General features: G+C 40.9%; 1 protein-coding gene across 1 annotated transcript; it reads right to left on the reverse strand.

Moving 5' to 3' along the window:
* Nucleotides 1-12,550: 12,550 nt before the first annotated feature.
* On the reverse strand, nt 12,551-114,997 carry LOC136862050 (homeobox protein MOX-2). The gene is made up of 3 exons (XM_067138860.2): nt 114,059-114,997; nt 16,889-17,079; nt 12,551-13,032 (listed from the first exon to the last, which is right to left on the reverse strand). The coding sequence occupies exons 1-3, from the start codon at nt 114,849-114,851 to the stop codon at nt 12,832-12,834; spliced, it is 1,185 nt and encodes a 394-aa protein (XP_066994961.2). The 5' UTR covers nt 114,852-114,997; the 3' UTR covers nt 12,551-12,831.
* Between the last annotated feature and the right edge of the window lie 29,182 nt (nt 114,998-144,179).

A 144,179-nucleotide genomic window follows, 5' to 3' on the forward strand; every position in this document is an offset into this window, starting at 1 on the left:
TTTATATTTAACATACCCTCTTTCCGATTCTTCACTCTTCTTTAACTCTCTCTTCTTATCCTCCCTACCATCCTTTTATCAACACCCGCACTGGAAAGTGATGTGGTTCAACCCAGTCTCCTACCTCCATCCTTAGGATTTCCTTTAACGTATCTTCTGAGGTTATTACTATGTCAGTCACGCTTTCTCCCTGTTCTGTAACATAAGTAAGCTTCCTATTCCTGTCACCCTCTTTCCAACCATTCAGAATATATACATTTCCCGCTGCACACATTTCTAAAAGTTTATCTCAATAACTGTTTATGACTGTGTCTTCACTTCTTCTACTTTTCCTCATTACCCTCCCGTCTTCTTTACTGTACACTGGGATCTGCTCCCCTATTCTCGCATTTCAATTCCCAAATAGCAACATACCATCTCCTTCTTCAAACATCCCACTTATCATACTAATTTCCAGCAATAACTCTTCAAAAAATATTATTTGTGTATAACGAACTCCTGGGGTGGCAATATGCAAATGCTAAACTTACCTTCTTAACCCTCCCTTCTTCCCTCCCCATATTAAACCTAATTTAGATCACTTCATTCATCTCTCTTTAGACATACTCTACTAGTTCACTAATCTAAACCTTTATTAGAATACTATTCCTTCCGGGGTTCTCCACGTATTGCGCTCCTTTCTTTTGGATTTATACTTAACCACATACACTTCCCATGTTATCTCCTTCCCTATTTCAAACCATGTCTCCAAGAGTGCCACAATATCGGAACCTTCCACTACTTCAACTTTTTATTACCTTATTTGCCTAACAGCCCCTCAGTATTAACAAACCCAATTTTCTCATTTTGTTTTAACTTACCCTCCCCCTTCCACATTTTCTCCCCTATTCTTGCTTCTTGTAACCATAACCATCTCACTTTCTGTCTCCATTTCTCCCTTTCCTAACATATCTTTTGTTCTCTTTCCTCTTTTTCCTCCAAACCTTTATAACTTTTACCCCAGATGTCTTTTAGACTCATACTTCTTCCTTTACCCATAGCCCCTCTTCCTTTCTGTTCGTCACGCACATCACCACCTTTATTGTTCACTTGTCCAGTGCACTCTGGATTTAAAGATTCTTGAGACTCTCCCTCGCTCACTACTTCCCGGCTCCCCTTTTCCACTTTCGCACTGCACTGCCCACTTCTACCTGGGTTGCTCTCCCCACTTACCTCCACTCGTTCCATAACTCGCTCTGCGTCCTTCCTTCCATCTTGCCTTGCCATAACTTCCTCCTACATTTTGGCGTATTCGTCCATCGCTTTTAGTTTTGACACCGGTCACTCTCGAACCCATCTTCCAGTTGACACCACTAGCCGTTGCCACCTTATGTAGGCCTTCAGCCCTTGGTGTCTCGCCCTCCCTAGATGCCGCTTCGAAGTTTCCTGATTTTCACTTCCTTCTCTGCCCATCATCTCTCTTTAACCAGATTCTGTGTCCTTGTAAATATCTAGCGTTCTTTAACACTATTTCTACCTTTAAAGAAGATGGTAACTTTACTCTAATTGGTCTGCGACCTCAATCAATCAATCAATCAATCAATCAATCAATCAATCAATCAATCAATCAATCAATCAATCAATCAATCAATCAATCAATCAATCAATCAATCAATCAATCAATCAATCAATCAATCAATCAATCAATCAATCAATCCATCCATCCATCCATCCATCCATCCATCCATCCATCCATCCATCCATCCATCCATCCATCCATCCATCCATCCATCCATCCATCCATCCATCCATCCATCCATCCATCCATCCATCCATCCATCCATCCATCCATCCATCAATCAATCAATCAATCAATCAATCAATCAATCAATCAATCAATCAATCAATCAATCAATCAATCAATCAATCAATCAATCAATCAATCAATCAATCAATCAATCAATCAAATTTCCACTGATCTGTATTTAGGGCATCGCCTAGAAGACATATTACCTATATGTTATTCGCCTGGTCATGTCTTAAATAATTGAAAGAACTTGGAGATTTATTGAAAATCTTCCTTGGTAAATTATTTCAGTCCACAACTCCTCTTCCTATAAACGAATATTTGCCCCAGTTTGTCCTCTTGAATTCTAACTTTAAAAGTTTAAAACTTTAAAAATGGGAAAGACCCACTCTTTCTACATCGTCTATATCCACTTCACTGAAATTTATTTTCATCTTGTTCTGGATGACCTCAACCACCTTGCAAATTACGTCCACTTTACCTTCTTTCTCATCTTTCTGAACACCATATAGACTACAAATAAGGATTTCTTCACCCTCACATGGTTGCATACTTCTGCTTCTTTCTTCAACTTCAGCACCTCCTCTTCCAGATTTTTTACTTTCCCTCTTAACAGCTCTACTTATTTCTAGTTGCTACACGTTTAGTTCATCGTTTCTTCCGCCTTTTCTTGCAGCCATTGCTTCATATTCCCTATCTACTTTAATTGCTCTTTCATCAATTCCTTCATCTGGTCCCATGGCCAGGTTTCTTGTATCACTTCCTTCACTATCTCCTTAATTGCTGCCAAGTCTTTCCAGCTGAAATTTCCGCTGGTATTCGGCCGGAGTTTATTTCCGCCCTTCCCCCACAATGGCCAGAAGCACAGCTATCACTGCTGTCACCAGTACCGCCGCATCTATATTTCCCAGCTCTCCTTTTTTCTCCAAACCATTCTTTGAATTCTTCCCCCGCTTCCACTGCCACCTCCCAATCGCGGCCCGGCACTGTTCAACTCCCACCATACTTCACGGCATGCACTACGCAGTACGTCCTCTCTCGTCGCTTGCTCAGGCTAGACTGTGCAAACGTTAGTATGACTCCGGAAATCAGTGTATGTAAATGAGTCGCTTTTGGACATTTCGTTTTTCATAGGAAGCGAAACCATGACGTCCAGGGTGTAGACAAGTGCTCTCCGGAATGCTTTTAAGTTATTGCATCACACTTTTGTTTGGTCAATGAGAATACTCTTAATTTATTAATTTAATGTACCTTGAACGTGTCAGAAATTGATTCTTCGTATAACATTTGGTTAATGTGTGTAGTATTTAAGTAGCCTACATTCCTACTGTATTTGTATACATCAATAATGTGTTTATTATTACTTCATGTAAATTAACAAATTACGGTGCCTTATTAATAATAATGGTGAAGGAAAGCTGTCATTTAGAGGTAGCGCACTTGTTCGCAATGAAGGAAGGAATACCGTGCACCCCTAACGCATCTCCTTCGAATTTCTCCGCTCGTTTCTGCGTGTGCCAGCCGAGACCGCACGGGAGTAAAGACACCCTGCACGCAGGTCGGCTGGCGTGCGATTAACCTTGACATGCCTGGTGTAGAGTGTACTCTGTTTCCGAGTTTAGGCTAGATCAACTTTGTCACTTTTATTTATCTGTCTCAGTCTCATCCTTGGCTTTAACAATATGAACGTTACTGAGGTAAATGTAAGTACTATTAGAAAAACACTCCTTATGCAGCCAGTCCCTACGGAAAACGGTGTGAAAGGGTTGCTCAGAGGGTATCAGTAGGCTTAGCAGACTGATATGTAACAGCACCCTCTGGTTCGGTAAGGAAAGCAACGGGAAACTCAGTCCTCATTTCCCTTGTGCACCTCTTCATTGATGCATAGGCTACGTATGAAAGCTGATGGTAGATCTGTTGAATCTCCAACCAACCTTCGGGCCGAGAACTCAAAAACAGGCGAAAAAACATATATTTATTAGACTAGGATTTGGAAGAAAGTCTGTGCTTAATAAAAGTACCACTGGGCGAGTTGGCCGTGTGGTTAGGAGCGCGCAGCTATGAGCTCACATCCGGGAGATAGTGGGTTCGAACCCCACTGTCGGCAGCCCTGAAGATGGTTTTCTATGGTTTCCCATTTTCACACCGGGCAAATGCTGGGGCTGTACTTTAATTAAGGTCACGGCCACTTCCCTCCCATTCCTAGGCCTTTCCTGTCCCATCGGCGCCATAAGACCTATCTATGTCGGTGCGACGTAAAACAAATCGCAAAAAAGATGTACCCAGCCCATAAATTGCGTAGATTTGATAAAATAATAATTCAGAAGGAAATTTAAGGGTTACTCCTTCAATCACTACTGACTAAGGTATTCGAACCTATCTTCTGAGTCTATATCTATCCACAAATATGGCTTGCCTCCGGGCAGTAGCGTAGCCAGGATTGGCCGATGGGCGGTTACAAAGAGATGAAATAAAATGAAATGGCGTGTGGCTTTTAGTGCCGGGAGATCCCAGGATGGGTTCGGCTCGCCAGGTGCTGGTCCTTTGATTTGACGACCGTAGGCGACCTGCGCGTCGTGATGAGGATGAAATGATGATGAAGACAACACATACACCCAGCCCCCGTGCCAGGGAAATTAACCAATGTTGGTTAAAATTCCCCACCCTGCCGGGAATCGAACCCGGGACCCCTCTGACCAAAGGCCAGCACGCTAACCATTTGGCCATGGAGCCGGACTTACAAAGTGATGATAAAACACAATGAAGTTGCTTGTGCGTGAGTGGTGCGCGCATGCAAGACTTGTCATTACAAGGCCACTGATACAAGTGTTGATATGTAGATTGCACTAGACTACAAAACCTTACATCAAAATACAGAACAAGAACAATACGATCAAGGTCAGCAGTTTTATCGCAAATGGTGTGTTCAGTTTACAATCTAACATCCAATTTTCAAGGATTCTTACAAAATAGATTCACAATTCTGCCTCTGTATGTTTATTTAGCTTACCAGGCGAGTTGGCCATGCAGTTAGGGGCGCACAGCTGTGAGCTTGCATCCGGCAGATAGTGGGTTCGAACCCCACTGTCGGCAGCCCTGAAGATGGCTTTCCGTGGTTTTCCATTTTCACACCAGGCAAATAGTGGGGCTGTACCTTAATTAAGGCCACGGCCGCCCATTCCTAGGCCTTTCCTATCCCATCGTCTCCATAAGACCTATATCTGTCGGTGCGACGTAAAACAAATAGCAAATGTTTATTTAGTTTACTGTTTATTGTCAGTTTTAGTTTATTTTCTTTTTGTAAAATTCCCATGGGGTGGTGGTTCTAACTCCCCGGTACACCCCTGGCTCTGGGTCATCATGTTTTTTCTTCGATTACTAATCCAAATCTCGGACCAGCTTGATACAATCGTATAATCTCTACGCTTCATTATTTCCTCTTTAAGTATTAATCAGGCATGGCTCCGTCACCTACGAACATAAGTCAATATACTGCATAGTCCAAGACAGGATAACTCCAAACTTTTGATTTCTTTTTTCAGATTATGAAAATAAACTATTTCTGCATTAAGTGATGGTAATATCTCATATACCGGGTAATCCACCAGCCCCTTGCGATTGTGTATCCCGCCACTTTTATTACAATTCCACATCGTCTCTCATCCTAAAACGGAGTAATATAATCAGAAGTGCGGTTACGGGCTAGAAGACAGCAGCAATCGCGTCGCCGAAAACCTTCGATGTAGTAGTGCAACGTTAAACTACTATTAAAGAACAAAACAAGAACACTATTCTATTAAGGAAGAACACAGAATTGAACACACATTTTAATATGATTTCTAAGACAAATGTGATGTCAGAAGGGAGGAAACCTAGGAGGCCTCAACGTCTTTTTTCTGTGCAGTTGTCAGAGCCAGGCCCCTGTCTGTTGCAACTTGAGGAATGTAGTAGAACCTAAAGTTGCTATACAGTACAAAGCAGGTAATGGTTTATTTAGGTCACCAGAATTACTTTTCTTATTCCCCCTTGACGTCCCTTTCCGCAGTACCAGAATGAAGACTCTCTTCCATATTCCATACTCACGGTTTTTTTCTTACTCAAAAGTCCATCTCTGTACGTATTCCAGCCATGCTTAATACCGTATCTATCAACAGGAATTGTATCTTCATATCGTATCCTCCCCGTATAACTTCATTTTCTTTCTGATTTTTCCTATTTCTTCTCTTGTATTTAAGTTAACTTTCCTTTGTTTATGCCGTTATTTATGTAAATATGTAAAATAAAGGATTGTGCAGTTTATACGGTGTATATTTGTACCCTTTGTAAATTGTGTATATTTTTAATTTTAGATTAATAGCTAGGTATTGTACATATTACGGATCTTTGAATTCGGTGTTATGCCGTTGCTGATCTTAAATAAATAAATAAATAAATAAATAAATAAATAAATAAATAAATAAATAAATAAATAAATAAATAAATAAATAAATAAATAAATAAATGCCAGGTAGGAAATATGAAACTACAATAAGTAGATAATTTCTAGTATTTAGGATGTGTGTTCTCCCAGAATAATAGTAAACTAAGTGAAACTGATCCGAGGTGTAGCAAAGCTAATGCAGTGAACTCGGAGTTGCGATAATTGGTATTTTGTAAATAAAAAAAGTCAACTCTCAGACGAAACTATGTTTACATCAGTCAGTTTCCTTTTCCTAACTAGGATGGTGTTTACACACAGTCAAGTCAGTAGTGGCTGGTAATTCTAAATTATCTCGCTAACGGCTCGTTTGCGGGCCCATGTTTACTAAGACATTTTTGCTTCTAGTATCCTGTACTTACAGCTGTTTGAATTTGCGCTGTTAATAATGATACACCCTGTGCATATACATACAATGTATGTTGCATGTTCGTTCAAGTACGACAAGAGAATACCCGTTCTGATCAGTCAAATTTGGATTTTTTTTTCTATTTGCTATTTGCTTTACGTCGCACCGACACAGGTAGGTCTTATGGCGACGATGGGATAGGAAAGGCCTAGGAATTGGAAGGAAGCGGCCGTGGCCTTAATTAAGGTACAGCCCCGGCATTTGCCTGGTGTGAAAATGGGAAACCACAGAAAACCATCTTCAGGGCTGCCGACAGTGGGGCTCGAACCCACTATCTCCCGATTTCTGGATACTGGCCGCACTTAAGCGACTGCAGCTATCGAGCTCGGTGTATTTGGAATTTTAACTCCTGGTTAAGGTATATTATCTTACCGTGGTTTCCACTTTCACAACAGGCAAATGCTGGGTCTGTACCTTAGTGAAAGCCACGCCCGCTTCCTTTCCACTCCTATCCCTTTCCTATACCATCGTCGCCATAAGACCTATCTCTGCCGGTGCGACGTAAAGCAAATTGTGGGTATTATTTTACATTTAGCTTACTTAGAGAAGAAGGAAAGGAAGAAGAAGAACGTAATTTTGTTATTGACCTGCATATTTAATATTAGTTCACCCTGCGATTGTGGTATAGACGTTTCAATATGATTGACGACATTTTTGCATTTTCTATGCACTGCAATTCACTAGAAATCTGAAAGTTGAGGAGGAGGAGAAGAAAAGGAAGAATATCTAAATCTCCAGAAAAGAGTGGAATTATAAGAAAAGGGCAATGATTTTGACATTTGTATTTTATTTTGTCTTTATTTTTATAAACAGTTGGTAAATATCTGGTCACATGCATCCACAATAATGTAATACAAGGTGATCAATAACAAAGTACATTCCGCTAGAGTCAATATTTATACATAGAGTACTTTACAAATTTTACTCAGCAAGGTATTCGAAAACTTGCCAAAATATATTTGAATCTCGGTATGTAATTTGTACACACGTTAACTAGAGAGTGATATCTACATTTTTGACTGGTTTAATGAAGAAAAGAAACGTGATATCATACTTCCTCTCCTGACTGTATTCCATAAGCAGGAGTGAAAAGCCTACGTCACAGCAACCTGTATACATTGTAGTCCTCTGTTGCCTGCCGCCTTACAACCACTGACGTCATCCTCCCATTCAGATTTGTTAACATGTTTGTTTCTGCTCTCTTTATTCTGCGCCTTTTGTGATGCCGACCTGACGTCACTGGACATGAAAACTGATACCGGGTGATTGTGGAAAGTTCTGCTCTTCTTATCTTTTCCTTGACACCTAACAGTTGTTTGCCAAGTTCTGTCATTACACACGGACATAATATTATTATTCTGCGGGGAGAATATGAAGACTACATTTTGATTTCTTTGATAATTGGATTACTATAGATTTTATGAACTGATAATATAAAATCAGATTCTCCTCATTTTTATACATATTATTTTTCAGAATTTTGTAATGAAGAAAGAGTTTTCGTATATTACGTGACTTTTAATCTTTAATTACTTCATTAGCAATTTTCGTATGTAAGAAACTTCATAATCAACCCGCAATGACACTATATTCAGGGGAATAGGAGAGGAAGTATTAACTTTCAATACAAAATTAAGTGGAATTGCTAAAAATTAAAAGGTTGACTTGTCGTGATCTGCTTATATCTAGTATTTTAAAGTGTTTTTTAAATGTAGTTTTTCTTCAAGGTTTTAATGTGTTGTGTATTTTTTAGTAACTTGCCTATTTTAAATTTTATGGCTGAGGATGACCGCAAGAGAGGGTCGAAACTAGTTCCGGAAATGTGAAATGATGTAATTTTTAGTAATTTCATTTAGTTTTGTATTGAAAGGTGGATGATTCATCTCCTATTCGCCTATTTTAAATTGAAATGAACAAAACTAAACTGTTTCATGAATTAACTGAATTATTCAAACTATTAGGTCATACGAACTTGGACCATAAGAGCTGGTGATCAAAAGTAGGAATTTCCACTTTACTGGATGAGTTTCTATTGGAATAATTTCGACACATGTTAGGGAGATATACATTTCAAGGCAAATTATGTTGATACCTGAAGTGGTCGTTGCATATTTTAAAATTATATAATAATGTGTAGTTTTCACAGAAACGTCTTACTTCTATTATTACTATAGCGTAGTGTTCCATGTCTATATAGTATTTTGGACCTTTATTTGAGGTCATGTCTGATATATCTATTGGTAGGCATTGTATTTCACTTGATAATGTGTGTCGGAATAAGTGCAGTTGCATACATCTCACAGTGTTTTTTTTAAATTCCTGTCTTCAACAATAGAGTGAACTTGACACTCTACTGAATTTTGTTTTGGCTATATACATCTCATTATTAGTATAGGTGCAGGTTTTGGTGGGGAGGTGCGGGGAGGGGGGAGTGTAGCCTACTTGAAAATCCTTCCGGTCTTCATAACGAGAATTTAACTAAAAGAAAAAATAATTAAAAATCAAACCCACACCTGTCGATATTTTTGAACAAATATTGCACTTTTGAATTTTACTTTGTTTTGGAAACTAAACATCAACTTTTGAAAAATAAAATCGTTATTAAATTCATGATGAGTATTTCCCGAATGGGGGATCACGTTTTTACTTTAGCGTCATCGTTACTGTAAACCTAAGTTTTAAAAAGTTGCATTATGTCAGTATCTTGGATGAAGGATTCTATCTAATGGGTTTTTGAATTAACCCAAATATTCACAGTGTAGCAAATTGTCGGTCATGCAAACTGTATTAACAAAAAATATTTCATTAATTGGAATATGTGTAAAATAAGGTACTTTACATGAAAGTACTATATTGGTATCAACCTTCCTCAGATAAAGGTGGAGAGTGAGTTTTACAACTAATTCCCACCTAAAAAAACCAAACCAAACCCCATGGCACTACAGCCCTTGAAGGGCCTTGGCCTACTAAGCGACCGCTGCTCAGCCCGAAGGCCTGCAGATTACGAGGTGTCGTGTGGTAAACACGACTAATCCTCCCGGCCGTTACTCTTGGCTTTCTAGACCGGAATTCCCACCTACTCTATGCTATATGGATTTGATTCCCGTTGAGAAATCGCTCCTAGAAACACGACCACCACTTGATAGAAATGAGTTCCATTTTGATCCTGAGGGCAAATACATTCGGTTATACAGATAATAATTTCCTTATATTCACTGCTAAGTTTATACATATACAGAGGTATCTTTCCTATGGACCTCCTTAGCCTACAAAAAATGGTTTAAATTTGCTCTTTATTTTTCTTTTGTCCTGATGAATTATAGATTATACGTTCGAGAAACCATCTTCAGATGCACATGACGAGGTTAATACAGATGTTCGCTGGAGAACATAGCAAGATATCATCATGTGGAGTTGACGTTCATGTTATAAAACAGAAAGACCAAACACAAGTAGCTCTCTGAAGTACTACAAAAAAACCCACAGCCACTAAATGTGGGTGGCCGTACAGTAGAAAGATTGATTCCTGCACTTCATATATTTAACTTGTGATCTAAATTTTGTCCTTGATTCTCATAACAACAGTCCCCGAAATAAGATATCGCATAAAATAATAATAATAATAATAATAATAATAATAATAATAATAATAATAATAATAATAATAATAATAACTCATCTACTGTGTGAAGGCATTTTATTTGACGCCATATAAGGTCGCCTGAGTGTCAATTTCGACTTTCCATTTCACTCTACCAAATGGCATATTAAATCGAATCTCTCTAGGGTGAACTATGGCTGAGATTTAATTTTGTCGGGTAAGTGTGTCATCAGGGATTTTTTAACAAACCCGCATTACAGGACATGGAGTGTGAAATGGACTTCTTTCCGCCCTTCAAAAAATCCAACTACCTCTGCCGGGTTTGAATCCATGGCCTTGGGATTCGGAGGCTGACATTACCATTGATTCTCTGCGAAAGCAATAATAATAATAATAATAATAATAATAATAATAATAATAATAATAATAATAATAATAATAATAATAATAATAATTTGGGTCCATGGCATTTGAGAATGGTTGAATACAATATATCCCTTCTGTCACCTTCCGGCACGTTATAATCTCCTACGGGATGTAATAATAATAATAATAATAATAATAATAATAATAATAATAATAATAATAATAATAATATTATATGCCTTTGCTGGCAGGACTTAGTGTTTACAGTGCACTGTGTCTTCTGGTATGGACTAGAGCAATTTTGTTACTTTCATCGATCTGTCTCTGTCTTACCCTTGGCTTTGACAATACGAAAGTGACTGAAGTATAAGGGATGCTAGTATTGCCATTCCGTGTGCAGCCAGTTCCTGCTACGAATGGTGTTAAAACGTTGCTCATAGGGTTGGTTGGTGCATGCATTTCAGTGGACTTGGCAGACTGATATGTAATAGCAACTTCTGGCTCGGCGAGGAAAGCAACGGGAAACTACCTCACTCCTCATTTCCCTTGTACGCCTCTTCCGTGATGCCTAGGCCATCTATGACAGCTGATGGCAGAGCTGTTGAGGATACAACCAGCCTTAGGGCTGAAGACTGAATATATACATACATACATACATACATACATACATACATACATACATACATACATACATACATACATACATACATACATACATACATACATACATACTACAATAATAATAATAATAATAATAATAATAATAATACCGAGCTCGATAGCTGCAATGAATTAAGGGCGGACAGTATTCAGTATTCGGGAGATAGTCGGTTCGATCTCCACTGTCGGCAGCTCTGAAGATTGTCTTTCGTGGTTTCCCATTTTCACACCAGGCAAATGCAGGGGCTGTACCTTTAATAAGGCCACGGCCGCTTCCTTCCCACTTCCAGCCCTTTTCCGTTCCATCGTCGCCATAAGACCTATCCGTGTCGCTGCGACGTAAAGTAACTTGATAATAATAATAATAATAATAATAATAATAATAATAATAATAATAATAATAATAATATCAATGTTATTCATTTAAAGACCATTCATTCAGTTGGACTAGATTTCTAAAGAGATGCAGAGGTGTCAGAATTTTGTCGCACGGGAGTTCTTTAACGTGCCGGAAGCCAACGACACGGAGCTGTCACATATAAACACCCTAAAATGCCATCGACCTCAGCGGAGATCAACTTATTATCTTGGGGACAGAAGGACAACATCTAACCGACTGCGCAACTGAGGTCGGCTTTTTCTTGTTTTGATGTGTGTTATTGGTTTGTGACAGGTTCTTCTTAGTTACAAACGGCAGGAGCGAAGTGACAAGCGCTGTCACCATGTCGTCCATGTGCCTTTATATTTAATGTTTACCAATGATTTACTTCAGTAATACAATAGCGGAGTCCCCAGACGATCGTATAAAAATAACGTGCCAATAAAAATTACCCAAACATTATTCGTGTGCTAACACAATAGAGTTTTAATTAGAGTTTTCAGGCTTCTCTACAAAGGAAAACACTTAGTATTGTTATGAAGTAGTGAAAACCACTTTATTCTTTAAATTATCATCTCGAAGGGTAAGAAATATATGCAACAATTAATCTTCCTCCGATACTCAGTGTCAAGCGAAATATACTGACAGTGAAAACAATCAGCGGGTAATGAGAGGAATATGTTAAGAATATCAACCTCAGAATGATTAATTTCTTATTAGTAATAATTTGGAAATTATTTTCTTATTGTTATGCTTTCTTTTCTACTGCATATTTCATACAGAGTCACTGTGGATTGTGACCATATAAACCAACCTGACATGAAGAGTCTGGAAAAAGTTGGACCTTTCAAAAAAATAGTTGTATTCGCAAAGAAAAGGTATCTTTTATTCCCATTATTTTTGGTATAGTCAGGAAACCTGAATCGACTTTACAAACTTTACAAAGTATACTGCTTGCTTAGCAAGGCACCCACAAATTCTGTCTATTGTCACATAGACACTGCTGACTGTGAATGGCGTAAAGAAGGTAGAATTCCCGAATTCTCGTCATGAGCGAGTCATGAGGTCTGAACTTCTCACCGGTAGGTGGAGCTATGATCAGTGTGAGGTCACCAAGAGAGCTTCCGTCTGGTCTGGCCGAGTACTACTGCAGTCAGCAAACACCGTCCACACTGTTGCTGTTCTGGTCCCAGTCGAGGGTGTCGCTGGCTGTTGTGGTTTCATTAGACCACTCAATGGTCGGCGTATTCACTGCCTCCTCAGCCTGCGCCGTAGCTTTCTGGCGGCGCTCTCTGTCCGCGCCACCCTTGGTACGCTTCCACTTCATACGGCGGTTTTGGAACCATACTTTCACCTGAAATGAGAAGAACATGTTGCAAATTATTTGAAATTCAAGACGATTTTTCTGAGAATTACTACAGGGTCTGTCTTATAAATCCAGACGGAACGCACAGTATTTGTACTCTGGGCTACGGCAGCTGCAGTATGGGAGGCGCAAGCATAGTTCTTGACCATGCAAGCATCCTGCGCGTGTTCGACCTGGCAAGCATGAGTCGCCAGTCTGAATTCTCAGCTGTTAACAAGGTGAGACAGTTATCATTGCAACACCGTATTTTCGTATGTAAAAGTTCTGGTTTCATCTTAATGGCCGTGTGAACAATCATAACTCTTGCTACTGGTGTGGAGAAAATTCTAGCGGTGTTTATGAAGTCCCTCATGATAGGAAGATTGGTGCTTGGTGTGCTGTTAGTGGAAAACGAATAATTGGGCTTATTTTTTTCGAGACGACAGTAAATGCAAACAGGTACCAAGATGACATGTTGACGCCATTCTTCCAACAGCTAACGGAAGAAGGAAAATCGCGTGGGTTGTTTCAGTAAGATTCAACCCTTGCTCATACAGCAAGATTCCTTTCTTACAATATCGGAAGTGTTTACAGACAGAGTGATCAGTACTGGTCTATTCCCCCCTCGTTCTCCAGATTTAACAGTGTGTGATGTTTACTTGTGGGGTAAACTGAAAGAAAAAGTGTACCGAGCAAATCCTCACACACATACCGAGCTCGATAGCTGCAGTCGCTTAAGTGCGGCCAGTATCCAGTAATCGGGAGATAGTGGGTTCGAACCCCACTCTCGGCAGCGCTGAAGATGGTTTTCCGTGGTTTCCCATTTTCACACCAGGCAAATGCTGGGGATGTACCATAATTAAGGCCACGGCCGCTTTCTTCCCATTCCTAGGCCTTTCCCATCCCATCGTCGCCATAAGACATATCTGTGTCGGTGCGACGTAAAGCAAATAGCAAAAAGAAATTCCTCACACATTGGGGGAACTGAAAGAAAACATTACGAATGAAATCAGAAACATTAGAGTGGCAGAATTCATTCGCGTCAGCAAGAATGTGGTTACTAGATACAGTGACGACACTTCCAGCATCTTTTATAAGGTAAGTTTCATATAAGATTGTATATACGCTCAAAGTAGGGCGGCCGCGCGCGACGTAAGACCGTGCGTTCGGTCTGAGCTTGTAAGAGAGACCCTGTATTTTCCACCTGTACCTGAGGTATCAATTATCGGAGAAGTACCACATTAGCTGCGCGTATTGAGTTACTCAATCTCGAGCAGTGTATACTGATATCAGGGCGTAGTCCAGCGGGTGGGGTGGAGGGGTGGGGTGGGTTGCTGGGGGAGGGGGGGTTAGAATCCCCAAACGGAATTTTTGCAAAAACAAAATAAACAGGTCCGTCTGTGTGGTGTAGTGGTTAGTGTGATTAGCTGCCACCCACGGAGACCTGGGTTCGATTCCCGGCTCTGCCACGGAATTTGAAAAGTGGTACGAGGGCTGGAACGGGGTTCACCCAGCCTCGGGAGGTCAACTGAGTAGAGGTGGGTTCGATTCCCACCTCGGCCATCCTGGAAGTGGTTTTCCGTAGTTTCCCACTTCTCCAGGCAAATGCCGCGATGGTCCCTAACTTAAAGCCACGGCCGCTTCCTTCCCTCTTCCTTGTCTATCTCTTCCGATCTTCCCATCCCCTCGCAAGGCTCTCCTGGGCGAGTTACTGATCATCCTCCCCAGTTGTATCCTCCGACCCAGAGTCTGAAGCTCCAGGACACTGCCCTTGAGGCGGTAGAGGTGGGAGGGTAAACAGATTAAGAAGAAGAATAAAATAAACAGAAACTGACAATAAACTAAATAAACATTCAGAGAGACATAATTGTAAAATCAACAGATCTGTTGAATCTATTTTCTAAGAAGCCTCGAAAGTTGGATTTTAGATTGTAAACTGAATATACCATTCGCTGTAAAACTGGTGACCCTGAACATATTGTTCTAGTTCTGTATTTCACTGTAAGATTGTCCTGTACTGTAATCTGAATATCAACATAATCGACTTGTATCAGTGTCTTCATAATGACAGTCACGCATGCGCGCACCAAACATGCACAAGCACCTTCATTATGTTCTATCATAATTTTGTAACTACACAAGAACCTCGTTTATCCGGATTATGTGGGACCGGACCTGATCCGGATTATCGAAAATCCGGAAAAACTAAAAAAATACAGTACATGTTGTATTATTTATTAACATAAGTTGTACAGTAATACCTTTTTCCAATTGTACAAAAAATATAAAAAGACACTTTTCTACATTTCCGACTGTTTTATGAACTACAATAATGTGTAAGTTTTTTTCTGTTTTACATTTGTATAGCGTTTGCGCGCAGCACGATCAAGAAGGTTTTTTACTAACAACAGTTCTGTCGGTGTGGTTTCAGTCTAGAATTCTAAATAGGCCATCAGTTTGTCCAGCTGCACTGTTGCTTCTCCATGACTCATTTATTCTTCTGATAGAACGCCGGTTTCATTTTCGAATTCACTATCAGCGAATTAGTAGTGTGTTGCATTCAGAAGGTCGTGGATTCGAATCCCACCTCGGCCGTCCTGTGAATGGTTTTCCACGGTTTCCCATTCTCAATTCCAGATGAATGCCGGGACGGTACCTTTGATAAACTGTGGCCGAATTACTTCCAATTCCTGTCCGTAACTATCCTTGGCGGAAAAGACATTCAAGAAGAGTCGATCCCGTAAAAGAAATATTATACAAGTAAAAATGAATTTTTATTATTTCTGTTCCGGATAAACTGGAGATCCGAATTAATTAGGGCCGGATAAACGAGGTTCTTGTGTATAACCCTTCCCTCCCCCCACTAACTGACCAGTACCCCCGTACTCTACTCATTCAAGTCTTCCGCGCGAAAACAAACTAATTCACTGCTGCCAACCCTCACAAAACGCGGGATGCAAGCAAGCCAGAGGCCCAGTTTGAATCAAAATTACTGGTCTCAAATGTTACATATCAATATAATTATTTACCATTTTTCTTCTTAAATTATACATAATAGGACAAACAAGGTCATAAATTATTATCTAATTTTATTGCATGCGACCATGGAGATTTGGCTGGCGCATGCTCGTACAGGGATTTGTGAGAACATCTTTACTGCTGCACTGCTACGGACTCTGCTCAAGTGAAAGCCTCTAACCGCACCCTTCCACCCCCCGAAACTGTCCATCAACACGTTTTCCCCTTACATCTCGACCCCCTCGCCATCACTACATGCTGGGACGGAATCTCGAGAGTTCGTGCCTTATCTTCAACCTGAAAATATTTACCAGCGAAATGCGCGCTGAAAGTCACCTAAGTTTGATATTGCCTAACAGTCTTGCTTATTGATGGAATTTACAGTACTTCAAATGTCGAGAGAAAATAAAGCGATCTTTTAGTTCTCTAGGGAGAACACCGCCCGGGAGTCCTTTTTTTTGTTTTCTTTTTGCTAGGGGCTTTACGTCGCACCGACACAGATAGGTCTTATGGCGGCGATGGGATAGGAAAGGCCTAGGAGTTGGAAGGGAGCGGCCGTGGCCTTAATTAAGGTACAGCCCCAGCATTTGCCTAGTGTGAAAATGGGAAACCACGGAAAACCATCTTCAGGGCTGCCGATAGTGGGATTCGAACCTACTATCTCCCGGATGCAAGCTCACAGCCGCGCGCCTCTACGCGCACGGCCAACTCGCCCGGTCCGGGAGTCGTTAAGAGCCAGCCGCTATTTATGTGGGCTTAATGAATGTTATGTCTGCCTGGTAACGTGTGCAGCTGTGGTGTCTGCTGTTAATTTTTGATAGAGTGTAATTCTGAAGGCGGTTTTTACCTGTCGCTCGGAGAGGTCCAGCGCTACGGCGATCTCGTAACGACGCAGACGCGTTAAGTAGTTCGAATGCTTGAACTCCTCCTCTAGCGATCGGATTTGGAGCTTGGTGAAGGCTGTTCGTTCCTTGCGCATCTTGCCGGTGCCATTGGTCGTGCCTGTAGACAGAGTCTCCGTGGCTGTGCAACTTGAGTCTGTAACAATAATATTCAGACACGATAACACACTTTACATTCTGTGATTTAATAAATGACTTTTTAACAGTAAATTGCGTCGAGAAATTGCTGATTGCATGGCAGATTTTTACATTTAATGTCAAGGAAATGGAATGTATAGTGATATTTCTGAATGTCTCTGCACTGTTATTTTTAATCAGCATGAAACCCTTAAAGCCGTAAGGACGGGGATGAAGGTACAGTTTTGAAAAGGTGAGCTCATATATTTAAAAAGTCCACAGTTCTAGCCCTTTAGGCAAGCAACTCAATGTTGAAAACATCCTCGGGATATGAGCTACGAATTGTAGGTAAATAAAATAATAATAATAATAATAATAATAATAATAATAATAATAATAATAATAATAGATTCGGATTTGGAGCTTGGTGAAGGCTGTTCAACTTGAGTCTGTAACAATAATATTCAGACACTAATAATTTATTATTATTATTATTATTATTATTATTATTATTATTATTATTATTATTATTATTATTATTATTATTATTATTGTACCGGGAGGTACACCTCAACGCCGCACATTCAAAATAAGCGCCTTAATAAACTTGGATCTTTAATCAGAAGATGTCACTACAGAAATATTAAGTAATTGTGTTATTGTGAAGTTTCCTAAACTGATTGAATTTCTCCTTGTTTTGTTTCGCTATACAGCAAGAAGTTTGGGCATTTTTCCAGAGATTCACTACCAAAAAACTATGGTCACTCACTCTGGTGCCAGAAACAACAATTTGTTATTGAAAGAAATTTTGTGTTTATAGGTTTTCTCAACTTTCATTTGTACTTCTAGGTTTGTAACACTTCCTTCTTATTCCGCCAGTTTTGAATCTGGCCAATGAAAAATTTCTATAATTAATTTTCAGCCTATCACAGGCTTCTTGTTCGATTTTGAGTGTAACTCTTGGGTTCAACCAATAAAATTGAGAGGCTGTCTACGGATTAGCCCAGAATCCTCTCGAACCTTCCCTGAGGGTATATATGTTGCGGCTTTTCAAGTATCCTTGGCAATTGATCGTCGTCTTTCTAAGTATGTGTGTTAAGGCAGGAGGCCTCTTTCTTCGGCCGGCAGAACATCTACAAGGTAATGGCCACATAAATTTAATCTTTCTTACTGTTTCCACATACTTATCCGAGGGGAAAGTCCAAATCTTTAACTATGTAACAAACTTTTCTAAAATGTAAATCTTCTTTCAGCTAATGTAAAATTTCGTAAAGTTTTAAACTGTAAATCGGGGATAGAGAGTGAGTTACCCTCTCGAGCTCCCCTTCATCTTGGTTTGAGGTGACTACGATTTAGTAACTGTTTCTTGTAATGTATTAAAGTAATTTCTATGCGAGCCACCTCAGTAGTTTGGGACTAGCCCCAGTTTCATCGACCGAGAGCCCTGTAAGTTTTAATTTTTCATCATCTGAGAGAGCAGTGTACGCCTCCATTCAGTTTGTGTTCGGGCCGTTTATTTAACCTGTTCTTTTTTCGCAAAGGCCCAGTAGGTTGGGTACTATATACCCCTGTGTAAAACTATTTCAATTTGTAAATAGTGCCTTTAGAGGCCAGTGAGTATAAGATTTTGATGTAAGGCTGCCTTGAGTGGGATGTAAGAAATCAAGAGCGGGCAATCTCTTGTCTATGTTTGGTAATAGTGAGGGTGCCTTTGGGAAGGCGAAATATTGTAACTTCTGGAGCAAGTGCTCTTAAATCTGGATATGTCCGTCCGTGTTTAAACTTTGTGAGTTATCAAGTTTTGTAAACTGGATCCGGTATCTCTGAAGTTGTAAACTAAGGGCTTGAAGCCCCAGAGCTGTAAACTTTATTAATCTTCTTTTTTCCACGTCTGAGTTATAGACTGGCATTGTACCTGACTTTTCATTTTTATTCCACCTAGTGGAAATTTGTTATTTTTTTTAATATTGAAAGAAATATAACTTTGTTAGAAATCTAATTCAGTTCTTGATATTGTAGTTAGACCCATCCAGGCCCGCACCTTCTTTCACCTTTCTGCGTTCCACTAAAACACGGTAATAATAATAATAATAATAATAATAATAATAATAATAATAATAATAATAATAATAATAATAATAATAATAATAATAATAATAATAATAATAATACATTCTTCATTTATTCCTAAAAATTACAACCGTTTTCTTAATCATCGTTATCCAGTCGATTGCAGGGAGAGGAATTAGGGACTGGAATAATTTACAAGGGAACACGTTCGATAAATGTCCAACTTTTTTGAAATTATTTTAAAAAGCTGATAGGGAATCTGCTACCTTGGTGACAGCCCTAAATACAAATCAACGGTCGTTGAGGATAAGCATGGCCGATATACATTCTTTTGGGCTTATAAATGAGCTTCAGAATTCTTGCTACAGTATATAAATATTCGTGTGCCCTGTCATCACGCACTTACTTCTGATTAAATAGGATCTCCATCTAGTCAGAACTTTCGAACGAAAGATCCTGAGAAGAACATCTGCCCGAGTAAGTAATGATGGTAACAGGGGTATAAAGCATAACATGGAATTATCCGAGCTGTTTATCTTTACAGAAATTACAATTGGACATCTTCTGTGGTTGCGTCACCTATTATATATATCTTGCCAGATGAAACTGCCATGAAGACGCTCACATCATGAAACTTATCGGCATCAGAAAGAGAACGCATCTATTAAAATGCCTTGATTGTGTTGGTGAAGATTTGAGGAGCATAAACATTAAGATTTGGAAGAAAGGAAGAATGTGTATTATCAGACTTGTCAATTTCGGACAATGCTTTCGATATTCAAAGAATAATAAAACTAAGCATTTAACATTGATTGTTATATTTGTATTCACTGCTGACAATTGCTGTGTGAATTAATGAAGTTTTGTGATAATTTATACATTGCATTACCAAGTTATTTGAATGCCCGGCTCCTAGGCTGAATGATTAGCGTACTAGCCTTTGGTTCAGAGGGTCCCGGGTACGATTCCCTGCCAGGCTGAGGATTGGTTAATTCCTGCAGCTCGGGGACTGGATGTTTGTGTTCGTATTAATACACATCTTCACATACATACAATACACCACACTACTGAACACCACAGAAACATGCACTAGTGAGTACATCCCTCCACATGGAGTTGAAGTCAGGAAGGGCATACGGTCATAAAACTGAGCCTAACCATTATGAAGTGAAGGCCAGGTAGCAGAAGAGATTTCCAAGTATTTAAAGGTGCGAGAAATAAAGAAAGGTCAGCGAATGAAAATATTACTGCGTTCTTAAAGACGGTACGGGCTAAGCTACAATTGTATACGGTATTATGTTGGTGGTGCAATTGAATAGCTGTATATTCAAGTGTTCCTCATGATTGTTTACAGCAAGGTCTCACGTACATTCTGTGATAGTTAGGGTGTATGTTCTACTCCGATTCACATGATAAGATAAAATACGGAATATACACATTTCAAGGCTGGAGCGTAGGGGAAGGAAGTAAAATTTGTAAAATATCTTGCATTCTGTGAGAGGTGACAGGTCTGATTTATACAAAACTGTTGAGTGAAACCAAACTATTCTGGCCTGAAGTTCGCTTAATTATTTAAATTTATTTCTGCCACTGCAGATTGCCATAGGGCAAAGAATACTATTTAAAATTATAATGTATTCTAAACGGTCTGATAAATTAAAATGTTTCTACATCCACTCCTAGTTATTAATCATTAGCAATATAATTGACTCCACAGAATTTGTACCGAACTTTCCAGTGGGAGAACGGCCAATATATGAACGGTTGTGTTCATTTTGTGCTAATGTATCATCTAATTCGAATAGAAGCGAAGAATTTCGCTATTAATTATCTTCAGCAATTACTTTATTGTGGTACTGTATGTTAAAGTAAACTAACACCTATCCCAAGTCTGAGTTCCCTGGGCCTTCATACAGATACACTACCTCTACAACACGGGACCGGCAGCATTGAATACCCTGGCCATCATATCGAAAACATCGCAACCACTTGACCTTAAACAATGACAATATCTCATAGATAACGTCTAGCTTCTGTTATCTGTTATTATTTCCGCTCTTTAGAAACATATTCTGCACAAAATATACCTTACCCATCATACCTGTTACAATATAGACGCTGTATACCTTATACCAGAACGATAGTCTTTTAATAAAATTTCTTGGGTATATTTGCACAGTATATATTCATCCTTGTGTCACACACTGATATATCAGTTCTTTTACACCCCACTGGAAGAAAAATACCCAACGAATTTTAGATGATGGCGACAAAATGATTAAGAAAGCTCTCAAGAAGATTCTATACCTTCTAGCCGACACACCGAATGCAATGATCTGTTCTAAAGGTCTGGATATTTTTCGCGCAAGATGGGAAGCAGCTCTACAACAGATCAATAGCTGTAACATCCCCCGCAAAGCTGGCAATAAGAACATTGCAGCAACGAGAAACTTCGAAGCCGAAACTACACATTGAGCGTCCATGCTCAACGTTGGATGTCTCACCGAAACTGCTGCTAAATTTCAGACACGAGATTGCCTGTTGGCCACCATGAACACCAGAAGACCACTTAGAGACCAGGAATATAAAAATGGTACCTATTAAGTCAAGAGTTCCCTCCAGCAAACCAGTGGATAAGAAAACACAACGTCCGAGCGAGTTGGCCGTGCGGTTAGGGTTGCATAACTGTGAGCTTGCATTCGGGAGATAGTGTGTTCGGACCAATTGTTGGCAGTCCTAAAGATAGTTTCCCGTGGTTTCCTATTTTCACACCAGGCAAATGCTGGGGATATACCTTAATTAAGGCCATGGGCGCTTCCTTCCCATTCCTAGGCCTTTCCTATCCCATCGTCGCCATAAAGACCTATCTGTGTCGGTGCGACGTAAAACAAATAGAAAAAAATTAAAGCAGAACTCCAGCGTTTTTGACCAACGGAACTTGAACCAGCTAACCACGATGTCAGACCATATAGTCTTCACGCCTTAACGATCGCGGCCACCAGGCGGGCTACTGAATTCACAATATGTAAACATATTTTATACAACCAATAAATATTTCATTGCTTGGGAAACGCGGGCGGTAGATGAGCAATAATTTCAGTGTCGTTTATTTTGCCGCATATCCAGTGACGATCTAATGTTCTTATTCTCAACCACTTATATAATATTATGCATAATATTCATACAAAATGAACACGTCTACTTAAGAAAGTGTGTTTAAGGTCAAATGTGGTCCCCGCACTTGACATTTCCTTTACATTTAACATTTGAATCTCCAAGCGTCCTCCACGCTCTACTTGCGTTCTGGCCTTGATGACTTGGAGCATCCTTTCATACATCAAGCCATCGAAATAAATCAATGAAGATTAAAATCCCCGACCCGGGCGGGATTCAAACCCAGGACACCTTGGACCAAAGGCCAACATTTAGACAAGCAGCCGGACTCGGTATTTATATTCAGGGTAGCCGGAGTGTGCACTAGGCTACATATTATTTAATTAGTATCCTCTAGGTTGCGGGTCCGGGGATTTGTGCTCGTCTTTATACCATCTACACAAAACACGTTACACTAGAAATAATTGCAGAAACACGTAATAGTGAATACATCCCTCCACATAGGGTTGACATAAGGAAAGGCATCCGACTGTAATACAGACACAGTGCCGACCCCAAGTAACTGGGAAAGAGCCAAGCAGGAGAATTAGTGGAATATAATACTGCATATATTGAAAAAAATGTTACTACTCTTCAATAAATACTAGTGATTTTTCCAGTAAATTAAAGAAAGAGAAGAAGAAACGAAGAAGTAAAAAAAAAAAAGAAACAAAGTATGTAAATGAGGGACAAAATGTCATTGGACCCGAGATGTCCGTGTGGAAGTCAGGAACGCCGATCACTTGACCAGCGTGCTAGATATATTATTATTATTTTTATTATTATTATTATTATTATTATTATTATTATTGCCATTAGGACAGTGGTTGAACTTGAATGTTACATGATTATTAAAATTCGTCTTTTTTTTTTTTCTTTTCTCTTCCCAAAACCTCTTCATTCTTTGACTGTGTTCTTGTTTCCTTTGTTCAGTCCATACTTTCCCTGTTTTTTTACTCTATTTTACTTCAAATTCCGCATTCATAATTTTATTTCTGAATGCGTTTCTTTCATTTATCATTGCTTTGTCTATACCTGCTTGTTGTAGATCCTTTTCTATTTCTTTCAGCCAATTGTTTTTCTTTATTGAGCTATTAGTTACTGTACATCAAAAGTCCTCTTTGTGAGTCTGCTGCTGTCCATTCTATGTAGGTGCCCATAGAACATTAGTCGGCATTTTCTGATCATGTTTGTGAGTCTGTCTGTGTATTCGTATAGTTTTTTAGTTGGTCGCTTCATCCGTATACCATCTCTGTTTATTGCTCCAAAAATCTTTCTGAGGATTTTACGTTCTATTTTTTCTGTCTCTATGATACCTGATTTTCCACTTGTGGTTGTTTCTGAAGCTTAAAGGGCTTCTGGTAGTGCAACTGTATTGTAGTGCCTCAGTTTGGACTGTCTTGATATGTTTATTTTATTATAATGTGTCCATGCGAGTTTGTATACTTTCTGCAGTTTGTCTGTTCTGTCCGTGTTGGATGCTTTATTTGATCCTCCTATATGTATATATTCCCCTAGATACTTGAATCTTTCTACTCTTGTGATCTTTCCATATTTTGTGTGCATGGCTTGTGTATTGTTGTACTTTCTTTCCATATACTGTGTTTTCTCATATGATGTCTGTAGAGCTGTTTTGATAGAAATTTGATGTAAGTTTTCTAGTGCTTCTTGTGATTCATGTCTATTGTTACTAAGTACTGCCAGGTAATCTGCAAATGCCAGTCGTTTTATTATTGTTCTGTTTGCATACGTTCTTCCTAACTGAATTCCTTTTACTTTTTTCTTCCCATTGTTTGATAACTTTGTCCAAGATCAAGATAAATAAAAGCGGTGAGAGCCCATCTCCTTGTCTGACCCTTGTACGTATCTCGACTGATTCTGAGATATATATTATATATTATTATTATTATTAATTAATTAATTAATTAATTAATCAGTTTACCTTCCAGGATTGGCTTTTCCCTCCGACTCAGCAGCGACTACCTCAAAGGCAGTATCCTGGAGCGTGAGACATTTGGTCTGGGATACAACTGGGGAGGAGGACGAGTACCTCTCGTCCAGACGGCCTCACCTGCTAAGCTGAACAGGGGCTTTGTGGGGGATAGGAATATTGGAAGAGATAGGCATGGAAGAGGAAAGTAAGCGGCCATGGTTTTTAAGTTAGGTACCATCCCGGCATTTGCCTTTAGAAGAAGTGGGAAACCACGGAGAATATAATCCCTCCTCTACTCAGTTGACCTCCCGAGGCTGAGTGTACCCCAACCCCGTTCCTGTTCTCGTATCACTTTTCAAATTTAGTGGCAGAGCTGAGAATCGAACCTGGGCTTCCGGGAGCGGCAGCTAATCACAATAACCACTACACCACAGAGGCGTACCTGAAGGTATTTGTATTCAAAAACTGATATAGACTTGTTGATGAATTACATTAAAAATTAATTATATTCTATCGGCTCCACCTTTTCAATACAAAATGTTCTGTAATGCGAGTTTGTATTGAATAGATGGAACCGATAGAATATAATAAATTTTTAATGTAATCTCACTTCAGTACGGACCAATCAATATGAAATTTATATCCCATAATTGTTGATGAAGTGTAAATAAGATTTATAATTTTGAATCTGACAAATTTGATGAATTGAAACTTTTGGAATTGTCACAGAAATGGGTGAGAATTTTCAGTTTCCTGAACTGCTGTCATGTTGATACCAATCACGTCAAAACTTTGTAATGCATACTGTGTTTGCCTGGAACAGCAGCGTGTATAGAAAGAGTCTTTTCACCGATGAAGAACCTCTGGAAAATATCACGGAAAGTGTGAAATCTTTAAAACTTAACTGTGACTACATTTGAAATGCATTTTATGAATAGCAGGAGATGAAGATAGTTATACAAGACACTGCATCATCGGAAAATATACAAGGTACATGAAGGAGCTCATTGCTGGACCATATTCATCTACCGCCTAGGCCCAGGTGTTTTAGTAAAATGACAAATTTGACCTCGTTTTCTTTTTGAGAAATATAGTGGCCCAAAAATTGATGATGTGATCATAGTCACGGGACCTCCTGTTTTGCGAGGAATACGAGCTACATTCCTTGATTTTTAATTTCAAGAATGCTCGGCTCCATGGTTAACGTGTTGGCGTTTGGTCCAGATGGTCCTGGGTTCGTTTCCTGGTTGGGTCAGAGATTTTAACGTTCATTGGTTAATTTCAATGGCTCGTCGGCTGGGTGAGTGTGCTATATTCAGCATTAGGATTAATCATAGGGGAGGTCCTATCCTCACAGACGCGCCGGTAGCTTATACGGCGTCAGCTCGGAAGACCTGCACCAGGCCTCTTCGGAGGCCACACGCCATAAATAAACATTTCAAGAATTCCAATATATTGGCCGAGATTCGAACCACAACAGCCTTGATGAGAAGTCAGTGACTACTGTATGTCACTCGGCTATCACGCCCCTCTAAAATGAGCACCTGCTCATAATTTGATATTCAGTCTTAGAGTCCTTTTTGTGGCTGATAAGTTTCTTAAGGTCAATATGTACGAAGGATCAACTTGACCTTTACTCTTGCGTAGGTCTCAGGAGGGGGGTGTCCTTAGGCGGTTTCCCTTTATCGCCAAATGAGACAAGAGAGACAAGAGATTTTATCAATCAACCTTGAAGATTAATTCAACGATAATAGAATTATATCGTCCATTTCGAGAGACACGTGTTACTACAGGCGGATTTATTTTTGCACACAGATCAAGACATACAGATTGCCAAGCAAATAATAGGAACACTCACCTCTGTGGATAGATTTGTCTGTACTTATATCTCACAAAAGGTAGACCATGATCCTCAGGTTCACTGAGTCTACCCTAAAAAGGAGTACTACGTTAATTCCTGGTGGCAAAGATGACGCGGCGTAGGGTTTACCACTCTATCCCAACAAGTGGCGAGGTTACGAATAGTGGAAACCCCTCGTAGGACCTTCATGGCCTGTACAGAGATAACTTTGAATTTTTTAATATTTCACAGAAATAAACTATCACTCATGTCTTTGTCTCTTCACACATCGACGACACGAGGGAACGTTATACTGTATAATTTATTCTTTCTACATCCGTTTACCATCCAGGGTTGGTTTCTCCCTCGGACTCAGCAAAGGATCACACTTCTACCGATTCAAGGGCGGTGTCCTGGAGCATGAGACTTTGGGTCAGGGGATACAACTGAGGAGGATCAGTACCTCGCCCAGGTGGCCTCACCTGCCATTCTGAACACGGGTCTTGTGGGGGAATGGGGAGATAGGAAGGGATAGACAAGGAAGAGGGAAGGAAGCGGCCGTGGCCTTAAGTTAGGTACCATCCCGGCATTTGCCTGGAGGAGAAGTGGGAAACCATGGAAAACCACCTCGAGGATGGCTCAGGTGGGAATTGAACTCCCTCTACTCACTTGACCTTCCGAGGCTGAGTGGAACCCCTTCCAGCCATCGCACCAATTTTGAAATTTCATGGCAGAGCCGAGAATCGAATCTGGGCCTCTTGGAGTGGCAGCTAATCACTACATCACAGAGGCGGACATTATTTATTTATTTATTTATTTATTTATTTATTTATTTATTTATTTATTTATTTATTACATGTCTTATTTTATCTGGCGGGCTCAGGCTAGGAAGTCTGCTGTTCTGTCTGACCATGCATTCACCTGAATTTGAAATATTAAATTTATTTTACTTACAATTAAACTTACAATAAGGTTCTTTTATCTACAGTGATGTTATAACTAATTTATTTTTATTTAGCATGTAAGGTAGGTTTAAATAAATATTTATTCTCCTACAGTACTCGGGAGATAGTGGGTTCGAACCCCACTGTCGTCAGCCCTGGAGATAGTTTTTTCCGTGGTTTCCCATTTTCACACCAGGCAAATGCTGAGGCTGTACTTTAATTAAGCCATGGCTGCTTCCTTCCCACTCCTAGCCCCTCCCTGCCCCATCGTCGCCATGAGACCTATCTGTGTCGGTGCGACGTAAAGCTACTTGTAAAAAGAGATTCTACTACAGTAAAAAAGTTCGTGGACACTCGCCTACAGTGTAGGCAATACGGCGTACACTCATATATTACAGTCGATAACTTCTTGCTATTTGCTTTACGTCGCACCGACACAGATAGGTCTTATGGCGACGATGGGATGGGAAATGCCTAGGAAGTGGAAGGATGCGGCCGTGGCCTTAATTAAGGTACAGCCCCGGCATTTGCCTGGTGTGAAAATGGGAAACCACGGAAAACCATCTTCAGGGCTGCCGACAGTGGGGCTCGAACCCACGATCTCCCGATTACTGGATACTGGCCGCACTTAAGCGACTGCAGCTATCGAGCTCGGTAGATAACTTCTAGGAGAGCCTCCGTGGCTCAGACGGCAGCGCGTCGGCCTCTCACCGCTGGAAACCGTGGTTCAAATTCCGGTCACTCCATGTGAGATTTGTGCTGGACAAAGCGGAGGCGGGACAGGTATTTCTCCGGGTACTCCGGTTTTCCCTGTCATCTTTCATTCCAGCAACACTCTCCATTCTCATTTCATAGCATCCATCATTCATTAATATATCACTTTGGGAGTGGCGACCCCATCGTACTAATAGCCTATATCTGCTTCATTCATCACATCCCTGACCCGGTCAATGACTGGAAAACAGGTTGTAGGTTTTCATTTTCATTTTCAACTTCTAGGACTGGCGCTAACAGTTCAAGGATCACATAGTCTTTTTGACTTGCCTTTTCGCGTCTTTTTTCCGACATGGTGATCCGGGCGGTTTCGACTTGATCATCAAACGTTACGCTAGCGGATTTGCCTAATTTTTGCCAGGACGTGAAATTTTCCCCTTGCTCAATCTACGACATTCTCAAATTCCGTCGCTGATATTCAATTATCCTTCACAACAGAGACCGTAATTCTGCTTATAGGCCCTACTGTATGTACGCAACTGCCTCTTGCTGGTACTAGCGAAGAACAACAACATCCTGTGGTCCAAATTTTCCTCTTTAGTGCACGATAGCGACACTAGACGGCCAGTCCACCAACTTAATGGATCTACTACGTATTAATTTATGTGTATATTGTATGTTGGGTATTCAGCCCGAAGACTGGTTTGATCCTCTGCAGCTCCGCCAACAGCTGTCATAAATAGCCTAGGCTTCACTGAAGAGGCGTACTAGGGAAATGAGGAGTGAGGTAGTTTCCCGTTGCTTTCCTCACCGACCCAGCCGTTGCTATTACATATCAGTCTGCCAAGCCCACTGAAATGCATGCACCAACCGACCCTATGAGCGATATTTTCACACCATTCATAACAGGGACTGGCTGCATAAGCAATGGTATTACTAGCATCACTCATACCTCAGTCACTTTCGTATTGTCAAAGCCAAGGATGAGACTGAGACAGGTCAATGAAAGTAACAAATTTGATATGGCCCATACCAGAAAACATAATGCACTATAAACACTACATCTCGTCAGCAAATGCATTAATATATGTATATATCTATTCCAGTGCAAGTTTTGTACGTTTGTACATCCATTTACGGCATTGCTTCTTAAGGTGCAATTAGATATGCTCCTAATTTCAGCTGATAGGTAATACCAGATGTGACTTAACGCAGACAACGAATGGCTTACTATAGCCAGCTGTTCGGCGAATGGGTATACTTAGCACATAGCCAGATTAGGATCTTGTCGGTAGATGCAGAGTGAGACTCGGCCAACAAGCGGCCACGGTTGGTTCGTGGTCCAACAGCTCTGCACTCTAACCGGCCAACCGTGCAGAGCAGGGGTTTGCACGGCTCTATGCCTCTGCATTTGGGAGAGGGGACAGAGCTGGACCTCACGCCTGGCGCAAACCGTCGGCTGTCCTGAGAATGGTTTTGCGTGGTTTTCCATTCTCCTGCACTCAGGCGACTGCCGCGACACTTCCTAGTATAGGTCATGGCCACCAACCTCCTCACTTTCTCCGAACATCTCCTTCACCGTAACAAATCTTCCGGTCTGAGAGACGGCGTCACCGTCTAAGAAGCCCGCCTCCCCCTTCAGGGGAGGAATGAAAACGTTTTAGTAGTAGTAGTAGTAATATTTCGTTTGTGGGGTTGTACAAGCAGATAGATAGTGAAACTGAGAAGCAAGGTATACTGGGGTGTTTAGGGTCAGTATGTGATATACCGAGCGAGTTGGCCGCGTGTTTGGGGTCGTGCAGCTGTGAGGTTGCACTCGGGAGATAGTGGGTTCGAACCCCACTGTCTGCAACCCTGAAGATGGTTTTTGTGGTTTCCCATTTTCACACCAGGCAATTTCACGGCCACTTCATTCCCACTCCTAGCTCTTTCGTATGCCATCATCGCCGAAAGACCTATCTGTGTTGGTGCGACGTAAATCCAATTGTAACAAAATGAAAGTATGTCATGTAAGGCGATGAGACAGAGTGAAGATTTCACCTCTTTTTCAAACGTAACCATTCGAGGTTGTAGTACGGTTTTCGGTGCCACTATTTTGTCCCGCAGGATTTGTTTTTTACATGCCGATAAATCTACCGACAAGTGGCTGGTGTACTTGAGCCCTTCAACAATGGAATTAGGATTTACTGGATCATCAATTTTATATTATTATTATTATTATTATTATTATTATTATTATTATTATTATTATTATTATTATTATTATTATTATTATTATTATTATTATTGTTATTATTATTACTTGTATTGCTGAACATTAGGAAATATGATAGAAGGCATCACCTTTCTCTCCTTACCCGGGACCCAAGAAGATGTTGATTCGGCCCTGAGTGTGTGAGTTACAGGGATGTTAGGGGAAGCAGAAATATTCAGTCCCTGAGAAAAGAGAATTAATAATTCATGATTTAATCAAAAGATTATATAGTTAAATTTTAACATGTATAAGTATTTTCTGTTTATGAAGAAATACAGTTTAAACAGAACTAAGCTGAAAATGATGGGCATATCTTGGGAGTTAACTCAGGACTGTCGGAGTCTAGATACGTGCGTAAACAACCACAACATACAAATTACGTTTCAGAATCCTTGTTGTATAGTTACGACCCAGATCACAAGGCGATTTTAATAAACTTTCCTTTCTTCAGGATGGATGGTCTTAGACTGCATCCATCATTTCCAAGGAACTACTGCAGTTCCTGCTGACATTTGCTACGTCTCGTGGAGTGACTCATGGAGAGGACACGTGGCTTTGCTAGAGACAGCAACAGACACTGTGCAAAAACGTCGAGCAATTAAAAATGTTAAAGATCTAATTTAGAGATTTTTTCACTTTATTATGACGCAGTTGTGTCATTTGAGTACTCTTATATATTACATTACGGAGTGATAAGTGTCAACGCTCCATGTGTTGTGCTGGAGAGAAAAACAAGACCAAAACTCACCAGGAACCAGATATTCTCGGCGCCGTCCTATTCATATATTATCGCTCGAGTTCAAAACCTACAGATCGGCTTACACAATTCACAGCAAAGCACGCTAATAATTCTGTGATCATTAGGCATGGAAATTTACATGCGGCATGTTTGGAAGAGAGGGATGAAATGAAGTAAATATATTCTAATCTTAAATATGGCTTCAGATTATGAAAATCGACCTGGAGAATTTGGGAGAATAATTAAAAGTGTATCGAGATTATTGCTCGTGTGGCTTACAGATATACTCCAAAGGAAAGGTAGTCAAAAATAAATATACTTGGGAACTCAGCTTTGCTTTTCAAAGAACTGCGCCCTAGAGCTCCATCAAAATACTGAGATATTTCAAATAATTGAGAATTTTACAACTATAATATGCAGATATGATATATTATTTTCTTAAGTAGGATTTCGCAATGATAATTTGTTGGTCAGTTAACCTGCCTGCTGTGATGAGGGAAATCAATCTTTCCAATTAATAAATATTATTACCGACATCATAGATATGAAATACACGTTGTTTGTGTCTATTGCTGTTTTAGCTCAATAACGCTGATTCTTAATGCACTTAGCCTGGACAAGCACGGTATCGTACGGTGAGTTGCTGAGTATCCTGTTCACTTTTAGTATAATTTAGTTACATAAATACTTTACATGGTAGTTTAATACCAGATTTGGGAAGTAATTGAGTAATAGTAATCGAATTACTTGTAACTATTACACTCTTAATGATTTTTACTTATAATCGTTACTTTCTACAAAATGTAATTTTTACCTGAAATTTACTTCTTGAAATAACATTGTGATAGTTATATTCTAGTAATCGTTAGTCTATAAGTGTCCGACTCGTTGGCTGAATGGTCAGCGTACTGGCCTTCGGTTCAGATGGTCCCGGGTTCGATTCCCGGCCGGGTCGGGGATTTTAATCGCTCCTGATTAATTCTTCTGGCTCGGGGACTGGGTGTATATGTCCGTCCCAACACTCTCCTCATCATATTCAGACAACACACTACACTACCAACCACCACAGAAACACGCAATAGTGCTTACATCCCTCCGTAGAGGGTTGGCGTCAGGAAGGGCATCCGGCCGTAAAACAGGGCCAAATCCAGATGTGCGACGCAGTTCGCACCCGCGACCCCACAGGTGTGCGAAAAGCGGCAGGAAAAGAAGAAGAAGAAGTTAGAGTCTATAAGTCATTCCATGTTAAGAAAACAGTATTTCTCTTATGACAACAAGGTTGCCATATCGAACGGCTCTGCTCAACGGTATCACAGGAAATCCGTGGCATATGTATTGGTGAAACTAAGGAAGGAAGGAAGGAAGGAAGGAAGGAAGGAAGGAAGGAAGGAATTGTGTGTCTATGAAGGGGCGTGTTCACTCCTTGCAGATTCATAAGAGCAACTACTGTTTTCTTAACATGGAATGAGCTATAGTAAGAAGAAGAAAAGTAAGCTGCAAATATATATTTTTTGAAATCTAGGGTACAAGGTTTGTAGGGAGGGGAGAGGGCTTATTTCGGTTTTTACAGCGGCATGGATAAACTACTGCATATACAAATCCTCAGTAGTGAAGTTCAAGACAAACTGGGAGAAAATAAACAACAGATTATTTTTTATAGGCTCGGGGTGGGAGATGCAGTTAATTGCATTTAATAAATTTGCCCAGGCAATTCCAGGTACTACTATGCCGTCATATCGCCCCACAAAAAGATTGGTAACAATTAAACGCGCTTGCAAAAAAGTGGTAAAAATGTGACACAAAGAAAATGCGCTTAAGAAACAAAAGCTAAGTAACAACACCAAGCACAAATAAAGACCATAGTGAATTTCTGTATCAGTACAAGTCATGCCGTGATCTATCGCTGCACACCACAGCATCGCAATCTTCAGTAACAACTGCTGCACAGTACACGAATATTAGAACACACACATCAACAAATATACGACTTCTCTTCTACACTGTTAAGCTGCCGGCGGTTCACAGCGTAACATGTACCGCAGCAGAGCAACTCAGAACGAAAATAAAGGAAGGCAACAAAGCGATAGCTGTTCCCGCCATTGTGCTTACTTCCTGCGAAAGTATTTATTAAATAGAGAGTAATTATTTTAATAACTCACGGGCAAAACCATGCCTCATCCATTTTCTTTCCTTCATAATACAATAAAAAGTACATTATGATATTCCTTAATCACAAGGAATTGTGTGTCTATGAAGGGGGTGTGTTCACTCCTTGTAGCTTCATAAGAGCAATATTGTTTTCGTAACATGTAATACGCCATCGTAATTGATACACATTGCACTGAAGCGGAAATATGAAAAAGTGAAATGAAATGTCGTATGGCTTTTAGTGCCGGGATACCCCAGGACGGGTTCGGCTCGCCAGGTGCAGGTCTTTCTATTTGACTCCCGTAGGCGACCTGCGCGTCATGATGAGGATGAAGAAGATGATGAATACAACACATACACCCAGCCCCCGTGCAGTAGGAATCAACCAATTAAGGTTAAAATCCCCCACCCGGCCGGGAATCGAACCCGGGACCCTCTGAACTGAAGGCCAGTACGCTGACCGTTCAGCCAACGAGTCGGACTAAATTATGATGAAGATAGTTTTTTCAGTTCTACTACAGAAAAACCAATAGTTTCACCAGTTCTGGATGAGGTACTTTCTTATCTCAGTAAATGTAAAGGTGCAAGTAAACCCTACTTCAGACATTGAGGGTTAGTGATGAGAATTTTAAGAACCAAATAATGTACAGTCGATATCTCGAACCTCCATTACTCGAATTTTCAATATCTCGAAGTAACTTAAATTTCCCGGCCGTTTGTCCTATTCTTCACGTGAATTTATTTATCTATTACTCGAAATTCGGTTACACGAATTTCTCGATTTCTCGAAGCAAACACTTCTTCCCTGTACTCTGTTACTCGAATTTTGTGCAACATCGCTGTGCAATAGCGCATTTGTCGTACTACTACTACTAAACGTTTTCGTTCCTCCCCTGAAGGGGGAGGCGGGCCTCTTAGACGGTGATGCCGTCTCCCAGGCCGGGAGAGTTGTTACGGTGACGGAGATGTGCGGAGAAGGTGAGGGGGTGGGCGGCCGTGGCGTATACTACGAACTGTCCCGGCATTCGCCTTAGTGCAGGAGAATGGAAAACCACGGTAAACCATTCTCAGGACAGCCGACTGGTGGGACCAGGCGTGAAGTCCGGCACTGTGCCCCAGGTCCGTCTCCCGAATGCAGAGGCGTAGAGCCGCGGTAGAGCCGTGGCCAACTTTCCTCTGCTCGGTTGGCCGGTCAGAGTACAGAGCTGTTGGACCATGGGCAAGCCGTGGCCTCTAAAGGGACGAAACCCAAGGGCCGAAACCCACTCTGCATCCACCGACCAATTTATCGTTTGTGAGGAGCAGTTAACAAGTAAAGAAAGGTTTACAGTGATGATGGGAGCTAATATGACGGGAACCGAAAAACTATAACTTCTAATGATCGGAAAAATCGGCGAAGCCTCGCTGTTTCTCGGGTGTGAATTAATTACCTGTCATGTACGAAAGCAAACCCCTGAAGTCGCGGACGACAAGCTCCATTTACGAATTTTGGCTGCGTGGTATTGACAAGAAGTTTCAGCGTGAAGGGGGAAAAAGGTTAACAGTAACAAACAGAAGAGACTAACGAATTTTTTTCCTAAGGTTTTAACAGAGGTGTGTTTCGTGTTTCACTACTGTATATATTATCGGCACACTTTATCTTGGTGCATTTACACCCTAGTGCTGAATCGGTAGACCTCGGCGATCTTCGAGATTCGTACTGGCAACCTTTGAAACACAAACTATGAATCGCTTAAGCATCCTTGTGCGACATCTGGCGTACACTTTACGTACTAGTACTGCTGTTGTTTACATAACAAAGCCAAAGTATAGAATTCATGCTAGGAACAAGATTCGCATTGAGAAATGTTTTATAATGTTATATAATGTGTATGTGACATAGTTGTTGGCTTAAGATGATAACGGTTTAGAAATTTCATATCGATCGATCATATTCTCGATTCAATTCAAATTTCATTTTCATTCAGTTGGCAGCACCAGGCAGCACTATCGATACTCCTTACCCCCGTACACAAATGCACCAAGATAAAGTGTGCCGATAATACTGTATCCTGTCTTCTAAAATGTTACCATAATAAGGGTTTAAATAAAGTGATGCCGTAAAATAGAGTTTGTATATTTTTAAATACTGTTAAAAATAATGTACGGTATTCAGTATAATCCCGTAGATACATATGATTCAATTATGTGCTATACATGCTCAAAAACGGTATAATCGATATCTCGAAATTTCGATAACTCGAAATAGCTCCCGAGGTGATTCGAGATATCGAGCTTCCACTGTATTTGTAAAGTAAGTGGCAAATCGCTCGTCTGAGTATGTCGGACGGTAGAGCGCTGGCCTTCAGTGCCCAGCTTGGCAGGTTCGATCCTGGCTCAGTCCGGTGGTATTTGAAGTTGCTCAAATACGTCAGACCGGGCGAGTTGGCCGTGCGGTTAGGGGCTCGTGACTGTGAGCTCGCATCCGGGAGATAGTGGGTTCGAATCCCACCGTCGGCAGCCCTGAAGATGGTTTTCCGTGGTTTCCCATTTTCACACCAGGCAAATGCTGTACCTTAATTAAGGCCACGGTCGCTTCCTTCCAGCTCCTAGGCCTTTCTTATCCCATCGTCGCTATAAGACCTATCGGTGTCGGTGCGACGTAAAGCCAGTAGCAAAAAGCAAATACGTGTGGGACAAAAAACCAGCACATCGGTGTCTACTAAAATCGTAAAAGTAGTCAGTGAGACGCAAAATCAATAGCATTATTAAATTGAAAATAATTTCAAACAGTAGAAGTCATTAAGTAAGAAAAATAATGGGGAAAGAAAATTTCGAAAATTCCAAAGTATCATGCTTAGTCCCACCTAGTAATTCCTCTCTGATAGAACATCACACAAAATGAAGTAATATATCCCTTTCCCTTGCGAAATATTGTATTATTCCTGCCCCAAGCGAAAAAGAAATCAGTGACTCCTTAAGACTAACATTCTGTAAAGTAATTGTAATTTTGCTGATTTAAAAAAGTAATTTGTAATCGTAATTTGGTAAAATATTTCTCAACTACTGTAATCGAGTCCAACTACTTTTCTCTTGTACTCTTTCCATCACTGTTTAATACACAGGGAAGGCATCTCTGTACAGCCATACAAGTGTGAGGAGGAGGAGTCTAGACTTACATTCTTATACTGTTTCTTTTCCACGTCTCTTCTTCGAATTCCTGATGGAATGCATCTCACGCCTCAGCTTGGCAACTTCCCGTCCTGAGCTATATAAATCGACCTTAAACGTTCTAATGCAGACTAGTTACTAGTTGCTAGGAAGTCCAGGAGGTACCTTTACCACTCGAAAGAAAATTACGAATTAGGTTACTTCAAATGTTTGACTGTCGTAACCAGGTACAGACCTGTCAAGGGTCACTATGGTGAAGACTGATATTCAGGGAAAATGACTGAAACAATACTTTTCGAATACATAGTATATTCATTTATATCTCATGTACTCATTAACGCAGCACACTTTTTAGGGTAAGTTCTGATTTGATTATAAAGTTAGCAACGGAATTCAAAATAATTGCAACACTGTAAGTTGATTGTAAATGTTGCACTTTTTCTCGATTCGCCCGGAAGGACGTGGGTTCGAATCCCCGTCAGGAAGTCGTAAAATTTAAGAAACGAGATTTCCACTTCCGGAGGTGCATATGGCCCTGAGGTTCACTCAGCCCACATAAAATATGAGTACCTGGTTAATTCATGGGGGCAAAGGCGACCGGGCTTAGAGCTAACCACTCTACCCCATCATGTTCCGAGGTTAGCAATGGTGGAAGCCTTTACCTTCCACTACTCCAAGGGCCTTCATGGCCTGTACGAAGGTGACTTTGCTTAGCTTTGCACTTTCTCTGTTAACAACCTCAACTTCATGATTACAAAACTTAATCTTTATTGCTGTATCTTTTGTTGTAATTATAATGTTCCTTTTGGCGTTGGTTACGACTTCTTTTAGTGGTTCGAATGTGTAGCATGTTTATGGAATGCCCATTTTCATAGTCAAGATAGATGATAATATACGATCCCCCTTCAGGGGAGGAATGAAAACACTTTTAGTAGTAGTAGTAGTTGATGATTTTCGTCTCTGACAGAAATGGCCAAATTACCTCCATTCAGTAATACAGTCTTCCACTCCTACGCAGTTTTAATTCCGTCTCTGAAGGTGAGGCTGTTGGTCGTCGTGACCTATACTAGGAACTATCCTGGCTTTCGCCTTAGTGCAGGAGAATGGAAAAAGCACGGAAAACCATTCTCAGGACAGCCAACGGTGGGGATCAGCCCCTCTCTGTCTCCCGAATGCAGAGCTGTAGAGCCACCGGTACGGCCAAGCCGACTCTGTATCCGCCGACAGACTAACTTGCTCCTTGTCTTCATTTTTCGAGTGAACTAGCAGAAGCAGAAAGGCAGATGTGCTCGTCATCCGTTGGTCACTGTTTGAAAGGCCCATGGCAGATGGTGACAACGAAATCCGACGGAGAAATAAACCAAGAATCAAAGTACAAACTTATAATCCTCAACGGGCAAAATACATGACATTTCAGCTTTAGAGCGTCAGAGTGTGAGATTTCTAGAATGAGTGAGTCTCGCGCTCGAGGCGTGAGAAATGGCAGGTCTGCGCTTAGCAATGATTCTCGGGGGGGTTGTGGATACTTCGTAACATCGCTACGGTACATATATCAACACAATATGGCCAACGCCCGGTGAATATTATTATTATTATTATTATTATTATTATTATTATTATTATTATTATTATTATTATTATTATTATTATTATTATTATTATTATTATTTGGTCGGTGGATGCAGAGTGGGCTTCGGCCTAGGTGGCTCGTCCGTGGTTCGACAGCTCTCAGTCCAACCGACCAACCCAGCAGAAGAAGGGTGGCCGCGGCTCTACCGTGGCTCTACGGCTCTGTGTTTGGCAGACGGATAGGGCTGGTCCCCGCCGTCGGCTGTCCTGAGAATGGTTTTCCATTCTCCTGCACCAAGGCGAATGCCGGGACAGTTCCTAACATAGGCCACGGCCGCCAACACTCTCACCTTCTCCGAGCAGCATCTCCTTGGCCTGAGAGACAGCGTTACCGTCTAGGAGGCCTGCCGCCCCCTTCAAGGACGGAATGAAACGTTTTAGTAGTAGTGAATATTAAATAGGTACATCATTTATATGAAACGCTGGAGCATTGGTTGCAATTAAAACCACCTCAAAGTACTATTAGTCCTAAAAAATTGAACATTCCTAAATTTTACTATCCGATGGTCTAAACTCGCATACATTGCCATTGTCACCTGTTACACTGAGCATCAGTGAGCAGCGTGAGTAAGCGTGTGACTGACGTCTTGAGGCTAAGGCTCGATTCATCTGAATTGGGCTGACGATAAACGGGATAAAGTTAGAACTTGTCGATGCACATATAACCATAAACATTACACCTACGATCCTTTGCTCGCGTTCTAAAAACACATAGCTTAATATAACGAAAGAAACCATCGTTGCATCTCTGCGATTCGGATACAACATAAAACTAGAGATTCTGCGATTATTATCATGATTTCAACAGTCATAGTAAAACTACAGGCTTGTTTGTTTTGCTAGTTTGATGCTCCCCTCCAAGATAACATTTTTTTTTTCAAGTCATTAAACACACACTGCATATGAACACTGATTGGTGAAAACAATGATGAGGGTCGATGACCACGATTTTGGCCCCTTAGAACAATAATAATAATAATAATAATAATAAAGAAAAGAAGATTTCAAATGTTCATACATTTTCCATGCGTCTTAAAGAATGCGGTCTGTCTTAGATAGATTGGTGGTGGTGGTGGTGGTGGTGGTGGTGGTGGTGGTGGTGGTGGTGGTGGTGGTGGTGGTGGTGATTATTGTTTTAAGAGGAAGTACAACTGGGCAAACATTCTCTATTAACAATAAGCAGAGTGAAATATTGTAGGGGTCCGACACTTCGAAAAATGAAGATATCGGCAAAGAAAGACAAGGGCCACGAAGGGCGTGAAAATGAAAGACTGCCTAGGCCTCGGAACCTTAATGCCATCGGGATCGGAAAAGAACAAGAGTTGACCAAGGGAGGTCTGATAGAACAGATGAAAGTTAGGAGCCTGGTAAAAGTAAGTGGAAGCAATACCAGGAATCAGTTAATGACCCCGTGATCGTCAAACCACGCTCCCAAGTTTGGAGCCCCGGGAGCCCCTTTTAGTCGCCTATTACGACAGTCGAGAAATACCGTGGATGTTATTCTTCTGCCCCCCTCCCACCATGGCGGGATTCAAAGTTAGACCCCTTAAAATAACGATTGTATCCGTATTAGTATATCGTATGAATTATGATGGTTAGAAATTTAGGAATTTTTGTTGTTTTAATTTCACTATCCGGATGGCCTTCAGATTTCTTTGAAATGAACCTGAGGTTGACAGAACTAAAAGGTGTCCATCAGCTGTGTTTCATGATACGTAAGTTTAGTTGAAAGTATAGGTGTTCGAATACCTTTAGGATACAACATGGTGGGGTTATAGGGGAAGGAAAATGCTGAAATTCCTTTGGCATCACTTGCATAATAACTGTAAAATGCACGTAAATCGTTTTGCAGTTCTACAAAATGCGGTATTACTTAATTAAATCAGCTTTTTAAGCATTGGCCGGCCTCGTGGTTTAGGGGTAGCGTGCCTGCCTCTTATCCGGAGGCCCCGTGTTCGATTTCCGGCCAGGTCAGGAACTTTTACCTGGATCTCAGGGTTGGTTCGAGGCCCACTCAGCCTACGTGATTAAAATCGAGGAGCCATCTGACGGTGAGATGGCGGTCCCAGTTTAGAAAGCTAAGAATAACGGCCGTGAGGATCCGTCGTGCTGACCACACGACGCCTCGTAATCTGCAGGCTTTCGGACTGCGTAGCGGTCGCCTGTTAGGCCATGGCCCTTCGGGGCTGTAGTGCCATGGGGTTTGGTTTGGCATTGCTCAAATGAACGAAATTCTGTTCAAGGACAGAGCGTTGGTTTCTCAGTTTTCTCAGCGTTTCAGTGAACAAACTATCCTTCAGTCTGTCACTTCCTTGTTGGTCTAGTTTGTTCCCCTCTACAATGTCTATTCTGTGCAGGGATTAGGGAATTGTTGTCTGGGAGGATTAACCTTTTTTTTTAAATGTAGCAATCATTAACCCTTTTCCTAAATGTAACAATCATTTTACAGTTGGTTGTAGGATGTTGTCCCACTGGTTCTAGGATATTTCGTACTATGGACATTTCGTACGACTTGACCGGCTGATTACCTGCGAAGTGGCAGTTAAATACTGTATTTAGAAGAGGACATTCCGTACCATTTGGAAGAGAAGGGAAGTATTGCGATGTTAAAACGATTTCCTAATGAATGTACTGTATTCATTTGTATAAACAGTGTCCACTAGTGGCGCAGAAGCCTCCGCACGGTGTGACCGCTGCTGAAGTCGGACGAAACTGACCTGATTGGTGCACGTGTTAATTTTTATCTCGTATTCGCCATTCGTGGGGAGCTAGCTACTTCCACCTTTCGGTAGTTTACTGTTTCCGCGTGACCTTCAAGCCCATATCGGCCAGTTCATCAGAATCTTTTATTTTACTTACTTGATAATGAAATAATGCAGTAGTTTATAAATAATCACAATAATAGTAATATTATCCGACTTCGTGCTCGTCAGGCACATTGCGCCGGAACATAATGTTTGTTTCTATTGCACTGTTTAGTTTCAGGCTTTATGAAAACCTAAACCTGTTTTCCAGTCATTGACCGGGTCAGGGATGTAATGAATGAATTATATACAGGCTATTTTTACGATGAGGTCGCCACTCCCAAAGTGATGTATATTAATGACTGATAAATGCTACGAAATGAGAATGGAGAGATTTGCTGGAATGAAAGATGACAGGGAAAACCGGAGTACCCGGAGAAAAACCTGTCCCGCCTCCGCTTTGTCCAGCACAAATCTCACATGGAACGACAGGGATTCGGGCTTTATATTTAAAAAAAATCGACGTTCTTATGATATCTACGTAAACATAAACAAACAGAAGTAAACATAAGTTTAAACATAAGTAAACATAAGTTATAGTTTAAAGGGAAGTTGTTAAAATAATATAATTCTCTTCAGCAAAAGTTGTAAATTATTTTTGTTTCTGATTTCTAAAGTGTGCCTGTCAGGCTCAATGCGCCCGCTGGCGTGGAAATGGAATTCCAATTTGACATCAAGTGGTACGGTTTGTCCTGGCGTAAATATTTGGGGATTACGAGAAAACCGTTCGCAGGTAGATAACGAGCTAGATGGTACGAAATGTCCTCAAAAATCAAGTAGTACGGAATGTCCGTGGTACGAAATGTCCGGACACTGTCCCACTACCGTGGGAGGGGGGAAGAGTTGAGGTTGGACCAAGAGAGGAGCACAGCATATCCAGATCCTCTCCAAACACTTTGCTGACGACTTTCAGGAATAAAGTGTACAGGACATTTTTCAGCAAACAGTGTCTTCCACAAATACTGAACTGTCCTTCTGCCCTTCCAAAACATGCCTCATGATGAGGAGGTAGAAGTGTAAGAGCAGGGCGTCGCTATGTTCGCAGGGCACCATTGAGCCGACACATGACTACATGTGGCCGCTAAGAAACCACTCTTCGGCTGGTAGTAGCAGTCTCGGGGGTTCCTCTGCATCCAAAGTGGTCATCACCTGCAGTTATAGTCCGTGGATAACTCATGCGATGCAAATTCTCTAAATAACTGTATTCATATAACGATTGTATGTCCAAACCACATCACTTATATTCACCTTTAAACATCTGGAAACTTTCCTCATTGATAGCCCTTCCTGATACGATCAAACTTTGTCATATATCTTCCGTACAATGTTCACAACAGGACGACAAGTCTTATTCGTGACTGTACAACTCCCCATTTTTGAACCTTGGTTTGCTCTTGGAAGGTAAGGCTACGCACGTTTTTGTTTATATTTACAACCAGTTCAAAGGGCTACTTCATTGACATGAGATATGCATTCGACATCAGAGAAAGCTGACCAGATTTACGTAAGTGATGGAGTACTCTTTTGATGAGTGTTTTTTTTCTTTCATATCGGCAATCCCGAAGCCAATCAGACCACCTATCAGAGAAAATGAAAATTCACAGGCTGTTTCTAGTCATATGACTGGGAGAGGAATGGAATGAATAAAGCCCCCCATCTAGCGGCGAAGATAGGAACTGTGCCTGTGGCACTCCTCTGGAGCGATGATTAATGACTAATGAAAGGATATTGGAGAGTGTTGCTGGGACGCAATCTGACAGGGAAAACCGGAGTACCCGGAGAAAAACCTGTCTCGCCTCCGCTTTGTCCAGCTCAAATCTCACATGGAGTGACAGAGATTTGAACCACGGAACTCAGCGGTGAGAGGTCGGCGCGCTGCCGCTTGAGCCACGGAGGCTCTACCACACACCAGTGTGTCCATTATATAATTTTTACATCATGTACAGTGTAAATGTTTAGTTGACAGAGAGAAAGTGACAGTGAGAATTAAGGGACTAAACAACAGTGCCTTGATGGAGAGACAACCGACAGGTTTTATCACTGCAGCTTTCCGTTAAATTCTACAACTTAGCTAACTTCTGACCTTGTTTGCATCTTTAACTAACTCGTCTTTCAATTTCCGTATTAAGCTCTCATCTCTGGTTCCATTCTAACATATTTGTATGTGAAGAAATTGTATAATTAATTTTATCATTGATTTAAAATTTGTTTACGTCGCACAGACACATATACTGTAGGCGACGATGCGATAGGAAAGGGATAGTAGAAAGGAATCGACCATGGCCTTAAATAAGGCACAGCCCTAGCATTTGCCTAGTGTGGAAATGAGAAACAACGGAAAACTATCTTTAGGGCTGCCGACAGTAGAATTCGAACCCACCATCTTCCGAATACAAGCTGACAGCTACGTGACACAAACCGTTCAGAATCTCGCTCGGTAATGTATAATTATTTGTGTTGCTGTAATATTTGAAGGGCTGTTAATAAGCTGTACCATTTGAATGTGGATTGAAGGAGATACCTTGGTAGCCTACAAGAAATTACATACTGTAGGGCTACCAGAGTTTATTTGAAGTTTGTGAAGAAATCCCCTTAAAACTACAGCTTTATGTTGAACTAGAACCCGGACATCCAAAGTCTGAAAGATTAATAATAATAACTTAATAATTATTATTATAATCTTCTTCTTCTTAATCTGTTCACCCTCCAGGGTTGGCTTTTCCCTCGGACTCAGCGAGGGATACCACCTCTACCGCCTCAAAGGCAGTGTCCTGGAGCGTGAGACATTGGGTCGGTGTATACAACTGGGAATGATGACCAGTACCTCGCTCAGGCGGCCTCACCTCCTATACTGAACAGGGGCCTTGTGGGGGATGGGAAGATTGGAAGGGAGAGGCAAGGAAGAGGGAAGGAAGCGGCCGTGGCCTTAAGTTAGGTGCCATCCTGGCATTTTCCTCGAGGAGAAGTGGGAAACCACGGAAAACCACTTCCAGGATGGCTGAGGAGGGAATCGAACCTCCTCTGCTCAATTGACCTCCCGAGGCGGAGTGGACTCCGTTCCAGCCCTCGTACCACTTTTCAAATTTCGTGGCAGAGCCTGGAATCGAACCCGGGCCTCCGGGGATGGCAGCTAATCGCACTAACGATTATACCGCAGAGGCGGAATAATAATAATAATAATAATAATAATAATAATAATAATAATAATAATAATAATAATAATAATAATAAAATGAATAAAGACATAATAACCTCTCATAAGAATAATCAAACGAAAGAGGTTTCAGGACAGACCACCTTGTAAGAAAACAGGCATCCTCTTTACAAAGGAAAGAAGGGAGGAACAGAGCCAAATAATGCGCGAGTCCTGAGCAAACGTCAAGCGGAAATGTTGAACGTCGTAGTCCTCAGGCGACCCATTCGAAATAATAATAATAATAATAATAATAATAATAATAATAATAATAATAATAATAATAATAATAATAATAATGTTATTGCTTTTTACGTCCCACTAACTGATTTTACGATTTTCGGAGACGCCGAGGTGCCGGAATTTAGTCCTGCAGGAGTTGTTTTACCTGCCAGTAAATCTACCAACACGAGGCTGACGTGTTTAAACACCTTTAAATACCACCGGACTAATCTAGGATCGAACCTGCCAAGTTGATGTCAGAAGGCCAGCGCCTCAACCTTCTGAGCCACTCGGCCGGCAGTAATAATAATAATGATACGAATGTTTCGTTTGCCAGTGAGCCCCAGACGCAGGTTTTCAATGTCTGTATCAAAGCAGAAGTGACGCACTTCTCTCATGTTTTTGTTTCCACTAGCTCGTTCAACTTGCAGCTGATTGCCCTATACGTCATAGAGAGCAAAAATTACACTCTTAGATACTGATGTACTTGAGAGATAATCCGAACCAAGTCCGGGTTGAGAGCTTATGAATGGGAAGATGAGGCGATTACCTGGAAGTCGAGTGTAGGAGACGACCCGGATGTTGTTGTGTACAGTAGTGTACTACAGGCGAGCAAAATGAATTATTTGTTCGGCAGTGTGGATCGTTGCAGATATAGTGGTCTGCACAGAAGTGCAATGTGCAAGTGCTTCTATTCCGCACTGTATTTTTTTTAACGTTGTGTCATGCGTTCGTTACGTGAATGAGGCAATCGTATGCATAGTCAGCGGTGCCAGTTGTGCCTGGACAGCCATAAAAGGATAGTATCTTAGCTGGAACATACTGAGATATGGACAGTTTCCGTGCTGAAAGGAAAACTGAGATACCTTTAAGTTTACTCACTTGAGTTTTCATTAATGGTGTTTTAAATTGTCACCAGAAATAGCTACTTTAGAATAAGGGGATATAAATCGACTTTTTTTTTGTACGTCGCACCGACATAGATAGGTCTTATGGCGACGATGGGATAGGAAAAGGCTAGGGGTGGGACAGAAAATGACTGTGACCTTATTAAGGTACAGCCATAGCATTTGTCTGGTATGAAAATGGGAAATCACGGAAAACGATCTTCGGAGTGCCGACAATAAGATTCGAACCCACTACCTCCCGTATGCTACTTGATAACTATGTGAAACCGCTGAGCCACAACGTTTCTTTTCTTACAAAGTCAGGAAGTGAATTTATTCTAAGTCAAGCATATGTTAAATCCTGTCCTACGAATCATGGTAGGCCACGTGGGATAGAAAGGACATGTGACATACGAGATAACATAATGATTGTGCGTACTTTTTCTCGACTTTGAGAACATTCTTATCCCGCTTCTAAAAGACCTACGAGTAACTCATCCCATTCAGACGTCCACAAAGCATCATATCTGATATGGTAGAAAGTATCACACACTGTCTAGTTTACCTGGACAATATTAGCGGCTGATGGGAAACCTTGTCCACGGTAGAATGATGGAAATTTACCTTAGAGTGTGCGTAAAGTACCCGCTTCTCAAAAGGAAGATAATTCATTGGAGATACGAGTTAGATTTGACACTTTTTTTCTTCTCAGGATTACTTAAATGGTGTGAATGTTTGTGATCAATGCACTAACTCTATTTTCATTAAGTACGGTATGCTACTGTATTTCTCGACCATCCACAGGTCTTTTCATAGTGATGGGGTCGTACCTTAATTAAGACTACAGCCACTGCCTTCACAGTCCTAGTCTTCTCCTAACCCAGCGTCGCCGAAAATGGGTAGAAAACAGAAAGCAGACAATCGCCAGTTCTTTTTAAGTCAATACACGAAATAATTCAAGTGGCATATCCATTTCCTGACCTAGAAAATTAGCTCTAGAACTATCCATATTTCAAGCAACGCCTCATCAATTTTGCTGGACAATATAAATAGGACCGAGCTCGATAGCTGCAGTCGCTTAAGTGCGGCCAGTATCCAGTATTCGGGAGATATTAGGTTCGAACCCCACTGTCGGCAGCCCTGAAAATGGTTTTCCGTGGTTTCCCATTTTTACACCAGACAAATGCTGGGGCTGTACCTTAATTAAGGCCACGGCCGCTTCCTTCCCACTCCTAGCCCTTTCCTGTCCCATCGTAGCCATAACACCTATCTGTGTCGGTGCGACGTAAAGCAACTAGCAAGTATATATATAGGCCTACAAGGACTACCGGAGATTATCCATTTCATAAAATGTGTAATTTTTAATGAAGTGTATGGCTATAGGACCATCGATCTGATCTTGAGGGAAGATCTCCGGCTAGTCTCGGATACTTTCCGCCTCGTAGGGATAATTAATTGAGGTGCTATATAACCTGAAAGATGAAGGAAGTCTGTCTCACTGACCGCACGAAACACAATTCTGTTCTGAGAAAAGCAGCCGTCGGTCACCTATTGTATTGCAAGAGTGACGGGTACAGGAGGAAACAAATTAATCTTAATTAAAATTAAGTTAAATTCTCGTGGAACATGTTAAGGTTTCTGTGAAATATTTGAAACTATTTCGACACTGCAAAAACACATAAATGTATTTTATCTCCTGAGCACTACGTTGTCTGGTATAGGCTTGGACACTCAATCGCAAAAAACACAGAATTATTATACTGAAATGACGACGCGTACTGCAAATCGTTCGCTCGCTGAAGCCGGGTTTTGCGCGCATCGCCAGTTAATTTCTAGAGAATCAGTCATTTCAAAGGCATTCCAGTGTTGTTATTTCGTCTTTTTTTACTTAATTGACGCAATAGAAAATAATCTTAGCCATAACGACACGCACTTGGCCCTCCAAAACACATTTTAAATAGCAGTACGTTGCTTAAAGATTTGAAATTGTGCGAGTATTATAATATATTCTTTCGTTCTTTCTTTCTTAATCCGTTTACCCTCCAGGGTTGGTTTTTCTCTCGGACTCGGTGAATGATCCCATCTCTACCGGCTCCTGGAGCGTGAGACTTGAGTCTGGGGATACAACTGGGATGGAGAACCAGCACCTCGCCCAGGTGGCCTCACCTGTTTTGCTGAACAGGAGCCCTGCGGAAGGATGGGGTGAGACTGGAAGGGATAGACAAGGAAGAGGGAAAGGAAGCGACCGTGGTCTTTAGTTAGGTACCATCCCAGCATTTGCCTGGAGGAGTAGTGGGAAAGCACGGGAAACCACTTCAAAGTTGGCTGAGGTGGGAATCAAATCCGCCTCTACTCAGTTGACTTCCCGAGGCTGAGTGGACCCCGTTCCAGTCCTGTTACCACTTTTCAAATTTCATGGCCGGGCCGGGAATCGAACCCGGGCCTTCGGGGGCGGCAGCTAATCACACTGACCACTACACCAGAGAGGCGGACGTCAAATTATATTTATCTCAAGCGTATTGTCCCCCTGTGTGTGGGGGCGGTAGAATAACACCCAAGGTATCCCCTGCCTGTCGTAAGAGGCGACTAAAGGAGGCCCCAGTGACTCTGAACTTGGGAGAGTGGGTTGGCGACCACGGGGCCCTTAGCTGAGTTCTGGCATTGTTTCTACTTACTTGTGCCAGACTCCTCACTGTCATCTATCCTATCCGACCTCACTTGGTCAACTCTTGTTCTTTTCCGACCCCGATGGTATTAGAACACTCGAGGCCTAGGGAGTCTTTCATTTTCGCTCCGTTCGTGGTCTTTGTCTTCCTTTGGCCGATATCTTCATTTTTCGAAGTGTCCTTTTCTCTCTCTGATTAGTGTTATACCGGGCGAGTTGGCCGTGCGCGTAGAGGCGCGCGGCTGTGAGCTTGCATTCGGGAGATAGTAGGTTCGAATCCCACTATCGGCAGCCCTGAAAATGGTTTTCCGTGGTTTCCCATTTTCACACCAGGCAAATGCTGGGGCTGTACCTTAATTAAGGCCACGGCCGCTTCCTTCCAACTCCTAGGCCTTTCCTATCCCATCGTCGCCATAAGACCTATCTGTGTCGGTGCAACGTAAAGCCCCTAGCAAAAAAAGAAAAAGAAAAAGAAGATTAGTGTTATATAGAGGATGGTGATCAACATCACTACCACCAAATGTATTGTAGATTTTTAAGGTATAGCTAAAAATAATGGAACATTATCATAAAGGCGCGTTTTAGATAAACGAACAACATTGTGAACTTTAAATGAGTGTCTATATACATAGTATATATACATAATAGATAAACAACAAAACATATACTGAGTAGATCTATGTATTAAAACCAAACCAAATTCCATGGCACTACAGCCCTTGAAGGGCCTTGGCCTACCAAGCGACCGCTGCTCAGCCCGAAGGCCTGCAGATTGCGAGGGGTCGTGTGGTCAGCACGACGAATCCTCTCGGCCGTTATTCTTGGCTTTCTAGACTGGGGCCGCTATCTAACAGTCAGATAGCTCCTCAGTTCTAATCACGTAGGCTGAGTGAACCTCGAACCAGCCCTCAGGTCCAGGTAAAAATACCTGACCTGGCCTGGAATCGAACCAGGGGCCTCCGGGTAAGAGGCAGGCACGCTACCCCTACACCACGGAGCCGGCAGATCTATGTATTAATAAATTAATTGCAAGGTGAATAATGAAAATTTACTAAATTTCACCACACACAACAGTATCCTCCACCGCACTCTTCTTCTTTTCCTACTGCTTTTCCCTCACACCTGTGGAGTCGCGAATACGAACTGTGTCGCACATGTGGATTTGGCCCCTTTTTACTTTATTTCTGTAATTCCCTTCGTCTCCAATTCGGTTTTCCACTTTTATTAAAGATCGAACGTTCCATATCAAGTACTTCCTATACTGCCATAGAGGAATCTATTAAAGTACCTCTTTACAGCTTTTGGAGTAATTTTAAGGACCCTCCTCTACTGAAAAATACATTTTAAAAATATTATAAATATGTATTTCTCAAAACAAGTGGCAAAAAAAAAAAAAAAAGATAAATTAACTTTTGATTTTGCTTGTAGATAGTTGTGGAACGCAGAACAGTTCCAAGGTATAGACCTCCCTCAGCCGTATGACGTATGTAAATTTACGATAAATACAATGTCGATTTTGTACGGCAACTAATATCTAATGTTTTGCTTGTCCGCAGGCTTCAACTGAGGTACAACTTTGGTGACTTGCATTGTTCTGTTCTGTGCTCGTTTCTGGAATGTCAGAGTCATTTAAGCCCATTACCTTTCCGGTGTCCGGCTCCATGGCTAAATGGTTAGCGTGCTGGCCTTTGCTTACAGGGGTCCCGGGTTCGATTTCCGGCAGGTTCGGGAAGTTTAACAATAACTGGTTCATTTCGCTGACGCGGGGGCTGGGTGTGTGCGTCGTCTTCATCATCATTTCATCCTCATCACGACGCGTAGGTCGCCTATGGGTGCCAAATACCTAATTAATGAAAGAAAGATACAAGGGAAACGGTCAGTTGGTAGACGGAGAAATTCATAGCTATAATTTCGTGTGGCTATTTCTAGCCGAGTGCAGCCCTTGTAAGGCAGACCCTCCGATGAGGGTGGGCGGCATCTGCCACTTGTAGGTAAATGCGTGTTATTGTGGTGGAGGATAGTGTTATGTGTGGTGTGTGAGTTGCAAGGACGTTGGGGACAGCACAAACACCCAGCCCCCGGGCCATTGGAATTAACCAATTAAAGTTAAAATCCCCGACCCTCTGAACCGAAGGCCAGTACGCTGACCATTCAACCAACGAGTCGGACATTCATGGCTAAAAGACATTCGAATATGGCACAGATGAACATCAGAAGAAGCTTTTCATGTTCTATTGTCAAGGTCAGAACTGGCTACGTGGATCGCCAACCTCCGTTTGCAGATGGCCTCTTAAGAAGAAGAAAAGATCTCTGGTGACACATTTGGTGTTTACCGACTAAATTAATATTAAACTCATACGTACATTGCCCAACACAGAACCAGTTTTCTCTGCCATCTGGTAGAGTAAAACGGAACTTCGAAACTGATACATTGGGAGCCTAAGTAGCATCAAGTCAGAATTCCTGTGCATAGTAGCTGAAACTTTATTATTATTATTATTATTATTATTATTATTATTATTATTATTATTATTATTATTATTATTATTATTATTATTATTATTATTATTATTTATTTATTTATTTATTTATTTATTTATTTATTTATTTATTTATTTATTTATTTGGTTACCCTCCATGGGTCGGTTTCTCCCTCGGACTCAGCAAGGGATCCCACCTCTGGCGCCTCAAGGACAGTGTCCTGGAGCTTCAGACTCTGGGTCGGGGGATACAACTGAGGAAGATGACCAGTACCTCGCCCAGGCGGCCTTGAACAGGGGCCTTGTAGGGGGATGGGAAGATTGGAAGGGATATACAAGGAAGTGGCCGTGGCTTTAAGTTAGGTACCATCCCGGCATTTGCCTGGAGGAGAAGTGGGAAACCACGAAAATCACTTCCAGTATGGCTGAGTGGGAATCAAACTCGCCTCTACTCAGTTGACCTCCCGAGGCTGAGTTGACCCAATTCCAGCTCTCGTATCACTTTTCAAATTTCGTGGTAGAGCCGGGAATCGAACCCGGGCCTCTGGGGGTGGAGCTAATCAGACTACTACACCACCGAGGCGGACATATTATTATTATTATTATTATTATTATTATTATTATTATTATTATTATTATTATTATTATTATTATTATTATTATTATTTGTGTAAAATTATGGCTTGTTGGGTATTTTGTTGTATATATTTCAGTTGATTTGGCAGGCTGAGGAAATTGAGCAAAGCAGTAGGAAACGTACCTCATTCCTGATATCCTGAAACGTCTCGTAGAAACATGCATGCTTATTATATAATTGAGGAAGTTTAAAACCAATGTTTCGTGTAGAATCTGAAAGGTATTTCAGCGTTATGAATAAACTAAAGCTCACAAAAACATTTTAGTCAATAACGTAGGATGCATTCTTTTATCTACAGGACAAAAGGATGCCGCTGTTCGAAAAGGAATTACAAAGAGTGCTGTATAGAGGAATTCAGGAGGATAATTTTCGGACCGGAACTGATGTTGGCACAGATAATTTATTATAAATAAACATTTTTTACTCATTCCTTAGTAAAAAAAGTGCAAGGGATAGTTAAAAATAGAAACGTTTAATGCGTAAATACACTCGTTGTCCAAAGTTTAATGTTTAGAAATAATTAATGTACTTTTCTTCCGGCACAAGGCTTGCGTCAGACACGAGCGCGCTATCACATGCGGCTTAGGAAGTGGAGCGTGTTCCTGAACGCACCCGGCCACAGTGCGTGACTCAGCGTGCGGGGGAAGCTCCCGGATGTGGATCAACAACATTTCGTCCTCCTTGGTCAAAGTCAAAAGGTTCTTCCCCTCCCACTTTTCTCATACTCTAATGGGGTAGCGAGTGCGAACTGTGTCGAACGTAAGGAATTGGCTCTGTTTTACGGTCGGATGCCCTTCTTGACGCTAACCCTATATGGATGGACGTATGGACGTATTCACTATTGCCCGTTTATGTAGTGGCTGGTAGTGTGATATTGTATGAACATGAATAGGAGTGTATTTGGACAAACATAAACACCCAGTCTCCGAGTCAGAGGAATGAACCAGCCATAATTATATTCCACGGCTTAGTCGGGAGTCAAATCCGGGACATTCTGAACCGAAAGCCTCAACGCTGACCATTCAGCCCAGCTATTTTGTGTAGGATTTACAAGATAACCTCGAAAGACCTAACTTTACACGCAATTTAGTAAAGCGGGACACATTAACATTTAATTGGCCAGAAAACGTGTGAAACTGACGTGCTTCAAATCGTTTTGTATGACATGTCTTGATCGATATCCGTAGATTTGCGCGTTATATTGTTTTACTTGTTTAACTTCTTCCTAACATATCGAAGGTTTTCGGCGACGGATTGACAAGGTAGGGGGCGCGACTCCAGGTAGGCTATAGCTCCAGCTGTGAAAATGAGAAACTCAGGTAAACCATCTTTTGCGAGTTAAATGAAGAAGAGAGTTGGATATGTGGTACGAATCATATAGCATAAAGCTGGAATTCGGGAAATGCCGGGTTCGAGCCATAGTTACAGATTTCAAAGAAGTTGACATCGATTCCAACTGTATAACAGATGAAACTGTTATTTACACTGCTGTGTTCTGTAGATGGCCTGTTAGCTGAAATCGTTTAGCAAAACTCTTAATTGAAAAGACAATTTCACCTCGTTTCTGTGTATGTTTTGATATCATGGTTCTCCAAACATCGTTAGCAACGAACTGAATCAGAAGACTTCGCATTTAGGCAGATATTTTTTTGTTAGTCTGTCTGAAACTACCGGTGATCACTAGAATCTAGGTACCCCTATAAATGTAATAATTACTACAACAAATATGAACAAAAGGAATGAAACGCATTTTGAATAGCGACACACTGAGCGCATTAATTGTTGAAGATGCCTCACTATCACGATGGATACCTTACTGTTATGAAGGGGTGGCATGGATGACATCCTTGCCAATTCTGAATCTGTTGCAGAAGTCAACAAACAATAAACGTAACCATGGCTCTGGACAAAGATTTTGAATCCGAGCCTCCGTTACTGATATGCTCATCATTTCCCACTTCTCTATATCGGTTTCTTCCACATAAATTCAAGGAAACATTTGGCATTTAGTACCGAAAATTTTCAGATACATGTACGCTTGTGATAATGTGCTCTGTGTATATATCATTCTTATAAATAGGTCAGATAACTCATCTTGATATGCCTATCCCAATCATATTGTTTTGTCTGTACTTTTAGTAGTTTTGTGAACATTTAATACCGGTAATGTAGTTTATAACACTTGTTTCTATACAATATTCTCCGTGCTTCCACCATTCGGCCGTATCTGAATCTTAATATTTTCAAACGATCTTGCCCGAGATAGTTCAATATACAATTGATCGTAGCTGAATAATGAGTACTGCGCTTTATTAATGGTCATACAGAAGGCTAGTCGACGTGATATCTCCCCGCCTGTACGTACGTAGATTGTTTTCTTTTTGCAGCATGTAAGTTATTAGGAACGTTCTGCCATCTGTTGAGTATATTCAGAAGCTGGGGAAGGTCAGAGAATCAAAGAGTATCTAGCAGAGAACACAATAGAATTCTTCCATCATCAGGGGAAGTGTATACTCTCTGGCTTGACAGGTAGTAATCAAACATGGCTGCATGCAGTGACATTATTAAGGAAGAAAATCACATATATCGGAATATTAATGAAAGTTTTAGTCGCTTAGCAACCTGCTGAGCACAGAATGTATTGCGGTTTAGGGTAACCCTTCGCCTGAAATTATTGGAGTAATCATTATTAACGATATGATTTTATGATTACTCAAAGTTGGCTGAACTTAGAGAACTATCAATGTCTCATGATTCACTGGCAGGTGATTCCTGAGAGAATAAAACAGAAATGAACCAATCGGTCCAGTAGAACGGACGGACGGATTGCCAAAGCTGTTTTTAGTAAACTCTTTTAATATATAGACTACTGTCATAAAAAGGACTGCGACATCAGTGATAAGTACATTTTTCTCCAGCCCATGATAATCGGCAAAGACAGAACTACTGCATCTACCGAGAAGTGGTAACAGGTAGTATATTATAAAGCAATGTCAACTCCACACTGGCATGAAGACCCCTAACCACGACACTAAGTAGGGTAGATTATTAGCCTTATGCAATCTTTATTCACACGGAATTAACTTAATATTCCATTGTAGGCTGAGTGAACTCCACAGCCACATACCTCCTCACATCAGCATCAGAATGTCGCCCAGAAGAGTAGGAGAAGTGGCGGTATACGACTTTTAATCACTAGATTGCGTGCCAAAAACCTGGATTCAAGTCCAAACCTCTCGTAAGTGTAGTCTGCATGTGTATTGAGTGCATATGATGCAGTTGATGGTGATTTGTCCTTTGGATGGGTACTTTAAGTCTCGAGCATATCGTTTGGTGTTATTCGACAGGAGTAAGCTATGTGCCAACACCGGGGTTCACACTCTTCCTATCATCATGATCATAATCATCACATCCAGACGCGCAGGTCACCCATGGACGCCACATAGACCTGCACAGGCGAGCCGAACATGTTCTCGGACACTCCTGATACTAAAAGACATACGATAGATAATTATTATTGTTGTAATTTAATTGTAATATATGAGGAGTGTCTATTCAATAGGCACTATTTCCACCTTTTAAAAGTTGTGGAAAAACGCAAGGAAATATGTAATGAAAGGCACATGGAAACATACCCAGGATCCTGTATGGTACTACTTTTAAGGAATTACAACTTTCCAGTCTGGAATGCTCATGACATTCGATTGTATTCAACTACTGCAATGCGTGTGGACAAAATACTTACAAACATTTTTGAAGTGAAAATAGCACCTCCTTTTTACAAACACTCTTCATTTGTAGTATGGTTTCTGTTTAAGCTTCTAGAGAGGACAGTTTATGAGAGAGGGAGACTTGTCGTTAGTAAAAGTGTGAAAGAGCACGCCAGAATTTCCATTATGGTCTTTCATGTATGACCCCTCTATGGGTGTGGGCGATAAAATACATGCACGGTATTCCCTACGTTAGAAGGGTCAGCGAAGCGACTGAAAGGGGGTAACCACCAATGGCTCTCAATTTGGGAGGGTGGGCTGGCGACCACGGGATCCCATAACTGAGTCCTAGACTGTTTCTACTTACTTTTTTCAGACTCCTCACCATCATATTTTTCTTCCGACGTTCCTTGGTCAACTCCTGTCTCTTCAGATCCCGACGGTATTGGATTTTTTGGGCCTTTCGTCCTCCTTCCCTTCGTCCTCCTTCCCTTTTTCCAATACCCTCATTTTTGGACGGGTCGGATCTCTCCCTGTTTCCCTTCTGATTAGAGCCGAGAGTGGAATGGTTGCTCGATTGTACTTCCCACTTCATGAATGAGAATCACATCGCTACTGTGCAGGTATATTAATGATCTGCTTGTATGATGCATCTCTATCAAGCTCTAGACAGCTCGTCCTCCACAAGTCTCATGAGTGACAGCTGCTGAGATGATTCATTCTCACACGAATACTCAGAGAGATTATACCACCCAAGATGAGACACAGTCTGGTCACATGTGCAGAACCTCGTCCCAGCCCACCCAGACATTATGGCTTACATTGTATACAGTATCCAGTTACATTAATTCGTAAATGATGAAGTTAATAAAACACTTTATACTTTCTTTACAATTTGACTTTAGATTTCGAAGAAGCAATATACAGGTTTATATTGCGAGTTCACAAATTTCCTTCGCAAAAAACTGTCATTATCATTTTTTGGTTGAGAAGAGGATGTCAAGTGAATTTCATATGGAATAGTTTGTATTGTACTGTACTTCAAGGATGATGAGCCTGTTTTTATAACCAACCGCCAACTGCACGAGTTTCCCTGGTTTCCTGTTGTACAGTAATAGGATTTTAAGATTAGGCTGCGGTTACGGAATAACTGGCGCCTACCCGCGCGAGCTAACGCCAACTAGCGCTTCATTTTATCTAGCGCCAGTAAAGCAAGTGAAACGGTCTGCTGTCGGTATTCTCGCGCCAGTTGAAGCTTGTCAGCAGAGTGGTTATCACGGATGGGTAAAAATTAACAAACGAAGACAATCTGATGTCATTCTATTCCTCTCAGATTTTAACATTTTAAAAGATTAAATATAATATGAAAAAACATATAGAAAATAAAATATTATTCTTATTCTTCTCGGTTCGAATGGGCCAACTTTGGACCACGCTTGTTCATCTGTAGGTCTTTGATCCTTGCCGAGAATTCTCGCATTTTCTTTTCCTTCATCTCTCCAAGGGATACCTTTTTCCGAGTTTTTCCTGACATCCATGGACTTCTTTCAGAGCATGTCGTACAGACGGTCTATCTTGAAGATCTGATATTCCTAGTTCTTCAATGTCCTTCCCAGTTTCTGTCAGCCAATTGATACGAATCTTCTTGTTCTATCAGAAGATGAACAAGCGATTGGTTAGACTTTTTGGAGGCAGTCTTACTATATGGCCATAGAAAGCTACTCACTTTTCCCTAGCACAATCAGAGAGCCTCTCTATATGTTCATAGAGCTCGGAATTGTACCGTCTACGGAATTCTTCATCTTCCTTTACCAGACCTAAGATCTTTCTGAGAATTCTTCTCTCTCTGACTTACAGTTTCTCCATCAGACCTCTTTGGTTCAATAAAATACACTCCATGGCATTATAATGCATTGCATTACAAACTATTTTAATTTCACCAGTTCCCTTACGTCAGTGTTACTGAAAATTTCTCTTCTGCTGAAATGGAATGTTTTTTTCTGTGCCTCGTATTAAGATCCTTTATATTATCTAAAATGTAGTAAAATGTAACTGGCCTCATTCGATAATATTCGAGAAAATTTTGTTCGTACGTAGTCTTTTAGCATTCCATGCAAATGGTGGAATTCACAGTAATCACGCCGATTTTCATAAATTGGGGGCACTGGATACTTTCGTCTGCATAAATATCTAGATTTCAGAAAACTTTTTTGTCATAAAAAAGATTCTTCGCCTGAAGAGAACTCCTTCGCGTGTAAGAACTCGCTCAGACTGGCATCCAGCCAACTAGCGAGAACAAGCGCAAAAGCGCGTCTTAGTAAAAAGCTAGTAGAAGCGAGATGTTCCGTAACTGCAGCATAAGTGGTTGTGAGGCTTACAATTATTTTATTTTGAATTGTCTATGTACTCTGATCTTAAATCACAATACATGATTATCCAGACGAATAGAACAATGAAAGCACAGTCGTTGGATAGCTTACAAACAGCATTGTGGCCATATTATGCCCCTGTATTCCCTACGAATGCTGAAATTAAACAAGTAAGCGATCAAGATATAAATGAGTAGATTTCCTTCTGGTCTTTGGAGAAGGAGCAGAGTGGTCACTCTGCCGAAAGTAAATTAGCTTATGTACATGTGCGAGTAAGAAGGCAGTGACTTAGTGCACGTGCACAGCTCCTACATATTTAACATTTTATATAAGTCACTAGTGGACCCGTGCGCTGATCCACAGCATTCCTTACAATAGGTCAGATAACTCATCTTGATATGTCTGTCGTAGTCATATTGTTCTTCCTGCCCATTTGAATAATTTTATGAACATTTAATACCGATAATATAGTTTATGGATTTTCCAAAAAAAAAATCGGTGTTTATTTTTAGAGAAGATTCCAAATACCAATTTTAACGTCTGTAACATCTTCAGTTATATGACCCCGCCCGTATGTGTGTCTTACCCTACAGTTTTCTTTCCCAAACAGTAAGTCATAATATGTTTACCATACCGATTGGGAATGAACTTTGACTTAAACGGCATTCAGAATGTCACAATTCATCTCAGCTACCCCAAAGACTATGAATTCGTCACTAATATCGTCATTTTCGGATTTTTAAGTTTCATCCCCCTTCCTGTAGGCGTGCTAGGGGTTTCTTGCCCCTACAGTAATTTTTCCAGATAAAAGCAGAAATAAGTTTTAAGGAAAATATCATAATCTTCACATACTGTCGGGTAGGCAACCCGCTGATCGGACTTGTCGTGCGGTTTGCTTATCTTCCCTTATTTTATTTTTCACCCCTTAGTGCCGAACTACCAATCATATTTCGTTCAAACCACTTCATAATCCCTCTCAGATGCAATAAGAACAAACTGTGAAAATTTCAGCGAAATCGGTCCATTAGTTTTTGAGTCTATTAGCTTCAAACATACCAACATCCAATTTTATATAAAAAGTCATATGCTTTCATTTGCTTCGTTTATGATTTGTACTAGGTCTCCTTAGGTTCCTTTTCCGAAATTCGTTTGATTTTGAAATGTTTCGACATTTTAAGTGCCATACTACACTGAGCTGATAAAAAAAATGGTTTGAGATTCACGTAGGACGTATCCCCTTAATCGTTGCGTTAATAAGTTGAGGTTTCCAAGCGAATAAAACTAACACTTCCTATATTTAATATTTTAATACATATTTTTATAGATCCAAATGTATTTTTTGCCACGAACCTGCTACGCTGGCGTAGCAGGGGGAGAGGTGATACTCCCACGTGGCGCGTCCCAGGTGGCGGATAGGGGGGTCCTAACCGGCTTGCCGGCGGACTTGAGGGAAATAAAATACCTCTCGCGGACCAAACACACTACCCCCTGCGGGTGGGGGACGCACATGTAGAATACACCCGCGGTATCCCCTGCCTGTCGTGAGAGGCGACTAAAAGGGGCGACCAAGGGATGACGGACTTAGAACCATGAAACTACTTTTGATTCGTACCAACACGTGGGGAACACCATGGGTTGCCTGTACTTGCGAGAAGTACCACTATATTAGGTATGAAATAAGTTTGTGATTAGTAGCAGCTGGAGGGGGTTCTCCTGTGGGTTTCCAGTACCCGTGCGTCGTACCCATGTGAGCAACACCGCGGGTCTGGGCGTTGCCTGTGAGTTGTACCACTATATGAGCGACACCGTGGGTCTGCGTTGGCTGTGATTGGTACCCACTCTGTGAGGAACACCACGGGATGTGTGGTTAGTACACCTAGGTGAGGAACCTTATCGGTTTGCGTTGGCTATGAGTGGCGCCATTGTGTGAGAAACACCATAGGTCTGCGTTCCCTGTACGAAGTGCAAAACTTGTGAGTAGTACCTTCTTGTGTGGAACACCGTTAGTCTTCGCTACTTTTGATTAGTACCCCGACATGACAAATACCATGGTTCTACTTTACTCGCGACATGTACCATTCTGAGGGGCCTTAGATATGGATTTTGGACCCCTATCGACATCAAGCATTCTCGATTCAGGATTGTGCTTTATGAGTGGTCCCTTGGCCAGTCATACATTATGATCTTTTTTTAGTTGGATCCACTGTTTTTTTGTTTGCTCGTTTTTGATTGTGTTTTGTTTTTTGGTTCATGTCCATCCATTCTTTCTTCACAACATATTTATTTTGGTCAGTGGATGAATTTGATTTCTGTTGTTATTTCATTTCGTACCATTAGGGGCCGATGACCTCGATGTTAGGCCCCTTTAAACAACAAGCATCATCATCATCATCATGTATTTTTTGATAGGTTGTATCATGCTATTAAGATGCCTGTTTGCCAACGTAAGTGTTTTATAAAGAGCGAACGGTCAACTCCGAATAACCTTTAAGGTTATCATGAAGTTGAACTGTTTACCTCGTTGCTATGATAGTGGTTATGGAAGAATGCACATGAATGCCTTTATATGCATTTTGTAACCGCTGTACTTCGACGAACGAAGTATATACTTCGTTTTTCAGTGTGATAACCAGTTATGTGTAGTTATATCTTGAATACGATTTTTAGTTTTTATCTCCTTTCTTCCTTTCTTTCTTTCTTAATCCGTTTACCCTTTAGGATTGGTTTTCCCTCGGACGGCGAGGGATCCCACCTATACCGCCTCAAGGACAGTGTCCTGGAGCGTGAGACTTTGGGTTGGGTATACAACTGGGTAGGAGGACCAGTACCTCGTCCAGTCTGCCTCACCTGCTATGCTGAACTTGGGCCTTGAGGGGGGAAAGGGAAGATTGTAAGGCATAGACAAGAAAGAGGGAAGGAAGTGGCTGTGGCCTTAAGTTAGGAACCATGCCGGCATTTGCCTGGAGGAGAAGTGGGAAACCACGGAAAACCACTTCGAGGATGGATGAGGTGGAAATCGAACGCCCCTCTACTCAGTTGACCTCCAGAGGCCGAGTAGACCCCGTTCCAGCCCTCGTACCACTTTTCAAATTTCGTAGCAGAACCGGCAATCGAACACGGGCCTCCGGAGTTGGCAGCTAATCACACTAACCATTACACCACAGATGCTAAATGGTGGAAAGGTCACATAATATTTTAAATTTCATACTGTGATGTAATTACCTTATTCCCGTTCTCAAAAGAGTATTGTAAAATTCCACTTTACTGAACTGCAATTACTTTCCCCAATGCTTTATTACAAGTCATCTCTGACTGGTTGAACTTCACTTCACAGTAATGTAAACACGGATGGTCAGAGAGATTATGATTCAAGGAACACTAAACTTAACCTTGTTGAATTGTTTCCCCGCCTGATTGCAGCACCGTGTTTCCGGACTCGTCTACACTAAAAACGACGTCTCTGGATTCCCAACTCAAGTAATTTGCTGCCATCACAAAACTGGCTAATGTATAGGTTACTCCATTTCCAACAAATAAATATTGCATATATATCACAGTGTATCATAACAGTGTGCAGCACAACTCTACTCTCTCATGATGGCCGGTTTACATCGACCTTACATTGTGCAGGTGTTGTTCTAAGAGTGTCTCGTCCCTAACACAATATGATGATATGTGACGCTCTTAAGAACTACAGATAATAAGTTATCTGCGACCTTCAATAATATTACAAATCACGTTTGTACAGCGGGTCTCCGATTGTGGCACTAGATAAACAATACTGTAACTGTGTAGCTTAGAGATTGCGAATAGCGATAATAATGTACAGAGTGACTTATATAAAGAGGGTGTCTGGCCGAGGCGGTAAAGGCGTGCTCGGTTTGGTCGGAAGGACGTGGGTTCGATTCCCTGTCAGGAAGGTCGTAAAATTTAAGAAATGAGAGGCTCCTGAGGTTCACTCAGCCTACACAAAAAATGAGTACCAGGTTAATTCCTGGCTGTACCTTCCACTCCTCCCATCCCAGGACCTTCGTGGCCTGTACGGAGATGACCTTGCTTTGCTTTTTGTAACTTATATAAACCGGGTGGCTTTCAGAACGACCCCATTTCTGTGTGTTAGCAGACAGGAAGATGCAACTACGTTATAAGTATGAAGAACTACGGGAGATTCACTTGCCGTCAGAATAGATGTTGAAAATATCCTCCGCCCTTCTGTAGACACAGCAATACCCGTTGTCCCATGCGTCTGGCATTTCACTGCAACATTTCCTCGTATGTTCCTTTGATTTCAGCCGTGGTGTTGATCTTCAAATATTCAATTTTTGTGGTCGATTTGAGATAATCCAACAGGAAATAATCTGGCGTCGTTAAGTCTGGTGATCTTGGCGGCCACACATTCTTAGAGATTATTCTGTCCTCAAAGAAGCTGCTGATCAGAGCGAGAGACTCAGTTAACGTGTGGCAACGTCTTGCTGGGAATAACCCTCAGTTAGTTCAATAACGTCTAGTTGCTTGACAGATTGCAGGCAAATATCCTCGTATCGGTCTGTGTTCATAGTAACCGAGAAGAATGGACCCAATATTCGGTTTGCCGAGACTGCACACCGAACTCCGACTTTCTGTGGGTACAAGAGGTCTTTCATGAATACCGTGTGGGTTGTGTGGCCCAAATATAGGTCTTTTGGGAATTCACATAACCACTTAGATTCAACCAGGCCTCATCTGTGTACCATGTGATGTACAGAATTCCCGGTAGCCGTACAGTAAAATCCAAGAACTATGTCCAGTAACGAGACTCTTTATCTTACCCGGCTCCTGCAACTCTTGAATGACAGTCATTTTGTATGCTCGCAGTTTCTTTACCTTGGCCACTCTTTGACATATTGAATAGAAATACGTCGCCTGCTGAGACAAACGACGTATCGATTTCGTAGCAAACAGAAGCAAACATGTGCCCGATACTTTCCAGGCTCACTCATTAAAGACCCAGTTGTTTCCAACTTTCCGACTACAGCTAATATCGCAGTGGCGTGCGATGAATACAATCGTTACCCCAGCTGCAAAAATTAATAGAAAATTAAAAAGAACAATCGCAGCCCCACCACTCTCTCAAAAGCCAATATTACTATTTTGTAAACTCACTCCATAACCAAGTGAAAATATAACAAGCATATCCACAAAAAGGAAGAGGTGTTGAGTTATTTGCTCAAGTTCCTGCTGCTAATTCTTGGGTTACCAGAAGAGATGGTTTAACTTGTTCGGAATGGAGGGAGATGTTGAAGATGACAGCGATGGTTGCACCAGTACGTACTCTGCCGGGACGTTCTACCAGCACAGGCCACTGCAGACACTGCAGTGAGTATGAAACCTTACCACATGTGCTGGGGAGTTGCCCTCAAGGAGAACTGCTTAGGATCAAACGCCATAACATCATCAGAAACCTGATTGCTAATGCTCTTCGTCTCAAAAATCTAGAAGTGTACGAAGAAGTCCACTGCCTCGCCGAAGGAGGCAGCACTCGCAGGATTGATATTATAGCGATTGATAGACGGAGGAACGAAGCAGAAATTATTGATCCTACGGTACGCTTTGAATCTTCAGCCTCTCAGCCGACTGACGTAGACAATGAGAAAAAGGATATCTATAATCCAACCATCCCTTTCTTTCTTGAGTAGTATAACCTTAAAAAAATTACGGTGACTGGACTTTTCTTTGGCGCGAGGGGAACAATTCCCAAATCTTTCGTCACATGGCGACAAAAATATAAACTAGCGAGAAGCCTACAAGATGAGATAGTCGTCTCACTCATGAAGTACTCTGTTTCGATTCTTCGTCACCATTTATATGGAGTTCATGCCATTTAACATGATTAATTATAACCTATCATTTATTAAACATTAATCTTTTTATCTTCCCTCAAAATTGTTATTGTGTATTATTCTGTGTCTTATGGCAAATCTAGGGTGTCCTGGATCAGACTAAATAAATAAATAAATAAATAAATAAATAAATAAATAAATAAATAAATAAATAAATAAATAAATAAATAAATAAATACGATATTAAAGAACTTATTTACCATAACTCAGTTAAATAAGAATAATTTCAACCACATATTCACACATATTTCGAAACTGGTATTCACGACAGTGACGGTACCATCATAATTTAACCTACAGCGGATTAAAAATAATGTACTTAGAGTTTCACCCACTGACGCTTCGTAATAGTCATATCGATTTTCATAGAAATATACTGGAACTAACTTTTTGTATTTAACTTAAAAAGCCTAACCTAAACTGAATGAGCAAACTTTAGCAGGTATTTTACCGTCGCCGAAATTGTAAAGTTCCATTTGTTTACTGAGCGTAGGTACAGCAAAAACAAACGAGGGGAAATATTCCTCACGACGTACAGTATTCGCGAAGAATGCCACATAACTCGCAAACATTTTTATTTTGCAAATTGCTGTACGTCGCACCGGCTCAGATAGGTCTTATGGCAACGTTGGGACAGGAAAGGGCTAGGAGTGGGAAGGAAGCAGACATGGCTTTAATTAAGGTACAGCCCCAGCATTTTCCTGGTGTGAAAGTGGGAAACCACGGAAAACCATCTTCAGGGCTGCCGACAGTGGAGTTCGAACCCGCCATCTCCCGAATACAGGATACTGGCCGCACTTAAGCGACTGCAATTACCGAGCTGGGTGAACTCGCAAAAATTTCCCCTACGATCCAAGAGGAGCGCTAGATAAATTCACAATGTACCACCATTACAGACAAACCCACTCGTACAGAGCAACCAAATACAAAATTATTTTACTTCGTGCTTGGCTCCGTGTTCATGCTGGGCAAGCTAATATTTTTCCGCGTGCGTTGAAAAACATACTCTTTACGTACCATGAATGAATCGCTACCAAAAACTTCATATATGCCGAAACCAAAAAATGAAATAATTACTTTTATTACAACTGATTCCGTAAAATTGCTATTTTGATTAACAAGACTATCTGCAAGTGGCTATACTGATTTTCTTGTAGCCTCGGGTGTGTGGCGCTGAACACTTCGAGTGTTAAGTACAACTAATATGTACCCAAGGTAATTGCTCTGTCGCCGTAAGATGCTGTGTATATCGAGTGAGGCCAACAGCTATCACCCCGCTACCAAAGAGAAGGAGGCTTGAAGCTCATGCGTCAACCAAGCGACTTGAATTTCGCTGGGGTAGATCTCCTTCGCGCCACTCAAGAAACCCAGCTCGCTGGAGGGACCTGGGCTGCAGTAAAGTAAGCGGGTTATCGAGATAGCCGTACTTGTCTTGACTTAGCTATCTGCATTTTTTAACATGATAAAGAATCGTTCCAAGGAATAATAAGAAATGGAAATATATGTTTTTTTACCCCCAGCAGCGCTGGGGTAGCTGAAGTTCAGTGCACGCCAGTACTATATCGTGTCTCTCTTAGGGGGATCGCTCATACCATACTCTCTTCTGAACGCCCTTTTCGTGGCTACGATGGACTTCCAAAAATATTTTACTAACACGCGCTGAGGCAGTGTGTACTGCATCTTAAATGAATGTATGGTAAACGACAAGCAAGCCAGCAACAAGCAAATTGAGGAAACAATTGACGCCTAACAAATAATAACCTGCGTATTGTTGGCATATGTTGGTTGGTGAACCTCCCAGGCTTTCTTCACATTTAGAAAACAATCACATCTCCCAGTCTAGTATCAGACGGAAATGGAGCGTTTTGAAAACAACCTGGATTATATAAATCACCCTGTATAAAAATGTTTCAGTGAGAAATGTACAAAAGCTAACAGGGGTCATCCATTTTGTTGCAACTTTAGGAGGTTGATCTATGTCAAACATAACCATGAACTGTATGTCCCCTAGGGGTTGTATAATAATAATAATAATAATAATAATAATAATAATAATAATAATAATAATAATAATAATAATAATAATAATAATAATAATAATAATCTACTAACCTTTAGCAGTCGTGTTTAAATAGAGAATGTTTTGTAAGCAGGTCGTATTTAAAAGGGGCAAGTTTTTCAAATTTCGCACAAATGCTTTAATTGAACTAATCTTTAAATCTTTAAGTACGGGGATAAATATTTATCCACAGGGCTGATTTTGCTACTGGTTCCGCTTTTCTAATTTGTTTCACACCTACTCTTTTAATCCTTAGTCCTGTAATCGATTCTAGTGTAGTACAGTACGAAACAAATACCTGGGTACAAACCAGGTTTCTTTCCACAAGTTGCACAAAAGTACATAGTTTCCCGTCGACTTCCCTTAATTTTCCTGTTTGAACACACTGCGCAGTCCTTTGTCTTGCTTTTCTCATCTGAATAAATAAAATGTGGCTTCCAGTTCAGCCTTTCACACGTGTCACGTGTTAATTGACGACCTTGCTTCGTGAATCCTCGCACAGACTCTCTCTCTCGGCAGATAGTTCTTCAACCAATTTTCTCTTATTGTCTTCAGAAATATCGGAGGAAAACGTAATACCGCTGTCAGAATTCTCAAGTGCTCAATAATGTCTGAATCGCTCATAAAGATACGTATACGTTTGCTGTCTGTATTACTGGAAGGGACCATGATGCTTAATGAGTACGCAGATGATAAACAGAAACACTTGGTTGTTTCTTGCTGGAATTCGATAGTACTGTTTTGATATATTCCGGGATATTTTATTAACTCCTTCCACAAGCTAACACAACCATCGATGTTACGCAACGAAGCGTATAATTTCCTTTTCTTCTCCTAAAATAATTATAAGGATTTTTCTATCATCTTCCCTGACACTATTTCGTTATACAAATTTTCGGATGACCCCCGAATTTAAAACATATTTATGTCAAAAACATTTTGAATTTATTTTTACATTTATAACGTTTGTAATAATTTTTAGTCTTTTCTTCCACCTCTTCTAGGATAAACCTTGCTCAATTCGCTGGATCATCTTGCAGTCCACACACGACAGCAGTCGACAATCGAACACCAACTAACCCGTGTCTAAACACAAACTACTCCACCTACTGTGTTTTTGTTTAGTAGAGCTACAAAATCACACGACACTGGACTAAATCACTGGCCTAGTGCGAACAATGATGCCAGTTGATGAGACAATTCGGTCCAGTTGTCCAGTTGTCTAGGCAATTGTCCTCACAATTCAATACTGATCTGCATTTAGGGCAATCGCCCAGGTGGCAGATTCCCTATCTGTTGTTTTCCTAGCCTTTTCTTAAATTATTTCAAAGAAATTGGAAATTTATTGAACATAACCCTTGGTAAGTTATTCTAATCCCTAACTCCTCTTCCTATAAATGAATATTTGCCCCAGTTTGTCCTCTTGAATTCCAACTTTATCTTCATATTGTGATCTTCCTACTTTCGAAGACGCCACTCAAACTTATCCGTCTACTAATGTCATTCCACGCCATCTATCCGCTGATAGCTCAGAACATACCATATAGTCGAGCAGCTCGTCTTCTTTCTCCAAATTCTTCCCAGCTCAAACTTTGCAACATTTCTGTAACGCTACTCCTTTGTCGGAAATCACCCAGAACAAATCGAGCTGCTTTTCTTTGGATTTTTCCAATTCTTAAATCAGGTAATCCTGGTGAAGGTCCCATACACTGGAACCATACTCTAGTTGGTGTCTTAGCAGAGAATTATATGCCCTCTCCTTTACATCCATACTACAACCCTTAAACACTCTCATAACCATGTGCAGAGATCTGTACCCTTTATTTACAATCCCATTTATGTGATTACCCCAATGAAGATCTTCCCTTGTATTAACACCTAGATACTTACAATGATCCCCAAAAGGAACTTTCACCCCATCAACGCAGTAATTAAAACTGAGAGGACTTTTCATATTTGTGAAATTCACAACCTGACTTTTAACCCCGTTTATCAGCATACCATTGCCTGCTGTCCATCTCACAACATTATCCAGGTCACGTTGCAGTTGCTCAAAATCTTGTAACTTATTTACTGCTCTATACAGAATAACATAATCCGAAAAAAGCCTTACCTCTGATTCCACTTCATTACTAATATCACTTATACCAGGTGGCTCCCGGACGCCGTACTTTCTACTTATAAATGTCCCGCATGCATAAGTGATGCGTGGGGTGTCTACCACCTACTTTTAACAGGGGAACGACTGCCAGCGGGCAGGTTACGTCAGAATATGAAGAGATAAGAAACAGAGTCACACTCGCAGCATGTTACTCAGCGTTCCCGGTCGAATGCACCCCTTGCATTAGTAAACATCGTTTTCGACCGCATACTTCTAGGCTGGTGTATGGTACAGCCGCACTATATTTACTGTCTGCTTATCGACAATGGCTAGTGTGTTCAGCAGCGATGAATACACATACATTACTTTTAACTGGACTGCCAGGTCGGAATGCAACCGAAGCTCCAAACAGACATATGCCGTCTACACAAGTATTTCACCGAACAGTACCGTGTTTGTTTCATACAAGCAACTCTTTTATCGCGTGGAATGTCTACACGTGTATAAATTAACACGTTATTAAATTTCCTTTTCTGCATCTTTGGCGTGTTACCAAACAGTTGCGGCGATTAGGGGGTGGGGCGAGAAGGGAACGTCGCCCCCGCCCCTCGCCACTTTGTGGAGTAAACATTACATATTCACTTTAGCCACCTGGAACTAGGAATTTTTTTTTTTTGCTAATTGCTTTACGTCGCACCGACACAAATAGGACTTATGGCAACGATGGGATAGGAAAGGCCTAGGAGTTGGAAGGAAGCGGCCGTGGCCTTAATTAAGGTACAGCACCAGCATTTGCGTGGTGTGAAAATGGGAAACCACGGAAAACCATCTTCAGGGCTGCCCACAGTGGGATTCGAACCCACGATCTCCCGGATGCAAACTCACAGCCAATTAGCTTTAAAAGAAACGTTATCTGTACAAGCCTTTGTGTCTTATCTGCTAATTCTTTCCTTTATTTTCTTTAATTTTATTAACATAATGTTTGGCGGAAATAAGCACCAAATGCCGTTCGTCGCGGCTAACCGATTTGTATAGCGCTACGGCAAGTAGTGGAGACTTTGCATGTGCTGTGGGGAAGGGTAGTTGACCTCCTGAATCCAAGATATCTGCTATATCTTGCTGGAATCCTACAAGTTGAGCTTCAGTGGAAAATCTTTCCTAAAACCGAACTGCCTTCTATCGAACTAGTTATTAATTTCGCAAACATGTCTAATATATCAGAAAGAATGCCTTCCCAAAGCTTACATGCAACGCATGTCAAACTTACAGGCCTGTAATTTTCAGCTTTATGTCTTTCACCCTTTCCCTTATACACAGGGGCTACTATAGCAACTCTCCATTCATTTGGTATAGCTCCTTCGACCAAAGAATAATCAAATAAGTACTTCAGATATGGTACTATATCCCAACTCATTGTCTTTAGTATATCCCCAGAAATCTTATCAATTCCAGCCGCTTTTCTAGTTTTCAACTTTTGTATCTTATTGTAAATATCATTGTTATCGTATGTAAATTTTTATATTTCTTTAGCATTAGTCCCCTCCTCTATCTGGACATTTTCCTTGTAAGCAACATTCTTTGCATACTGCTGACTGAATACTTCTGCCTTTTGAAGATCCTCACATACACACTCCCCTTGTTCATAAATTATTCATGGAATGTCCTTCTTGGAACCAGTTTCTGCCTTAAAATACCTATATATACCCTTCCATTTATCACTAAAATTTGTATGACTGCCAATTATGCTTGCCATCATGTTATTCTTAGCTGCCTTCTTTGCTAGATTCAATTTCCTGGTAAGTTCCTTCAATTTCTCCTTACTTCCACAGCCATTTCTAACTCTGTTTCTTTCCAGTCTGCACCTCCTTTTTAGTCTCTTTATTTCTCTATTATAATAAGGTGGGTCTTTACCATTCCTTACTACCTTTAAAGGTACAAAACCTGTTTTCACATTCCTCAACAGTTGCTTTAAACTCATCCCAGAGTCTGTTTACATTTTTATTTACCGTTTTACTTTTTAGAAACTGCCTCGTGCCTGCATTATCAGCCATATGGTACTGCCTAATAGACCTACTTTTAAGACCTTCCTCTCTATCACATTTATTTTAACTACGACATAAACAGCTTCATGATCACTAATACCATCTATTACTTCGGTTTGTCTATAGAGCTCATCTGGTTTTACCAGCACCACATTCAGGATATTTTTCCCTCTAGTTGGTTCCATAACTTTCTGAACCAGCTGTCCTTCCCATATTACATGCCCTGGTTTTCCGCAAAAAAAACCCTCAATAACTGCTCTCTGTTTGGTACGCACCTCCGTTACAGACGCCATTTTGAAGGCTAGTGATAGCGCTGCCACCTATCGGTAATTAATGAAATTCTACGAAACGAGGCGGGAATATTCAAAGTTGTCCCAAACAAAATTAAATTTTTTTAAACCGAAATTTTAAGAAATATAATGTGTTGCAATATATACTGAATGCCCCTCGTATCATTGTTATCTTGCTTAAAGCTCATGGAAATGCCAAGCCGTCACCACTACAACACACTTAACTCGCCACGAAAGTAGAGATCAGTTATGAGCTCTAGGGTTATAAGAAGGATTAACTGACGAAGAACAAAGTTCTGTCGAGCCCAAAAGAAGTGGATCACATGAAGGTTGTTATGTAAGGTAAATCCAAGAGATGACTGATGCCAAGGGTAGGCCCGGAGGTGTGTATGCAGATAACAGCTACTTGATCTGCCTGCTTATCAGTCAAAAACAAAACGCCTTATCTTCTCATAAATCATCACTACTACATGACATGTTTAGGAATCTCATTGTCTGAAGTGACAGGAATTATCCTAGTCAGGTGATTTATAAATATCGCAATAGGGGGAAAATATAGTAATTCTTACATTCATAATAATGATATTTTCTACACCTCATTAACTTACTTTCCGTATTATGAACATTATTATTACCGAGTGAGCTCGCTACGTGGTATGAGTTATGTAGTTTGCATTCGGAAGATGGCGAATTCGAATCCACATGCGTTTATTGAGGTCTTTTTTATGCGGTCACACACAAGTCTCTTATTTATTATTCTATCCATTATAACATCTAGGCCAGTTTGTAGCGAATGTTATCAGCTATTAACCTCGTTCTGGAAGAACAGAAGTGCACCATTTATTAGCAAAGTAGGCCTATAAATAAACCGTGTAGTGGCCACCCAAGACTTCACAATGATAGATGTGAAGGGAGTTTTCGAAAATAGTAATCTCTTCGTACGTGAATATGAGCGACCAGAATTATGGAGTGTAACGTTAGCCTTTCGGGACAACAGGCTTGATGTTGGTCTTTCGAGTTGATGCCTATTGGCGATATGCGCATCTGTGAGAATCGGGACCTACCTAAGGTGAATTCCAATGTTGAAGATGGCAAAAACACACAGACCCCGAGCTACAGGAATTAATCAACGATAGTTAAAATTCCGGACTCGCCCGGGAAACGAACTCGGGACTCCTAGGTCCAAAGGCCAGCATGCTGACCACTTAGCCATTGAACTGCAATGTACTGCTTAAGAATACTTATGTATTTGATTTGCTTTCTATTTACACAATTATATCGACATTAATTATTTAATTTTGTAGTTATTCGCTAAATACAAATATAATTCCAGATTCTCTCTAGATAAATTCGAAAGATCTCATTATATTCATTCGTCTTTTTATTGTACACAGTTCAAAAAAATATAAGGGGACATATTTTATAACGTCTGGTATGTGAACGTTAATTTGATGGATGGGCTTTCAATGGTCGTACAGCATACCTTGAGACCTTAGCTACTCAGGGTATGTCAAATCGAAGTTATACCCCATCTGTAGGCGTAGCCATGCATTAAAATGTCAGATGACCCCTCAAAACAAAGTGAATAGCGGTGCGTCCGTATGCCGTTGTGAGGTACACAACACAGTCTACTGCGGTCATCTGAGCACGTTGTACATCAACCAGCACATACCATGAGACACCTTAACGAGGTTCAAGTCGGAAGGGCCGTCACTGTGATCCAGGAAGCATGGACTTTTCGCCGTGTTGCTGTTGATCTCAATGTCTCTCCGTCAGTTATTCACCGCTTGTGAAATCGCTACAATGAGACAGGCCTGTTCACAAGGTCGGGACGCATGACAATCACACAGGATGACCATCCGTGCGTTGCGGCGTCGTTCAGCTACTGCCAGAGAACTGCAACAAGACCACAGGAGGGTCACTGGAGTCACGGTATCTGACCAGACAGTAAGGAACAGGTGAAGAGAAGTGTCCTTACGACCCAGACGTCCTGTTCGAGTGCCCCGTTTAACGCAGCAACATCGCGCAGCTCGCCTTCTGTTTGCCCGTATCCACGTCAACTGGCAATTTCACCAATGGAGACCTGGGTTGTTCACAGACGAGTCCAGATTTCCCCCGACACAGCGTGGTGGACGTCAACGTGTATGGAGACGCCGTGGTGAGCAGTACATGCCAAATGTTGTCCAGGAAGGCGACCGATTTGTCCAGGAAGGCGACCGATTCGGAGAAGGTTCTGTGATGTTGTGGTGTGGCATCAGTGTTGATGGCCGTACGGATCTTGTCGTCGTCCGTGGTAACTTTACCGCTGCGGGGTACATCGAGCCAATACTGCTACAGTATGAGTTGGTTGCTGCATACGGTGTTGGCCCTTTATTCGTACTCATGCACGACAATGCCAGGGCTCATGTAGCGCGCAACACCAGAGCTGTCTTGCGAGACCTAGACATTCAAGAGATGGAATGACCAGCAGTGAGTTCCTACCTTAATCCCATCGACCATGTATGGGATAGGCTTGACACAAGTGTTCGTCTTCCTGCTCCACCACAGACTCTCCAAGATCTCGAACAGGCTCTCATTGAAGAATGGGACCTGATACCACAACGTGACCTCTGTCGACTTATACGGAGCATGCCACGTATGTGCCAAGCTGCGAAAAATGCTCGTGGAGGACATGCATCATTCTGAAGCTCTCCACCTATTATAAAAATCCAGCATGGAGGAATATTATCGCTTTGTTTTCGCCCCTGTTTGGACATTTCCGTTTGTGTTCTGAAAATGAACGCGAATCCATTGATGTTCTTTTGTATACTTCAACGGTAAAGAATAAAGGATTAGTTGGTAATATACCTCGGTGTGAGGTGACCGACTCGTTGGCCTTCGGTTCAGAGGGTCCCGGGTTCGATTCCGGCTGGGTCGAGAATTTTAATCCTTTCTCATTTATTCTTCTGGCTCGGGGACTGGGTGTTTGTGTCCGTCCCAACACTTTCCTCTTCATATTCAGACAACATACCATACCACCAACCACCACAGAAACACGCAATAGTGTTTACATCCCTCCATATAGGGTTGGCGCCAGGAAGGGCATCCGGCCGTAAAACAGGGCAAAATCCACATGCGCTACGCAGTTCCCACCTGCAACCCCACAGGTGTGGGAAGAAGCGGTAGGAAACGAAGAAGAAGGAGAAGAAGGAGAAGAAGAAGATACCTGGATGTGAGGTATTGTTTTGTGGAGCATGGCATACGTCCAAAAACATGTACCCCTAAATTTTTGAGCTGTGTACTAGACCGTTATATGCCGGCCCCGTGGTGTAGGGGTAGCGTGCCTGCCTCTTACCCGGAGACCCCGGGTTCGTTTCCCGGCCAGGTCAGTGATTTTTACCTGCATCTGAGGGCTGGTTTGAACTCCACTCAGCCTACGTGATTATAATTGAGGTGCTATCTGACTGTGAGATGGCGACCTCGGTCTACAAAGCCAAAAATAACGTGCAGGTCTTCGGGCTGAGCAATGGTCGCTTGGTAGGCCATGGCCCTTCGGGGCTGTTGTCCCATGTCTCATATCACTGCAGTATTTATCTTACTGTACCTAGCGTAAGTTCTTCTCTTCCTTTTACTTTCAGTCTTTAATTTTCCTCATTCTTCTCATTTGACATTACATTTATTGTTTCTGTACATTTATCACGTTAGATTTTAATCTTCTTCCTCTAGATTTGGTTATGAGTTGATTTTTCTTCGATGCTGTTTCATTATTTATTTATTTATTTATTTATTTATTTATTGAAGTGTGCATTGTGGTAATCCATTATTCTTTCTTTCTTTCTTAATCTGCTTACCCTCCATGGTTGATTTTTCCCTCGGACTCAGCGAGGGATCCCACCTCTACCGCCTCAAGGGCAGTGTCCTGGAGCTTCAGACATTGGGTCGGGGGATACAACTGGGGAAGATGACCAGTATCTCGCCCAGGCAGCCTCACCTGCTAAGCTGAACAGGGGCCTTGTGGGGGATGGGAAGATTGAAATGGATAGATAAGTAAGAGGGAAGGAAGCGGCCGCGGCCTTAAGTTTTGTACCATCCCAGCATATGCCTCGAGAAGAAGCGGGAAACCACGGAAAACCACTTCCAGGATGGCTGAGGTGGGAATCGAACCCACCTCTACTCAATTGACCTCCCGAGGCTGAGTGGACCCCGTTCCAGCCCTCGTACCACTTTTCAAATTTCGTGACAGAGCGGGGAATCGTACCCGGGCCTCCCGGGGGTGGCAGCTAATCACACTAACCACTACACCACAGAGGCGGACATTGAAAAGTCCTAAAGAGCTTAAATGTTTTTAAGAGAACATTTTCGGAATTCTGTTAAATTATCCAAAATATGCCATTGAGGAAAGAACGACTTTCAAACAGAGCAGTAAGAAGTATGCTGTGGTGGATTATGGAGATCATATACAAATAAGGGTCGGAGAGAAAATGAAAATCATTGTTTATTTTGTGGATAAGTAATGAAAGAGGCGCATGTGTTGAGAGTACGTAGGGAAACTGACGATCTTAGAGTGAAATATTTGGGTGGTGAATATAAAAATAAAGTCCGTCTCTGTGGTGTAGTGGTTAGTGTGATTAGTTGCCATCCCCGGAGGCCCGGGTTCGATTCCCGGCTCTGCCACGAAATTTGAAAAGTGGTACGAGGGCTGGAACGGGGTCCACTCAGCCTCGGGAGGTCAACTGAGTAGAAGTGGGTTCGATTCCCACCTCAGCCATCCTGGAAGTGGTTTTCCGTGATTTCCCACTTCTCCTCCAGGCAAATGCCGGGATGGTACCTAACTTAAGGCCACGGCCGCTTCCTTCTCTCTTCCTTGTCTATCCCTTCCCATCTTCCCATCCCCTTAGCAGGTGAGGCCGCCTGGGAGAGGTACTGGTCATCTTCCCCAGTTGTATCGCCCGACCCAGAGTCTGAAGCTCCAGGATACTGCCCTTGAAGCGCTAGAGGTGGGATTCCCCGCTGAGTCCGAGGGAGAAATCAACCCTGGAGGGTAAGCAGATTAATAAAGAAAGAAATAATATAAAATAAAAATAGAAACAGAGGAATAATTCTACAGAATTGTTGAATTATTAAAGAAATAGTGGATTGCTCTGAGAAGAACAGCAACATTCTTTTGTATTTTAAAATATATGTGGCAAAAGGAAACGAAAAAAATAAAATGAACACTAAAATAATGAAGGGTAAGATAAATGTGTGTCCTAGAATACGTATCATCGTACTACATCTAGGACAAAAAGAAAGTTAAAAGAAAGTAAAAATCCACAGTTCTAGCCCGTCAGGCAAGCAATTCAATGCTGAAAATATCCTAGCGATATGAGCTACGAATTTTAGGTAAATAATATAAAATAAAGTATGAGAATATATTCCTTATTTATTCCTAAAAATTACAATCCTTTCCTTAATCATCGTTATCCGGTCGATTAGATTAGCAGTTTACCCTTTTCTACCACTACGAGAGCTAATATGAGTCAATGCAGAGTTTCACTTACGCCCTTATAACTACTTTCGGTGTGGACATTTTTCAAAACATAAAAAAATCCCTGAGGATATTGAACCAAGGAACACATTACAGAAATAATTATGTAAATAAGTTAATTTGGCTACGATTTGAATCAAAGTGTAAACGAGTAAAGAAACAAGCTATTTTAGGCTGTTTTTTCGGAAATGCATTTAGGCCAGAAGTGATTTTCTAAATTTGTTTTTTAGTTTGATAGAGTTATCCAGGACTCAAAATTTGTAAACTTTCCTGGCCCTTTAGCCCTTCAACTTTTGTCACAGTTGAGTAAATTGCTTAATTGTACGTTCCTCATGGTATGGTGACCCCCACTTTGCCTCCTAACGTTTTCAACATTAAAGAGGGACGATAATTTGTGGAATGAACATAAAATAGTACATTATGCAACAAGCTTACAATTACCATTGTAGGCGAATTGCACACGACTGTTTATGCTGGACGATAATTATAACTAAAGCCCGGATTTTTATGCAGTAACAGCTTAGATTGCAAAACTAATTTGGTTAGTAGGTAGTGTCGGCCACCCGCTCTTCAATAATGTAGCAAGAGTAACATAAATTATAGGGGTTCTGATGAGCCGTACCCCTAATGTTTATGCAAACCCCATAGCACTGTCGTTGTGAAGGTAGACTATCCTTGCTATTCGTTTCAGTAAGTTTTCATTCTAACCCATTAAAGCATAAACATCCGGGCTCTAATTATAACTATATTTTTTAAATATTCATACACTTCTGTCGAGATGTCACTAGACAGTTGAGTTTACTGAACAGAGCGCAGAGCGCATGCGCTGGGTTATTGATTTTCCGCGAGTGGATCAGAGACCTTGACAATGTAATTATTTCAAAGCTTTGATAGAAGGTTATCATAACCTAGCTTTATTTCAAACTAGCAAATGTACCCGTGCTTCGCTACGGTATTCTGCATTGTATACGAATATTGAAGTAAATACTGTACATGCAGTAAATAAGATTGTTTTAAAATAGCATGTCTCTTAGCGTTATCCGAGAAACAATATGCAGAGGTCCCCATACGTTGTTTCCAGTGTAAAGTGCTTGTTACGGATTTGTGATGATAACGACAGGCTCACTTCCCTACTGCGATTCACAATCGAGTTGGGAAGTTTACATTATAATTGCAGGCCCCATTGCCTACTGCGCGGTCACAATCTATTTGGGGAGTTTCCGTTACAATTGCAGGCCCCCTTTCCTACCTCCAGACATATTACAAATTGAAGAGTTTATTATAATGGCAGGAAACTTCCCTACAACCAGTCAAAATTGAGTTGTGCAGTTATCATTATAATGATAGGCCCCTTTTCCAACTGCCAGCCAGCTTCCTGCCAGTCACACCAAGTTGATGAGTTTCCATCAAAATAGCAGGCCAGTATGCCTAATGCCAGTCACATTTTAGATGGGTACATCTGTTTATAACTGCGGGAACGCTTGCCTACAGCCAAAGACTGTATGCTGCATGCTCCCTTGCCTTCTGAAAGTCAAATCGAGAAGTGAATTATTCATTACAATGGTAGGCCTGCCTCATTAATGCCAGTTACACAGGAATTGGAGAAGGACTCCATTCCTACTGCCAGTCATAGTCGGTGTGCGGAGTACTGATTACAATAGCAGACACACCCTTTCTCGATCGCTACAAAATCGACATCAGTGAATATATATAGTTCGACATACGAAAGTATGTGCTTGTTTACAATATTGCAGACCTTCATTTACAGATTAACTGCTTCTAAACGAGAAAAGATTGTACCATAAGACGCCGGATTTAGCGGCCTAAATTGCTGGTCATATGATATCTCATCTATTCATGGGTCAGATTGAGTTAGAAACTTGGGTAAAATTTGTGTAAGATTATCTCACATTGCATTGCTTTTCGGATAATTAAGTGACAGCTACATACATAGCATTTGGCTCACATATGGCTACTGGGTGGACCAATTTTCGTGTAGAGTATGATGATTCTATCTTTCCTCTAAGTGATGGAAGGTATGAATTATGTATGTGAAAAGTACTACTTTACTTAAGATCGAGAAATAGAGAAAAGTCAAACGTAAAATGGATATAAATACGACAAAAAGTCGTACGACCAAGGTTGTAGATCACTCCAAATTGAACGGGGATTGTGCCATCCGTTATGTGATGATACTTCCCGAAGGTCTGCACCATCATTAAAATTGCCTCCATATTTCGATATTCTTCGGGATAGAAAGGGAAAAATTTAAAGCTCTTGGAAGTTTTCCGCCCGTTACAGGCTAAGTCGTAAAATTTTGCCAAATTTCAGTTTTCTTTCTCGACTGGCAGATTATGCCGCAATCTGGGTTTTCAGTGAGAAGTGTAAAAAGTAGAACTTTCAAGATTCTAAACCAAAAAATATGCAGATGATCATTATTACCCCTTAAGCGTGTAGCTGTACGAAAATTTCGACAAAATAGTCTATGTACAGGCACACAGTAGTTACGATTTTATTTACATAGATAAATAAGGAACCTGCTCCACGTACAACACCTTTTGGGCTATATCCGCTGGACTTAACCGGAAAAACGGACCGTTTATGATATCTCCCTTATTAATCCTCCTGTCGAAAAAATGCACATGAAAAAAAGTTTTAGAGATGGAATTCCATCATGTTTGGTCGATTTCCAGTCAGGTTGGTCTTGTACTGTATATATTCTGGAAGAGTAAAATCACCATTTCGGTTCCCTATAAACCGCCAGTCCATTCCGGGAACATGAAATGTTATTGACGATTAACACCTACCGTTGGACAGGTGGATGTTAATATAAAGTTTGACTCAAATATCTTCAGTAGTTTTCAAGTTGTAAAACATACGCTTTACACGCACCCGCTCTTGAGTTAAGTCCGGTGGGACTTGTACCGGAAAACGGTCCGTTAATGATATCTCCCTTATTAATCCTCGTATTGAAATGATGCACATGAGGAAAAAGGCCTAGAAATGAATTTCCATTACGGCAGCTAAATTTACATTAAGTTTGGTTGCAAAATGACGGTTTCGGTTTCGTATAATCCCCCAGTCAATTCAGGGATTCAGAAACAATACTTGCCCTAAAACCTACCAAAGGACAGATGGATTCTAAATATCAAGTTTGGTGGAAATATATCCAGTAGTTTCCAAGTTTTAGACAAACAGACAAACAAACAAACAGACAGACACCAAAACAGAATATATGCAGATGGTCATTATTACACCTGAAACGGATAACTGTACGGAAATTTCGCCAAAATTGTCAATGTACAGACATACTCTAGAAGTGTAGACCTTTATTTCGATAGTTACTGCTTTGCAACTGTACGACGTATCTACAAACGGACTTCACCATCAGACGCCCCTTTCAGTGCTCTACATGGTTGGTCCTATGACATCTTCTCGTATCTCCTTTATTTATGGGTTAGATTGAGTTAGAGTCATTGAATGGGGTGAAATCTTGTACAGTTTTTGAATGCTACTTTATATTTTTGATTCTCATGTGACAGCTAGAATCATAAAATTTGGCTATAACATTGCCAATGGTCATGTCAATGTGCGTGCCGAATGTCATGATTCTACCTTTCCTATAAGTGTGCCAAATGATAACATATACGTGTAAAAGTACAAAATCAACTTGTGTTTAATGTATTAGGGATAGAAATACGACGAAAAGTCACAGGACAAAAGTTGTAGATCTCTCCAAAATGAAACGCAATTTGCTTTGTGACTTTTGATACGACTTACTGATTAGCCACCAATTACCCCGAAACGAAGGTCTGCACCGCCGTTAAAATTGCATCCATATTTCGGAATTTTCCTGGGCCAGAAGTTATACATTTGCATAGCTTAGAATATTTCCTCAAAGGAAAGAGTGTACAGCATTCGGGATTAGCACTCGCATACATACGTGGTAATTAAGGAAGAAAGTAATACAGTTTAGTAAGTTGAAATTAATAGAAAATAGATTATAACAGAGGACATCCGGATGACGACAAATATATAAATACCAAGTGAATGTATTGGAAAATCAAATGCTCCTCAATAAATTATGCCGGAGTGAGTTATGGATATAAGAAAGCGGTAATCGGAGAGAAATTTAGGCGCAGGGATTCTTAGGTAATCAGATAAGAAGATGAATATTTGTGTTATTACTTATGCTATTCGAGGACGGTTATAACCTCCAATGATATTCCGCCAATATCCCGCAGAATGGCCGATTGACGACTCTCTTGCTTTCTACCCAAGGAACAACCACGAATTTAAAGGAATGATGAGGAAAATGACAATACGTTACTTCCCTGCTGGCAAGCAGTCAGAGACGTTGCCATGGTAACCCATATATTCGTTATCGCTCTGTCGGTCCCTCAATGCCGAGCATGGTATCGGCAGAAAATAGTAAATTTCTCCGTCATTTGAAGAGTAAGGTAAATTATGAACACAACGAAAGTTGTTTGTGATGAAGAGACCTTTCACATACGGTCCACAGAGTTTGCAGAAAATCAATAGTATAAGAGAAAATGGAGGAAGACCGTTGTGGTTTTCCTATAGACCCCCGTCTTTTCAAAGATTTTAAAATGATATGCATATCGAAACCTTCCCCGGGGTGAGTATACTCTAAATATGAAGTTTGGTTGAGATCTATCCAGCCCTTTCGACGTGATGGTGGAACAAACAAACATTTTTATTCTTTTTATTTTGCTAGTTGCTTTACGTCGCACCGACACAGATAGGTCTTATGGCGACGATGGGACAGGGAAGGGATAGGAGTTGGAAGGAATCGGCCGTGGCCTTAATTAAGGTACAGCCCCAGCATTTGCCTGGTGTGAAAATGGGAAACCACGGAAAACCATTTTCAGAGCTGCCGACAGTGGGGTTCGAACCTACTATCTCCCGAATACTGGATATTGGCCGCACTTAAGCCAAACAAACAAACAAACAAACAAACAAACAAACAAACAAACAAACAAACAAACAAACAAACAAACAAACAAACAAACAAACAAACAAACAAACAAACAAACAAACAGACAAACAGAAACGAACAACTTTATTTATAAGATTATTTTTATACCACTCCCCTCGCCCCCTGCCAAAAGGGTGCTAGGGGTGTCTTACCCTCACGCGGTTTGTCTCCTGATACTAATTGATAAGTGTACCACGTTTGGTGAAATTGCTCCAGTGGTTTAGGAGGAGATGTGTCATATACACACCCACACCCACACACCCACGCACACACATACATCAATTTTTATATATAGTAAGAAGAAGAAGATAATATTTTTATATGTAGTTTTTCGATTAATTTTATATCTCACCCCCTTCGCTCCCCACTTGGATTTGCAAAAAATCCGGAGTAATACTATTCATCTCAGAGACCCTGAAATCTATGGATTCGAAACTGTTTTTAATTATTTCTATATCTCATCCCACCCCCCCACCCTTTGCTCCCAACCTAAAAGGGGGCTGGATTTTAAAAAAATTCTAGAGTATCACTTTTCAACTCAGCGACCCCGAAAACTATGAATTCGACACTATTATTATTGTAACTACCACCCCCCTGACCCTCTCCCTTAAGGGCGCTAGGGATGGCTTACCCCCCACAGTGATCGTCTCCCGATAGTAAGTGATTCGTGTACCAAGTTTGGTTGAAATTGCTCCAGTGGTTTAGTTGGAGATGTGTCATTTACACACACACTTCCATTTCTATATATAGTAAGATTTTTACACTCGTTCTTCACCCCCTTTCCATCCCCGCCCAAAGGAGTCCTATGAGTGCCTTACACAACAGTATATTTTTTTCCCAGATATTAAGTCTTATTTGTACCTATTTTGGTTGACAGCTATGCCCAAACGTACATGCATAATCTCACTGCTCTAGAATCCTGGAGCTGACGTTGCCATGGTTACGGCAGTTCATTTCTTTATCCGATTCCTAGAGCAGGGGTAGTGTGGTGCCAATATCTCCGTAACGGTTGGTTTTAGGGCCTTAAAACATGGTTTTCGGGCCCGTAGGGCTTACCGAGTTTTGTTCTTTGCGTCAAGAGGATTAAATTGAGCTTTGTCTCGTCCTTATACGACAAATTCGATATTTTGCCTATAATAGTATAAGAGAAAATGGAGGAAAACCGTTTTTCCTATAAAACCCCCGTCTTTTCAAAGATTTTAAAATGATATGCATATCGAAACCTTCCCCGGGGTCAGTATACTCTAAATATGAAGTTTGGTTGAGATCTATCCAGCCGTTTCGACGTGATGGTGGAACAGACAAACAGACAGACAAACAGACAAACAGAAACAATTTTATTTATATAGATACAAATTGTTTATTGTACAGTTGGTGAAGTGAATTTTCGGGAATGTGTTGTGTGGTTGTGGAATATTGAAGTAGAAGTTGCATTGATGTTAATATATGTGTCCGACATGTTTGATTTTGGAAACAAGTGCGAAGCTAGTGCGTTGAGCGCAGGTGCGATGCTATCCTTACCTGTTTGGTCAAACATTTGAATCATAATGGCAATCTGAACTCTGATTGGTGGAGAACCTGTATCATAATGAAACTTGCACTATAATGAGCCTTATTGAGATTCAGTTTTCTGGCATATAATATTTATATTTCGGCATCGTCGAGCATAAACATTATTAGCTTTAAGTATAATAATTAGTGTAGTAATAGTTAAATAATTGTAAGGAGGACGATTTAATGCATGTATCGAGCAAATGAATTGCAATAAACGAATGTTTTCTCCCCCGTTTCAGGCTAGGGAATGGGAGTACTCTATTCTATTCTTTGCGAGACGTAGAGAGTTCTTTCATTTTCACGGCCTTCACGGTCGTTCGCTTTCTTTTTAGATACTTTCATTTTGCGAAGTATCGGCCTCTTCCATTTTTATTTCTGAGTACTGTTAAGAGAGATTGATTATCCAGGCGTACTTACTCTTCAAACAATCACCGCTAGACGTCTCGATTGTGCTTTCACTCGGGAGCTTGTACATTCAGCCGACCACAGTTTATTTCAGGAAGTATTCAGTAACAATCGCCAAATTTGTTAGGTCTTGATATGGAGGAAATGCGGTCTAACAGTTGGCTGTAATTCGCTACATACATCGGTGAGTATATTTATGTAAGACTCGTGTAATATAATATGATAATCATAACACGAGCACATGGCGACGTTTCATCACGTGGTTACAGCAGATGAGGCCTTCACAATATAAACAAGAAGAAACGCCTTGATGTGTTGCGAAGTTCAGTTCCGTTGGTGAGTGCGGCAAAAAGTGTGAAATAAGTTACGAGTTGTTGGGCTTGTTAACTTCTTTCTTGTATAATGTGTCTTTCCTTGCCCAATAAGCCCGTCAACACGTCCTTCTGTTGCTGGTCACACCCGGAGGCAAATGTTTCTTAGTTCCTACAACCTTCCCCGTTTCCTCTTACTGAGTTCTCTGTTGATCCTTTTTTCCATTTCAACATATCTGTCCCACTCTTTTCTGCCGTTCTTATTTGTATTCTTTTATGAATACGAACACTTTATGAGAATATTCTTTCTATCTGTCATCGGCCACAAGCTCAGACGGTAAAGCGTTGACCTCCTGACCTCATGCTGGCGGGTTCAAACAATCAGTCATTAATGGGCTGTCGCCCAGGTGGCAGATTACCTAGCTTTTTCTTAAAGTTTTCAAAATTATAGTTTGTCTCGTATCTTCTCCCCATTATTGACTTTTGTTCCCATATTTGGTCCTCATCTGCTATCACAAACATATCTCAACTAAATAGTGTCTTTAACTTTTTCACTTTCATTGTTAAGACTCGCAATCCTGCTTTTAAGAACAAAACCAAATCTGACATTATGAACTACCTGGGTATACTTGACCTGAGAAGCCGTTCACAGTTCTCCGATCTATGTTACCTTCACAAAATAATCAATGGCTACACCAAATGTAATACTCTTCGGGCGTACTTCCCTATACACGTTCCTCCCCTCCCTACACGCAACCGGCGCACTCATCATGTGTCCCGTCCGCGCCTAACCTTACAACAACGCTCTACCTTCCACCGTCTCCCTACTCTTGGTAACTCACTACCCGATATCGACACATTCACACCGTTTGCGTCCTTCAAATAAAATAATTAAAAGATTCCTTTGAAGTCCTCTGCAGGTTTCCACTTTCTTCCGTCTCCCCAACCCTGGACCTTCCTTCTTCCTAATTTCTGTATCCAACGCTTGCCATTTAGCGTTGTCATTGTTGTTACATTGTTACTGTTGAAATTGTTAATTTATTTTTGTTACTTAATATTGATGTTTATACCTTTGTTATCTTTAAGACTTATTTAAAATTATTATTATTAGTGTAAAATATATATATATATATATATATATATATATATATATATATATATATATATACACTGACTGACAGAGCAAATGCAACACCAAGAAGGAGTGGCCAGAACTTTATGTCAATTGCAGGGTAGACTGACGTCACTGAGGTATGCTCATGATGTGAAATGCGCCGCTGTGCTGCGCACGTAGCGAACGATAAATGGGACACGGCGTTGGCGAATGGCCCACTTCGTACCGTGATATCTCAGCCGACAGTCATTGTAGAACGTGTTGTCGTGTGCCACAGGACACGTGTATAGCTAAGAATGCCAGGCCGCCGTCAACGGAGGCATTTCCAGCAGACAGACGACTTTACGAGGGGTATGGTGATCGGGCTGAGAAGGGCAGGTTGGTCGCTTCGTCAAATCGCAGCCGATACCCATAGGGATGTGTCCACGGTGCAGCGCCTGTGGCGAAGATGGTTGGCGTAGGGACATGTGGCACGTGCGAGGGGTCCAGGCGCAGCCCGAGTGACGTCAGCACGCGAGGATCGGCGCATCCGCCGCCAAGCGGTGGCAGCCCCGCACGCCACGTCAACCGCCATTCTTCAGCATGTGCAAGACAACCTGGCTGTTCCAATATCGACCAGAACAATTTCCCGTCGATTGGTTGAAGGAGGCCTGCACTCCCGGCGTCCGCTCAGAAGACTACCATTGACTCCACAGCATAGACGTGCACGCCTGGCATGGTGCCGGGCTAGAGCGACTTGGATGAGGGAATGGCGGAACGTCGTGTTCTCCGATGAGTCACGCTTCTGTTCTGTCAGTGATAGTCACCGCAGACGAGTGTGGCGTCGGCGTGGAGAAAGGTCAAATCCGGCAGTAACTGTGGAGCGCCCTACCGCTAGACAACGCGGCATCATGGTTTGGGGCGCTATTGCGTATGATTCCACGTCACCTCTAGTGCATATTCAAGGCACGTTAAATGCCCACCGCTACGTGCAGCATGTGCTGCGGCCGGTGGCACTCCCGTACCTTCAGGGGCTGCCCAATGCTCTGTTTCAGCAGGATAATGCCCGCCCACACACTGCTCGCATCTCCCATCAGGCTCTACGAGGTGTACAGATGCTTCCGTGGCCAGCGTACTCTCCGGATCTCTCACCAATCGAACACGTGTGGGATCTCATTGGACGCCGTTTGCAAACTCTGCCCCAGCCTCGTACGGACGACCAACTGTGGCAAATGGTTGGCAGAGAATGGTGAACCATCCCTCAGGACACCATCCGCACTCTTATTGACTCTGTACCTCGACGTGTTTCTGCGTGCATCGCCGCTCGCGGTGGTCCTACATCCTACTGAGTCGATGCCGTGCGCATTGTGTAACCTGCATATCGGTTTGAAATAAACATCAATTATTCGTCCGTGCCGTCTCTGTTTTTTCCCCAACTTTCATCCCTTTCGAACCACTCCTTCTTGGTGTTGCATTTGCTCTGTCATATATATATATATATATATATATATATATATATAATAAAATGTATATGCCCAATAATATAGCCTTGTGGGGGACTCCCCTCCTAAACCATTACCGGATCAGTCTGGTGGTATTTTAAGGTGTAGACGCAATTATTGGCCGGAGTTTAATCTTAATATAAACATGTCCATTTTGCTTTCAGTGGAAGTTGACACAATTAAGTGTATTCCTCCTGATGCAAAATTTTCCTCATTTTACTAGAATAAATTTTTCCTCGTTTGTTCCTCATTTGATAGAGAGTGAATGGAAGAACAAAATGCTAAACACAGTAGATAAAGTGAGTACTGTGAAGGAGAAGACATTGTTGGAGGAATGAAAAGACTCTATTAGAAAATGGAAGGAGGAAGAATAGGTACAGGAATTAATGAAAAAAATAGAAGTCGAAAATGGAAGAAAGCAGGAGGAAAATAAAACAAAAACAAAAATATCTATATAAATAAAGTTGTAGAGGGTCCACTGTCTGAAACTGTTTATTTTGCCAATTTTTCAGATTTTTATCCGCTTTAGGTCGACCCAAGGCCATTTCAGTGGTTTTAAGCTTTCGTGTCTGTTTGCCTCTTTGTCTGTCCGTCTGTTCCACCATCACGGGGAAACGGCTGCATAGATCTAGACTAAACTTATTTAGAGTATACACATCCACGGCAAGGTTTAGATATGCATACGATTTAAAAATCACTAAAGAGAATGAGGATTTATAGGAGAACCAGAACAGTTTTCTTCAATTTTCTCGTATACTATTGATTTTCCCGTAAAATCCGTTGACTACATGTGAAACGCCCCTTCATTTTAAACAATTTTTGTTAAGTAAATAATTTCACTTACTGTTCATGATCGTGCTCTGCCCTGAGTGACCGACAAATTGACATCGAACCTACCGGTTGCCATGGCAACGTCTCTGGCTGCTTGCGAGAGGGAAGTAATGCAATGTCATTTTCGTCATAATTCCTGTAAGCTCGTGGTTGTTCCTTGGGTAGAAGGTGAACGAGACGTCAAGCTGCCATTCTGCGGGATATTTGCGCAATACCGATGGCGGTCTTACAATCGTCTTCGAATAGCACTAAAAGGGGCTGTTAATATTTGAACAGTACCTCGGAGTGTAGCCCATTATTTCAGCCCGTAAGGTGTTATCTGGCATTTGCTATAATTTTTACTGTATTTCTCCTCTACTTCTGTTTTCTGATTTATTTCCTTGCCTCTGCCTTGCCTCTTTAGGTTTAAGTAATAACACCATAAGTCCTCTTGTTATCTGTTTACCTAAGAACCCCTGCGCTTAAATTTCTCCTCTGTTACCGCTTTCTTAAATCCATAAATCATATCATCGCAATTTAGTGAGGGACGTTTCATTTTCCAATACATCCACTTGGTATTTATATATTTGTCCTATCTGCTATCCTCAGTTATTATTCTATTTTCAGTTAATGTCGACTTTATTAACTATATTATTTTCTTCCTTAGTTTCTCCGGGTGTATGCGAGTGCTTATCCCGAAACCTGGATATTCATTCCTTTGAGGAAAAATTCAAAGCTATTCAAACGTATAACTTATTGGTTTCAGAAAATATCAAAATATGGATATTTTAATGACGGGGCATACTTTCGTTGGGGGTAATTGCTGGCTAAACGGCAAGTCGTATCACAAAACAGATAGCACAATCGCCGTTCAATTTGGTGAGATATACAACTTTGGTCCTATGACTTTTTATCGTATCTCGGTCCCTTATACGTTAGATAGAGATGCACTTCTCAATTTCAAGTTAATTTTATACCTTTGACACTTATATGTTATTGTTTGACAAACTTCAGGAAAGGTAGAGTCATCAAATTCGGCGCTAACATTGACACGACCCGTGGCCATATGTTACCAAATTTTATGATTCCAGCTGCCACGTAAGTATCCACCGTATCGGTGGTTTTTTAGCTTTCGTGTCTGTATGTCTGTTTGCTTCACCATCACGTTAACCATGGCAACGTCTCTGGTTGCTTGCCAGCAGGGAAGGAAAACTGTGAAAACTGTTCCCGAAATTTCACCCTATGTTTCTAACTCGATATAACCCATAAATATAGGAGATACGAGCAAATGTCATGGGACCAACCATAGAGAACACTAAAAATGTCGTCTGATGGCGGGACCCGTTTGTCGATATGTCGTACCGTTTAAGAACAGTAAATCTCGAAATTAAGTTCTGTACTTTTAAACGTGTCCACGCTTATGCCTATATGTATAAATAAAGTTATAGGGGGTCCTCTGTCTTTAATCTCGTTTGTTGCCAATTTTTCAGATATTTATCTGTTTTAGGTCAACTCAAGAAAGTATCGGTGAATTTTAGCTTTCATGTCTGTATGTCTGTTTCACCATCACGTTAACCATGGCAACGTCTCTGTCTGCTTGCCTGCAGGGAAGGAACGTAATGCCATTTTCGTCATCACTGCTGTAATCTTGTGGTTGTTCCTTGGGTCGAAGGCGAGAGAGACGTCAAGCTACCATTCTGCAGGGTATTTGCTGAATACCGTTCGAGGTTACAATCATCTTCGAATTGCACTAAAGAGGGCTGTTAATAATTGGACAGTACCGCGGATTGTAGCCCATTATTCTGTTGTTTCTGGTATTTGCCATAATTTTTTTATGTATTTCTCTTCTACTTCCGTTTTCTAAGGCGGCCGGGCGTGGAGCTAACCACTCTACCCCATCACGTGCCGAGGTTAACAATGGTGGAAGACTTTACCTTCCACTCCTCCAAGGGCCTTCATCGCCTGTACGGAGGTGACTTTGCTTTGCTTTTTTACTTCCGTTTTCTGCTTATTGCCTCTGCCCCTCCTCTTTAGGCTTACGTAATAACACCATAAATCACCTTATCTGTTTACCTAAGATGCCCTGCGCATAAATATTTCTTCTGTTACTGCCTTCTTAAATCCGTAACCCATATCATCACAATTTAGTGAGGAGCATTTCGTGTTTCAGTACATCCACTTCGTATAATCATTGTATAATATCAAAGCCATATTAATAACAGTGCCGATGATAGTATTTATTATTGTTATTATTATTATTATTATTATTATTATTATTATTATTATTATTATTATTATTATTATTATTATTATTATTATTATTATTTTGCTAGGGGCTTTACGTCGCACCGACACAGATAGGTCTTATGGCGACGATGGGATAGGAAAGGCCTAGGAGTTGGAAGGAAGCGGCCGTGGCCTTAATTAAGGTACAGCCCCAGCATTTGCCCGGTGTGAAAATGGGAAACCACGGTAAACCATCTTCAGGGCTGCCGATAGTGGGATTCGAACCTACTACCTCCCGGATACGCGCACGGCCAACTCGCCCGGTATTATTATTATTATTATACTTACTATTATTATTATTATTAATCGCAAACAGTCGTATCAGCACACTATTTTATTCCTTAACCGGCTTTCGGACTCTAAGGTCCATCATCACTGTTAGAACTATTTACAACATTTAGCCTAAGTCCACATGAGTGTGTCGCAAAAATGAAATAAAATCAGTTAAAAGTGAGCTCTGTTGAGATCAACATAGGAAGGACTGGCTGGTCTTGGTGCTAAGGCTGTTGGTCGAATTCCCTCCCTACGTTGATCTCAACAGGGCTCCATTTTACCTCATTTTAATTCATTTTGACCGCACACTCGTAAATAGCTTTAACATTGATGATGGACCTTAGAGTCCGAAAACCGGTTATGGAATAAAATAGTGTGCTGATACGCCTGTCTATGATTAATAATAATTAAAAAAATCAGCTTTGGGTTTACATATGTATGCTATCCGGCTGTCCTCGGTTATAATCCTATTTTTTATTAATGACAACTTTCTTAACTTCTTTTCCTATTTTCCTCTTGTGTATGCCAGTGCTAATCCCGAAACCTGGACACTCTTTCCTTTGATGAAAAATTCCAAGGTGTTCAAACGTATAAAATTTTGGCCCCAGAAAATTTCGAAATATGGAGGCAATTTTAATGACGGTGCAGACATTCGTTTCGGGGTAACTGCTGGCTAAACGGTAGGTCATATCACAAAACAGTTTACACAATCACCGCTCAATTTGGAAAAATCTTCACCTTTGTTCGTATGACCTTTTGTCGTATCTCGATTCCTTATACCTTACATAGATCTGTATTGCTCGATTATATTAAAATCTTCAACTCGATTGCGACTGGCTTTTTTAAGGGGCCTGTCTTTACAATGAAAACTCCCCATCTCTATTGTGAATGGCAGTTGGAAAGTGAGCCTGACGTTATAGTAGAAACTCCCGAACTCGATTGTCAATGGCAGTAGGAAATGTGGCCTGCCATTATCATCAAAGCTACCCAACACGCACCTTATATCGGAAACAACGTATCGGGTCCTCCTCGACTTGTTTCTCGGATTGTGCTAAGAAACATGCAATTAAATATAATGTTACTCACTGCTTGTACAATAATTTTCGAAGAAATCCGTATACAAGGTAGAATACCGTAGCGAAGCACGGGTACATTTGTTCGTAAATAAATAAATAAACATATAAGTAGCAACAGAACAAAAGAAAGAAGGAAAGAAAGGGGGAGAGAGAGTTGGAAGCAAATCATAGTGAGTCTGATCTTGACAGTAATACGCTAGGTAGAATTTAAGAGCGAGTTTAATAATAACTTGATCCGCTGTAGACATGTTTAATTAATGATAAACTCGAAATTATTATTGAAAGCTTGAAGAATACTTCAAAACAACTTACTTCAAATGTTTATGCTGGTAGATTTATAAGCTACGATATCGGGATTATGGACAATTTTCTTCAATGAAAAGTTACAGAATTAAAAGGTTTATCTGACTGGAAAGTTTCTGCTACTGAAATGGAGTCATGGACTTTGAACTGTACAATATTTTGTAGGTGCAACAGATGTCCATAGTCCCCAAAAGTAAACAGCTCGTCAATTGGTCAGCTCACTATAATGACTTATCCCTCAACTATTTATTTAATATTCTCTGACTGATATTCAATTAATTAGTAATAACCTCTCAATGATAAGATTTCAGTTTGTATTGTACTATGTTTTGTATACATTTTCTAATATATATATATATATATATATATAACAAGTGTTACAGAAATTACCTTCTTGCCGATATTTTTATATCTGAGTATTATTGTACAGAAAGCGAACAGCTCATAAAATTTAGAAATTCGAAATTCTTATAGAGGTACATTATTTAGTTAATAAAACATTAAGTTAGCGCAATAAATCATTTGATGTAATATTATCTCCAATCACTAGTTACGATTATATAAAGTCTGCCGTGTTACGCAAGTATGCTGTGCCATATTTTCAAAGTCTTATCTACTTACATTGCTCGAATTTAGTTTCGTGGATCTCCTTACGCTTACGTCACTCAAAATGTAACATGCTAATTCAAATATAGTACACTATGTTGATCTATTTAATGATTCGAGACTTAACGAGGTTAACTGAAGAACGCTTGAGAGTTACAGAAAAGTGTCATTGGTACAACCAGTGTTGTTTCAGAACATTGGTTATACTGTACTTCGTCTTCTCCTGCCGCTTTTCCCACACCTATGGGGTCGCGGGTACGAACTGCGTACCACATGGGGATTTGGCTACGTTTTACGGCAGGAGGCCCTTCCTGACACCAACCTTATATGGAGGGATGTAATCACTATCGCGTGTTTCTGTGGTGGTTGGTATTGTGGTATGTTTTGTGAATATAAAGAGGAGAGTGTTAGGACAGACACAAATACCCAGGCCCCGAGTGCAAAGGATTAATCAGAAGCGATCAAAATTACCAACCCGGCCGGGAATCGAACTCGGGACCCTCTGAACCGAAGGACAGTACGCTGATAATCCAGCCAACAAGTCGGGCATGGGCTCACTGTAGTATAAATTTGATACACTTGCGAGGCCTTAGATCATTCACGGTTTGCATTGTTTATAGAGATTATACTTTCCATGTTAAGTTAATTAGATTTGAATTGCTGGTCCAATGCTACCAAACTGAGGATCTCGAAGAAGACCTCTTGAGTACTTTCCTGCATGACTTTGGCCGAGAGATCGATCAGGTACTTTCGGTCTTGCCCCAGCGCTCTCACTCATTTAGCACCATCCACGAGGCCTGTACCTTTTTGAAGCCACGAATTCGCTTCCCGGCCAGTGAACCCAGTTGAGGAGCTGTTTAGTATGAAAGGCAGCTGGTCGGTGACGAAAACGAAACAATACGGATGAGTATATCACCACGTTGACCACTTGGCAGTCCAATATCTGCAGGTCATCTGCCTTGGCTGGCAAACGCCCTCAATGGACCATGTGTGCCACGGGCTTGTTTAGGTACTCACTGGAGGTGACCCCTATGTCATTAATGTTATCTACCTTAACTCTAGCACTACTACTAATATTCTGAATATGCTCGCCCAATTTTTCCTCTAACGAGTCCTACTGGCCCAATGTTATGGCCAACGATAATTTTAGCTCCATCTTTTGCTACACGAGAGCATTTACCAAAATCCCCATATGTGACACACTCCAGAAAACCATACCTTAAGGTGGAAAATCTCATTTTTGGTTTATTTTATACTTTGATAGTACGTAAGTTTGCGACCATTTTCGTGAATACCAGAAATCTCTAGCTTAAAAAACTGATCACATTATGAATCTTTGAGGTTGTAAGAGAGAAAGTACTGAATTTCAAGAAAATCGATTTAAAATGGGGTAAAGTACGCCAAAAATATATTAAGGAGTTTTAAAAATCTGACCGTTCCACTGGATAAAGAAGTATCAGCTTTCGTGTATTAAAATAATTTTCATTAATATTTAGGAGTTTTATTCTCCAGAAATTAAATATGTAAATATGTTCAAAATTTCAAAACAATGTGAAACAGGAAGTTTCAGTTTTGCGACACTCATATACGCAGATGTTCTGTCTTAATATGTACAAAGAAGATTAGGATACAACAATTATAATTAATAGTATTAATGGTAATGATGATGACAATAATGTTGGATATTTTAAAAGATTTTTCTGAAACTACACACAGTCCATCGGTTGACAAGCTCAGGTCATGTTAGATGGGAGGAAAGTCACCTTAATGTTTGCCAGTTTAACATCTGGGTATTTTGCTCCATTGTCCAGAAACACAATCACTTTGCTCGTCTGCCTACCCATTAAGGCAGTATTATTGGATCTTTTTGTTTTCTTATATATATGTAAATGATATAAAAAGAAGTGGAATCAGAGATGGGGCTTCTTGCAGATGATGTTATACTGTATAAAGTAATAAATAAGTTACAAGATTGTAAGAAACTGCATAAAGACCTCGACAATGTTCTGAGATAGACAGCAGGCAATGTTATGATGATAAACGGGGTTAAAATCAGATTGTGAGTTTCACTAATAGGAAAAGTCCTCTCAGGTTGAATGACTATGTTGATGGGGTGAAAGTTCCTTATGGGGATCACTGTAAGTACAGTACCTAGGTGTCAATATAAGGAAAGATCTTCATTGGGGTAATCACGTAAAAGGTACAGACTTCTGCACATGGTTATGAGGTTATTAAGGGGTTGTAGTAAGGATGTAAAGGAGAGGGCATATAAGTCTCTGATAAGACCCCAACTAGAGTATGGTTCCAGTGTATGGGACCCTTACCATGATTACTTGATTCGAGAACTGAAAAAAAATCCAAAGAAAAGGAGCTCGATTTGTTCTGGGTGAAATCCGACAAAAGAGTAGCATTACGAAAATGTTGTGAAGTTTGGGCTGGGAGGACTTGGGAGAAAGGAGACGAGCTGCTTGACTAAGTGGTATGTTCCGAGCTGCCGGTGGAGAGATGGCGTGGAATGACATTAGTAGACGAATAAGTTTAAGTGGTGTTTATAAAAGTAGGAAAGATCACAATATGAAGATAAAGTTGGAATTCAAGAAGACAAAGACAAATTGGGGCAAATAATCGTTTGTAGGAAGAGGAGTTAGGGTTTGGAATAACTTATTAAGGAAGATGTTCAATAAATTTCCATATTCTTTGCAATTATTTAACAAAAGACTAGTTAAAAACAGATAGGGAATGTGCCACCTGGGCAACTGCCCTAAATGGAGATCGGTGGAGATTGATTGATGATTTACTTGAATGTATTTAAAAAAAGCAAAGTCATTGCCGTACAGGCCATGAAGGTCCTTGGAGGGGTGGAAGTTAAAGGCTTCCACTATCCGTAACTTCGGCACTTGTGGGGAAAGTGGTTAGCTTTACGCCCATCCGCCTTTACGCCAAGGAATTAACCTGGTAGTCATTTTTCGTGTAGGCTGAGTTAACCTCAATGCCATGTGCACCTCCAGAAGTGAAAATCTCATTTCTTAAATGGTACGACTTCCTGACGGGGAATCAAACCTACGTTCTTCCGGGTGAAACTAGCACGCCTTTACCGCCTCGGTCAGGCGGCCGCTTTAATGTAGTAAATGGGATGTACGTCTTTTCATGTGATTGCCTAAAGAGCAAAAAGTGATTTTCCTGTATGGGACTAAGTACATTTGTACGGTGGTTGACATCACATTTTTGGCTCAAATTCGGTGGTGATGATTCAGGGAATGTGTTGGGATTTCAACTACAAAAACTAATAATCATTCTAGGAGGCTTTACTCAAGGTTGGAGACACTGCTACCATTATGCTCATACTGTACTCTTCAATGACACGATCTTGATCTATTATACTTCGAGATAAATGCCAAGTGGCTATAAATCATTCCAGAGATTTTGCTCCAAGTTTGTAGCCTGTCACTGATATCATTGTGCTCAAGCAGCAGAAACTCGAATGTAACATTGAACATAGTGGGGTATCCTCTCATATCGTCGAAGAACTATTTAGCAGACACTGCTCCAAGTTGGTTGCACAGGAGCCAATTAATGTGAGGAAGATCGCATCGATTTAGCTACATCGGAAATGTTCGTGGCCTTAAAACGAGAATAATTTGTGAAATACTGCGTAAAAATGTCAGACTTTTGGCTTCCAGTTTATACCATTAGTAAGATAGTATAGTACATTTTTCACAAAGGAATATGTCCTCGACGTGGTCATTGGTGGAGATATATTTAGCCATCCAACAAACATTAGAGAAGGAATGGGGTGAATTAGAACAATGAATTTGTTTTTAGCTTTCCATCAAAACTGCCGAGGTTCCGAGGCATTAGGAAGGGCATCTGTCTTTAACCTCTAATCAAAACCCAAACGAAGCAGAATGGCGGAAAAAACTGGGATAAGCTGATGAAAGTTAAACTAATTTTTAGAGAAGAACCCGCACACACATCATAAGTTATCTCTTAAGCTATTCTCTCATTTGATGAAAGAATAATAACTTGAATTGTGATTTTGTTTTGCTACACGAATCCTTTTTGTTATATTTTGCTTCGATATGTTCCGTGTTGACTATCCAGTAGGCTGAGTTTTAATGCTTTTAGTTGAGTATTATTCATTGCCTCTATCTGTATTTCTCTTATGACATTTTTTAAGTGTCCAATAATTAATCACGTACCGGTATTCATCTTCTGTATACTACCACAAAATAAGGTAGTTTCGCGGGTAAAATCAAAAGTTGCAAAGGTACACTCTCCAAGATTATTTCGCTGAAGAGCCACGATACGAAGTACCGGTATTTGCAATTATTGTTCGATTAGAAGTTCCTTTTAATTCCATTATGCCCTCCCGTGGTCTATTGGTGGCGAGACTGCCTTTCCTGGAAGGTCTTGGCTCGATTCGCTGCCAGATCAGTATTTTTTTCCTGGATCTGAGTTCTGATTAGGGATCCTCTAAGCCATTTGAGAACAATTTAGGAACTATCGGACTGTCAGATAACGGTTCCAGTGTAGAAAACCAATAATAACGATCGGGAGGAATCGTCGGGCTGATCATGCAACAACATAATTGCTGGAGATGAAACTTGCTGCTATTTGTACGACTCGGTGTCTAAACGACAGCCATGTGAGTGGAAATCCAAAATATCTGCTTGGAAACGAAGATTTTCTAAGGATACTAGCAGAGGCAAAGTTATCCTGGAAGTTTTATTTGACGCTCAGAGACTCGCCGATTATTAGTTTATTCCAGAAGGTCGTGCTGTAACGAAAGAATTGTATGTGGAAATCCGTAGACGCCTCAGGGATGCAGTAAGAAGTAAACATCCAGGAAAACACACACAAAACATCTGGATTCTTTTATTTTGCTCGACAACGCACCATGAGAACCATCGGTACTGGTAAGTAATACCTTGCCAGGCACAACGTTACTGCTTTGGGGCATCCTCGATAAACTCCCGATCTGTCACCACCTGACTTCTTTCTCCTTCCGTGGCTGGAAACTCATCTGAACGGATGAACATACTGCAAATAAGACCAACGCACTACGACTGGTTTCGCAAAATGGCTTCCAGTTACTTTGCACGCGCAGATAGAAGTGTATCACTGTTGAAGGGAATTATTTGAAAGGATCTGTTGTGTAATTTTCATTATGGTAACTAATTTTTGTGTTTTTAACCAATTCCGGGAACATTTTAAAGCTAGTATATAAAACTGTTATATTGGCTGATCTTTCTTTGCACAACGTTTTATGCTCTACGATTCTTACTCATATAGTTTGTGAATATAATTGACAATTTAGGCAGCGTAAGCCGAGAAAATGTGGCGTCATTTTCTCCGAGTTGTTTCGCAGAATCCGTCACTACTCGGTTTCCTTTCATCAAGGTCCTCTAGGCAACAACAAAATCGGCATGTTAATCCTGTCCATCGTTTCTCGATTTACAACCGAACACAATACAGACGTCGAGTTTTATACATGTACAGATTTAAACACAGCTACTAGAACTGAACCAATCATTTCAGGCTTCTAAGTTCTCTCATTACAGCTACATGGTTCGACTCTCATCGATATGGAAACGTTGTACAAAGAGTAGCGGAAAGTATGAAATCTGGGGTAAAATACGAAGAAAGTTACGCGACAAGAATGTCACAAAGCTATATAAGTTTCCACTTAGCTGCTGTGCGTTACTAAGTCATTGACAACCAATACTGTCATATCCTGTCATTTCTGTAACCTTGTGGTTATCAGTGATGCTACCGACACTATGAAAGATAAATGTAGAAGATAAAGTATGTCAAAGATATAGACTGCCAAAATATGATAAGGATCGCCCCCATACACACACACTCTTTCTCTCTCTCTCTGACATATCACGTTAACGGATATAGCGAATTTCTAGGCGATTCTGGTATTGTCTGCATTTCTATGAAGGTTAATAAACACAGAAAGAGTGAACAACAGCGTGTTCACTTGGAACTTACTTCTTATAAACATAGAAATGAACAAAGAAATATATGAAAGTAATTGCTCCCGTAGGCTTGCAAGTCTGTGACGTTGGGCCCAAGGAGGAGTTAATTTCCAAAGCCAAGTGATATGGAATTCAAACGTTCCCAACACTTTCCAATCATTTGCTTGCAGAGCAGAGAAAGAGACAGGTGCAGAAACGTAAAATTTGCAGCTAACAATTAGATGTGCTAAGTAATGTCAAGCAGCTGGGAATTTCCTCAGTCCATGCATGTTACTAAGTTGATAGTTACCTTCTCATAGGGATATTCAACCATTATTAATCCTCGAAAGGACCAAGTCAGAATCCGTAACATCGTGGACCACTGAAAGGGGGCGTGGTCAAAAAATGCCCACTACACATAAACATAAGTGAAGGGATTATTTTACGTATATTTAAACTTGCTAATCAAATAATGTATTCTGAAACACATAAACGATGAGAATTAATATATTCAACAATGAATAACTTCCGTATATAACATTTTGTCCTGGGGTCATCAATCAATCAATCAATCAATCAATCAATCAATCAATCAATCAATCAATCAATCAATCAATCAATCAATCAATCAATCAATCAATCAATCAATCAATCAATCAATCAATCAATCAATCAATCAATCAATCAATCAATCAATCAATCAATCACCGATCTACATTTGGGGCAGTCGCCCAGTTGGCAGATTCCCTATCTGTTATTTATCTAGTCTTTTCATAAATAATTTGGAAATTGATTGAACATCTCCTTCGGTAAATTATTCTAATCCCTAACTCCTCTTCCTATAAACGAATATTTACCCTAATTTGTCCTCTTGATTTCCAACTTTATCGTCATATTGTGATCTTTCTTACTTTTAACAAGTCACTCATTATTTACAGAAAACTAAATTAGACACACGATATGGATGCATACTAACTCTCTGCTGTTAATAAACCAACCATTCTCCCATTGCGAACTCTGCGACAAATAATACCGGATGTTGTATACATGCTGTTTTAAGCCAATGCCCGAAATAACTGAATACCAGTATGAAAGGACCAGCGTGGGTGGTTATATTTTATATTCATTACGATTCTGAGAGGAGTATTTACCTTTCCACGCAACGTCAAGAAATGTTTGTAACCAAATAACAAAATACACTCGTTTTAGACGCACAAAAGAGAAATTGCCGATCTCTAGTTACAATATCATGAAGTGCTAAGAATAGGCGTATTAGGAAAAGGTGGGCATGTTTTAAACCCCCTTGATCCATCTAGGGAATAGATACCATTATAACTTAGAGTCAGGTATAATTTATTTTCTCATGCAAAATTGTGCTGTAAGGGTTGTTGCATATGCAATGGAGGTTTTAAAGATGAAGTGATTTTCATACTGAATAGTATAATCGTATGGTGTCAATGTGTGGCAGCTCTACCTTCTTGACGTCATGGCCGGGACGGAGTGCAAAGTGACAGTGATAATCCCATTCGATCTTCACTTTGCTTCAGATGGCTTAGAAAGCATTATTGCCATTGTATATTGCTTTTGTTCTTTATGTAGTACCAATGAGTCGATAGTGGAACATCAGATAAAATATAAGCCTAGTAAAATTCAAAAGCAACTTTTAATTATCTCTTACAATGTACAATATTACCTTCCCTACATTGGTGACCCCGACGTGATTCTCGGACTACCGGTAGTAATAAATTATGTAATAGTGTGTTTACAGGTCCACCTCTGTGATGTAGTAGTTAGTGTGATTAGTTACCACCCCCGGAGGCCCGGGTTCAATTCCCGCCTCTGCCACTAATTTTGAAAAGTGGTACGAGGACTGGAACTGGCTTCACTCAGCCTCGAGGGGTCAACTGAGTAGAGAGGGTTTCAATTCACACCTCAGCCATCCTGGAAGTGGTTTTCCGTGGTTTTCCACTTCTCTTCCAGGAAAATGCCGGGACGGTACCTAACTTACGGCCACGGCCGCTTACTTCCCTCTTCCTTGGCTGTCTCTTCGAATCTTCCCATCCCTCCACAAGGCCCCTGTTCAGCATGGCAGATGAGGCCGCCTGAGCGAGGTACTAGTCCTCCTATCAAGTTGTATCCCCCGACCTAAAGTCTCACGCTCCAGGACACTGCCCTTGAGATGGTAAAGGTGGGATCCCTTGCTGAGTCCAAGGGAAAGACCAACCCTGGAGGGTAAACGCATAAAGAAAGAAAGAAAGAAAGAAAGAAAGAAAGAAAGAAAGAAAGAAAGAAAGAAAGAACGAAAGAAAGAAAGAAAGAGTGTATATGACACATCATGCTACATCGTTCAATGACCTGGAAGTTCCGCGAATATAAATTAAAATATTACCCGTCTGGCGCAAATGGCTAGTAAAGTTTGAGGTTCAGTTCCCTACTGTCGGCATTACAGCAGAGTAAATTAAATTCAACCACCTTGTCGAACCACTCAAACCCGATGTTTCCGACATTATAAGTGATTTGTTAATCAGATATCTTTCAAACACACCATTTTTAGACGTCAAGACACGATTAATAGCAGAATATGAAGAATCAGAAGGCCGGAAAGTGACAAAACTCTTGTCAGAACTGGAAATGAGTGAGAGAAATGTGCGCTCTTGCTGGTACACAGGTTAAAGACGACCTTTCACACACAGTTTCTACGACGACTTCCAATTAATTTAGGATCAATTAAGAGTGATTCTCTGGACTATCTGGCTTCATTAGCTGGTACGATTTTGGACTTTCTAAATCCCACGCAATCTCTATCGACAATTCAATCCTTAAGTCCTGTTCCATCCACCCATCATTCATCCAAACAGCCATTTGTGCACTCCGAACTCATGCGTTCTTCCCATCTGTTCACTCGGCATGACGCAGTTTCCACAAACCCTTGCAACCCATCTATGGTGGACCATTCAAAGCTATTTCACATTCTGCCAAACATTTTGTGGTTGGAACAACTCGCGATCAGCAGACTGTATCATTTGGGAGGCTGATACCTGCTTTCTTGCCGCGTGAAGTTCATGAAAATTCTCCTACTACCGAACAGAGCTCTCATCGAGTCACTTATTAGAGCCCTACAACACCACCTTTACGAACCACAGAGAAGCAAATTCGGTATGGACGAACCGTTCGTATTCTTCTGTTGTCGAAGGAGTATGTGGAAACTTCACCGTCTTGATCGTGACGGAGTGCAAAGAGACAATGATTACTCCATTAAGGATTTTCCATCTTCGCTTTGTTTTAGATGGCTTAAGAAACCTATATTGAAACTGCATCTTGTCTTATGTTATTTAGATAGTGCCAGTGAGTCTCTAATGTAACAATAGATAAAATATAAGCTTTGTAAAACTCAAAAGTAACTATTAATTACCTTTTACAGTGTACAAAACTACATTCTCCTGAAGTGAATTTGTCTACCAAAAATGTTATATCCTGTTTCCAATGCACTCAGATGCGGTACTTTTCGTGCATTTGTTCCATTCTGTATTCTTCAACAGCTGGACGCCCCTTTTTGTTCGTTTTACGTCCCACCGACACAGACGATGGATATGAAATAGGGGAGGAAGTGATCGTGGCCTTAATTAAGGCACATCCCAAGCATTTGCCTAGTTTGAAAATGGGAAACCGCGGAAAAACTTCTCCAGAACTACCAACAATGGGATTCGAACCCACTATCACCCAAATGCAAGCTCCATAGCTACATGAATCAAACCGCTTACAGCGCCGGGATTTGACGGAAAATAGGCAAGGTGTGAATGAAGAAAATGCATTTTTAAAGATATGCGACAGCCTATTGTCTGAAATGCTCTAAGCATGCTATTATTTTTAAACTGTGACGTGATAGAGTAAACAGACTTCATATTTGTAATCAGCACACTCAAATTAGGGTTGTTTTCGTTCAGTAACACAATAAAATATGTAAACTGGATCTAAATGTATTTAAAAGTGTTATTTTCAACTTGTGCTGTGATAGAAAAAACTGACTTAGATTTGCAATCAGCAATAGAATTAGGATTGGCCAGTAACAAAATTACAATAAAATAAATGATATGTATCTAAATGTATTTAAAATTTAAAATTTAAAAACTAAAAATTAAAAGTGTTATTATTTTAAATTGTGACGTGATAGACAAAGACAGACTTTAGATCTGTAACCATCACGCTCAAAGTTGGTTGGTACACTTATTTTTGTTCGGTAGCAAGATAACTGTAGACCAGTGTGCCATTCTTACAAATTATTAAAATAAGTCTGCTGCTAATACTGTTACATTACCCCATGAATACAACTGTACATCCCTTGAAATAATATACCAGAGCATTTACTTACTACCTCATACATAACGAATGCCACACGAAACTAACTATGCAGTAATAGAATAATAATCAATTTTCTATCCGAACACAGTAGAGTGTAAAATGGGCATGAAGTCTTCCTCCTGTGTTATAAACTCGGCGAGCGTACATTAATCCAGTTGTGGTTATCACTCAATAATTTCCCGCTACATTACCGTAAATTTTAATATTTTATCAGTAGGTGGTATTAGCAGTGAAAGTGATTAATTTTCCTCGTTTATAGCTTGCTATCTATATTGCACAGCTTACGGAGGTGTGTGATGAAGATGTAGACTGAACCACGAAGAGATAATTCAGAGAAATCTTAAACCATGTCTCTCAGGAGGCCAGACGCCATTATTATGACGACGATGGGCTTTGAACACACTATCTTCAGAATGCAAGCTCACAGCTGCGCGCCCCTACCCGCGTGGCCATCTCGCATCAGTGGATAGTTCCAAAACCAGCAAGCATTGTTTTCAAACGCTTTAATATAAACCCATCCACTGTACAACGATGGAATCCAGGTGCCAGGGTCAATACGGTCCGAGAATGATGGATGATTTCTGCTGGTTCCTACAGCGATTAATCACATGCTATAACATAAGAGGAAAACAAAAGTCTCAAGCGCAATTAACAGAGTCCTAAAGATGATCTCTCCGTTGTTTCCCATTTTCGCACCACGGAACTGCAGATTTTAAAAAATGGTATCTGGGATTTTCTTACTCCATCGTTGCCATAAGACCTAACTGTGTCGGTTCGAAGTAAAGCAACTTGTAAAACATGGAACTATCCCGCAAACAACAAACAACAGTTACTCGGTATTCTTCTTACAACTATTTGCAGCAAAATTCTTTCCAAAATTAACATTCTTGTGAGCTGTCTCTTTCAAATCCTGTTTTTGAGTTGTTTACCAAGCCACTGCTCCGATAGGGACTGGTATGTTCTTGAATAGGTACTTACAGCACACTTCCATCGGGTATATGCCTGGAATATACGAGGAATAAGAGAGCACTGTAACAAACGTGTAGCCTATGCGACCAGCTATATTCAGGTGTACGAACTGAAATATAGCAGGTGAGGCCGCCTGGGCGAGGTACTGGTCATCCTCCCCAGTTGTATCCCCGACCCAGAGTCTGAAGCTCCAGGACACTGCTCTTGAGGCGGTAGGTGGGATCCCTCGCTGAGTCCGAGGAAAACAACTGACCGTGGAGGGTAAACAGATTACGAACGAACGAACGAACGAACGAACGAACGAACGAACGAACGAACGAACGAACGAACGAACGAACGAACTGAAATGGAAACACTTGCACTACGACTCATACCCACACAAGAGGCAATGAGAATAAGTCTACCCGTTAATTTTGACTCGAAAATATTTCCATGATCACCACCAAATTTATATGAACGGGACATTAGTAATCGTAAATCATGTTTATTCCTGTGGGTAACTATCAAATCTGAATTTCAAGCTCGTTATGTTTATCGGATACCTTCACTAATCCGAACACAGCAGAAGGAGTGTGATTCATAGGATGACCGAGCTTCCAGCTATCAGTCATTTTCAAATCATATCAATAAGACATGATTTTGTTTGCATATTAACCAATGTTTTAAGATATTCTGAGATCGTAAAATTTATTTCTGCTATTAAATATGTCCAAACATCTTTTTTAAACGCTTATGTAATGATTATTATTACTGCATATCGCTATTAGACAAGTCCCAAGACAGTGTCATATCCATACCGGACTATCTTCAGTGATTAGCTCTATGCCTTGTTGCTTTTCGGCTTGCTAATGGAAAATCGTTTATATGAACGAAGAACGCCTTTAAATCCCAGTATAGGCAGCTCTGTGTGGCAAGTGGTTCCTTGACCAGATATCTAGAGACTTTCAAATTGCAGAAATTAACCATTGCTCAGGAATAGCTCGAACACACGCGCGGAAAGCAATTTGAAATTCGTCAGATATTGAGAACTAGCAGTTACCCGCGGCTTCGCTCGCGTGAATTTCGTAATTTGATCAAAGTAATCGTTCCTACGTACTGCACTAAGACATTATCTGAAAATCCCTAAAGTATAAAAACACACCGAAAAATTGAGTTTCTTTTACCCCAGAACCCCTTTGTAAACCAGGGCTAAGATGACCAGGCTACCGGCAGAGCTAAATCTGGAACATGTGACGTAGAACTGTACATGTGAGATACAATCCTCTCTCAAGTCAAAAACAAAAAATACGCGTTTCTTTATTTTTAAAGGAGATTCCAAGTAACTATTTCCACGTCTGTAACATCTTCAGGTTTTACGATATGAATATCCTCCAAAAATAATTCAAACCCCTCATCGGTCCTTCCCACCCACTCAACGACCCCCACCCCCACCTAAAGTTAATTTTCTGAAAACAAAAAATACGTGTTCCTTTATTTTTAAAGGAGATTCCAAATGCCAATGTCCACGTCTGTAACATCTTCAGTTTTTGAGGTATAAGTATCCTCGTAAAAAGTCAACTCCTTTCTCACTTCTTTTCAGTCCCGTTAAGAGGCTTTTCTGAAAACGATGAATGCATGTTCGTTTATTTTCAACGGAGATTCCAAATACCAATTTTAACATCTGTAACATGTTCAGTTTTTGAGATATACGTACTGTAAATACATTCGTTTTTAAAATTCACCCGTTTTTTCAATTCTTTTCGCACCTTAAGTGGATTTTCCAAAGAAAAAATAATACATGTTTCTTTATGGCTAAAGAAGATTCCAAATATCAATTTTAGCGTCTGTAACATCAGCATATTGAGATATAAGTATCCTCATAAAACAGAATTCAACTCCTTCTTCACCTCCCCCGTTAAGTCGATTTTCGGTTATAAGATATCCTCATAAAAATAATTCAACTCCTTCTTCACTTTTTTACAAACCCCCCTCCCCTTAAGTGTATTTACCGAAAACAAACAAAAACGGGCGTTTCTTTATTTTGAAGGAGATTCCAAATACCAATTTTAACATCTGTAATATCTTCAGTTATTAAGATATAAGTGTCCCCGTAAAGAAAATTCATCTCTTTCTTCACTTCTTTACAACCCTTAAGTGGATTTTCCGAAGAAAAAAAACGTGTTTCTTTATTTTTAAAGGGGAATCCAAATATCAATTTTTACGTCTGCAATACGTTAAGTTTATGAGATAAAACCCTATTTTTTTGCTTCTTTTCACCCTCTCTTATGAGAATTTTCCGAAAACTAAAAAATACGGTTTCTTTATTGTCAAAGGAGATTCCATGTACCAATTTTTACGTCTGTAACATATTCTTCTTTTTGAGATTGAAGTATCCTCATAAAAAGGATTCAACCTCTTTTTCACTTATTTTTACGCCCCTTAAGTGTATTTTCGAAAAAAATACGTGTTCCTTTATTTTCAAAGGAGATTTCAAGTACCATTTTTCACGTCTTTAAACTGTTAAAGTTTTGAGATAAAAACATTTATTTTAAACATTCATACCCCTTTTCAACCCCTTAGCAACGGAATATCCAAAAATCCTTCCTTAATGAGCACCTACAATGCAATATAAATGTATCCTCAAGATTTCGTTTCTTTATGTCCTGTAGTTTTGGGTCGGCGATGATGAATCAGTCAGTCAGTCAGTCAGTCAGTCAGTCAGTCAGTCAGTCAGTCAGTCAGGACATGTTATTTTATATATATAGATAGATTTTGTCCATGGAGAGATTTCTCCACTTTCTTGAAGGGAACTTAGTCGGATGAAGTGAGATCAGGTAAATTTCCTGGATACTGAATAAGGGCAGTGATATTTCAAAGCACTGTGTTTGGTTGAGGTGTCAAGCTACGCTGTTCTTGCATTTGCTAGGTGGACGAAAGCTTTACTTTTTTGTTTTCTCTGTCTCCTATACAAAGACGTCAGTCATTAATGACTTTTAAGTGGGTGCACTAGCTGTTTCTAGCGTCTTACTGGAGTAACGGCGAAGACATGCATACATCCAAAGAATATTTTAAAAAGTCATTTTTGGGCTTATGAAATAATTTTCATTTACAACTGATATTTTACTTAGGGCTGTCGCCCTAGTGGAAGATAAGCTATCAGTTGTTTACTTAGAATTTTCTTAAATGATTTCAAATAAGTTGGAAATTTATCGAACCTTTCCCATTTTAAATTAATCTGATCCCTAATTTTTTATTTTTATAAACGAACATTTTTCCCAATTTGTCTTCTTGACTTCCAGCTTTTTATGTCATGGCCTTTCCTACTTTTAAAAACTCCACTCACCGAGCTCGATAGCTGCAGTCGCTTGAGTGCGGCCAGTATACAGTATTCGAAGGATAGTAGGTTCGAACCCCACTATCGGCAGCCCTGAAAATGGTTTTCCGTGGTTTCCCATTTTCACACCAGGCAAATGCTGGGGCTGTACCTTAATTAAGGCCACGGCCGCTTCCTTCCCACTCCTAGCCCTTTCCTGTCCCATCGTCGCCGTAAGACCTATCTGTGTCGGTGCGACGTAGAACAACTAGCAAGAAAAAAACTCCACTCGAGCGTATTCGTATTCTTGTGTAAATTCACAGCCCGAAACATACCGCTTAATCGAGCAGCTCGTCTCCTTATTCCGAAATTTCGCCAGATCGAAGATTGTAACACTACTCTTTTGTCGGAAATTACTCACAACAAATCATGCTGCGTCCGTTTAGATCTTTTCCAATTCTTGAATCAAGTAATCCTTCTGAGGGTCCCATACACTGTAGCCACACTCTCCTTTACATCCTTACTACAACCCCTAAATAGGCTACTCTCATAACCATATGAAGAGATACGTAACCCTTACTTGTAACCTCGTTATTGTGATTACCCCAATGAATATCTTTTATTAACCGAGCAAGCGACCGCGCGGTTTGAGTCACGTAGCAACCAGCTTGCTTTCGGGCGATAGTGGGTTCAAACCCCACTGTCGGCAGCCCTGAAGAGGGTTCTCCGTGATTTCCCATTTTCACACCAAAAATGCTGGGGTTGTACCTTAATTAAGACCACGGTCGCTTGCTTCCCACTACTAGCCCTTTCTATCCCATCGTCGCCATAAGACCTATCTGTGTCGGTGCGAGGTAAAACAAATTGTTATTGATCTTTTCTTATATTAACACCTAGGTACTTACAGCAGTCCCAATGAGGTACTTTCATTTCATAAACAAAGTAAAACTGAAGGGAATTTTCCTCTTGGTGAGACTTATATTTTGGGTTTTCGCCCCGTTTGTCACCATACTATTGTCTGCTGTCCATCGCAAAACTTCGTCGAGATCTTGTTCCAGTCGCTCATAATATTGTAACGTATTTATTGCTCTATATAGCATAACATCATCTGCAAAACGCCTCATTTGTGATTCCAGGTCTTTACTGATATATGTACACATATAAGAGAACATAAACATCTAATAGTAGTGCCAGCGAGCAAAGCTGCTCGATTTTGGTCACGTATTTGCCAGTTTGTATTCGAGAGATAACAGGTTCGAACCGCACTGTCGGCAGTCCCGAAGATGGTTTTCCGTGGTTTTCCATTTAGTCACCAGGTAAATGCTAGGGTTGTTCAAGTCAAGACCACATACGCTTCCTTTCTACTCCTAGCCTGGTCGGTGCGACGTACAGCAAATTTAAAGAAAAAAAGTACTGCCTTGCTGTTCCCCTTCTTAATCATTTCGGGTTCAGATAATGCTGTACCTGTTCTAATTCTCTGAGTTCTATTTTCTATATATGTTGCCACTCTTTTGCCTAGTCTAATAGCCCTCAATTTCGTCATTGATCACTCGTAATCTAACCTATGAAATGCCTTTGACTGGCAATAACGATACAGTCCATCTGTCCTTCGGAATCTAGTAATATTGAAGTCGAAGGCCACTCGACTGGCGTTGAAGGTCGAAGTACATAGTATTATTTCGTACGAAAATTACGAAGTAGAAAAGATGACTATATAAAGCCGTACTATGTGGAAAAAGAAGGCACGCTCTGCCTAACGAATACGGATATGAAGAACGAGGGTTCTTCGTTGGAGATAATATTATAGTAACGGGACAACTATTGATACTTAGTTCAGGGTTCATCGAATAATTTGGCTACATAGTGCTAGTCATGTGTGAGTATATGCTTTCATTCTGGATATGGTGGTTTCAGTCCCTTGTCGGTAGCTCTAAAATGATTTTTCGTGGTTTTGCTGTTTTCACTCCTCACAAACGCCTGAGCTGAATAATAATTGTTAACAGTCACTACGTTTCCAGTGATGGGCCTCTACTTCTCCACCGTCGTGTCATCCGAAACCTCTTGGAGTCAGTGCGACGTGATGCAATCAACAAGAAATGATCAGGGTTAATGTCATTCCACTGTCCAACTGAGTCTTCAATAGTTAATCTAACATAAATATACTAATGTTGACTAGTTTTAAGGCGAGAAGCAAACGAGATTAATCACACCTTGCTATAAATTCTGAAGAAAGGAGAAGAGGATATCAGTTAAAGTATAGGAAGGTTCTTGAAGGGCGGGGAAGTAAGTATTTCGAGAATCGAAAAAGGACAGGAATTACTAAGGGAAGATGGATAATGAAGATGAGAAAGAATCTAACACAAGTAATATGTAGCAATGACGGCCTCAGCTAGAGCCCCATGTTTGCCACACATATCTCACAATTTATTAACCCATAAAATTCTGAGGAAGCGAAATAGGATCGGTAGATGATTCATAATTATGATCAAAGTAAAAGGCTGTCCAAGTTCGTGTCAGAAAGATATCAGTTTTCAATTCTTTAAACTTCGGTATTCTTTGATTCATTCAACACTGTCTGGGTAACAAAGGATTTGACTGCTATGAAGGAAAAATTTCTTCGCAGCGGATTGTATTGAATATTGTCGGTTCAGTGATATCGTCGATTTTCACAAAAATGGCTCTGAAGCCCGCATTGTGGATCCGACTCTCCATTTTGAAAACGATTATCCTGAACAGTCTACTTCGGTTGAAAGAGAAAAGCGAGCAATATATGGGAAATTTGAAGATTATAGCAATAAATTCTCTAACTTGTATCTAATTAGAAAGTTTGAAGTTTATGGCCATCTTTTTGTAGCAAGAGGAACAGTTTCAAATGGTGTTCTCAATTTCTTTAAAACGTCTGAAGTTGATGAATAGGAATTAATAGGCATCTGTGAAACAATCTTAATAAGTTCTGTCGAAATCATCAGTCAACATAGGCCTATATAGGGGACTTGAGACCAAATATAAAACAATTGTAGTTACGAACTGTAACAAATGTAAGCCTAAATGTAATTTAATTTTTCGCTTTGTTGTTAGATTTTTAACTGTTCAGTAAGCTTCCTTACATTTACTGAATGGGACAGCCTCACTTTATTTCTGAACAGATTTGTCTATCTTTGTGATACAATATACAAAAGTAGGTATATTGCAGCATATTAACACAGTGAAACTTCTAGAGGAAACCCAGCTAATACGCAATATTAATGCAAAATTAGAATGTGACACATTTTGAGAATTATTATCAAAATAATGTAGGCTACACACTAGCCTTCTAAACAATGTTGTTATTTACTTTTTTCGTCATCATCATCATCATCATCATCATCATCATCATCATCATCGTATGCAGTTTCAAGCTATTGGCCAGGTCTGCTTGGAACATAGGTCTCCCTATTCTCTGTACACACTCTTCCACTCCTTTTATTCACCTGTCTTCCTCTTGATTGTTTTCTTGTTCTCTCTCTTTCGTGCATCCTCCTTCTGTCATTTTCTTCATGTTTCCATGCCGTTTAAGACTAGATGCCTCTATCCTGTTCTGTAGTGGCTCTTCTCGCACTATATCTCTAACCTTTTCATTTCTCATCTTATCCTATTAATCCTATTAGTTGTAATTGTTTTCTTCTGCTAAATCCGCAGCAGTCCGCGTAATTCCGCAATAGTCTATGAATTAATTTCAATGACACCGCAAATCATACTGCTTGAAGGTAGTAAAAATATCGTAGAAGTACTCATCTTAGAGAAGTCTGTCCGCCACATTCGCCGAATGGTCAGCGTACTGGCCTTCGATTCATAGAGCCCCACGTTCGATTCCCAGCCAGTTCGGGGTTTTTTAACTTTGCCTCTAGTTAACTCCTCTACCTGGGGGGCTGGGTGTTTGTGTTCGTCTTAAAACACATCTTCTCTCGCACAAAACGCATCGCACTGAAAACAACCACAGAAACACGAAACCCTTCACGTGGGGGTGGAGTCAGGAAATGCATGGGCTAAATCCACACAAAGTACCGAGCGCAAGTTGACAGCTACGTGAAAGATCAAGAATTATAGTTCACGAGCTGTTTTCTGATGGGTTAGGAAGGGCAGCGATACGAATATCCTTCATGCTAAAGATTACGATTCAATTTAAAATTTCTACGTTTCTGTACAATATTACAGACCATGATAAATCTACTGGGATTTCAGGATAAAGGACAAGAGTACAAATACCGTGCTTGTTTGAGATAAGCGAACACATATTTTGCCCAAAATAACACCAAAACATTCAGAATTTATGATCTAGTAACACAATAATTCGGAAATTAGGACATTCAAATTAATTTAAATTGGGACTAAAGCATTGTTATCAAAATAGGACAGTGTATTTTTGTGGGACAAGGGCTAAGCCGTTAACACTTCGGGTTCACTTTCACGCCTAACAAAACTGTGACATTATTAACTAACCTACCCATCAACACATTAGGGTAAATATTATATTATTATTATTATTATTATTAGACTATTATTATTATTATTATTATTATTATTATTATTATTATTATTATTATTATTATTATTATCTGGGAGTAGCTGACCATGGCGGACTTCAGGACGCTCGAAGCAGTCATGTCGCGCTTTCTGAAAGCTACCCTGGGGATATTGAAGTACGCAAAATCTGGACTAGCATATGAACTTGCCAAAGAGAACCGTCTTCATCGAGGACCTCCGGATGAAGAGAAGGATACCATTCACAGACGCCTGGAAGAAATTAATGTTTGGACAGCGTGAAGAAAAGAGACGAAATCTGGATCGACTTTTTTTACAACGGAGGTCATGATAAATAGTACATGGACAGACACTAATCAAGACCTGCGACACTTTGTTAACTCGATGGCGGTACATGGATACCGCCATAGTACTGATTACTTCCATGACCCATTCGAATCCTGCGTAGACTATGTAAATCAAATCGGAGATCTTCTATTGATATTTTTTGTAAAAGTGGGTGATGACAGTATAGGCTACATGATAATTCTAGTTTGTTCTCAACTCTATGCACGATTTGTGTGCTACATCTTTAAATAAAAGTATTATTATTATTATTATTATTATTATTATTATTATTATTATTATTATTATTATTATTATTATTACAGCTAACCAGATCCTAGCCATTGTTAACGATTTTTTCAACTTTCTGTACAATGATAAAATAATCCCATTTTAATAGCTTGTCAATTACGAAATTTAATTTAAGAGGTTCCCCCAAAAAACATCCTTCTTCTTCTTCTTTCAGTTACTACATCGTCAATAACTGCCCCAGTTGTCGTGGTCAGGATGTATGTTACTGTATACTGCGCGAAAGAACCGACACTTCGTATTATGAAGAGTGATCATCATTTTAAAAATATTAAGACAGAATGGTTATATCTTTTTTCTCAATTCTATGAAATACTTTGCCACTTACGAATTGGATTTGCAAAGGGACTGGCAGGAATCAATCAGGTTGAAAGTTTTTTTTTTGCTAGGGGCTTTACGTCGCACCGACACAGATAGGCCTTATGGCGACGATGGGAGAGGAAAGGCCTAGGAGTTGGAAGCGGCCGTGGCCTTAATTAAGTTACAGCCCCAGCATTTGCCTGGTGTGAAAATGGGAAACCACGGAAAAACATCTTCCGGGCTGCCGATAGTGGGATTCGAACCTACTATCTCCCGGATGCAAGCTCACAGCCGCGCGCCTCTACGCGAACGGCCAACTCACCCGGTGGTTGAAAGTTCACATTACTGTTTATCTCCAGAGCTCAATTAAAACAACCCCAGGCAACAGCATAAAAGATAAAAATATAACAAGTAATAATTTATTCAAGGAAAGTATTTCACAAGCGGCAATTAATCATGAATTGGCACCCTATAAAATCTGCATTATTAATCAGTGTGACCTCTTCAAATTATTTTCAATCCCATCTTCTCTCGTTTATGTGAGGTCGGTGGAGCACTCATTACAACGAATGCTTTTCACTATTGAAATGCACTATTCCTACTGAAAACCTCTACAGTATTCGAACTCTGTTACTCACGTTGACAGCCGATTGTCTGGACTACTGCGCCAGTACGGTACCCATACCGCCCACCTCCTCCTCACCCATGAAAATACAGTGTCCTAATTTGATAACAGTGCTTCAGTCCCAATTTAAATGAGTTTAAATGTCCCAATTTCTGAATTATTGTATTACTGAATCATACACTCTGCATGTTTTGGTGCTATTTGTGGCAAAATATTTGTTCCCTTATCAGATAAGCACGGTATTTGTAACTCATTAATCGGCAAATCGTCCATAGGTTGTTGCCTTAATAATATCGCACTACAGCTTTCATAATTCCAGCAGTACAAATTCAGCAGTTATCTTCTAATTGAAGTCATGGGATACGTCAAGTTAGCAGCACTACATTTATACCTAGTAGACTATCGTAAGTAAAAAATGGTTTGTGCCTATTAACCGGGGTGTGAAAGGGAGAGTCCCCCCCCCCCCCCCACGGACGATTTTATCTCAAAGGTTCCTCCCCACTAAAACTGCCCAGGGAGGGGGATTCTCTCATTACAAAATAATGAGAAAAATGCAGAACACCTATATTACTGAAATTAATGTTTTTACTGTGCATATTTTCATAAAGTCCGCCTCTGTGGTGTAGTGGTTAGCGTGATTAGCTGCCACGCCCGGAGGCCCGGGTTCGATTCCCGGCTCTGCCACGAAATTTAAAAAGTGGTACGAGGGCTGGAACGGGGTCCACTCAGCCTCGGGAGGTCAACTGAGTAGAGGTGGGTTCGATTCCCACCTCAGCCATCCTCGAAGTGGTTTTCCGTGGTTTCCCACTTCTCCTCCAGGCGAATGCCGGGATGGTACCTAACTTAAGGCCACGGCCGCTTCCTTCCCTCTTCCTTGCCTATCCCTTCCAATCTTCCCATCCCTCCACAAGGCCCCTGTTCAGCATAGCAGGTGAGGCCGCCTGGGCGAGGTACTGGTCATACTCCACAGTTGTATCCCCCGACCAAGAGTCTGAAGCTCCAGGACACTGCCCTTGAGGCGGTAGAGGTGGGATCCCTCGCTAAGTCCGAGGGAAAAACCGAACCTGGAGGGTAAACAGATGATGATGATGATGATGATGATGATGATGATGATGATATTTTCATAAAAACACCAGTAATAATGCACACAATATAGAAATAATAGAATGACTGCCTGGCCTTGAGCAATAAAGTAACGTAGCGGTGGCACCTCCGCACCTGCAGCCTACTGTTCATTTTTCACTCTATGAAGTCCATCTGAAACCCGGGCAAAAATATAATTTACTTGAAGCTCTCCTCCCTTGTCATCGCTCCGCTCCTGTACTTCTTGCAGACGGTGTGTTTCCGATACGTCGGTAGATGATGAGTGGGTCTCGGCCCTTTAGTTGCCAGGGCTCTACCGTGGCTCTACGCCTCCGCATTCGGGAAAACGTGGCCTCACGGCTGGCCCCAACCGTCGGCTGTCCTGAGAATGGTTTTCCGTGATTTTCATTCTCCTGCACTAAGGCGAATGCCGGAACAGTTCCTAGTACAGGCAACGGCCGCCAACCCCCTCCTCACCTTCTCCGAGCATCTCCTTCACCGTAACAAATCTCCCGGCCTGAGAGACGGCGTCACCGTCTCAGAGGCCCGCCTCCCCCTTCAGGGGAGGAATGAAAACATTTTAGCAGTCGTAGTTTCCGGTAGGCAGCAAATAGTACAATATTCATTTAAGGAGTGTACGAACGAAATAACTTTCCAATGTGTATCATTATTGTTATAACAACAGAATTCAAACCATAGGTTTTAAAATTTACATTTTTCTGGGGGAAGGGGTAATTTACTTACCGCGGAGTTATATACCCCCTCCCCCGCCGGATACCACCTGAAATAAACACTATATGGTCTTTCTTTCCTCCTCACCATTTCTTTCTGATTTCGCACCATGCTATTAACTAACATGAGTAACAGCGCTCTCAAAACAGACATTCTGTTATTAATACATAGATTTCTGCATTAAGAATATATTGCTAGACGAATTTTAAAATTTAGTACCTTGTAGTGGTGGTAGTGGTGGTGGTGATTATTGTTTCTAAAGGAAGTACCTATAGCTGGGGAACCATCCTGTATTAACACTAATCGGAAGGAAAATGGAAGAGGTCCGATACTTCGAAGATCGGAAAAAAGTAAAGGGAAGGTTCACGAAGGAAGTGAAAATGAAAGAATCTCTAGGCCTCACGAAACTAATACCATCAGGGTCGGAAAATAACAAGAGTTGATCAAGGAAGGTCAGATACGAAAGATAAAGGCGAGGAGCCTGACACAAGCAAGTGGAAGCAATGCGAGACTCAGCTAGGAACACGTGGTCCCCAACCAACGCTCCCTAGCCCTATTTTAGTCGCCTTTGACAACAGGCAGGAGATACCGTGGGTGTATTCTACCGTCCTCGCCCAAAGCGGGATTTAGTACCCTATTTCGTATTTACTGATGTATTTTCACTAAAAGTTACATAAAGTATTGCGGAACAAAACTGGTATTTAATGGGTTAAAAGTTGTACTTGTCTTAATAGTAAACAGATGTCGTGTCATAGCAACTCGCACTCTAATAATAATAATAATAATAATAATAATAATAATAATAATAATAATAATAATAATAATAATAATAATAAAAATATCCTGTTGCGTGTCCCACTGAAGAAAATCTTCAACGTTCGAGCCCCACTGTCGGCAGCCCTGAAAATGGTTTTCCGTGGTTTCCCATTTTCACACCAGGCAAATGCTGGGGCTGTACCTTAATTAAGGCCACGGCCGCTTCCTTCCAACTCCTAGGCCTTTCCCATCCCATCGTCGCCATAAGTCCTATCTGTGTCGGTGCGACGTAAAGCAAGTAGCAAAAAAAAAAAATCTTCAAGTATGACAGGATTTTCAAGAAAAGCAAGAAAGTCATGAACATACGTATGAAGGAAAGGATCAACACGGAGAACAAATGCGGCAGTACCAGGCAGATGCCAAAGCCCCAAGAAGGAGACTGTTGAAATGACAGTTGGCCGAAACGAAATTATGAACGAATGAATGGAAGATTATGATATTCAGAATCTGGCTTTTGTTTTTAAATATTTACAAAACATCTGTATAATGTAAAAAAATCAAATGAAAATAACTTGATAATTACAGTGTCGAAAACCGAGCTCGATAGCTGCAGTCGCTTATGTGCGGCCAGTATCCAGTATTCGGGAGATGGTAGGTTCGAACCCCACTGTCGGCAGCCCTGAAAATGGTTTTGCGTGGTTTCCCATTTTCACACCAGGCAAATGCTGGGGCTGTACCTTAATTAAGGCCACGGCCGCTTCCTTCCCACTCCTAGCCCTTTCCTGTCCCATCGTCGCCATAAGACCTAACTGTGTCGGTGCGACGTAAAGCAACTAGAAAAAAAACAGTGTCGAAATATACTAGAAAATATGAAAAATAAGCAAAATATTTAAAGAAAGATATTTCTCGAATAAACAAATAATATCAATTATTCACGATAAGGTACACAATTTCAATAACCAAAATATTATGTCTATATTATACACATTTTAGAGCAATGAACGTGCCTTGAAAATAAAGTTGTTCTGCCTTGACAATTCACCACACTTAATAATAATAATAATAATAATAATAATAATAATAATAATAATAATAATAATAATAATAATAATAATAATAATAATCTTACCGGCGTCGCTGCATTGGGAGGGCGAATTCAGCTCCTGCTGTCCTGGTGCGTGTCCCAGAGCCTCCAGGAGCAGGCTAACGGGCCGGTTCGTCTGGCACGGAGCGTATTGCTCATATCCCGGTGTTCTGGAGTCCTCGAGCAGGTGAAAGGGAGACTGTTCTCTCACTAGGTCTTGCTTGACTTGGGGGCTTGGTTCGCGAGTGTCGGAGTTTGCCATATGATACTCAAAGTTGTCCGTGCTGAACATGCTATCATGGTAACCAGAATGATGTTTAGAACTGAAAGCCGGGGAGTTATTTTCACTCTCATGACCACTATGGAAAATATCAAAATCGAGTAAATCATCGCCGGAGCTACTGCAGCTGGTTCTATTTTCCGAGAAACTAGGTGAAGGCACAGCGTTTTCTAGAATGTTCATATCAGGAGTTGGGAAATCCGTACAAGTTCTAAACTTCGTATTGTTTCCTTGAAGTAGGCTTAGAAGTGTCAACGGTTCGCTGTACGGCGCTTCAGTCTGCTGTTGGGGGTGCGATGTCTGTTCTACGGGATTGAAGTACGTCGGTGTTTCTGGCTGGTAAGAATAGGTATTCCATGACGAAGTTTCGTTAGAGTACGATGGTGGGGGCAGCATCCCTGATGGAGAGGGAGGTGTCGGAGGTAAAATGAAGTTATTATTACCACTGTTGTCATAGTACTGAGGTGATGAAGTGTGATAGTTCATATAACCACTATTGTGATGTGCCAGTTGATGGTAGAGCTGGGGACTTTGAAGGCAGAGAAACTGGTCATCCATCGTATTCAAAGAATCACTAAACTTGTTCTTTAAGGCACTGGTATTCACCACTGTCTAAAATAACCGAGAGAACGTGTCCACTCCTAAACACACAAACACACACACACAAGGAACTTGGTCAGCAACCCACTCCAACCTCGAGTGAACAGATGACTGTCACTCGCTACCGAGAACATATGACGTAAACTTGAGTATCATCTTCTAGTGGTTTGCTATTGTAAAAATCTTCACGATAAGATAGATACACATTGCTGATAAAAATCCCCTTATATTATCTTTGTCACGTTTTAGTCTATTTCATTTCTCACAATAAAGCGTGTAATGAATTATGTCCCTTTCAAACAGACCACATGGGTAACACCACCGTTCTTTAAATATCACAAGACACTTCAACTCACTGTGGCGGATCGTAAAGAATGAAGTCTGCCAGCTGATGAAATGTAGCACAGTGTGACAAGTGTTAGATTTTTGAAAGACAGCAGTGGTTTTAGGTTTTTCAGGATTTATTTATTCAAGTAAATAGTATTTGGAGCCAATAGTAAGTCGAGCGGGGGACGGGTTGGCCAATGAGGGACGTCCCGGTAGGCGGTCCTACGCTGTGAAACCATTGGTTCTAGACGGCTTGGACAGCGTGTTCAAATACCATGTTCCCACCAGGCCATCCAGCTCGCCTGTAGCATGGCCTGGCCGTGCCGTACCGCGCCGAGCACATGCCGTACCGAGCTCACTGTTGTGTGTAAACAATGAGTGTCCACGAGAGATGGGTACAGGGCGACCACCGACATTCTCCAACCTACCAGAGAACACTGTTAATTCCAGTGTTATGGATAAATGAATAAATAATATGCAGCCAAGCTTACAATTAATGTGACAGTTAATTTCGCGTCCGCCTCTGTGGTGTAATGGTTAGTGTGATTAGCTGCCACCCCCGGAGGTCCGGATTCGATTCCCGGCTCTGCCCAGAAATTTGAAAGTGGTACGAGGGCTGGAACGGGGTCCACTCAGCCTCGGGAGGTCAACTGAGTAGAGGTGGGTTCGATTCCCACCTCAGCCATCCTGGAAGTGGTTTTCCGTGGTTTTCCACTTCTCCTCCAGGCAAATGCCGGGATGGTACCTAACTTGAGGCCACGGCCGCTTCCTTCCCTCTTCCTTGTCTTTCCCGTCCAATCTTCCCATCTCCCACCAAGGCCCCTGTTCAGCTTAGCAGGTGAGGTCGCCTGGGCGAGATACTGGTCATCCTCCTCAGTTGTATCCTCCGACCCAATGTCTCACGCTCCAGGACACTGCCCTTGAGGTGGTAGAGGTGGGATCCCTCGCTGAGTCCGCGGGAAAAATCAACCCCGGAGGGTAAGCAGATTAAGAAAGAAAGAAAGAAGTTAATTTCACGATTTAGTCACAGTTTTGTGTAGAATCCGAACCAAAACATGACGTTCCATTTCAGTAGGAGCCAGAGGCAATACCACTCAATTATTAGGCCAACATAATAGTAGACTAATAATATGACAGGGCGAGTTGCTGTGCTCCAGCATTTGCCTGGTGTGAAAATGGTAAGCCACAGAAAACCATCTTCAGGGCTGCCGACAGTGGGGTTCGAACCCACTATCTCCCGGATGCAAGCTCACAGCTGCGCGACCCTAACCACACGGCCAACTCGCCCGGTGGGAAAACAATTTCCTACGATAATCTAACCTTCTAGCTAATTCTTCTTTTCGGGCCAGTAACCTCAGATGTTAGGTCCCTTTAAACAAAAAGCATCATCATAGTTGTCCGGCTCCATGGCTAAATGGTTAGCATGCTGGCCTTTCGTCCAGAGGGTCTCGAGTTCGATTCCCAGCCGGGTCGGGGATTTTAACCTTCATTGGTTAATTCCAGTGGCTCGGGGGCTGGGTGTCTGTGCTGTCCCCAACATCCTTGCAACTCACATAACACTATCATCTACCACAATAACACGCAGTTACATACACATGGCAGATGACGCCCACCCTCATCGGAGGGTTTGCCTTACAAGGGCTGCACTCCGCTAGAAATAGCCACACCGAGCTCGATAGATGCAGTCGCTTAAGTGCGGCTAGTATCCAGTATTCGGGAGATAGTGGGTTCGAACCCCACTGTCGGCAGCCCTGAAGACGGTTTTCCGTGGTTTCCCATTTTCACACCAGGCAAATGCTGGGGCTGTACCTTAACTAAGGCCACGGACGCTTCCTTCCCATTCCTGGGACTTTCCTGTCCCATCGTCGCCATAAGACATGTCTGTGTCGATGCGACGTAAAACAAATAGAAAAAAATAGCCACATGAAATTAGTATCATCATCATCATCATCATCATCATCATCAGCTAATTCTTCACACATTGTATTTTATTCAATTTATTTTTTTAGAAGTATATTTGCTAACATACCTGCCCTCTAGCTTTGTCTTTACTGAACTCAGCTTAAAGTTGACAAACTAGTATCTCCCGGATGCTAAATATGCCGTTCAATTCTTCTTTGAACCGAAGTTGAAAATTTTGACATAAATATGCCTTTTGGGGATGGAGTTCATCTGAAAATTTGCATCACTAAATTAGTGATACAAAACTTGTGACGCGAAGTTAACTTATAGCAGCGGTGCTGGCTGTGATGTGAAGTGTTGATGGATGGCCATGACTGAGAGAAATATTATCAAAGAGGGGCGTTACTTCACCGATGGTCGATATGATCTTGCAGGCTGTGATGTGAAACATTTGTTGATTCCATTGAATTGTTAAGAGTTTTACAGTACTACTTGGTCATACCTGCAGACTGAACCACGAAGAGATAATTCAAAGAACTCGAAAAATCTTCACGATGTAAGTCAGGAGGCCAGACGCCATTATTATGACGACGATGGGCTTTGAACACATTATCTCCTGAATGCAAGCTCACAGCTGCGCGCCCCTATCCGCATGGCCTACTCGCATCGGTGGATAGTTTCAAAATCAGGAATCATTGTTATGAAAAATGCATCATGTACACAGTACTTTGGGAGCATTTTCTCTAAAACGGATTTTCTAAATAACTCCAAGCCAGTGAAAAATAAATAAACCACAAGATATGAATTCCCCAGCTCACAAACTTTACAGTATGGTAACCCCCGATTTTTCATTTTCAGATATGTTAATCCCACCCTATACCTATTTGCGTAACAGGCAACCAGCGAGCATTTCACCTCAAAGAAAATAAGGAGGCTCTTTTTTTTACAGTTTGCTTTACGTTGCACCGACACAGATAAGTCTTATGGCGACGATAGGATAGAAAAGGCTATGAGTGAGAAGGAAGCGCCCGGGGTCTTAATTCAGGTACAGCGCCAGTATTTGCCTGATTTGAAAACTGGAAACGACATAAAACCGTCTTCAGGGCTGCCGACAGTGGGGTTCAAACCCACTGTCTCCCGAATGCAAGCTCACAGCAGCAATCGCATGGCCAGCTCACTCGGTAAGGAGGCTATTTACAGACCTCATTTACATGAGCGATATAACTATCCTACAAAGACACTGATGGTAAAACGTCTCCTTAGGTCTCGGGGAGGAGCATTTAAGAATATGATCTAGTCTGCCTTTGTGGTGTAATGGTTAGTGTAATTAGTTGCTACCCCCGAAGGCCCGCATTCGATTACCGGCTCTGCCACGAAATTTGAAACGTGGTACGAGTACTGGAACTGGATTACTGGATACTGGCCGCACTTAAGCGACTGCATCAAAATTATGTAGGTCAATGATATTTACTTACGGACTTCGGCGGTTACCCAAAGTACCGGTGGGATATTATATTAGAAATTTATATAGACTATATTTGCCCAGTAACAACGCTGTTGCAGGCCTATGGAATAAAAGTACCACTGAAACCTTCGAAGATGCAAACATGTTGTGGCCCTCTTATTGCACTTTAATAGTATAATTCATGACCAAAAACGGACAAGTCGAAAAAATTTCGAGGTAACTTTATTTCAACGGTTCTGGTTAGTATTTTATTATAGCTGAAAAGTCTGTAAATTTTACCAAACAAGAACAAGCTTGCTATTATACGTGCCTTTTTATCTGTGATCATAAACCACGACGCCTGAAGCTTTATATGGAATCCAAACTACATGAATATAATTGTTAATTTTAACATTTTTACGCATTGCATGAAATCAAAGGAAAAAGGCTCACGCGTTTGATTGAATGTTTTGCAAATTTTTAATATCCATTCAGACACACCATGCTCTACAGAACTAGCAGATTTCAGCGACAGTAAAACTCAAAAGTATTTCATAATCTACCTCTCCAATTGTTTTGTTAGAAACAACATTTTTGTACAGCATTAAGGGAAACAGAAACAAATCGATAGTGAGAAATTTATCGTCTGAATTCATTAGTCACCGGCTCTGTGGTGTAGTGGTTAGTGCGTTTAGCTGCCACCCGAGGAGACCCGCGTTCGATTCCCGGCTCTGCCATGAAATTAAAAAAGTGGTACGAGGCCCAGCCTCGGGAGGCCAGCTAAGTATGGGGGGGGGGGGGGGTCGATTCCCTCCTCATCCTTCCCCAAGGCAAATGCCGGGATAGTATCTAAATTCCCTCTTCCTTGTCCACCCCTTCCGATCTTCCCATCCCCCCACAAGGTCCTTGTTCGGCATAGCAGGTGAGGCAACCTGGGCGAGGTACTGGTCCTGCTTTCCAGTTGTATCCCTCGACCCAAAGTCTCACGCTCCAGGACACTGTCCTTGAGGTGGTAAAGGTGGTGTCCCTCGCTGAGTCGGAGGGAAAAACCAACCCTGGAAGGTAAACGGAAAGAAAGAAAGAAACAAATTCATTAAAGTTGTAAGACAAAATCAGACCAAATCACGATTACTCAATTTTTCAACAGTTTAAGTTACATATGCGGTAGAAAAACCTCGTTTTTTTTTGCTATTTGTTTTACGTCGCACCGACAGATAGGTCTTTTGGCGACGATGGGATAGGAAAGGCCTAGGAACTGGAAGGCAGCGGCCGTGGCCTTAATTAAGGTACAGCCCCGGCATTTGCCTGGTGTGAAAATGGGAAACCACGGAAAACCATCTTCAGGGCTGCCGACAGTGGGGATCGAACCCACTATCTCCCGATTACTGGATACTGGGCGCACTTAAGCGACTGCAGCTATCGAGCTCGGTAAAACCTCGTTTATTATTGTAAATCCTGTAATAGAATATTATGTAATTGCCATCCTTATTCGCCGGGTTCAGTCCCGGTTCAGTCTGGTTGTATTTGAAGGTAATCAAATACGCCAGCCTCTTGTCAGTAGTTTTACTGGCACATAAAATAATTTCTGTGGGACAAAGTTCCGGTACCTCAGCGTCTCTGAAAACAGTAAAATTATGTCTTTTTTTTACTATTTGCTTTAAGACGCACCGACACAGATGGGTCTTCTGGCGACGATAGGATAGTAAAGGGTAAGGAGTGGGAAGGAAGCGGCCATGTCCTTAATTAATTAACATACAGCCCCAGCATTTCCCTGGTGTTTTTTTTTTTTTGCTAGGGGCTTTACGTCGCACCGACACAGATAGGTCTTATGGCGACGATGGGATAGGAAAAGCTTAGGAGTTGGAAGGAAGCGGCCGTAGCCTTAATTAAGGTACAGCCCCAGCATTTGCCTGGTGTGAAAATGGGAAACCACGGAAAACCATTTTCAGGGCTGCCGATAGTGGGATTCGAACCTACTATCTCCCGGATGCAAGCTCACAGCCGCGCGTCTCTACACGCACGGCCAACTCGCCCGGTTTTTCCCTGGTGTTAAACTTGAAAACTGCGGAAAATCATCTTCAGGGCTGCCGACAATGGGGTTTGAACTCACTATCTCCCTAGCCGCACTCTCTCGATGGCCATAAAACCATTAACATCATTGTTACAAATGAACCAGCAGGTACGTGCATGGAAGTGGGCACATGAGAAAGTGGTTTTCATTCCCACGACGCTGACACTGTTTTTGTTTTTAAATATTTACTCGGACAGATATTGGAATTGCACAACGAGTGGGTCACAGTAGTTAGTACGTTCCAAATCCTAGCCATATTCCAGTACCCAAAGGGCTCCAAGTTGCTACAAGTTTTTCTGGATATAGCTTCTTAACTTATTAATTATCTTATGGATGCATTGTTATTTCAAAGCGAATACTTTCTTCTCAAGTTCTTATTCATCAAAAATCACCGGGCGAGTTAGCCGTGCGGTTAGGAGCGCGAAGCTGTGAGCTTGCATCCGGGAGGATGTGGGTTCGAGCCCCACTGACGGCAGGCCTGAAGATGGTTTTCCGTGGTTTCCCATTTTCACTCCAGGAAAATGCTGAGGCTGTACCTTAATTAAGGACACGCCCGCTTCCTTCCCACTCCTATGCCTTTTCTATCCCATCGTCGTCATAAGACCTATCTGTGTCGGTGCGACGTAAAACAAATAGCAAAAAAATCATCAAAATCATCATCATCATCATCATCCGTTTACCCTCCAGGTTCGGGTTTTCCCTCGGACGTAGCGAGGGGTCCCACCTCTACCGCCTCAAGGGCAGTGTCCTGGAGCTTCAGACTCTTGGTCGGGGGATACAACTGGGGAGTATGACCAGTACCTCGCCCAGGCGGCCTCACCTGCTATGCTGAACAGGGGCCTTGTGGAGGGATGGGAAGATTGGAAGGGATAGACAAGGAAGAGGGAAGGAAGCGGCCGTGGCCTTAAGTTAGGTACCATCCCGGCATTCGCCTGGAGGAGAAGTGGGAAACCACGGAAAACCACTTCGAGGATGGCTGAGGTGGGAATCGAACCCACCTCTACTCAGTTGACCTCCCGAGGCTGAGTGGACCCCGTTCCAGCCCTCGTACCACTTTTCAAATTTCATGGCAGAGCCGGGAATCGAACCCGGACCTCCGGGGGTGGCAGCTAATCACGCTAACCACTACACCACAGAGGCGGACATCAAAATCATACAAAACAAAATCATATTTTTATGAATCGCCGAGCGAGTTGGCCGTGCGGTTAGGTGTGCGCAGCTGCGAACTTGCATTTGGGGGATAGTGGGTTCGAACCCCAATGTTGGCAACTCTGAATATAGTGTACCGTGGTTCCCCATTTTCACACCAGGCAAATGCTCGGGCTGTAGCTTAATTAAGACCACGGACGCTTCCTTCCTACTCCTAGCCCTCTCCTTTCCCATCGTCGTCATAAAACTAATCTGTTTCGGTGTGACGTAAAGCCAGTTGAAAAAAAGAAAAGAGCACAACAGGTCCGTTTTCCTTTGAAAATTGCGATTGCGTCGTATGAGGTCCTTACGATTTTCAAGAAACTAGTGGTGTAATGTCCTATGCATGATAATAATAGTAATTAGTAGCGACTACCATTAGAAAGAACACATATTTCTTCTACAAAAAACAAAAACAAAAAACAACACTTTTACTCACAAATTGCCGCTACTAATTAATCCGACTCCTTGGAGGATGAATGGTCAGTATTGAGTCCTTAGGTTCAGAGCGTCCCAGGTTCGAATCCAGGGAATTTGAATCGAGTCTAATTAATTCTTCTGGCTCGGGGACTGTGTCTTTGTGTTTGTCCCAACACTCTCCTCTTTTATTCAGACACAATACCAAACACCGCAGAAACACGCAATAGTAGGATTGGCTTCCGAAGAGGAACCGGCCGTAAAACAGGGCCGTAACCATTTGTGCGGCAGAGTTCGCACCCGCATCCCCACAGATGCGGGAAGAGCGGTGGCAGAAGGAGACGAAGAAGAACTGCAGGTACTAAGTATATGTAGATGTATTTTTAACTTAGGCTTTGTCACGAACATGAAGCAACAACAGTTCTAGTGGCTACCACAATGCTTTCCGCATTCATCGCTTAGCGTTATTAACACACCGGATGCTAAGTAAAGTGAAGTGCCAACATGTGCTTTGAATAAGGACTTCATAATTTGAGGTTTGTGCACACGAGGGTTTTTAAATGATAACTGATTATCTTTCCACCCTGTTCATATCCTGTGAATTGTTTACCTTTAAATTAATTCTAACAGTTCGGTTCATGGTGGTGCTAACTTGTTTGGTGTAAATAAATAAATAAATAAATAAATAAATAAATAAATAAATAAATAAATAAATAAATAATAAATCAGTTATTTATCTGAATTTTGGATTGTCACTCACGAGACAGATCCTCTATTAAGTGTTGGCCCTGTTCTTTCTTAAATGATTTCAAAGAACTTGGAAATTTCTTGGCCTGAGAAAGGGCGTTAGCCTCTAGGTGGCCCACACCACCCCTTCAGGGTGGGGAATGAAAGCATTGTTAGTTAGTTGGAAATTTATCGAACGTTCCCCTTGATAAATTATTTCAATCCCTAAACCTCTCCCTATAAAATAAAATTTATCCCAGTTTGTCCTCTTGTATTTTTGTATTCCTGCCTGTAAGAGTTCTACTCAAGGTTGTTAGTCTATTAATGTTACCAACGTCATCTATCCACTGACAGCTCGGAACATATCACTGTATCACCATCACTATCACTATCTGTGTCGGTGCGACGTAAAGCAACTATCAAAATATATATATATATATATATATATATATATATAACTTAGTCGAGCAGCTCGTCTCTTTCCTCCCAAGTCCTCCCAACACAGAGTTTGCAAAATTTTCGTAGCACTACTATTTCGTCATATCAAGTAGTCCTGGTGAAGGTCCCATACACTGGAACTCTAACTGGGGTCTTACCAGAGACTTATATGCCCTCTTCTTTACATCCTTCCTGCAATCCCTAAATACCCTCATAGCAATATGAAGAGATCGTCAACCAGTGAACACAATAAATATAACTGCGAAGAGTTTTTTGGAAACTTATTATATATTATTACTATTGTTAATAATATTATTATTTGGCCGTGCGGTTAGGGTTGTGCAACTATGAGTTTGAATTCGGGAGATGGTTGTTCGAATCCCACCATCGCCAGTCCTAAAGATGGTTTCCCGCGGTTCGCCATTTTCACACCACGTAAATGCTGGTCCTGTGCCTTAATTAAGGCCGCGGGTGCCACCTTCCCAATCCTATCCCCTTCCCATCCTTCCGTCCCTGAAAACCGTCGATATGTTAGTGCGACGATAAACCAGTATAAATAAATAAATAAATAAATAAATAAATAAATAAATAAATAAATAAATAAATAAATAAATAAATAAATAAATAAATAAATAAATAAATAAATAAGTAAATAAATAAGTAAATAAATAGCGGCTGTTGTCAAGACGCTGACTACGCAGACGGGCCTAAGATAAGACGTTATACTGGGACTAGAAATCTGACGACTAAACGAAATCTGAGTAAGAGGTACGATACTTATATTTAAATAATTTATATCTAATTCATTTCTTCTTCTTCTTCTTCTTAATCTGGTTACACTCCGGGTTCGATTTTTCCCTCGGACTCAGCGAGGGACTCTGGGTCGGGGGATACAACCGGGGAGGATGACCAGTACCTTGCCCAGGCGACCTCACCTGCTATGCTGAACAGGGGCCTTCCGGGGGGATGGGAAGATTGGAGGGGATAGACAAAGAAGATGGAAGGAAGCGGCCGTGGCCTTAAGTTAGGTACCATCCCGGCATTTGCCTGGAGAAGAAGTGGGAAATCACGGAAAACCACTTTCAGGATGACTGAGGTGGGAATCGAACTCACCTCTACTCAGTTGACCTCCCGAGGCTGAGTGGACCCCGTTCCAGCCCTCGTATCACTTTTTCAAATTTCGTGGCAGAGCCGGGAATCGAACCCGGGCCTCCGGGGCTGGCAGCTAATCACACTAACCACTACACCACAGAGGCAGACTCTACTTCATTTACCGTATCATAATTACATTGTGCGCACAAACTTTATCACAGTATTTTGATCTATCATTTTCTACATAAAATGTGTAAAACCCGTTTTTCTTCACTTTTAGCCTTTAATCAATAGTGCTGAATCTCCCTTAATTTCTGACTTTATCAGAGCTGTTGAACATCCATTCCTTTCATCATTCCATTTGTTATTAAAATTCAAAAAGACCCTTTCAACGTACGCATTCTAACCAGGTATAATTAGAACATAAATTACCAACATTACCATGTCTGGAACAGCATCTAAATTAACTTTATAGCACAGCTCACCCATATTGAGTTCACATTACAACTGTGATCACCAACAGTATCAATACAGGCATATCTAGCTCCAGCATCACGTAATTCGGTGTTATGGGAAGAGAATTCTTCATAAAAACCAGGCGCGGTGCGTGATACTGTCGCAGTGTTGCACAACTCCTAATAAATTTAAACTTCCTTTGTCGTCTTTTGTTATAAATTTTTAGTTCAATATACCTAACATATTGAACCCATGACCTTTGTGCCCTAAGAATATTATGCATAAATTAACAATTAAACTAAAAGTTGGATTCTTGATAGCATGGATTTGACACGTGACGAGGGGGTGATTACCTTCGGTCCCACGCTCTGGGGTACGTGACGTCAGCCACACGTGTCGACGGCGGAAGAATCTCAAGTCATTTTTGTGAACTATTTCAAAGCGCGTGTACATGGCGTGATCCAAGCCAAGTCAAAAAAATATAGTGCCTATCAAAGCAGGTCAATCATCTCACAAATCGAACCCGTATACATTTTAAATGTCCATGAACACTACCGTCAGAAATGTAGCAAGCATGTAGTCACTTTTAAAACTCTTGAAATTACAGTTTAGTTAAGTCAGAAAATTTATAGAAATTTTCTTGGCGGCAAAGGAAGATATCCGAAGAGAGGGGGTAACTGCTATAAATATGAAGGGACGCCATGACAAAGTCTCCTTCTCCGGCATTTGTGATACAAAGCGGACGAAAAATTGTTGAGCTGCTCTGCGAAATCAAACAACAAAAGTAGACTGAGTTCAACGGCAGATTTTAGCCATTGTGGATAGGTCTTGACTCCATGAGGAGATAGTTTTCTTGAGTGAAATAATTGTACCAGATAGGATGGTCAAAGTACTGAATAAATTCTAATGTGATTAAGTAATTCGTGTGCGGAAATAATTATAGTCCATCGTGTGCGCTCAGCAAACAAGTGAAGGGTATTTTCTTTTTTTTAGTGCTTTATTCCAGGAAACCTGAAGAAAATTAATAATGAACTGTGAAGCCATGAATGTAAAAATGGCTAAGTAAAATGCCAGGGTCGCAGGTGAGCCCTATGACGAACAATGGTGTGACTACATGAGGTAGGTGACTTTCCATCTTACTACCTCTTATATCTTGTCTCATGATCTCTAAAAGTGTATTTGAATGGGGATATACGACGCAGTGGTCACCCCTACTAAGTTTTGTAAATGTGAGAATACGACTAAAAGAGTCATTTGTTTTATTTTCCACTTGGATAAAATTTTTGAAGTCTTGCGAGTGCCGTATAATGTTGTAAAAAGTTATTGAATAGGGTTTCGAAGTGATATCACGTCCAATGTAGATCGTCATCCGTGTGAGTGTACTGCCTATATTTTGTGATGCCAAATTAAGATGTTCAGTCGACGTAAAATTTTTCTGTCTGCAATTTGACGTTAATAAGGTAGGAATCCATGGTCACTCATTTTCAATTGAGTGGAAGCGCGCTGTCGGGTGAGAACCTAGGGTGATGAATTTGGTCACGGAGAGAAACGTTTTTCTAGGCCCATTTTAAACTGTGTCTGACTGACAATAAAAGATCTAGTAGAATGTTTCAGTCATTTTGTTCGTAAAAATCAAGTTATTAAATACGATATCCTTTATGCGAAGTTATTCATGATTAATGCATTGTGCGATATTAGACGTCGAGATTTCTAGTGAGGATTTTATTCCAGTTCTTTGTCGATGATAATTGTGGAGCTGGGAAACAGAGGTTAGTTTTATTGATATGAGATTTGTGAATCAGGTTGGACCTGTCATTGAAGCCGGGACACGGAAGCCCGAGGAATGTTTTATATGAGTTGAGATGAGATCTGCGAATCAGGTTAGAGTCTTGTCATTGAAGCCGGGACACGATAGCCCGAGGTATGTTTTATAATGTTGGGAATGGAAAGAAATTCATAGAAATCCATAGCGGTATTAATTGGCGACGCGTATAATTAGTGTGGGCATCTTGAAGCATAATCTGTGCATTTTGTTGGTTAGAATATCGTATTTGTTTAATTATGTCGGCGGAGTTTAAAAGGGAGCATTTTGAGAAGTCAGTCAGGTAGAACGAACCGGGTGTTTCACATCACTGACAAGCGAACTTGGGGGTGAGAGGCCTCAGCTGATATGGGGAAAACAGCGGGGATATAACGGGACACGCGTGGAATTGAGATTGTATTTCTCGGCCAGGGAGAACGTTAAAATGCTGGATTTAGTTGAAATTCATAGCCGGTAATGATCTAAGTATTGTGAAATACTGTAAAATTTGTTTAATTGGGGACGTAATGAACATTTGAAATCGCGAACTTTGAGTATAAGGAACAGAGTAACCAAATTCAGGGTTGTCCAAAATATAGAGCGATGGTCGTGATGATTGGTTTGTCTGTGAGGGGTGTGCAAAATTCATAAATGGTATGATGAGATATGGCATCGTAATTATATGGCGAGTTGTTTGGTTTGTACGTAGATTATTAGGATATCCAAGTGTTAATAACGGCTAGGACTAGATTAGATTTTAAAGTGTGAGATCACGAGACAAGATATATAACTGGACATGAATTATGTAACAATTCTTTTCCAGCCAGATAAATATCACTAGATTGAATTCACATCACAGCTGCGTAGGAATTTGTGAAGAAACTAGAGTCCGCGGAGATAAAATTTACTGTTCTTTAACATTTCGTTAAATCATTTAAATTTATTTAATTATTAAATTCAGTGAAACCGCATTTGAAATAACTTTAATCAAGCGAATAACTTGGAGATGCATTCTGAAATTTTAGTTTGTTTTCTGGGGAATATTTAAAATATAAAGTAACGATTAAGGGGACATATCCGAAGGAAATGGATTTTACTGCCACAAAGTTTGTGAGCATTGCTATTGTTGTAATTATTGAACTTTGATTGATTGAGCAGTGAATGTGCTGGGGATAGTAAAGTGGAAACTTTGGTCATCAACCGATGTAACTTAATTGTGTTTAGCCTTCAGCCTAGAAACTTGGATGGTCAGGGGGTCATCAACCTCAGTGACTTGGATTAGGGCCATATGCCATTGTAGCATCATTTCCTTGCGGTCATCATCCACAATTACTTTAAAGTAACTTAGAAGATTAGATGTCGGTCCATGACACAGACGCAGGTCACATCGATTCAATTAAGGGTCCATGCCGTAGAACCACTCTGTGGCACACACCGATTGGACGGCCTTAATTATACCCAGAGTCCAGAGTTCGTGTTACGAGGGCTGGACCATAACGTATCACTATGATGGTACATGTGGTCTCACATGTAAGCCGAATTTAAGGATTTCCAGACTTTCCTTTCTTAAATGATTAATAATTGAGACAATGGTTTCTAGTATGAATGCCCGTCAGGCAGTTACGTTAAAGTCTCACACCAGTGTTCTGACGTTTATGTAAAAATGATTGTGGTGTCCAGTGGACACAATTGACTTTTATGATACCGTTGACATATCAGATTGCTTCAGAATTTTCCTGAATAAATAGGAATCTTTTAAACAGACCTTTCATTCCAGTAGATGGATTAGAATTACTGAACCCTACCTTTACCTCAGCAAGTGACGAAGAACCCGATACGACTCAAGAGACAGATCTCATGAACTTTGCTGATAGGTAAGAAAGGTAGGTATCCCTCAATATGGACCAAAGGGTTCAATATATTCTAAAGTATGTTAACATTAACCACCTTTGGTCGGTCGTTGTGTAACGGATCAAACACCCGATATAGATAATTAAAACCAATTGCACGCTGGACGCCAGGCTTCGAAATTAAATGTAATTTGAAACCGAATTTAGATATAAAAAGTACTAAACATAATTTAATGAGACTATCTCGGTCGTGAGGTATAGGGATACTAACCAGTAAATACCATGTGGAAAAACATAGGGAACCTACTAAAAAGTCAATTATTTAACGACGTAAAATGAAAAAAGTTTTATTTAAAAAATATGAAATTACGTAGAAACGAGTTTTTATATCAAAATTAAAAGTTACTGACTGAGATTACAATTCAATACTACACTCGTGGACTTGCGATAACAGGGCTAACTCATGCTCACCGGAGTTGATCTTCTCGTAGTCTGCTTCTGTGGTTGATCGTTGTCGTCTCTCTTCCAACAGCATCATCCTTGTCATCTGCTTCTTGGAATGGATTCCACCCTGAATCTATCACTCCCTATTTTGCTGAGTACCAAAACCTTAGTACCAGCCTTACAATGTGAAATTCTACATCGGAATTAATTGAATAGAGAGAACGGAAAACATCCAGTCCTTCTACATTATTTGAACATGTCTTTCTAAATAATCTGCGTACGTCTCATAGAGCCAATAAGAAACGTTGAGTATAAGCACGTCGTAAGCGATGCACTCAGAAAGCAGAGTGACTCTAAAAGCCCGTGGACTACCTGAGAATGGAGACTCAATAAAGCTGGATGCAGAATGGTGAATGATCTTCACCACGCCGTGTAGATCTATATAAATCCTCTTCATTTTCCCACTTCCTCCCTTGTCACATGACATCTCGTTCCAATGAGAGTCGATATACGTCACCTCCCTGTCTACATATAGATGAAGTATCTGTTCTTGAGAGAAAAAGCCCTCCTGATAGGAGCACGTGATATGGGGTAATTTAGCGTCCCAACAACGAAATTATGTATCTTCCTCTTGCTGTTGCGTACGTTTCCAAGAACCATCCAAAATTAACCTGCCTGGACTATTGCGAGATACCAAGTAGCTTGTTAGCGCAAGACCTGTCTTGGCATTACCACGGAATATTCTAATATATTACAAATAAAAATAATATCTCGTTCTTACGTACAATTACATAAATGATGATGATGGACGTTAATAATGAATAAAATTATATATGATACATGATACATATATATACAATTAATTCGGGTGGACAATGAAATTATGTAAATGTCGTGGCGACCACGATTATTACAGTTGTACGAATGCTTTGTAACGGACCAATAAACGCTGCCGGCTCAGACTCAGGAGGTTTGCTTTCCTACGGCAACTCCCAAGCGCGAGGCAATGTCGTTTCAGCAGGGACGAGCCTGACTCTGTACAACATCAGATAGCAAGCACACTAGTATCGGTCCTTATGTGTTGCTCGAGGCCAGCAAGCCCCCTATCGAGAAATAATTCCAAATGTAACCGTTAGATTGCACTACTCTGAAGAGAATAATTAATTCTTGCTTTCTCCCCCCTCGCAGCGGTAATTTCTTTTCCACGCCACTAGGGTACGCCGTACAGGACCCCTCCCCCACCACAATTTTACCAACATTTTGCATCAATGAAAACAGGAGGGTCAATTTTCAAATCAAGTGATGTAAGAATAACTGTAATTATACTGTATAATTAGCCTCTTATTTCCTGTGTTTTAACTGCCGAATATATTTCAGTTTTAACAGGAATGTAGTTCATTACTTAATTATAATAGAGTTTCTTGTTATTCCCGTAAGCTTCTCATATAAAAATGTGACACTGAAAATCTTGGTGCAACATCTACCTCCAGATACTACCAGCCGCCACTGATAAAGCTATCCAAATTAAAACGTGGACAGATTTAGAGTAAATTTCAATTAATAATTTCTTCAAAATCAGAAAATGTAACATTTCTCAAATGTTTCTTAAAAATATTAACATCACGGTAAATAGATTATTTTAACCATGCCAGAAGCGAATTGTTTAAATACGGGGGAAAAGGGCGTCTCGTATGCTGTTAAACCGGGACAATACTTCAGACCATCAAATACGGGAAATTCCGTACATATAACACGGGACACCTGGCAACCCTAGTTGGGAGTCCATCCTCGGAAACTGAGTTGCAGATCTTCAGATCCGTAATTGCGTATTCATCATTTGCACAAAGGGCACTGCCGGGCTGAGTGGCTCAGACGGTTAAGGCGCTGGCCTTCTAACCCCAACTTGGCAGGTTCGATCCTGGCTCAGTCCGGTGGTATTTGAAGGTGCTCAAATATGACAGCCCCGTGTCGGTAGATTTACTGGCACGTAAAAGAACTCCTGCGGGACTAAGTTCCGGCACCTCGGCGTCTCCGAAGACCTTAAAAAGTAGTTAGTGGGACGTAAAACAAATAACATTATTATTATTACAAAGGGCACTAGGAAAGTTTTGCAATACGCAAAAACGATTGGCTGGACGCCCCTGTTATGATGAGGGATGAAAAGAGGGGTGAAAACCGGTCTAGAAGACAGCAGAGCGCGACCTTCACACCAGTTGTTACCAAGCAGTGGGACTGAAAGAAAGTTAAGATGTCAGTTTGGTCTAAAGGTGAATATCGCGCAATTATCCGCTACAATTTTGCTCGTGGATTAACTGTTGACCAGTGCCTGGATGAAATGACTCCTGTGCTGGGGAAAGGCTGTCCACATCGGACAACAATTTTCCGCTGGTACAAAGAGTTCCAGAGGGGAAATTTTGGGGTTGAGGACGATCCTCGTTCTAGGCGACCGTCTGAATCAGTCACAGAGGAAAACATTGAAGCTGTGAGGAAAACGTTGTAGCAAGAGAGGCGGTTGACATATCGGCAGGTAGAAGAGACCCTCCACGTCCCTGCACCAGCTATCCATTCAATTCTACACGACCATCTCTATGTTGGGTACCCCATTCACTTTCAGAGGAACAAAGGGGACATCCAGTGAAATGGTGCCGAAAAATGCTAAAACAGTTTGAAAATGGGACTTCGCGTAACGTCAAAAGCATCGTTACAGGTGACGAAACTTGGATTTATTATAAAGATGTCCCAACAAAATCTCAGAACAAGTGTGGCTTTTTGAATATGAGGGTATTCCTGTGACTGTGCGAAAGTCAAGGTCAGTGAAGAATAGGATGATTGCAGTATTCTTCACTAAACGGGGCATCCTGATTCGGGTTGTGCTAGTAACACAAAGGACAGCTACTGCGAAGTGGTACAGTGAGACTTGTCTGCCTCACGTCATCCAGGCTCTCAAGCCGCTCCGTCCAAGGTCACGGTTCAACTCTTGGTTCTTGCATCACGACAATGCTCCAGCACATCGTGCTAATGTAACAATGGATTTTCTTGCCAGATCAGGGTTGACTGTGCTTGATCACCCTCCATACAGTCCTGATCTTGTCCCATGTTACTTCGCACTCTTCCCAGAAGTGAAGATGAAGCTGAAAGGGCGGCGTTTTGCATCCGACGAGGAGCTTCTGGCAGCATGGGATCAAGAGTGTGAAAATGTAACTGAAGAAAAGTGGCAGAGTTGGTTCAGTGACTGGTTTCGACGTATGGAGATGTGTATTGAGTGTGGTAGAAATTATTTTGAAAAAGTCTAAAGCGTTCACTCACATTGCAAAACTTTCCTAGTGCCCTTTGTAATTCCTGGCTGGCGTCATTCCCAGTTTCATCCCCTTGAGGTGGACTGTGACTACGCGATACTTCATTTTTTGCTCGGAAGTCACGGAGAATGGGGCCGATGGAAAGAGAATGTCAACAGGAAATATAATGTCGAAGACAGTATTATACAATGCAGAAAGCACTTTAAATTGCATGCAAAAAGTACAACAATGCAGTAGCTAAAAATAACTCAGCAAGCAGCCTTGGGCGGTCTTACACGCTGTGTTGCGCACGATGCCGGCATGACCTTTATGGGAAGAAAAAACAGTCGGAACGGACGAGCTGCACTCAGCCACATGTTCAGGAAGAGGCTAGGCTCACGTGACGCTCCTATCATATCCTCACTACGATTCTACACTTCAAATCTCATATGACTCTTTTTAGACATTAAATTTGGTATTAACGAACGAGTTGCCTGCTTAATACGGTCCACGTATCTCCCAGTTTGCATTCGGGAGATTGTGGGTCCGATCCCCACTATCGGTAGACCTGAAGATGGTTTTCCATTTTTACACCAGCAAAATGCTGGGGTCCGACTCTGTGGTGTAGTGGTTAGCGTGATTAGCTTCCACCCTCGGGGCTCGGGTTCGATTTCCGGCTCTGCCACGAAATTTGAAAAGTGGTACGAGGGCTGGAACGGGGTCCACTCAGCCTCGGGAGGTCAAATGAGTAGAGATGGGTTCGATTCCCACCTCAGCCATCCTGGAAGTGGTTTTCCGTGGTTTCCCAGTTCTCCTCCAGGCAAATGCCAAGATGGTAGGCCACTTCCTTCCCTCTTCCTTGTCTATCTCTTTCAGTCTTACCACCCCCCCCCCACAAGGCCCCTGTTCAGCATAGCAGGTGAGTCCGCCTGGGCGAGGTACTGGTCCACCTCCCCAGTTGTATCCCCGACCCGATGACTGACGCCGCTGGGAGAAATATCACCCTCGTTGATAACAAAACATGCCTGTAGGCCTATTTTGGCAAAAATAATCCGTTTTCAGCACTAAACTTTAGACAACATGCTGATAATAATTCGAATTCCTGTGGTGTAAAGCAAGTTTACCTCCATCAACTGAATTAAATTTTTTGTGCCTTACATAATATTACCCTCATTCCGTATTGACAATGCTGAATTGTAACCATACAAGTTTTTATTCATACCCCTAATTTTAAAGCTGATTTCTTTTCACTGAAAATGACCCATGAATAGGATTGAAACATGTATGAATTATTTAACATGACCTTTTAACCCCTTCAGGGAGGTGTGAATATGTATTGAATAGCAGGATGATTAAAAACTTATATTGTTAGAATAATTGTATGCTTTACACAAATATGGACACTATTCCACAAAAGCTTGGCCCAGTATATTATTTGTTATTAGTCCAAATTGTCGTAAAGTACGAAGTTGTAACTTTCTGTCCTACTGAAGAAGGGTAAAACAGAAGAATGGATATTTCACTTGGTAACCTCAGCCGTTACCAAGGGCAAGGAAATTATATCTTGGAGATATCGTTATAGGTGATGAAACATGGGTTTATGAATTTGCTCTAGGGATTACATTTCATAACGTTGAAATATTGTGCTTCACCACTTTCCACGCCCGGCTCCATGGCTAAATGGTTAGCGTGCTGGCCTTTGGCCACAGGAGTCCCGGGTTCGATTCCCGGCGGGGTCGGGAATTTTAACCATAATTGGTTAATTTCGCTGACACGGGGGCTGGGTGTATGTGTCGTATTCATCATCATTTCATCCTCATCACGACGCGCAGGTCTCCTATGGGTGTCAAAGTAAAAGACCTGCATCTGGCGAGCCGAACTTGTCCTCGGACACTCCCGGCACTAAAAGCCATACGCCATTTCATTACCACTTTCCACGAAATAAAAAAAATCAGGAGTCCGATAAATAATATAATTGCGTCCCTGTTCTATTGTGATGCGTTTATTCATTTATCCTACGACAATCGTTGAAGGTGACCAGTATATGTAAATTTTGGGGGAATTGTTTGAAAAAATTATGAAACAGTTCGGACAGATACTCATCGGTTTTAGACTATACAGGATCAAAATCATAAGTTAATCCAGACAAAAATTTGATTAGAAAAACACAGGTGGGAAGTGAGAACCGCACAGTCTTAACTCTAGCTCAAATGTTCATCTCTTTGAACCTCTCAAGGTTTTCTTATTCGAAGAAAAGTTTCTAAGGTCAAAATCTATTGTAAACTGCAGGACTTCCTGCCCATGCACAGAGGAATATTTAAACTTGATAAAAGAAGAGAAGTGTTTAAATATCCATTGTGACTGTAATGAGAAATATTTTTACACATGTTGTGAAATAGATATTCGGGTGTGAATTGGTAACATTGTCTCCCTTACCATATTTATGCCATTTAAACTGTAACCCTGTATCCAACATATGACTCAAATATAGTGTTGACCCTGTAAATACTATGAGAATCATGAACGTGTTGTCCGGAAACCATGAGGGAGATGTAAAAATTTTTTATAATCGCTCCTATTACTTCAGTTAAGGTCATCTGAGAATGGCTTACCAATTATCTGTAGAATTAAATTGCTATTGTACACATTCAAATTTCAAATGAAAAATGAAAGAAAATTTGCCCATTACGCACACTCGTTAAAGGAGAAATAGTGGAAATCTAATATTCGACTGTAATGTAATCAGATATAAATTATCAGAGGCTTTCTTCCAAGATTGACCATCAGTTTTATATCATCGTCCCTTACAAAACGATACCGCGTATCTGACAATGCTCTTCCTATCCATTACTGTATTTTCCTTCAGACTAGTCACGCCACACAGCTATAATACGTGATTCAGCCGCTCCTTCCAATGTAGTTTTATGCAACGCGCAATATTAATTCCGTCCTGAAAACAGGTTCGATACGTGAAAAACACATTTTAATGTATTTAATTCATCCTCTATTTTCAAATTCTTTGAGTCGAAGACAGTCTTACATGATAGTATTGTATTACATTTAGGTTATAAAATATACATAAGAGAAATGTACAATGAAAAGAAAGTATCGTGTTATTTCAAAGGCCGTAGAGTGATATGGAAATATCTAAGATAATTTCACCGGGCAAGTTGGTCGTGTGGTTAGGAGCGCGCGGCTGTGAGCTTGCAACCGAGAGATAGTGGGTTCGAACCCCGCTGTCGGCAGCCCTGAAAATGGTTTCCTGTGGTTTCCGATTTTCACACCATTAAAGTGCTCGGGCTGTACCTTAATTAAGGCCACGGCCGCTTCCCTCCCACTCCTAGGCCTTTCCTATCCCTTCGTCGCCATAAGATCTTTCTGTGTCGGTGCGGCGTAAAACAAATTGAAAAAAAAAGAAGATAATTTCAAGACCCATGGGTATCGAGAGACACTGATTTGCAATCTTGTTTGTTTACGTAGTGGCGCAGACTGTAATCTTATCATCTTATCGAGGATGAAAGAAGCGAGCTTTTGCCGCAACTGTTGAAATCTGCTCCCTCAACCACTGGTACACAATTCTGACACGTGCCTACAAAGAAAGTATTGATCGCTACGGTTGTAAATTATGTACGTGGTATCAATGAATATATGAATGCTGTCTACATTTAAAATCAAGTGTAAATGTATCACTTTGAGTCACTTGTTGCAGACGAGCTGAGTGGCTCAGATGATAGAGCGCTAGCTTTCTCGGCCCAAGGCAGTTCATTCTAGTCTGTGGTATTTGAAGCTACCCAAGTACCCCACCCTCGCATCGGGAGATTTATCGAAACACAGGTAGAGCCCTGACCGGACGCGGATACCCGCGGATATCCGCGAAGGTACTGTCTTGGCAGATACAAACTGTATGGCAGTGAGGATAATTTTTTGAAGTTGATTGATTTTCACTCGGGTATCCTTTTATTTCAGCCCGTGGTTAGGCAACCCTTGACATTGATGTGGGAGGATGGTGATATATAAAGAGACTTGAGACCATAAAATCCAAAGTCTGACCTAATCCTAACTGGCTCCTGCCCGCATTTGGTGGAAGAAACAAAGGTTCTGAAAGAGAACAGCTCAATATGTCGGCAGTCGTGAAAGCAAATTCCTAATAAACCTGTCACTGTCGGGGTCTAGTGCCAGGTATCAGGCCTGTGTATCACAGTATGTTAAGGGATCTATCCGTTTCAAATCTTTCGGTGTAACATAGTTTTAATATTGACAATAATCGCTAATGCGGATGCAGATGAAGGACGTGTGGTTGCGGATAATATTTTGTATATCCGCACAGGGTTCTAAATATAGTGGAACTGCTAGAGGTATAATTTCTGACACCTCGGCGTCTCAGAAGACTGTAAAGTCTTTAACGGGATATAAAACCACTATTATGAATAAATACGTATAAAGGGTGATTTCGTAATGATGAGACAGACTTTCAGAGGTGCTGGATAAAGGCACATATATCAATTTAATATAGGCAACACTGGTCCGGAAACGCCTCAGTCGCATCTTATATGCCAACGCTGTTTTTGTAGGTTGCAAGTTCGTCAATGCATGTGGGTTCAACACTATGCGGCCCCAGCCCACCTTCCACACGCTACTGGAGAACACTTTAATCATACAGTACGTTCCCGGAAAAGTCGATATAAACAGGATACCACGTTAAGTGGCCAACTCGTTCGCCTGATCTGATCCTACTTGATTTCTTTTTGTGGAGTTATAGGAAGGGTCTTGTCTTACTTATAGGGACTGAAAAAGAGCTACTGGCAAGAATCCTTACAGCCAGTAACACTACTCGAACGACGCCGGAGATGCTCGACCGGTTACACCAGAACTTACTGCGACGTTGTCGAAGCAGAGGCACGCTATTTTGTAGAGGTGTTGTACATGTCTTTGTAGCGTATGCATGCAGTAGAGTAAATAAAGGTATTGAATCTCCAAACAAAGATTATGAAGTTTTTACAAATTCCACACTCATCAGTATCCCACAAAAAATTTGGTTTATACCCAGTGACTGAGGCGTTTCCAGTCCGGTGTTCCCTATCTCATATTTATTCATGTAACCTTCTGCAGTGTCCCTAAGTGTTTGTAAGGTCATCATGGAAATACCCTGTGTATTTTTTCATTATAGACTGGTGTGCCTCTCAGCGTTCAGTTTGCAAGTGTCTGTGGATTAACTCTGCACCCTCACTATCATCTAAGGCCTCGCTTGTCTTTAAATTATTAAAAACCGAGCTGTACTTTCGTCACCTTGGTCTCTCTCTGTTTCTCTTACCCTCCACGCCCGAGTCCGTTATTCTCCTAGGTAACCTACTCTCCTTCATCCATCTCACTAGACCTCGCCTCTGTAGCCGGTTTATAAGAACACCTTCACTCATCAAGTTAATTTCTAACTGCCTTTATCTCCGCATTTCGAGTACCTACTGCCATTGTTGCCACCTGTTTGTATCAGCAATCATTCTTGCTGTTTTAAATATCTGTTTACCGAGCTCGATAGCAGCAGTCGCTTAAGTGCGGCCAGTATCTAATATTCGGGAGATAATGGGTTCGAACCCCACTGTCGGCAGCCCTAAAGATGGTTTTCCGTGGTTTCCCATTTTCACACCAAGCAAATGCTAGGGCTGTACCTTAATATAGGCCACGGACGCTTCCTTTCCACTCCTAGCCCTTTCCTCTCCCATCGTCGCCACAAGATCTATCTGTGTCGGTGCGACGTAAAGCAACTTGAAAAAAAAGAAGAAAAAAAAAAAGAAAAAAAGAAACACATATATCTGTTACTTACAAGTTACGAATAAGCTACATTGTGTCCACACATTTTTTCACTCCCTTACACTAAATTCGGTCTGAAAACAGAGCTATATGAAGAAGGATTTGTCCGGGAGATCACTGCTTTCTTAAAGAATGCTGCGAATTCATTGCCTTACCTTTGTTAATTTCGTTTTCTTGCATCCGGGAGATAGTAGGTTCGAATCCCACTATCGGCAGCCCTGAAAATGGTTTTCCGTGGTTTCCCATTTTCACACCAGGCAAATGCTGGGGCTGTACCTTAATTAAGGCCACGGCCGCTTCCTTCCAACTCCTAGGCCTTTCCTATCCCATCGTCGCCATAAGACCTATCTGTGTCGGCGCGACGTAAAGCCCCTAGCAAAAAAAAATTTCGTTTTCGATGTCTTTCACTATACGTCGTCTAGCTCCATGGATAAATAGTTAGCATTCTAGTCTTTGGTACAAGGGGTCTCGGGTCTGGGATTTTAACCTCTCGTGTGGCTCGGAGACTAGGTATTTGAGCTGTCTTCTACACTAGAAATCACCTTAGTTAGGGCCCCATCCTCACAGGTATGCAGGCCGCCTACAGGCTGTCTACTAGAAAAAGACCTGCACCAGGCCTTTCCCGAGACCAAAAACCATTGTATTATTATTATTATTATTATTATTATTATTATTATTATTATTATTATTATTATTATTATTATAATCCAAATATGGCTACCTATGGACCACATAGAACCTAGAACCTCCTCTTTCCAGAACCTCTTCATTCTTTCATTTCTCATCTTCTTCCAAGCAACAAACCCCATAGCGTTACAACTCTGATGAACCTTGGTCTACCAAGCGACCGAAGGCTGCAGATTCCGAGATGAATCATATTCAGTACCAGTACGACGAATCCTCCCGGCCGTTATTCTCGGCTGTTTAGACCGGGGTCGCCATCTCACCGTCAGATAGTTCCTCAATATTGCAATCACGCAGATTAAGAAGACCTCGATCCAATCCTCAGGTCCAGGTAAAAATCCCTGACTTGGCCGGCAATCGAACCCGGGGCCACCAGGTGAGAGGAGGGCACACTACGCCTAGACTACGGGGTTGGTTGATCTTTCTCCACTCCTCGGATATTATCAATTTGGGAATAAAACTTGGTGGTTTCTCTTCGAATTGTCAATTCGGCTTTTGAACATCATTCTGTCGTTGATCACATCTACTGTAATTTCCTCTGCGTCTCGCTTGACCTCTTCTATACCCACTTCGTTGTAATCTTCAATCGTATGATGTACTTAAAGATCATCTTCGTCGATCGGTTCTCGTCCATTCTCATCAGATGCCCATAGAATTTCAACTTTAGTTTCCGCACTGAGAGAGTGATTTTCCCAGTGTGCCTGTAAAGGTCTTCGTTCTTTCTTTTCTTCCATATTACACGAGATTGTCCTTCCATATTTTCGAGTTCCTGCAGTTCCTTTCTTGTTCCTGTGCATTAGAACTAATTGTTTATGAATTAATAAATTTCCATTAATTCTCACTCTTCAAGTTTTATTAAATAATTCACTTCACAACGCGTTTTGGAGACTATTTTCCATCGTCAAGTAGTGAAATGGTGACAGAAAAGGAATTATTTATGGGGAAAGGGGGGGGGGGGGGGGTCCAAACCCCTCCGAAATTTCTTCAGTGTTTTGGAAAGTTTAATGCAGGTCTATCAGTAAATACTTTACTTTGTAAGTTGAAGTCACTAATCAACCTCCACTAGAATTGACATTAGCTGCAGAATAAAAAAATATCAATGATCTAACCGATAATAAATATTTAATTTATACAGCAACTTAAAATGATTACGAACTTCATTTAGAATTCTACAATGAGCTAGATAGGAGTTGGATAGTACTACTACTACTACTACTACTACTACTACTACTACTACTACTACTACTACTACTACTAATAATAATAATAATAATAATAATAATGGGGTATGGGCTCCGATGAGGCGTGGTGCAGATCTTCCGAGTAGACGACCTATAGGCGTCCTGCACTTCTGTGAGAATGGGGCCTACCTGAAATTAATAATGACGAAGACGACACAAACACTCAGGCCCTAAATGTGAAGAATTAACAAAATGAAATTTAAAATCCCCGACCCGTCCGGGAATCGAACTAGTGTGTTGAACCAAAGACCAGCATGCTAACCATTTAGCCATGCAGCCGGACATAATAATTTTAATAATAATAATAATAATAATAATAATAATAATAATAATAATAATAATAATAATAATAATAATAATGTTATCTACCGACACGAGGCTGACGTATTTGAGCACCTTCAATACCACCGGACTGAGTCAGAATCGAACTTGCCAAGGGGCCAGAACGTCAGCACTTCAACCGTCTGATCAACTCAGCCCGGCTAATAATAATAATAATAATAATAATAATAATAATAATAATAATAATAATTGTTACCGGGGTACCCGTGGAGCAGAAAGAGGTGAAAGAAGGTGCTGGGGTGAATGGCTCTAACTACAATGTCAAGAATTGAATTTAAAACTTAAACTGAAGGTTATATTTTTAGAAATTTCAAACATAATGTTTTCATGACAATATTACAGGTACAAGTAGCAATCATTAAACAAGATGGGAAAAAATCAAAGATTCAGAATTTTAACACTTCGGGATTTAAGCCCCAAGCTTTATATTTCCTGAGCTACTACCTCAAATTTACAAAAGAGCACAAATTTAAATAAGGGAAGAAGTACCCTAATTCAAAAGAGTTCTTGCTCCCAAAATTACAACATCTAGCCTTCAAGAGGCATTCATTAATCTTACAAACTTTGAAAAAGAGCTAACAGGCTCTCAGTTTTCCAAGCCTACTCACGGCAACATCAACTTACAGATGCTGGCCTCTCAGGGCACAACTTGCGATATGAAAACTGATTTATACAGGGGTATTTAATACCCAACCTACGGGGGCCTTCACAGAAAAGGAACACGTTAAATAACTGGCCCAAACACAAAATGAATGGAGGCGTACGCTGCACTCCAAGATAATAAACACTAGAAACCTAAAGAGCTCTAGGCCTATGAAACAGGGGCTATTCCCAAAATACTGAGGTGACTAGTATGAAAATTACATTACCACGTTACAGAATGAAACACAGTTATGAAACGTAGTCACCTCAAATCAAGATGAAAGGGAGCTCGAGAGGGTACATCACGCTCTATCCCCGATTTAAAGTTTAAAGATTTTATGAAGTTTTTACATTAGCCGGCAAAAAGTTACATTTTTAGAAATGTAGATTACGTAGTTAACGATTCGGACCTTTCCCTCGGGTTAAACTGCGGAGTTAGCAAGAAAGAAAGTTGTTATGCGGCCATTACCTTGTAGATGTATTGCTGACCGATGAAAGAGGCCGCCCGCCTCCTGCTTTGGCACACACACTTAGTAAGATGACGATCATTGGCCAAGAAACGAGAAAAGCCCCAGTTTATAAACCCTCAGGTAAGGTTCGAGATCATTCACGATTAATCAAGACACACCCTCTGAATGTTATTGGTAGGTTTCAAAAGTAACACTCGGAATCGGAGAAAAAGCCAGTGATAGGTGGGAAATTAAATACAGAAATCAGTGATTGGTTGGATTCAAAACTGGCGGAAAGAAAAGGTAAATATTGCCAACCCAAAAATAATTGAACATCAGTTAGTTAAAAAGAACTAGAAATACAACACATGTTTAAATTATAGGTTCTTTCACTTCGCACCAGGGTGCATGATCATAGTTTTTAGTGGTGTCATCTATGGAAGAATGTCCAAACTTCTTGATGAATGTCAAACAAAACAAGTAGAAATTCACTCATGTTAGGAAATTGCATAATAACAAAATTACATAATATTTTATTGGTGGCATCTTCTGATTAAATTTCTAAGTTGGTGTAGTTTCAGTTTCACTGTTTTACCAATAGAGGAGTTCATTTAGGCGCAGAATTTGAATGCGCGCCGTTGGGGTTTACCTCCCGGTACATTAATAATAATAATAATAATAATAATAATAATAATAATAATAATAATAATAATAATAATAATAATAATAATAATAATCAATTTCGGCTGTGCTCATTGAGTAGTAATTAGTATGTCATATCACATCCCCGTAGATATCGTATAACACTACCAGTGCTTTTAAAGTTACAATAAATATTCAGAATTCGCAAAATTTAGGTAAAATGTTAACTCTCAGAAAAATGATGCCGGGCTTTCCCCGATATGCATTCCTAAATACGTGCCTGGTGACAGATATTGTTATTCTATTTGATATACAATGGTTTTCATGATTAATACATACTAGCAAATGTACCCTTGCTTCGCAAAGGTATTCAGCATGGCGAGGTTTCAGATGTAAAGTGTGAGTTGCGGAATTGCGATAATAACGGCAGGCTCAATTGTCTACTGCCATTCAGAATCGATTTGGGAAGTTTGCATTATAATGTCAGGCCCTATTGCCTACTGGGTGGTCACAATCGATTTCGGGAGTATTCGTTATAATGGCAGGCACTCTTTTCTACTTCCAGACAGATTACATATGAGGAGTTTTTATTATAATAGCAGCCACCTTCCCCACTGACAGACAAAACTGTGTTGTGCTGTTATCATTATAATGACAGGCCACTCTTTCTACTGCCAGTTACACCGATCTGATGAGTTTCCATTAAAATAGCAGGCCACTGTGCCTAATGCCAGTCACACTTTAGATGGGTACATTTGTTTATAATGGGGGGAACCCTTGCCTACAACCAAACACAGTCGGTTAGGGGAGTTTTGACCAATGTCTCCTGCAAGTCAAATAGAGAAGGGAATTGTTCATTACAATGGTAGGCCCTACTTACTATTACCAGTTACACAGGAGTTGAAGAAGGATCCCATTCCTACTGAAAGTCAAAGTCAATGTGGGGAGTACTGATTACAACAGTAGACACACTCTTTCTCGATCGCTACAAATCGACATCACTGAATATATATAGATCGACATCCGGAAGTATATGTATATTTACAATGTTGGAGACCTTCATTTACAGATTAACTGCTACTAAACGGTATTTCATGTCGACAACCGGACTGTACCATAAGACGCCACATTTAGCGGCCTAAATGGCTGGTCCTATGATATTTTTCCGTATATCATCTACTCATGGGTCAGATTGTGTTAGATACGTTGGATAGTGTGAAATTGGGTAAGATTTTCTCACAGTGCTTTACTTTCCGGATAATTATGAAATAGCTACAAACATAGCATTTGGTTCACATATGGCTACTGGGTGGGCTAATGTTCGTGTAGAATTTTATGATTCTGTCTTTCCTGTAAGTGATTCAAAGTGTGAATTATGCGTGTAAAAAGTGCAAAATTTACTTACAAACGAGAAATAGAGACAAATTTAAGTATATGGAATAGAGATACGACAAAACGTCATAGGACCAAAGCTGTAGATCACTCAAAATTGAACTGAGATTTTGCCATCCTTTTTGTGATAGGACTTACCGTTTGGCCAAGAAATACCTCGAAACGAAGGTCTTCACCGTCATTAATTTACCTCCATATTTAGATATTCTTCTGGGATAAAAAATGAAAAATTTAAAGATCACGTACAACACGTTTTGGGCTACGTCCGCTTGACTTGGCCTGTAAAACGGACCGTTCATGATATCTCCCTTATTAACCCTCCTGTCGAAAAAATGCATGGGAGAATAAAGGTTTATAAACGGATTTCTATCAGGATTGATCAGTTTCCAATCATGTTGGTCTTGTATATATTGTGGGAGAGTAAAATCACTATTTCAGTTTCCTATAAATTCCCAGTCCATTCCGGAAATTTGAAATGGTATGCACCTTATTACATACCTTCGGACAGGTGGATGATAAATTTAAAGTTTGGTTTAAATATCTTCAGTAGTTTTCAACTTAAAAGAAATATGCTTTACACGCACCCGCTTTTGAGTTAAGTCCGCTCGTACTTGTACCGAAAAACCGTCCGTTAATGATATCTGCCATATTAATCCTC

Source organism: Anabrus simplex, chromosome 1 (assembly GCF_040414725.1).
Source record: "Anabrus simplex isolate iqAnaSimp1 chromosome 1, ASM4041472v1, whole genome shotgun sequence".
In the NCBI taxonomy this organism is placed as follows: Eukaryota; Metazoa; Arthropoda; class Insecta; order Orthoptera; family Tettigoniidae; genus Anabrus; species Anabrus simplex.

Excerpts from the sequence above, each read along its gene's own strand:
- LOC136862050 (XM_067138860.2), bottom strand. The coding sequence starts at position 114,851 with ATGGATGACCAGTTTCTCTGCCTTCAAAGTCCCCAGCTCTACCATCAA. Across the intron at positions 17,080-114,058 it reads CTCCCAATGCAGCGACGCCG|ACTCAAGTTGCACAGCCACG; the intron begins GTAAGATTATTA and ends TTATTGTTACAG. Across the intron at positions 13,033-16,888 it reads TGGACCTCTCCGAGCGACAG|GTGAAAGTATGGTTCCAAAA; the intron begins GTAAAAACCGCC and ends TTCTCATTTCAG.